We start from the raw sequence: 144,179 nt of genomic DNA, 5'->3' as shown, positions 1-144,179 counted from the left end.
CAAGTGGAGTTATCTCTCCTAGTGACATCGTATCGCTTACCCACGAAATTACTTCCCCACAAATCAGCAAAAGTTTGCTTACCCACGAACATAATAATGATAATAAATATATTGTTTATTTAGACAGGATAACACAATTAGTACAAATGATTAGTTTACATTGTGGTCCTGTATAAAACATATTCACAGACAGATAAATGAGAGAATATAAAAATAGATAAGATAACATAAAATATAGACATAAAATATATACACGATATCACTGCGGAAAAATAAACATATAGATATCTATACATTGGCCCCCACGAATTAAAATGATTCCACGGTATTCCCCTATGTGTTGGTAAGAGTCGGGTTTATCTTTTCTTTGATTTCACTTTTCCTCTTGAGTTTTCTGTAAAGGTAAAGATATGGAAAACAATCTTCAAATTGTATGTAAAATATGTCACGTTTACTAACTACAGTTTAATATATACGGTAGCTGAGTAGTTATGATGGGGAATCGTTGTTACATTTACTGTAACAAATGAACAGATTTTTGATTTACTCTACTTGTCCGGTAATTGTACCTTTGTACATCTTTTCCTTTAACTCCGTACATATTAGAAAGAAAAGCAATCAATGTGACCACCTTATTGCATCATGGTTTTATTTCAAAAACTTTTAATTTCCACTATTGTATTACAACAAAAGTATGATTAACCTTTTCAGCAGATTTTACCGTTCCGTTACAGTATTCGTAATTATGTTTTCGATATAAAAGCAAGGGACGGTAGAAAATAAGGTCTGTTACCATTGACGGTTATGTCGATATACTGCATTCCTTGTAGTATTAATTATCTGATCCCAAGATTTTCTCTTGGGTTTTATAAACCAGTCTGATGCAACCTTCGTTGCTCTTTTGCTTCCATTCTTAATGTTGGCTTTTTGGGCAGCTGTTTCTGCCCCGTTCATTTCAGTGGCCTTTGTTGTAGATAACAGTTTGACATTTGGTCTTTCTCTTTGGATTTCTTTCAGTCTTCTCGCCGGATCTCCAGAACATCCTATTTTATATTTTGACTGGCCGTTTCTCATGATGTATACTTTCCCTTTTCCAAAATACCTCCCCATTGCACCTCCACTTATATCTGATTCCCCCATCTCTAGTGACAAAACAAATATGTATAATATATTATTGCTGTATTCAGCATTTGTTTGAGAATTAAAATGAACTCTACTACACATTTTTTTTTACATCTCTAATTACCCTCTCCCCTCAAAACAGAAAGGTTTTGAGATAAGAGCACTCTTGCCAAAGAGGAACATCGTCAATGTAAAGAAATTAAACATGTCTTTAAACTGTTTCTAATTGAATGAGAAATGATCATCAGCGATTATAAGAAAACTGTACATCTGAAATCACTAGTATTGAAAACTCCTGAAGATTCCAGATACTTTCTGCGAAAGAGAAGCTGTATAAAGTTTGATGGAGAAGTTATTGAATATCTCATTCAGCATTGGTGAAACATATTGTGGTGAAATCAATTTACTAATCATGAATCAGAGTCAGTCAACTCGTAAGAACACATATTGGACGGAATACTTCTTCTATCTTACATAATGAAAAAGTGAAGATAAAAAACAGTGAGCATCTCATAACTTCTATTAGGAATACAAAATAAGAGTTGGGCAACACGGATAACTCAAATTTAAAAATATGATATATAGTTGCCTGATGCTATAGTGTACATATGGACGGAAGGCATGTGTATCTAAAACATCAATCGACAAAACCTCTGAAATGGAAGCTGAGGAGAGTCGGACAGAATTCATTTTGTCAATGATCGACAAACCTGTTATGTCAGATGAAGTAAACAAAACTATACAAACTGTAAACTAGAATCCTTGTTGTTTTAACTGTGTAATTAACTTGCATAATGTTCATTTAACTACATTCAAAGGTCATACGCTGAGCAGATGATATTTCTAAACAGATATGACGATGCCATGAGCAAGCTTCAGAATTTAAATTTCCTAACAGGACAGGTCTGAAAAATGTCTTTTATTCGCGGTGTGTTTACAATTAAGATATTAACAAAAACAAGAAGTAGAGTGAAAAATTATTTATCTACAACAGAAATTTGGAGCACAAAAGGATAGATTCAATTATAGTTTAAATGATTGAAGAACCTAGAGTATATCCGTACTTACTGTTGCTTCTAGGGATTATCCGTACTTCCTGTTGCTTCTAGGGGTTATCCGTACTTCCTGTTGCTTCTAGGGGTTATCCGTACTTCCTGTTGCTTCTAGGGGTTATCCGTACTTCCTGTTGATTGTAGTGATCAAATAACCTGATATATGTATCTGGTTACTGTTGTTATCGTTAGTTTACTTTTCAAACGTACTTAAACTCCGCAAAACAAGGAAGGACAAGTGTTATCTAGATTAAATATTGATTTTGAATGGTCCAATACCGTTTAAAATAGGGCTAACGAAATCCCATTTCTTTTTTTAAGTATTAAAATATAGATATAAATGATGCAATGTCATTTAAGTAAAGTTTAGGAACATAGGTGCCTAGGTCAAGGATATTGCACTATAACATATATGTAAACAATTGGAAAGAATTCGAACCTCTAATAAATATTTCTCTCTGATCTATGTTTCAGGAAGGTTAAATACATATGCCATTATCACAGAACACTAATTATCCAAGTTTTAAAAAATGTCTTATCCCACTATATATATTATGAATCAGTGGGATGCGACATTCTTTAAAACGTGGATAAATTAGTGTTCTGTGATAATGACACGTGTATTTAAGAGGGTGTCCATTATGATATCAGGCAGAGGTCGGCACATGCTATCTCTCAGATTTTCATGAAACTTTGTGCACAGGTTCCTACTGACCCCAATATGAAATTTGCCAAATAAAAAGTTTATATCATGTTTAGTATGGGTTCGACATGGAAAAACAACTTTGAGATAATTTTCGGTGCAAAAAGGTCACGAAATATTGGAAAAAAGTGCTATGTTTGAACAGCTCTAAAATGTCATATAACAAAGAAATAGAGAAAAGCAATATTTTATATGTTAGATATACACTATATGCAATAACTAAGAGGGTTTTCGTGTGTATATTCATCCAATGAATGAATTTATTAATTGTTAAAATTGCACATATTTCACACCAATATAATTTACAAAATAATGATCAAATTATAAGATCTCATAAAACCCAATACAATGTCTCAAAAAAAAATAAATTATGTATAACCAGAAACTTGAAAAGGTGTATTTCAAGTTACAAAAATAAATTCAGTGGGAAAAGCAAGGTTTGATGGTGAAAAGTTGAACTGAAATCTCAAAATTTTCAATAAGTGCAAAAAGGTCAACTACTTAAATGAAGATTGTTGAACTACATAAATAGAAATAAATATGAAGTAGATATAACCAATCAATGATTAAATGATTAAAATTCATGAAAAATTACTAGAACATATGAACATTCAGAAATAAATTTCATGTCTTTGTATACATTCTATATAATAAAGGCAAAAAAATGCCTATGTAATTCATTATATAAAATTTTACAATGTTGATTTTTAGAGGTCATTTCTGACACAGGATTTGAGATAATAGTCAATTAATTAACACACATATATGAAGTTAAAATTATCAGTAAATCAAATTTTAATCAATTGCCTATCATGAAGAATCTTAATTCATTCACTCACATTCCAAACTTGACATTGGCAGATCCCGAGGGGGGTGGGGTGGGGGGTAGAACACACCCTCTCCTTTTCTCTGGGACATCTAGATAGTTATTTAGCATTAACCAGACATTTTTTGACTCTCTTGTAAAGCATTTCCCTTTGCATTCATGAAATAACATGCCATATTCCATTTTCTGCCTACATCAGATTGGCAGACTTGCTTTAATGCATGTTTACTCTGATGTTGAAATATATATTGACCACTTCCAGATACACAAAATGTTTGTTGAATTTTACCCAGTGACGGAAAATGTTCATAAAGTATCTTCAACTGATGCATAAAAGGTTACATGTAACTAGCAATCAATAATAAACATATTTACTTTATCAATTCATCGGATATGACCTAATGCAGATTTGAGATCATTTTTCTGGACCCCCCCCCCCCTTTCAAATCACTGGATCTGTCTATGTTTAACAAATGACAATAAACAAATCATGTCTTAATGCCTGGTACTTAGTAGCATGGTTTGCAAAGAAAGAGCTAGTGCATATTTCTGACATTTGTTACAAACAAACTTTTCCCCTAGAAATTATGAAAATTGGCACTGAATTTATATTGATATATGTATATTAACAATTGATACATTTCACAGTATGGAATCTTATTTTGCCACCCCACCACTCTCTTCTAAGTTATGTCTAATGCCATAGCAGTGTTTCTTTTGAATATTGGTTCACAAACAGGAATAAAATTTGTCACTTCAAAAATTTAAATATGCTGCAACCATAGAGTTAAAGTAGTGGTCATCATTTGATTATCTTTGTCAGCTGCAACGTGTTTCTGTGAAATAACTGTCAACATATCTAGATTGAAGTGGAGCTATGGGTTCTGCAATTCCCCTTATAACTTCACAAGTCTTTTGTCTGTAGTAATTCTGTGTTCTCTCCAAAGCCTCTTCCTATCTTGGACTCAGCTGAGATCTAAATAACAACAGTTGTGTAAATTAATGGAAATAAAATGATGAACATATTTAAATAGCACTGTAAGCAATGCATTAAGAAAGTCAAGATCATATGTTTGATATAGTCACAAGGTCAAAGGTCATGATATGAAATAAATTCTGGTCATTAGGCATTTCATATGAAACAAACTAACCCAATACCTTATCCCTCAAGATATAACAGATCTGGTAATAATGAATGTTTTTCAAAAGTAGGTCAACATGGTCAAAGTCAGAAGTTCAAAAGTAAAGCTCTTTTCATTAGTAATCTATAATATGTGAAATCTATATCAAAGCCCAATCCAAAGTGGCTGAGAAACTATATACCAATTTAAAGTTTTTGAAAATCATGCTATTTTAAAGACTAAGGTCAGGTACTAAATTAAAAGTCTGGTAATAAAGAATATACACATTTTGTATATCTTTATGTAAAATATCAATATAATAAAATCTGGGTTAAACTTCAAAACCAAGGTCACAATATCAAACAGCATGGTATCAAATGAAAGTTCTTGCCTTAAGATATCTAAATACTAAACATAAAAGGCTAGACTATCTTATATATAGTTCAGGAGAATTGCCTACTGTAGGTTATATTTTGTTAAAAGTAGGCCAAACACAAAAGTAAAAAAAAAAATGATATCAAAAGAAATGTCTTATTATAAGGAATAAAGATATGAAATATGAGAGCCTTATTACTAACATGAGCAAGTTCCAGACACCCCCCCCCCCCCGACTTTAGTCATGGGCGCATAGAAAGGAAAAATGAATCAACACAAATTAGGAACATTTGCAGTTTGAAAGGATTTAGTGTGGCCCTGCTAACCTTGAAAAGAATTTGTTTTAATTTCCTGTATATTCCCACATCATACTTTGATCTCCTCCATACCCTAATTCTTTAGCCTCTGAATTGAACAAAATAAAATTTACACTACCTGAAGATCCTTGCATTTGAATATGACTAATCATTGACATACCCTTCTTGAGAAGAGGATTGTTAAAGATGTTTCCTTATATTATCCCTTATAAAACTTTGACCCCCTATTATAGCCTCATCCTACACCCAGGTCATGAATTGAACTAACTCCAATCTACACAACCTGGGATTGCTTGCATATTTTCATTATATCATGTATATTTAATGACCCCATCCTATTTTTGCCTTTTCTTGATTATCTCCCTTCAAAGGGGGCATGACCTTTCATTTAAACGAAAATGAATCTCATTCAATTGGGCCATTGGTTCTGGAGAAGATGAAAATGGGAAAAATTATTACCACTATGATGACAACAGAATCCAGACAAATTTTTATCAGAAAAGCTCTCTTGAGTCTTCAGCTCAGGTGAGCTAAAAAAAAACAAAAAAAACTATATATTCATTGATTCAAAAATTAAACCACATTCTGATTTCAAAACATCACCTCTGATATATATATATATATATATATATATATATATATATATATACGAGCTAGTATTTGAAATTATCTAAACAAGAATTGTCTGAAGAGAGTTTAAAACTTGTCGAGTGGGTTAAAATCTTTGATAACAGTCATGAATTAAAAATGCATGTATGTGTTGTGTGTGGCATGGTGACATCACATAAAACTTCAATATGAAGGGTCAAGGTCGTAAGGTAAAAATGTTTCTATCATATGACATAAGGAACACACATTTCTGAAATATCCAACCCCCATCTCTAACCATTCTTATGTTATTGTCAAAGTTAAAGTTTTTATATTCTACATGTATGTCTGCCAAGTGAGTTAAAACAAAAAGATTGGGACATCATAACATTGGATGCCTTTGGTCAGGATTTGTCTCAAGAAATATACATGTCAAATGTGGAATTTTAATCTTAACTTAAAAGCTCTTATCTGTAAAAGTTCTAAACTTTCATAATTTATGAATTATGACAAGGTCAGATGTACCATGTTCTGAATTTAAAATCTTTTGATTGAAATAAATAAATATACTCACTGATACAGTCTGATAGTTGGCTTGCAGTAGGGGTGATTTGACTATAATTATTTTCCAAATCTGTAATGAAATGGGCGTTGTATTCATTATCAAGCTTTGGTAATTGGTATATACATGTATGTCACACTAATACACTTTAGTACCTGTGTGCATGCAAATAAATCATCAGATTTTGTGTCATGTTAAACCATCTGAATTTTATAATCCATTCAGCTTAAATTTAGAGAAATTAATGATATACATCAACCTTTAACACCACCACCCCCACCCCCACCCCCATAATGGTTCTTATAGTTGCATAATTACATGAATAAATATATATCATTATTTTTTTAAATATTTATTATTCGGTTTTTGTCACATACATACATGTACATATACTACCCTCTCACACTGATTCATTCATCCTTTAATAGTTATTAAATCTAGGAATCCAAAAAACAAACACATGTGAAAAGTAGCTAGTAAAAAAAATCAGTCAAAAATAATCTGATATAATTTTAATATATATTATTTTTTATGCATGCATGCTGATATGTACATAGCTTGCAGGACAATAAACATTTTTATAAACACTTATTGAACTTTTCACCACTTTCATCTTGTTTTTGTGTGCTTCTATTGTTTCTTAATTCAATGATTTGTGGATAAACATTGTGTTGTTGTACAGATTTTAAAAATCCCTACATTAACACCCCCCCCCCCCCGATTGATTTAATGGGGTTTTTTTCTTTGGGGATTTATTTTAATCATTATTTTAAAAAGAATCATTTCATCAAATGAATTGTTTGCATTGACACATCATGAGAACTTGCATCAAAATTGTCTAGCAATCAAAGACAGTGTTCAAAGAAAAATAACAGAGAAAATTCGACATCTATACTTACCACTTCCAACGAGAATAAATATTTCCCTTGAAACATTGAAGTTTACTGCTCTGTCTGCTTTACACTTTCCTTTGTGTAGTAGATAACTACATTTAGTGGTGGTTGCCTCCAGTAAATCCCCAAAGAATCGCAATGACCTCGGCATACTAGTAAGCATCTGCACCGTGCACGATAGTTTAAACAGTTAAACTTTTACGTCGAATTCGAAGTACCCCGATCTGTACAGCAGGGGGTCAATCTCGGTTGAATATTACACGCAGTTCCAACTTTAAAATATCTTGAATATCCACTTATGTCTTTTGAACAATTATTAAGGGTTGACAAGTCCCTAAAATAAGGACCACTCCTAGAAAAACTTCACGTTTCTATCACTTGTCAGCCATATCTGTTTACCCACGAAACTTTGATAAGGTCCGGGCTGAATATTTATTTTTCACCATCAAATTAAAAAAAAAAAAATTCCACGTTTACACTTGATAAAAAAAATCGAGATAAGTGAAAAATGTTCTAAATAAATACTGTTTTCTTCGAAAATTACAATTTATGCAAGTTTCGGATCATTTTACATTTTTTACGCCAAGGGAGGTAACTCAAATTACTGGCTTTTTGGCTACTTCTGTCAGTAAATGCTCAACAACAGCATTGTTTCCCAGCAATTTTATTGTTTCATCTTAATTATTAAGGAATTTCCTTCAAATATTGTTTATACTTTCTGGACAAATTGTATTGTATTGGGTATTATTTAACTTTACAAAATGATCATTTTCTATAGATTATATAGTGTCCTCCAATTTATGAAATAGGCCAAGTTTTGGCATCTAACAATGTTTTTTGTGAAATTCACTTTACATACGATAAAATTGGCGTATGACCTTAACTTTTATTGGGTATGAATAAAATTTTGGGGAATTGCATGTGCCAGCCGTATTATAGCTACTGCCTGATATCTCCGTGGACGGCCTCTTAAGCTTCCTGAAACATGCAAAATGTAACAAGAAACACCATAGATTTATTCTAGGTTTGAATTTCCTCCATTGTTTGCATATAGGTTATAGTGCAATATCCTTGACCTAAGCGTCTATGCTTAGGAAATATGTATTTTTACATTTATCCAAATATGATGATGTAGTTCCCCGGCCGTTTAGAATAGAACCTAGGAAATAATCGTTTAGAATATCAAAATATAACTGTTAATGCGGGTTATACAAACATCTTACTACAAGCAGGGGCGGATCCAGGAACTCTGGTAAGGGGAGGGGGAGTGGCGTGGAATTGTTTCCAGAGGCAGGGGGTATTGGGCCGCCCTAAGGCCGCCAGTGGGTCCAGGGCAAAGCCCATGTGGCGAAGCCCCCGGAAGCTCCTGAATTTTAGTGATTTTAAGAGTAAAATTTAACCATATAATTAACCTTCATTGGTGAAGTTACATCCCCTCTTCCAAACATAAGTTTTAAGATTTGAAAAAGTATTAAATTGTATTTTAAGAAAAGTATGAACAACAGAAATAAATGACGTTAATATAACGTATTTTTATTTACATGTAATAATGTCGCGCTAACAATATCACCGACGTGTAGAGTATCAGGGCAAATCTAGACGAAAATTTAAATACTGTGAGCTCGAAATAAAAGACACCACAGAGTCGTCCATGCTGCATACTTAGATATTTTATTAAAAGTAGACATTAACGGAAAACTGACAACTCAACTGTACGACAAATGGGATGATTTCAGCTTCTCCATCGTCAACTTCCCATATTTATGTAATAATATTCCATTATCACCTGTATATGGTGTTTATATCTCTCAAATGATTCGATACGCAAGAGCGTGTTTTGCGTATGGTCAGTTTCTAAATCGAGGAAACCTACTGACAAACAAGTTGATGGTACAGGGGTTTGAACAGTCTCGATTGAAGTCAGCATTTCGCAAATTCTATGGTCGTTATAATGATCTGGTTTACCCATATAGATATTATTGGGTCAACTGCTGTCTGATGGCTTCCATACCGATTATAAGAACATTCTTGGTACACTTATTTTGACAACGGATTACTCCGTTTACTTGATCAAACATACAGCTTACGGCGGGTGTGACCGGTCAACAGGGGATGTTTCCCCCTCCCAGGCACCTGATCCCACCTCTGGTGCGTTTCCAGGGGTCGGTGTTTGCCCAACTATCTATTTTGTATTGCTTATAGGAGTTATGACATTGATCGCTTTTTGTTATCTTCACCTTTTATACTTTATCCACATTATCAAATATGGTATATCATCTTTAACCCTTAACATAGACCTTCATAAAAGTGGCTATCAGGTGAAAATAAGCATGTTGTCGCTGCTACGCAGACAGGAATTGATGTGATAGCGCATGATTGGGAAAGTGCTTACTGATTTCACATAAAACATGATAGATATAATAGATTACATATTAATTTATTGACATTTGTTTTTGACGTATTCTTGAATTGACTGTATAAATTATCGGCATTTTATTGTAGATTTTCAGCATGGAAAAATGACATCACAATCACATTCGTTTGCAAACTGCACACGGTTTCCCAAAGTGACGGAGTTAGGGACTTTATGCATTTTAGAATCAATTATTATAGATATGAATTGATATTCCCTCACATCGGGAGGCGTGGTTTTATTATTTAAAGGATGATGGTAGTTTTTATCAAATGTAATCATTTGATGAACGTATTCATATTAAAGTATAATATTCATACATAAAGGGAGAAATCATTTTGCCATAAAGGATAAATTTTGTTCTAGTTTTAGTGACGAAAGAACGAAGAGTTACCGTTGCGTCTACTTCCTATGGAAGCCGATAGGTGCCAGAGTATAGAATTAATATTTATTTAACTGGCGGCCGCCACTTAATTTATCTGGCGGTCGACACTTATTATCTGGCGGCCGCCAGTTAATATCTGGCGGAAGCCAGTTAATTTATGTGGCAGTCGCCACTCAAGTTAAATCATTTATATGGCTGTCACCAGTTATTTAATTCCTCTCTTTCTCTCTATCTCTCTCTCAAAATTAATGGGGTACAATCCATCCCCAATGCTTAGTAATATGTATGTGATATATATATATATATATATATATATATATATATATATATATATATATAACCGAATCTGTGCCAATAGCGGTAAAGTCGTCTGTGTGTGCCAATAGTGGCAAACGTTTCAGTTCTTCGTAAATAATAATTTTCATTACAAACTAAGCTTAGTATTTTAAAGTTTTGTCTGATTTAAGGAAATACAAATACTGATACGGGTATCTGTACATTTTATGTAGACAATTTTTGCACTTCTAATTTTCGTTTGCCACTAATGGCACAATATTGCAAAAAAAAAATTGCCTCTAAGTTCCACACATAAGATTGGACCATTAGTGGCAAAAAAGGGACAAAACTTCTCCGAGCTTATTTGAATAATATTGTAAAAAAAATAAATAAATAGATTATTAGATTCATCGAAATGAGAATAAAATACTTTATCATTTCAAATGTTTACTTTACCAGTAAAGTGTTTTCCTTTTGTCGTTATTGCAGCTTTCGTTACATGAATTTAAGCATTGTTAGATTTCATTATTCTTTTTCTTCAAAAAATCAACCTTAAAACCGAAGTAAACTAGTTCTAATTGTAACGGGGACCGTTACAGATGTTCCCCAAACCTCCCCCAATTAAAAAGTGATGTCCTTGTGAATCTATAGGAAAAAATCATTTTATTTTAGCCTTTAATTACATGTAGTACGTTCAATATTGTCATTTCAGTACCAAGAAATGAAAGAAAGCGTTGCACGTGCCCACAGTATGAATTTCATAACGTTTCCACCAAATATAAGGAAGTTATAGTGATTTTAAAATCGTCCAATCAGAAATCAGCACACGTGCATGCACGTGCTGAGCAGTAATTCTAACCACAGCAATTTGTAAGGAGTACCAAGATAACTATTATTTTTCATATGTACAAATGATATACTATCATCCTATTTAGGTTTTATATCGCTTCCTTCAATATTCTGATTTTCCATTTTTTGTACCAAAATTGGAATGCACGTGCGCGCGCGTGCATGCACGTGCAAACAAAATGACTATCACTATGCACATCTACAAACGCTATACTATCATCCTGGAAAGTTTCATATCGATCCCTTTTGTAGTTTCTGAGAACACTACCGGACAAAAAAGTACCGGAGAAAAAGAATAATAATAATAATAATAATAACAAGTTCTAATTGTAACGGGGACCGTTACAGATGTTCCCCAAACCTCCCCCAATTAAAAAGTGATGTCCATGTGAATCTATAGGAAAAAATCATTTTATTTTAGCCTTTAATTACATGTAGTACGTTCAATATGGTCATTTCAGTACCAAGAAATGAAAGAAAGCGTTGCACGTGCATACACGCGCACGCATGTATGATTCCGAATTTCTGTTGATGTCGTTCAACAGGCATTTGTATCATATACCCACAGTATGAATTTCATAACGTTTCCACCAAATATAAGGAAGTTATAGCGATTTTAAAATCGTCCAATCAGAAATCAGCACACGTGCATGCATGTGCTGAGCAGTAATTCTAACCACAGCAATTTGTAAGGAGTACCAAGATACATCTAAACCCCTAATATGAATAGAATTTGATGAAAAACAAAAACGTTATTGTCCTTTAAAAATTGAACATTTAAAAAAAGTTGTACGCGCATGCGCGTGTGCGTTGGCATTTTTTGTTACACCAACATATAGATACACATATTGTCTACATATGCTGTGAATATCATCTCATTCGCTTCATAAATAAGATAGTTACATACGTTTTAGCATTATCCAATCAAAATGAAGCGCACGTGCATGCGCGTGCAAATTGGTAATTTTGACCATGTAAATCAGTTAAGGGTCTCAATATCTACTTATGATATGAATTTCAAGCCATTTCAATGAACAACAAAAAAGTTAGACTGATTCCAAAGTTAGCGTACAAATTTTGTAATGCACGTGCACGCGCATGCGTGCGCGTGCTGGCAAAATAACTATTATTTTTCATATGTACAAATGATATACTATCATCCTATTTAGGTTTTATATCGCTTCCTTCAATATTCTGATTTTCCATTTTTTGTACCAAAATTGCAATGCACGTGCGCGCGCGTGCATGCACGTGCAAACAAAATGACTATCACTATGCACATCTACAAACGCTATACTATCATCCTGGAAAGTTTCATATCGATCCCTTTTGTAGTTCCTGAGAACACTACCGGACAAAAAAGTACCGGAGAAAAAGAATAATAATAATAATAATAATAATAATAATAATAAGAAACAGAGTAAAAACAATATGTTCCCAAACTTTGTTTGGGGAACATAATAATAATAATAATAATAAGAAACAGAGTAAAAACAATATGTTCCCAAACTTTGTTTGGGGAACATAATAATAATAACTAGTTCTAATTGTAACGGGGACCGTTACAGATGTTCCCCAAACCTCCCCCAATTAAAAAGTGATGTCCTTGTGAATCTATAGGAAAAAATCATTTTATTTTAGCCTTTAATTACATGTAGTACGTTCAATATGGTCATTTCAGTACCAAGAAATGAAAGAAAGCATTGCACGTGCATACACGCGCACACGTGTATTATTCCGAATTTTTGTTGATGTCGTTCAACAGGCATTTGTATCATATACCCACAGTATGAATTTCATAACGTTTCCACCAAACATAAGGAAGTTATAGCGATTTTAAAATCGTCCAATCAAAAATCAGCACACATGCATGCACGTGCTGAGCAGTAATTCTAACCACAGCAATTTGTAAGGAGTACCAAGATACATCTAAACCCCTAATATGAATAGAATTTGATGAAAAACAAAAACGTTATCGTCCTTTAAAAATTGAACATTTAAAAAACGTTGCACGCGCATGCGCGTGTGCGTTGGCATTTTTTGTTACACCAACATATAGATACACATATTGTCTACATATGCTGTGAATATCATCTCATTCGCTTCATAAATAAGATAGTTACAAACGTTTTAGCATTATCCAATCAAAATGAAGCGCACGTGCATGCGCGTGCAAATTGGTAATTTTGACCATGTAGATCAGTTAAGGGTCTCAATATCTACCTATGATATGAATTTCAAGCCATTTCAATGAACAAGAAAAAAGTTAGACTGATTCCAAAGTTAGCGTACAAATTTTGTAATGCGCGTGCACGCGCATGCGTGCGCGTGCTGGCAAAATAACTATTATTTTTCATATGTACAAATGATATACTATCATCCTATTTAGGTTTTATATCGCTTCCTTCAATATTCTGATTTTCCACTTTTTGTACCAAAATTGCAATGCACGTGCGCGCGCGTGCATGCACGTGCAAACAAAATGACTATCACTATGCACATCTACAAATGCTATACTATCATCCTGGAAAGTTTCATATCGATCCCTTTTGTAGTTTCTGAGAACACTACCGGACAAAAAAGTACCGGAGAAAAAGAATAACTAGTTCTAATTGTAACGGGGACCGTTACAGATGTTCCCCAAACCTCCCCCAATTAAAAAGTGATGTCCTTGTGAATCTATAGGAAAAAATCATTTTATTTTAGCCTTTAATTACATGTAGTACGTTCAATATGGTCATTTCAGTACCAAGAAATGAAAGAAAGCGTTGCACGTGCATACACGCGCACGCGTGTATGATTCCGAATTTTTGTTGATGTCGTTCAACAGGCATTTGTATCATATACCCACAGTATGAATTTCATAACGTTTCCACCAAATATAAGGAAGTTATAGCGATTTTAAAATCGTCCAATCAGAAATCAGCACACGTGCATGCACGTGCTGAGCAGTAATTCTAACCATAGCAATTTGTAAGGAGTACCAAGATACATCTAAACCCCTAATATGAATAGAATTTGATGAAAAACAAAAACGTTATCGTCCTTTAAAAATTGAACATTTAAAAAACGTTGCACGCGCATGCGCGTGTGTGTTGGCATTTTTTGTTACACCAACATATAGATACACATATTGTCTACATATGCTGTGAATATCATCTCATTCGCTTCATAAATAAGATAGTTACAAACGTTTTAGCATTATCCAATCAAAATGAAGCGCACGTGCATGCGCGTGCAAATTGGTAATTTTGACCATGTAAATCAGTTAAGGGTCTCAATATCTACCTATGATATGAATTTCAAACCATTTCAATGAACAACAAAAAAGTTAGACTGATTCCAAAGTTAGCGTACAAATTTTGTAATGCGGGTGCACGCGCATGCGTGCACGTGCTGACAAAATAAATATTATTTTTCATATGTACAAATGATATACTATCATCCTATTTAGGATTTATATCGCTTCCTTCAATATTCTGATTTTCCATTTTTTGTACCAAAATTGCAATGCACGTGCGCGCGCGTGCATACACGTGCAGACAAAATGACTATCACTATGCACATCTACAAACGCTATACTATCATCCTGGAAAGTTTCATATCGATCCCTTTAGTAGTTTCTGAGAACACTACCGGACAAAAAAGTACCGGAGAAAAAGAATAATAACTAGACACTCATTACTAGTAATGAGTAGGTCTTCCATTAGACCACTTCCGGTAAAGAGCTTTCTGTTCCTATGAAAACCATTTAAATATATCAGAAAATGTGCCTTAACAATGAATGAGAAATGTATTATCGAATTTTTTACTCCTTTCTCGTAACTTCCGGTGACGACCGGAAGTATTATTCAGATGCGTTTTCCTATAAATGACAGCGACTCTTTACTGTCTATATTCGCTGAAAATTTCACGTCTCTATCTGAAAGAGTTCTCAACAAAAACAAGTAGACTAAAGAAAGAAAAAGTAGTAGGTTACTACCGACCGGAAGTCAATTTTGAAAAACAAAATTATCAAAACTTTAGAAGTTGATACTTTTATTAAGACATGTGAAAATCATATGAAAGACTTCAAATATACGCGAGATTTATGGGGACAAAGAGATAAAAAGTAAAAAGGTATTTTATCAAGAAACCGGAAGTAGTTGTTTTGACTACCAACGGAGTCAATATTCTTTTGACACTTTCAAAGAGACTTAATAAACTAGTATAGGTTTCAATTTAAAAGAAAAAGTTTGAAATTTGCGATTCTTTCCATCACTTCCGGTGACGACAGGAAGTGACGGTCGACATGTTCAACCCTCTACTGTACGACTGCAAACGGAGATTTATAATTCCTGAATAATTGATAAAGGTATATTTTACCTTTTCCAAGATAATTGCTGGACAAAATTCCTTTTGAGAAACAGAAAATCGGCCATATTTTCCGACCGGAAGTGAATTTTGTAAAAAGAAAAATAGTTATAGCCAGGTCCTTTCATAAGACATTATTCCTGAAAATTTCAAGAAAATCTATCCACCATCTCTGAGAAATCACTGGAAGAAATCGGATAATCGACATTTTTCAAATACTTCCGGTATAGACCGGAAGTGACGGACAAAAAATTGAATGTATGTGTACAATGGACTAATGTTAGTTGATGAATTCTACAAGTTTCAAACGTGTATCTATATTCATTATTGAGAAACTGAAAAAACAAGGTTTGAATACGTCCACCCCATATCTCACGACCGGAAGTGAAGTTTACAAAAATATTTAAATTTACTCTACACATTTATAGTGTCTATAACATATGTAAAATTCAAATCATTAACTTGTTTTATGACCGAGATTTATGACACTGAAAAATGAGAGAATGAACAGGCTTTCTTTGATATAACCGGAAGTTGGAGATTCAACTTCCAGTGGGGTCAATAGTTTTTGAGAATTAGAACGAGACCTAATAAACCGATATAGGTTTCAATTGCAAAGAAAAAAGTTTTAAATTTATGATTTATTAATCACTTCCGGTGACGACCGGAAGTGACGGCCGACATTCTTACCCCCCTACTACACGCCTACAAAATGAGATCTATTAAATCTGAGAATTTGGTTACTCTATCTTTTACCGTTTCTGAGAAAAACGCTTGACAACGAAAACAGCTCATAAGCCGTATTTGCCGACCGGAAGTAAATTTTACAAAAATATTTGACGTTACTCTAGACATTTATAGTGACTATAATATATGTAAAACTCAACTCATTAACTAGTTTCATGACCGAGATTTATGGCACTGAAAAATGAGAAAATGAATAGTCTTTCTTTGATATAACCGGAAGTTGGAGATTCAACTTCCGGTGGGGTCAACATTTTTTGAGAATTAGAACGAGATATAGTAAACCAAAGTAGGATTCAATTTGAAAGAAAAAAGTTTGAAATTGATGATTTATTTAATCACTTCCGGTGACGACCGAAAGTGACGGCGGAAAAAAATATTACGTGCATGCACCATAGAGAATATAGATCTATCATCCCTGAAAGTTTCATTCGATTATCTTTAGTGGTTTTCAAGTTTACCCCCGGACAAAGTTTCTTTCAAAAACCGGAAAATCGGACGTATCTGACGAACGGAAGTGAATTTTGAAAAAATGAAAAAAATGCCTCGAGGTACCATCGTTCCCTATAACTTGTGAAAGTTTCAGGAAAATCCATCCAACGGTCTCGGAGACGAAAGGGAAAAAAATAATAATAACTAGAAACTCATTACTAGTAATGAGTAGGTCTTCCGTTAGATCACTTCCAGTAAAGAGCTTTCTGTTCCTACGAAAACCATTTAAATATATCAGAAAATGTGCCTTAACAATGAATGAGAAATGTATTATCGAATTTTTTACTCATTTCTCGTAACTTCCGGTGATGACCGGAAGTACTTTTATGATGCGTTTTCCTATAAATGACAGCGACTCTTTACTGTCTATATTCCCTGAAAATTTCACGTCTCTATCTCAAAGAGTTCTCAACAAAAAGAAGTAGACTAAAGAAAGAAAAAGTAGTAGGTTACTACCGACCGGAAGTCAATTTTGAAAAACAAAATGATCCAAACTTTAGAAGTTGATACTTTTATTATGACATGTGAAAATCATATGAAAGACTTCAAATATACGCGAGATTTATGGTGACAAAGAGATGAAAAGTAAAAAGGTATTTTATCAAGAAACCAGAAGTAGTTGTTTTGACTACCAACGGAGTCAATATTCTTTTGACACTTTCAAAGAGACTTAATAAACTAGTATAGGTTTCAATTTACAAGAAAAAGTTTGAAATTTGCGATTCTTTCAATCACTTCCGGTGACGACAGGAAGTGACGGTCGACATGTTCAACCCTCTACTGCACGACTGCAAACGGAGATTTATAATTCCTGAATAATTGATGAACCTATATTTTACCTTTTCCAAGAAAAATGCTGGACAAAATTCCTTTTGAGAAACAGAAAATCGCCCATATTTTCCGACCGGAAGTGAATTTTGTAAAAACAAAAATAGTTATAGGAAGGTCCTTTCATAAGACATTATTCCTGAAAATTTCAAGAAAATCTATCCACCATCTCTGAGAAATCACTCGAAGAAATCGGAAAATCGACATTTTTCAAATACTTCCAGTATAGACCGGAAGTGACGGACAAAAAAATTGAATGTATGTGTACAATGGACTAATGTTAGTTGATCAACTCTACAAGTTTCAAGCGTCTATCTATATTCATTATTGAGAAACTGAAAAAGCAAGGTTTGAATATGTCCACCCAATATCTCACGACCGGAAGTGAATTTTACAAAAATAATTAAATTTACACTAGACATATATAATGTCTATAACATATGTAAAATTCAAATCATTAACTTGTTTTATGACCGAGATTTATGGCACTGAAAAATGAGAGAATGAATAGTTTTTCTTTCATATAACCGGAAGTTGAAGATTCAACTTCCAGTGGGGTCAATAGTTTTTGAGAATTAGAACGAGACCTAATAAACCGATATAGGTTTCAATTTGAAAGAAAAAAGTTTGAAATTTATGATTTATTAATCACTTCCGGTGACGACCGGAAGTGACGGCCGACATTTTGAACCCCTACTGCACCCCTACAAAGTGAGATCTATTAACTCTGAAATTTTGGTGACTCTATCTTTTACCGTTTCTGAGAAAAACGATTGACAACGAAAACAGCTCATTAGCCGTATTTGCTGACCGGAAGTGAATTTTACAAAAATATTTGACGTTACTCTAGACATTTATAGTGACTATAATATATGTAAAACTCAACTCATTAACTAGTTTCATGACCGAGATTTATGGCACTGAAAAATGAGAGAATGAATAGTCTTTCTTTGATATAACCGGAAGTTGGAGATTCAACTTCCGGTGGGGTCAACATTTTTTGAGAATTAGAACGAGATATAGTAAACCAAAGTAGGATTCAATTTGAAAGAAAAAAGTTTGAAATTGATGATTTATTTGATCACTTCCGGTGACGACCGCAAGTAACGGCGACAAAAAATATTACGTGCATGCACCATAGAGAAAATAGATCTATCATCCCTGAAAGTTTCATTCGATTATCTTTAGTGGTTTTCAAGTTTACCCCCGGACAAAGTTTCTTTCAAAAACCGGAAAATCGGACGTATCTGACGAACGGAAGTGAATTTTGAAAAAATGAAAAAAATGCCTCGAGGTACCATCGTTCCCTATAACCTGTGAAAGTTTCAGGAAAATCCATCCAACGGTTTCGGAGACGAAAGGGAAAAAAAAAAAAATAATAATAAACAGTAGAATCACTAGAAGGTCTTCCGTTGGAAACGGAAGACCTTAATAATAATAATAATAACTAGATTCGATCTCGTTGCGAGCAACGAGTGGGTCTTCCGTCCAAATTTAGATGTGATTAGATAAGAATTTGACTGACATTTTCGTTCATAAATAATGATACAAATATATAGTCTAGACGTACAATTTAGCTTTGGTAATGTTTTACAAATATTGATCATTTAAATGTTATAAATTAAAGACTCTCTTTACCTCTCGGCAACTAATTAAAGGGGTCAGCTTTTTTTCGAGAAAAAAGTTAATAATGTTATTTACTGTGATACAGATTCGACTGATCAGGCGAGTCATGCCGCCCGTAGGCCTATTTTTTTTTTTTTTTTTTATATCATTCTAGATATATCTCGCAAAACTGAACAAATTTTGTTCTACATGTCCTATGGAAATTTTCTTAAGAAAAAAGTTATTGATTGCGACATTTATCAGACTGTTAAGGCGAGTCATAAGGCCCGTGGGCATTTTTCTTGATATCGTTTGAAAGATCTTGCAAACCTGAACAACTTTTGGTCTACATGTTTTATCAAAAGTTTCTCCAGAAAAAAGCTATTGATTGTGACACTAATCAAACTCTTCAGGCGAGCCATGAGGCCCGTTCGCCTTTTTCATGATGTTGTTCGAAACATCTTGCAAAACTGAACAACTTTTGCTCTAGATGTCTCATTAAAAGTTTCTTGACTAAAATGTTATATATTACAACAATAACCCAACTGTTCAGGTGAGCCATGAGACCCGCAGGCCTATTTCTTAACATCGTTAGTAACGCTTGCGAATCTGAACAATTTTTGTTCTACATATCTTATCAAAAGTTTCTCGAGAAAAAAGTTATTAATGTTATTAATTGTGATACAAATTCGACTGTTCAGGCGAGCCATGACGCCCGTAGGCCTATTTTTTTATATCATTAGATAGATCTTGCAAAACTGAACAACTTTTATTCTACATGTTTTATCAAAGTTTCGTGAGGAAAAAGTTAATCATTGTAACAGAAATTCAATGGTTCAGGCGAGCCATGAGGCCCATGGGCCCATTTTTTGATACGGCACGAAAGATCTCAATAAACTGTACAACTTTTGTTATATATGTCTAAAAACAATATTTACGAATATAACGTTATGCGACATTTATCACTGTTAAGGCGAGTCATAAGGCCCGTGGGCCTTTATCTTGATATTGTTTGAAAGATCTTGCAAAACTGAACAACTTTTGTTCTACATGTCTTATGAAAAGATTCTCGAGAAAAAAGTTAGTAATTGTGACACTGATCAAATTGTTCAGGCGAGCCATGAGGCCCGTTGGCTTTTTTCATGATGTTGTTCGAAAGATCTTGCAAAACTGAACAACTTTTGTTCAAGATGTCTTATTAAAAGTTTCTTGACAAAAATGTTATAGATTGCAACAATAACCCAACTGTTCAGGTGAGCCATGAGACCCGCAGGCCTATTTATTAACATCGTTAGTTAACCCTTGCGAAACTGAACAACTTTTGTTCTACATGTCTTGTCAAAAGTTTCTCGAGAAAAAAGTTATTAATGTTATTAATTGTGATACAAATTCGACTGTTCAGGCGAGCCATGACGCCCTGAGGCCTAGTTTTTGATATCATTAGATAGATCTTGCAAACCTGAACAACTTTTATTCTACATGTCTTATCAAAAGTTTCGTGAGAAAAAAGTTAATCATTGTAACAGAAATTCAATGGTTCAGGCGAGCCATGAGGCCTATGGGCCCATTTCTTGATATGACACGAAAGATCTCAATAAACTGTACAACTTTTGTTATATATGTCTAAGCAAAATATTTACGAGTAAATAGTTATGATTTAAAACGTGGAGAAAAATGAGACACTTTTTAAAACTCCTTTTTCGACCCCTACCGAGCTTCCATACTAGGCGCTTCCGGAAATTTTGAAAACCCAGGTGCACAACTACAACATGTCGTCTAACATCACTGAAAATTTCAGCACTCTAGCTTTTATCGTTTTTGAGTTTTTGTCTGGACAAAATGGTCATCTGAAAATCGATAAAAGGGGGATAACTTCCAACCGGAAGTGATTTTTCAAAAATTGATACGGCGGTACAAACTTCAAATGGCAACGCATCAATCCTGAAAATTTGAAGCAAATTGATCCAGCCATCTCCGAGAAATCTTCTGCACAAAAATCGGTAAGGAGAAAAAAAAAGAATAATAATAATAACTAGATGCGATCTCGTTGCGAGCAACGAGTGGGTCTTCCGTCCAATTTTAGATGTGATGAGATAAGAATTTGACTGAGATTTTCGTTCATAAATAATGATACAAATATATTGTCTAAACGTACAATTTAGCTTCAGTAATGTTTTACAAATATTTTAAATCATTTAAGTGTTATAAATTAAAGACTCTCTGCCCCTCTAGGCCACTAATTAAAGAGGTCAGCCTTTTTTCGAGAAAAAAGTTAATAATGTTACTTACTGCGATACAAATTCGACTGATCAGGCGAGTCATGTCGCCCGGAGTCCTATTTTTTTATATATCATTCTAGATATATCTCGCAAAACTGAACAAATTTTGCTCTACATGTCCTATCAAAATTTTCTTGAGAAAAAAGTTATTGATTGCGACATTTATCAGATTGTTAAGGTGAGTCATAAGGCCCGTGGGCCTTTTTCTTGATGACTCATTAAAAGTTTCTTGACTAAAATGTTATAGATTGCAACAATAACCCAACTATTCAGGTGAGCCATGAGACCCGCAGGCCTATTTCTTAACATCGTTAGTTAATGCTTGCGAAACTGAACAACTTTTGTTCTACATGTCTTGTCAAAAGTTTGTCGAGAAAAAAGTTATTAATGTTATTAATTGCGATACAAATTCCACTGTTCAGGCGAGCCATGACGCACGGAGGCTTTTCTTTTTATATCATTAGATAGAACTTGCAAAACTGAACAACTTTTATTCTACATGTTTTATCAAAGTTTCGTGAGGAAAAAGTTAATCATTGTAACAGAAATTCAATGGTTCAGGCGAGCCATGAGGCCCATTGGCCCATTTCTAGATACGGCACGAAAGACCTCAATAAACTGTACAACTTTTGTTATATATCTCTAAACAAAATATTTACGAGTATAAAGTTATGCGACATTTATCAGACTGTTAAGGCGAGTCATAAGGCCCGTGGACCTTTTTCTTGATATCGTTTGAAAGATCTTGCAAAACTGAACAACTTTTGTTCCACATGTCTTATCAAAAGATTCTCGAGAAAAAAGTTAGTAATTGTGACGCTAACAAACTGTTCAGTCGAGCCATGAGGTCCATTGGCCTTTTCCATGATGTTGTTGGAAAGATCTTGCAAAACTGAACAACTTTTGTTCTAGATGTCTTATTAAAAGTTTCTTGACAAAAATGTTATAGATTGCAACAATAACCCAACTGTTCAGGTGAGCCATGATACCCGCAGGCCTATTTCTTAACATCGTTAGTTAACGCTTGCGAAACTGAACAACTTTTGTTCTACATGTCTTATCAAAAGTTTCTCCAGAAAAAAGTTATTGATTGTGACACTAATCAAACTCTTCAGGCGAGCTATGAGGCCCGTTGGCCTTTTTCATAATGTTGTTCGAAAGATCTTGCAAAACTGAACAACTTTTGTTCTAGATGTCTTATTAAAAGTTTCTTGACAAAAATGTTATAGATTGCAACAATAACCCAACTGTTCAGGTGAGCCATGAGACCCGCAGGCCTATTTCTTAACATCGTTAGTTAACGCTTGCGAAACTGAACAACTTTTGCTCTACATGTCTTATCAAAAGTTTCTCCAGAAAAAAGTTATTGATTGTGACACTAATCAAACTCTTCAGGCGAGCTATGAGGCCCGTTGGCCTTTTTCATAATGTTGTTCGAAAGATCTTGCAAATCTGAACAACTTTTGTTATAGATGTCTTATTAAAAGTTTCTTGACAAAAATGTTATAGATTGCAACAATAACCCAACTGTTCAGGTGAGCCATGAGACCCGGAGGCCTATTTCTTAACATCGCTAGTTAACGCTTGCGAAACTGAACAACTTTTGTTCTACATGTCTTGTCAAAAGTTTCTCGAGGAAAAAGTTATTAATGTTATTAATTGCGATACAAATTCCACTATTCAGGCGAGCCATGACGCCCGGAGGCCTATTTTTAGATATCATTAAATAGAACTCGCAAAACTGAACAACTTTTATTCTACATGTCTTATCAAAAGTTTCTTGAGAAAAAAGTTAATCATTGTAACAGAAATTCAATGGTTCAGGCGAGCCATGAGGCCCATGGGCCCATTTCTTGATATGGCACGAAAGATCTCAATAAACTGTGCAAGTTTTGTTATATATGTCTAAACAAAATATTTACGAGTAAAAAGTTATGATTTAAAACGTGGAAAAAAATTGCACACTTTTTAAAACTCCATTTTCGACCCCTACCGAGCTTCCATACTAGGCACTTCCGGAAATTTTTAAAACCCAGGTGCACAACTACAGCATGTCGTCTAACATCACTGAAAATTTCAGCACTCTAGCTTTTATCGTTTTTGAGTTTTTGTCTGGACAAAATGGTCATCAGAAAATCGATAAAAGGGGGATAACTTCCAACCGGAAGTGATTTTTCAAAAATTGAAACGGCGGTACAAACTTCAAATGGCAACGCATCAATCCTGAAAATTTGAAGCAAATCGATCCAGCCATCTCCGAGAAATCTTCTGCACAAAAATCGGTAAGGAGAAAAAAAAAGAATAATAATAATAACTAGACACGATCTCGTTGCGAGCAACGAGTAGGTCTTCCGTCCGATTTGTTTATGCACTCGGAGTTAAAAAAAAAAAAAAAAAAAAGACAAATGAGTCCCAATTTAGTTTCCGACTTTAAGACACTTTAGATATAATCAATTTTTCATATCATAAGCTTCTGAAGCAAAGTTGCGGTGAAATTCGTTTGAAATTCGACTCTCCAGGCGAGCCATAACGCCCGCGGGCCTATTTCTTGATGTCATTTGTTAGCCCTCTATAGACTCAACAACTTTAGTTCTATATGTCTTTACAAAATATTTACCTGTAAAAAGTTATTGAGATCGACCGATATCGACAAAAAATCGACTGTACAGGCGAGCCATTAGGACCATAGGCCTATTTCTTGATATCAATCGATAGATCTCGATAAACTGAACAACTTTTGTTCAATATGTCCTTACAAAATATTTACCAGTTACAAGTTTTTGAAATCGACTGATATCGACAAAAATCGACTCTACAGGCGAGCCATGAGGCCCACAGACCCATTTTTTGATATTGATCGATAGGTTATGACACATTGAACAACTTTTGTTCAATAATGCTTTTCAAAAAATATGTCGTTTTAAAGATATGAGGTGTCAAATATTTATGATTTTGGCCCTTAAAATCTCTAATTACGTAACATATGACCTACTTTTTGATTTGATAAGATCAAGCTCGTTGAGATGAACATTTCCGCTTCTACAACTTATTATAAAATATTAACAGTTTCTGAGATATTATCAAAAACATTTGGACCCTTCTGAACCCTCAATTTAAAGGGCCAGCCCGTTTTGCTTGATATCGTAAGAAAGGCCTTGTCATTTGAAACATTTTTTGCTCAACAAGTATTTAGAAATTCTTTACCGTTCTCGAGTTATCTCTACAAGAAATATTTAGGGGCCAAACTGTAGCTCCCTAACGGGGCCACATAGGGAAAAAACGAAATGTACATATTGTTTAGATTATCATTCTGAACAACTTTTGTTCAATAATGCTTTTCAAAATATTTGTCATTTTCAAGATATGAGGCGTCAATTATTTATGATTTTGGCCTTTAAAATCCCTTATTACGTAACATATGACCTACTTTTTGATTTGATAAGAACAAGCTCGTTTAGATGAACATTTCCGCTTCAATGACTTATTACAAAATATTAATAGTTTCTGAGATATTATCATAAACCTTTGGACCCTTCTGGGCCCCTAATTTAAAGGGTCAACCCCTTTTGCTTGATATCGTAAGAAAGGTCATGACGTTTCAAACATTTTTTGTTCAACAAGTATTTAGAAATTCTTTACCGTTCTCGAGTTATTTCTAGAAGTAATTTTTAGGGGTCAAACTGTAGCTCCCTAACGGGGCCACATAGGGTAAAAACGAAATATGTATATTGTTCAGATCATCATTCTGAACAACTTTTGTTCTTTATTGCTTTTCAAAATATTTGTCGTTTTCGAGATACAAGGGGTAAAAAATTTATGGTTTTGGCCCTTAAAATCCCTTATTACGTAACATATGACCTAAATTTTTATATGAATAGATTTGGATAGTTGAGATGAACATTTTTTGTTCTTTGACTTATACCAAAATATTAACGATTTTTGAGATATTTGATCTAGACTTTGAGCCCTTCTAGATCCCTAATTTAAGGGGCTAGCCCCTAAATCTTGATATTTTCGAAAAGATCTTGTAAATGTGCACAACTTTTGTTCTACATGTTTTAACAAAATATATCCAAGAAAAAAGATATTGGAGATCAAAGGTGAAAAATCGCCGAAATCGGCGAAAAATTTTGGCATCCATTTTTTCAGGTCCAGGCGAGCGTTTAGGCAAATCGCCTCCGGTAAAATCGAATCCCCCACAAATCTTCTAAAATGTTTACTCTATCTTGTGTAGAAATTTCAAGACTCTAGCTTCAAAAGTAACGGAGGAGATGTGTGGACAACAAGGCCCTTCAAAAAGTCACTAAAAGAGATATAACTCCTGACCGGAAGTGACGTCAAGCACGAAATTTTGCAAGCAAAGTCTCGTCACCAAAAGACATCTTTCCTGAAAATTTCGTGAAAATCGATCGAGAAATGGCTGAGAAAAACGCGTGTACTACCAAGGAAAATAATAATAATAATAATAATGAAGAAGAAGAACGCGAACAATAATAGTAAGGTCTTCCGCAGGAGACGGAAGACCTTAACTAGATGCGATCTCGTTGCGAGCAACGAGTGGGTCTTCCGTCCAATTTTAGATGTGATGAGATAAGAATTTGACTGAGATTTTCGTTCATAAATAATGATACATATATATTGTCTAAACGTACAATTTAGCTTCAGTAATGTTTTACAAATATTTTAAATCATTTAAGTGTTATAAATTAAAGACTCTCTGCCCCTCTCGGCCACTAATTAAAGAGGTCAGCCTTTTTTCGAGAAAAAAGTTAATAATGTTACTTACTGCGATACAAATTCGACTGATCAGGCGAGTCATGTCGCCCGGAGTCCTATTTTTTTTTATATATCATTCTAGATATATCTCGCAAAACTGAACAAATTTTGCTCTACATGTCCTATCAAAATTTTCTTGAGAAAAAAGTTATTGATTGCGACATTTATCAGATTGTTAAGGTGAGTCATAAGGCCCGTGGGCCTTTTTCTTGATGACTCATTAAAAGTTTCTTGACTAAAATGTTATAGATTGCAACAATAACCCAACTATTCAGGTGAGCCATGAGACCCGCAGGCCTATTTCTTAACATCGTTAGTTAATGCTTGCGAAACTGAACAACTTTTGTTCTACATGTCTTGTCAAAAGTTTGTCGAGAAAAAAGTTATTAATGTTATTAATTGCGATACAAATTCCACTGTTCAGGCGAGCCATGACGCACGGAGGCTTTTTTTTTTATATCATTAGATAGAACTTGCAAAACTGAACAACTTTTATTCTACATGTTTAATCAAAGTTTCGTGAGGAAAAAGTTAACCATTGTAACAGAAATTCAATGGTTCAGGCGAGCCATGAGTCCCATTGGCCCATTTCTAGATACGGCACGAAGGACCTTAATAAACTGTACAACTTTTGTTATATATCTCTAAACAAAATATTTACGAGTATAAAGTTATGCGACATTTATCAGACTGTTAAGGCGAGTCATAAGGCCCGTGGACCTTTTTCTTGATATCGTTTGAAAGATCTTGCAAAACTGAACAACTTTTGTTCCACATGTCTTATCAAAAGATTCTCGAGAAAAAAGTTAGTAATTGTGACGCTAACAAACTGTTCAGTCGAGCCATGAGGTCCATTGGCCTTTTCCATGATGTTGTTTGAAACATCTTGCAAAACTGAACAACTTTTGCTCTAGATGTCTCATTTAAAGTTTCTTGACTAAAATGTTATAGATTGCAACAATAACCCAACTGTTCAGGTGAGCCATGAGACCCACAGGCCTTATTCTTCACATCGTTAGTTAACGCTTGCGAATCTGAACAACTTTTGTTCTACATGTCTTATAAAATTTTCTCGAGAAAAAAGTTATTAATGTTATTAATTCTGATACAAATTCGACTGTTCAGGCGAGCCATGACGCCCGTAGGCCTATTTTTTGATATCATTAGATATATCTTGCAAAACTGAACAACTTTTACTCTACGTGTTTCATCAAAGTTTGGTGAGGAAAAAGTTAATCATTGTAACCGAAACTCAATGGTACAGGCGAGCCATGAGGCCCATTGGCCCATTTCTTGATACGGCACGAAAGATCTCAATAAACTGTACAACTTTTGTTATATATATCTAAACAAAATATTTACGAGTATAAAGTTATGCGACATTTATACCTGTTAAGGTGAGTCTTAAGGTCCGTGGGCCTTTTTCTTGATATCGTTTGAAAGATCTTGCAAAACTGAACAACTTTTGTTCTACATGTCTTATGAAAAGATTCTCGAGAAAAAAGTTAGCAATTGTGACACTGATCAAACTGTTCAGGCGAGCCATGAGGCCCGTTCACCTTTTTCATGATGTTGTTCGAAAGATCTTGCAAAACTGAACAACTTTTGTTCTAGATGTCTTATTAAAAGTTTCTTGACAAAAATGTTATAGATTGCAACAATAATCCAACTGTTCAGGCGAGCCATGAGACCAGCAGGCCTATTTCTTAACATCGTTAGTTAACGCTTGCGAAACTGAACAACTTTTGTTCTACATGTCTTATCAAAAGTTTCTCGAGAAAAACGTTATCAATGTTATTAATTGCGATACAAATTCGACTGTTCAGGCGAGCCATGACGCCCGGAAGCCTTTTTTAAGATATCTTTAAATAGATCTTGCAAAACTGAACAACTTTTATTCTACATGTCTTACCAAAAGTTTCGTGAGAAAAAAGTTAATCATTGTTACAGAAATTCAATGGTTCAGGCGAGCCATGAGGCCCATGGGCCTATTTCTTGATATGACACGAAAGATCTCAATAAACTGTACAACTTTTGTTATATATATCTAAACAAAATATTTACGAGTAAAAAGTTATGATTTAAAACGTGGAAAAAAATTGGACACTTTTTTAAACTCCATTTTCGACCCCTACCGAGCTTCCATACTAGGCGCTTCCGGAAATTTTGAAAACCCAGGTGCACAACTATAACATGTCGTCTAACATCACTGAAAATTTCAGCACTCTAGCTTTTATCGTTTTTGAGTTTTTGTCTGGACAAAATGGTCATCTGAAAATCGATAAAAGGGGGATAACTTCCAACCGGAAGTGATTTTTCAAAAATTGAAACGGCGGTACAAACTTCAAATGGCAACGCATCAATCCTGAAAATTTGAAGCAAATCGATCCAGCCATCTCCGAGAAATCTTCTGCACAAAAATCGGTAAGGAGAAAAAAAAAGAATAATAATAATAACTAGTGATCCTAATTGTTCGCGAACAATTAGAGGGCTTCCCACCTTCTAGCGGTTTTTCAGTAGTGTTGAAATGCTAAAAGCCCCCCCCCCCCTACCCTACCCCACCCCACCCTCACGGAAAAAACAAAAAAAATGGATTTGGCTAGAAAAGAAATTCAAATTTGCCGCCTAAATTTGAGTGTTGAGGTGTGTTCAATGCTTGGTTTCGCATTAAGTACCCCTCAAATTTGAGGGAGAAAAGGGGTGTGGGTGTTGGGTAGCCAGCACATATGCACATATCAGGTAAAAGTGTAATAGGACTTGTGCAGGTGTTTGGGGTGACTTTAGACCTGTTAGATGTGATATTTGGAGGTGCAAAGAAACCGGATGTGCCATTTTCCTAGATTGTAGTAACTGCTGGTGCATGCTGGGAGTCTATACAAGCCTCATGTTGTCAGATGTTGTGAAGATGCACTGGATTTGACCGTGTGTGTTGTGGATTGTGGAATTGAATATACAGTTTGTAATGGCTCATCCTATGTGTTCTAATTCACGGAGACAATGTCTTTCAGTCATTTCACCCAAGGAGGCATGCGTATACGGATTGATAGGCTTTGACAACAAACAACCAAAATGGCGGCCGGTGAATTAGAAAGTGTCTGAGTGCATGTAGGATATCTGAACGGAGAATAGGAGTACTGCATCCCATCTGATCCTGCAGGTAAGTGTTTATTTGTTTACAATGACAGTCAGGGTGGAATGTCAATGAGTTCAACTGTCAAGTAAAGTTGCATCATCATTATAAAAAAAAACAACTTAGTCTTTATGTTGATGCAGGCAGACAATTGAATCTGGCCTATGTCTTTTCATGAATGTAAATGGAATTCATGTTTGATTGACAAGACAGTCAAGAAATGGAAGAAGTGGGTGTAGGTCAGATGTGTAGGTGTAGGTCAGATTAGCTAGAATCCTGTAATTGTTGCATGGCATGAGACCGGTCAAAATAGTGTATTGAAACAGCTGATCACAATCAGATCACTTGAAGGGTGGGGGATTTCTTCCTTGGGGACGACAGGCGTGATGGGTGGGTTGGCCTTACTCGTGGAGACTGGCCCCTGGATGCGTGACCTTGACCTTTGACCTTGACCCACTTTCAAGGTCAAACCTCAAAAATCCTGTTGTTGGGCATGAAACCGGTCAAAATAGTGTATTATAAACAGCTGATGACAGACAGATCACTTGAAGGGTGGGGGGTTTCTTCCTTGGGGACGACAGGCGTGATGGGTGGGTTGGCCTTACTCGTGGAGACTGGCCCCTGGATGCGTGACCTTGACCTTTGACCTTGACCCACTTTCAAGGTCAAACCTCAAAAACCCATGGGGGAGAAAGTGTGACCTTGACCTTTGACCTTGACCTGATTTTGAAGGTCAGAGAGGTCACGGGGCTTCGTTTAAGTGGTCCCGCATCCCTATCTACATCCGTGAAGAAGTTGTGGGCTCGAACGACGACGTCGGAGACTTTCGGGGGCGAGAACCGTGCTTCGGGGTTCTCGGTTTCCCCCGGTCAACTTCTCTGTGCGAGAGTGTTTCATCTGGAATTCGTCGGCGAAGGTCTCGCCTCTCCACGACTCGCGGTCTAGTGGGAGTAGCGATAACGGGGTTTTCGACGTTAAGTCGCCGCCTTTCGCAGAGCGGTCAAAGTTCAGAGTTGTAATTCAGGATTCCGAGACCGGTCCAGAATTCCATGCTGACCCATGTGATATTTCGATGCTATCTGAAGCGGGAAAGAGCGTATAAAAAGTGCCATTTTCTGGCCATTCTGGATGACCTTGACCTTTGACCTTGACCTACTTTTTCAAGGTCAAGGTCACCCAACCCGTCCCAGTGGGTTCCGTCTCTCTACGACGAAGACTTTAGGAGTCGTCAATTTGTAGGGGACAAATCGCAAAACATGAGGGGGCATTAACTCCCTTTAGGGGACACCGAATCCCTTCATTTGAAATTCTTTGCTTCTACTAATTGACCTCTATGCTTCAGCAAAGGTTTCATCCTCCTATCCTTTACGGTTAAAAAGGAGTAGCGATAACAATGATTTCTGCTAACAGGTCCGATAACTCTGTAAGGGGTCAAAGTTCCATGACGCAGGGTGAAATGTATTCGTTTCTCGAGAAGTGCTCTAGGGTGGACTCTAAAGTTTTTCGATAAGTCTTAAGACGAAAATTTTTTTTGACGGCAGGAAAATAATAATAATAATAAACAGAACAATAACAATAGGACTTTCCACAGAAAGGTGGAAAGCCCTAATAATAAGAAAAGTGAAAAATCAACAATAGAATAATAGAAGGGTCTTCCGCTGAAGACGGAAGACCCTAATAATAAGAAAAGTGAAAAATCAACAATAGAATAATAGAAGGGTCTTCCGCTGAAGACGGAAGACCCTAACTAGACACGATCTCGTTGCGAGCAACGAGTAGGTCTTCCGTCCGATTTGTTGATGCACTCGGAGTTAAAAAAAAAAAAAAAAAAAGACAAATGAGTCCCAATTTAGTTTCCGACTTTAAGACACTTTAGATATAATCAATTTTTCATATCATAAGCTTCTTAAGCAAAGTTGCGGTGAAATTCTTTTGAAATTCGACTCTCCAGGCGAGCCATAAGGCCCGCGGGCCTATTTCTTGATGTCATTTGTTAGCCCTCTATAGACTCAACAACTTTAGTTCTATATGTCTTTACAAAATATTTACCTGTAAAAAGTTATTGAGATCGACCGATATCGACAAAAAATCGACTGTACAGGCGAGCCATTAGGACCATAGGCCTATTTCTTGATATCAATCGATAGATCTCGATAAACTGAACAACTTTTGTTCAATATGTCCTTACAAAATATTTACCAGTTACAAGTTTTTGAAATCGACTGATATCGACAAAAATCGACTCTACAGGCGAGCCATGAGGCCCACAGACCCATTTTTTGATATTGATCGATAGGTTATGACACATTGAACAACTTTTGTTCAATAATGCTTTTCAAAAAATATGTCGTTTTAAAGATATGAGGCGTCAAATATTTATGATTTTGGCCCTTAAAATCTCTAATTACGTAACATATGACCTACTTTTTGATTTGATAAGATCAAGCTCGTTGAGATGAACATTTCCGCTTCTACAACTTATTATAAAATATTAATAGTTTCTGAGATATTCTCAAAAACATTTGGACCCTTCTGAACCCCTAATTTAAAGGGCCAGCCCGTTTTGCTTGATATCGTAAGAAAGGCCTTGTCATTTTAAACATCTTTTGCTCAACAAGTATTTAGAAATTCTTTACCGTTCTCGAGTTATCTCTACAAGAAATATTTAGGGGCCAAACTGTAGCTCCCTAACGGGGCCACATAGGGAAAAAACGAAATGTACATATTGTTTAGATTATCATTCTGAACAACTTTTGTTCAATAATGCTTTTCAAAATATTTGTCGTTTTCAAGATATGAGGCGTCAATTATTTATGATTTTGGCCCTTAAAATCCCTTATTACGTAACATATGACCTACTTTTTGATTTGATAAGAACAAGCTCGTTTAGATGAACATTTCCGCTTCAATGACTTATTACAAAATATTAATAGTTTCTGAGATATTCTCATAAACCTTTGGACCCTTCTGGGCCCCTAATTTAAAGGGTCAGCCCCTTTTGCTTGATATCGTAAGAAAGGTCATGACATTTCAAACATTTTTTGTTCAACAAGTATTTAGAAATTCTTTACCGTTCTCGAGTTATTTCTAGAAGTAATTTTTAGGGGCCAAAGTGTAGCTCCCTAACGGGGCCACATAGGGTAAAAACGAAATATGCATATTGTTCAGATCATCATTCTGAACAACTTTTGTTCTTTATTGCTTTTCAAAATATTTGTCGTTTTCGAGATACAAGGGGTAAAAAATTTATGGTTTTGGCCCTTAAAATCCCTTATTACGTAACATATGACCTAAATTTTTATATGAATAGATTTGGATTGTTGAGATGAACATTTTTTGTTCTTTGACTTATACCAAAATATTAACGATTTTTGAGATATTTGATCTAGACTTTGAGCCCTTCTAGATCCCTAATTTAAGGGGCTAGCCCCTAAATCTTGATATTTTCGAAAAGATCTTGTAAATGTGCACAACTTTTGTTCTACATGTCTTAACAAAATATTTGCAAGAAAAAAGATATTGGAGATCAAAGGTCAAAAATCGCCGAAATCGGCGAAAAATTTTGGCATCCATTTTTTCAGGTCCAGGCAAGCGCTTAGGCAAATCGCCTCCGGTAAAATCGAATCCCCCACAAATCTTCTAAAATGTTTACTCTATCTTGTGTAGAAATTTCAAAACTCTAGCTTCAAAACTAACGGAGGAGATGTGTGGACAACAAGGCCCTTCAAAAAGTCACTAAAAGAGAGATAACTCCTGACCGGAAGTGACGTCAAGCACGAAATTTTGCAAGCAAAGTCTCGTCACCAAAAGACATCTTTCCTGAAAATTTCGTGAAAATCGATCGAGAAATGGCTGAGAAAAACGCGTGTACTACCAAGGAAAATAATAATAATAATAATAATAATGAAGAAGAAGAAGAACGCGAACAATAATAGTTAGGTCTTCCGCAGGAGACGGAAGACCTTAATAAGAAAAGTGAAAAATCAACAATAGAATAATAGAAGGGTCTTCCGCTGAAGACGGAAGACCCTAATAATAAGAAACAGAGTAAAAACAATATGTTCCCAAACTTTGTTTGGGGAACATAATAATAATAATAATAATAATAATAAGAAACAGAGTAAAAACAATATGTTCCCAAACTTTGTTTGGGGAACATAATAAGAAACAGAGTAAAAACAATATGTTCCCAAACTTTGTTTGGGGAACATAATTAAAAACTCACACGTGTTAGGCCTATATGTAAGTTTCTTTTTTATCAGACCAGGTCCAGGTGTAAATCTTTCTTGTATGTGTGCTTTTAAGTTTATTAAGTTGTTTCTGTTAATTTGAGAAAAGAAAATGTGGATGACAGATCAATTCTTTCATTGTACATAGCGCAAGACTGTATAGAGTGGAACCGGTTTTTTATTTTTTTTTTAAATGGTTGCGTCCACGAAAAGAACGAGCTATTGATCTTACGAATATTTTCCGTTGGAAGCTATCCTCTAGAAAAATATCACGATTTATCTAAATGCATTTTAGGGCATACAATAAGTTGTTATGATTCAATGTTTTCTAAAAATAACCATAAACAAGGAGAGATTGCGTCCCTTGGCAAAAGTGTGTCAGGCGCGGATACTGATTGGCGTATATTTACATGAATGTTGGAGTATACTGTTGTATTCAATACTGTGGAAGTAAATAAGAACTGCAATAAATCCTCAATTTACCTTAGGTCTACGTTGAATAACAGTGTTCTTTTGATTAAAGTGAAAGAAGAAAATAACGAAACCTGCTCAAAATCATTATTCGATTATATTTAATTTTCCTTTTGCTAATCTGCAAACACACTAACTAATATATACAAATGTTTATAGCATTTAAATAAAACCAGTGACGCGTATTTCTATAGAATTTTTTTTTTTTAAATATTTCGCTATAGAAAAAAAATCCAATCGCTATGGTTTACTTGTTTATAGGAATTTCACAAAATCATCATAAAAGCACCTCACGGAAATTAAGGACACCATTTTCATTCGATTTTTCGCATATTACAATTATACACAATTCCAGGTAGCAACACAATATTTTAAAAATATCATTAAAACATGGAAACAATATCACGAAAACAAAAAATAAATGTTATTATCATATATTTGTGATATCTTAGATATCATGATAACGAATTATACAATGTTTATTAAAAAAATTATGAAAATTTTAAAAATATCATTAAAACATGGAAACAATATCACGAAAACAAAAAATAAATGTTATTATCATATATTTGTGATATCTTAGATATCATGATAACGAATTATACAATGTTCATTAAAAAAATTATGAAAATGTTTCTAAATGACATACAAAAATTTAGAATATCTAAAATATTTGTAAAAACGTTTAGATAATATGATTTTGTATCGTCATGATAACATTTTAAAAACTTACCGGAGAATGTTTTGAGAAATGGTTTAGTCAGATGACTGCAGAGTAATCCTCGTCCCCCGGAAAAACACTAGTAATCTTCTAATTCTCCATCCCCAAAGTTCCCTTAGTTCCTGATGAAGAAAAATGCAATTGATAATCATTTCTATTTTATAGAGTGGTACATCTACTATAATTTCGTTGTATGCAGGTTGTTTCTAGTTAAAATATACTTTTTATAAGATACTGAGTCATTTTACCTTCTCTCATAGTGGATGCCGCTTGTTTTGTTAGGTGCACTCCTCAGCACGTCAAACGTCTAGAGAAACAACAGGAGAGGACGTTCGTGCATTATTCTTTACTTTTACACAACTAATTGATACATGTTCTGTAAGGAAATAGTATATACGGATGGGAAACAATGTCCCGAAACTGTTAACTACGTGGAAATATAAACTGTATATGACGTTTGTAAACACAGCCGTGATTATAATAATGTTTGTCCCACCGATACCGGTGTTATAGAATTTCCCCCTGCATAGACTTTCCCCCCTGGAAAAACGGACCCAGTATAGACATTATCCCCGGAAAGATGGGCCTGGCATACAATTCCCCCCTAGAAAGAATCAACCCGGGCCCAATCCCCCCTAGGAAAAACATTCTAGTATAGAATTTCCCCTAAATGACAGTACGTTTTCCCTCCTTAAATTTTAGCTATTATCCGTTTCCAGTTCTATTACTAGAATTCTCTTGCTTATCTAGACCCAGGAATTCTTCTCTTTTTTCTTTCCTTTTTTTTTTTATTTTGAGGAGCGGGGTCTTGTGTATCACAATCATTATCTTTTTTTTTAAAAAAGGAAATCATTCAAATCGTGTAATGGTAGATCAAAATTCATTCAGACATCTCAAGTCTTTGCCGTTATGTACTAGTTATAACATTTGAAATAGTCAAATTGAGAAGAAATTAATGGTGTTTTTTTTTTAAATTTAGATTTCGATTTAATAAACGGGAAAATCAAATTACTTTTATTTATTTAGTACATTTATTTTACTTTCCAGATATTTTAATTGTATATCTTTTGGTCGACTTTTTACGAAAAATCCTAATAATATTGACCATCGTTAAAGTCTTTTGGGAAGCATATTGTATTTACTATAAATGCAATTCAAAGTTTTCAGCGTGTAAACCCAACTTCAACATCTGAAAAAAAAAATTCCTTTATTTTATGAATATATTAATATTAATGAGCGCATATATATTCAATTAAACAATAACAATTCAACAGCACATATATGTTTCTTTTTTGTAACTTTTTTATAACATGTACCTCTTTATAGCAATAATAAATTCCATTGATTGCTATCTACAATTGCATGGGTTTGCTTCATTCTATATTTATTCAAAAGCTTCTACAGGAGAAGAAAAAATCTCTTGATATGGCCGTCATTTCAACATTTAGATACGTACGTGTATTGACGACATTTTATCTATCAACAATGATCATTTTAATTCATACATGTATGTCGATTCGACATATCCCAGTGAACTCGAAATAAAATACATCACATATAATTTCACATCTGCTTCGTACTTAGATATTCTATTGAAAATAGATGCTAACGGCAAACTAACAATGGAATCCGGAAACAGGAGGGGGAAATTCTATACCAGGGCGGGTTTTTTTCGCCCAGGGGGGGACTCTATACTGACTTTTGTACATAGGGGGAAATTATATGCTGGGGCGCTTTTTCTCCTATGGGGAAACATCTATCCTGAGCCCGTTTTTCCGGGGGGGGGGGTGTCTATGCTACAGAACCGGGAACCAAAACCCTACCCCTAGGATCATAAAATTTACAATTTGATAAAGGACCACTTGTTCCTTTTAAATATCTATTTACTCTTAATTTTGGTATCAATAGCATTAAAGAAGATGCTATTGAAATGCTTTACACATAAACACTATATACCAAGTTTGGCACCGCCCTGCAGTCAAAACCTCTATCCCGAAGATCATGAAATTTGCAAATTTGGTAAAGGCCTTCCTGCTCTACATAACTAATTGATGTTTCTAACGGATGTGAGGTTGTAAAGCTGCTTAGAGACTCTTATTCATCACTGACAACATCCATTCCAAGCAACCAGAAAAAAACAATACTCCAACCTCTTCCGCAATTCATCAGTCACACCCACAATCTTACTACCCTTCACAGCCCTGTAGATTGCCAAGATAACCATCCCTACAAAACATCTTACTGCCAAGACTATTGATATACACTTACTAGCAATTCGTTGAAGTGTCTTTACAGTGATCTCCCTCTAACTCTTAAAGGTGCAAACTTCAACTTCTTGAAGGTATACAGAGACAACAGTACAATGACAGCAGTACACAAACAGTAATAAACAATTAACATTACACAGACAACAGTACAATGACAGCAGTACACAATCAGTAAAAAACAATTAACAATACACAGACAACTGTACAATGACAACCGTACACAAACAGTATTATTATACCTCAGTATGGGCATTCTGTGCAACGTGTAATCGGACTGGTCTAGACAGTCACGTGCCAGGGATGATAAAACTTCATATCTCCCTCTCAAACATCATATCTCCTTATCATATTTAACTATTGGGCAACCTCGTTCATTTTCCATCTATTTTACGGCAAGGTAGACGTAGTTTATTGTGACATCACAATGAGTCCGAGTCATTGTACTTCCATAGTTCATAAGGCACAAAATATGTGGGTCTCTTATGCACAGTTAAATTGCCTGGTTTTTGTTGATACAAAGACAAGCAAGTAAATCAGCATTCAAGGAGAATGGAACTACAAAAAAACTCGTTATTATATCACTATATTTCGTTGTTTGTACCTTCTACCGTAATACGTTAGCGGCGCAGTGTTACCGGTAGGGTGATCTCAGCTACAGGCAATGTATAGATGTGCTGACTCCAATTTCAAATGCACATTTATGGTCTTGGTTTGTTTCGGTATAATAAACAATTTATTGCATGAATGTTCGAGCGGTGTCATCGGGGAATACTTTAAGCTCTCGTTCCAGAATTCTCATTTTGGGGGAGGCGTGTCAGAGAGTCACTTGTAATCTACATACAAAATTGCAGTCCAATAGGTCAACAAACACCAGAGATTTGGGTGCGGACAGACAGACAAACAGACTAAATGAAACCTATGTACCCCCATATAAGAGGGGCCACAACAAAATAACTTCTGTGTAATACATCCTTAAAACGTCAATAAAGTATTAGCGGGTGACGATTTAGGACGGGTGATGATTTCGGGTGTACAATAGTACATCCCAAATCGTCGCCCCTAATGATAGTGCAATCTTGTCCCAAATCGTCGCCGGGGCGACGATTTGGGATGCCGGGCGACGATTTGGGATGAGGCGACGATTTGGGTGTAACAGGGCCGTGGTGATCTCTGACGGGCGTAAATGATTGCCACAGAATTTCATTTTACAATCAATGCCATTGCAGGAGAGTCTGGACGGCTGTCATGAAGAAGGGAGACAAAATAGTAGCGTAAAATACATAACCTTCCTACTAGCGGGTTAACTATTGAGCTCGATCGGTAGAGCACTGGACTGTCGAGCCAGTGTGAGGTCTCGGTTAGATTCTTAACAGATACAAAACAATATATTTTATAGTTGTATATTTCATCAAGTGAATATTGTGTACAGAACATATTATCCCTACATGTTCATAATGTAAAACTTATACAGTACCAATTTTGATGCACCAGATGCGCATTTCGACAAATTATGTCTCTTCAGTGATGCTCAACCGAAATGTTTGAAATCCGAAATAACAATGAAGTTTTAGAGCTATTGTAGTCATAGTCTGTTTACTATATGAGAAAGGTTAAGTGAGTGAATTCATAATAGAATCTTTCTACGACGCTCATGAATGATGCAAATGATAATATTTTCCCATTGTATATATTGTAATTATTAAGATAAACACCCACTATAATCCATTTCTAATAAATGTGTTCTACAAAATACAGTAAAAAGGCTTCTGAATTCACATAATGAGTTTGTCTTATCTTATTTACAATTTGAAAAAATGAAAGAGATCTGAAAGTCATCTCATCAGATAAATTGTTCACATACAAACCTTTATAGGGTATCCATTAAATGAAATAACGTATTTGACTTATATAGGAAAGTAGTACCATTTCATTCCCCACATGAAATTAATGCCAACCTTTGGTTCTCTCACCTATTAACTGTGTGGATTTGAGACGAATAACCGTAAACATTTAATCTTTCATTTCAAGCACTGATAAAAACTACAAAAATATATAGACCATTGCTTTTATATGTCATATTAGTTCTTTTGTTTTACAATATACAGCGATCTAGTAAATTACCCCTTCATTTCAAATAATGTTATGGTTCCGTGGCTTGGATCCTATATTTCATAGGCGTGTCCCTATCCTCATCAATATTGCGAGGTAGTCTACCTTTCTTTCAAGTTTTAAATTTATTTTTAGCGGGACAGCGTTGCATAATTGTTAACTGTCTCCACGTTAATGAGACCGGTACCCCAGTAATCGTCCCACATTGCCCACGCAATCTTCTGATATTTGTACGAGAGTCTTTAAAATCCTTTATGTCTGGCCATGTGTAAAAAGGTAGAACTTAATGTTCGATGCGTTTTGTGTTCTGAGTCGTTTGAACATAATAGATGGATTCTGCTTTACTGAGATTTACAGAACGAAGCGATTTGACATGCTGGAACACATGCTCAACAGTAGCGTAAGTTTTCCGAATACTTCAAATTGATGTCTATTGGGGAAAAGAATAGATAATGGATCATCATGCCCTGCAAATACCATCGCATCAGCTTGGTGAACTATATCTAGAAGTTGTACTATTTGGAATTTGGATATCATCCTGGATCTTTGGCTGCGCATATTTGAAATTTCTTTTAAAATTTTATCATACCCAAGAAAAAAGATGGATGAACTTGGCGAACAATAAGCCTATGGATGAATAGGCACCGGTTGCAAATTGGGAGTTTAAAATTCGCATTGATGGTACCCGTATTCAAAATAGATATAGTACCGTACTAAAACGCTGTCCAAAATATTTAGAATTAAAAACAAATATATAGATCATACTTCAAAGAATTTTTTAAAATCAAAATCATCATCAAAATTTGTTTCACAGGCAGCATCATATATATCAGTGGTTTTTGACACACACACATACCGGTAATTACACTGATGCCTGGAGTACCTAAGGTACCAAATGACATTACAAAAATGCTCGCAACATCCAACAGCACGTGGTCCGCATTTCCATTGACATATTAACTGATGTGAATGAGAAACCCCTCATGTTTTGTTGTGTAAATCAAATGTGGAATAAAATAGCGTTTTCTGTTTGGCGCAGTATTACTGCTTTGATTTGGATTTAGGTTTTCTCCAAAAAATGTTTTGAACAGCATTTAAAACCTACTGGTACTAATATACCAAATATGATAAAGGCATCTGGTTTTACTTCTTTTGGTACAACTCTGAGGTCGGTTCTACAGCTACATAACGCACATTTGCTGTTAGATTTATCAGCAAATACAAATGGGACAGAAACAGATACTTGATTTGCTTTTGTACCGAACTGTAAGTTCACTGTGCCTTTTACACAGACTGCACTGGTTGCATTTTCGGATTTTGTCATGATCTTTTCAATTAACGTTTTAAGCATTATTGAAATTGTTCTCTTTAACTTTAAGTTGTCGTTTACATCAGTAACATCAATACTTCACAGGAGGCCCCATACTTGTTTACATTTATTCACTAGCAGCGTGTTGGAATCAATTACTTGTGATCGTCATTATATAAGACTGCATGCTATGAATAAAACTTAGTATAAGATGCCAGAGACAAATAATTATAGGAAGTCTAATAATTCATAAGAAAAAAAATAGGTAAGAAAAATTAATATTCGAACCACAGATATGTGCAATCTGGGCCTATCCAAAACTTCAATGAGACTGTCGCTTTATCACCTCGGCTATCCACACCATGAAGAATTACCGAATTTCAAGCTATCTAAAGTTATCCGACGTGGACATAGAAATTTTCTTCATAATGCAACAAAGGTTATATACAAAATTAAGGATTATCTCCCTCATGCATAGCTCTTATCCTTGGACAAATTTGGCTCCACTTTTTTGGCACTCTGTTTTTGGCTATACAGTATAATTTGTCTAAACCGGCTATGTGTGGTTCCAAAGAAATTGGCCGGTTTACACAGAGTCCGGAGTGCAGAATGTTGACAAGAATGAGAGTTGCTTCCCTTGTATTCACTGTCTATGCATACATGTATAATGATTGCTAACGTTTTATTATTATCACAAAAGAATTCAAAATGTAAAATTATAAATGTCAGTGTTTTATTGTCGTGTTCTTTTGAAAAAGTTTCAATTTTTATTAAACAGTTTAAAATCTGGGAATTATTCGCGCACTTTTCACTTTTCTGTTTGTAAATTGTCGATTTCGTCTACATCATCGCCGTCATCAAATGCTACATTATATACATTCGTCAAGTTTGTGTTCGTCTAAAAGAACATGACCCACAATATGCCATTTTTGGCCTACCAAATTTGGAAAAATTAAAGAACACGTTAGAATAAATCTAAGATTATATTTTTTATCCATAACATGAGCCAAGTTGTATTGCGCAATCGTTTCCTCACACCGGATGTTTAAAACACCCAAGTAAATGCCTAAACCTACCGCAGTTTCACGTTTTCCGGAAAAATCGCATAAATTTGCCAACTTCAGTCAATAAATTCACATGGGCCACATTACTCACGACTCAATTTTGTAAACTAAAATTAAAATGCAAAGTTAGATTAACACTTTCCATTAAAAAAATTAACTCGTAATCAATGCGGCCATGTCGAAAAAAATAATAATAATAACAAAAGTGTCGTCTGGAAACGTCAGATTCCAAGGCAGTCAATACATACATCTAACGCAGTTGATACGACTCAAAAAGAAACAGCAAAGAGGTGAGTTTTTATGTTGTTATATATTCTGTAAAATAAAAAATCAATATCTAAACGAGTAAATATGAGAGTCATGGCCTATGGTAAAAAGGTACAGGGGGGGGGGGGGGGGGGGTTACACCTATCGTGTATGTTTGATTCCGAAGTCCGTTCCGATGGCTTTAAAAGTACCGATTTCCCTACCTTTTGTTACTTTAAAAATGATATTGTTCGAAACAGAATGAATGTTCGAATCAAACGTACAGTACAAACTTATACGGCCATACGGAATACCCTAGTTAGAATAATCTAACTGTGTCTCGGGACAGGCCCTCACCACAATCGGTCCGTAGGACATTATCATTTTAACGATATAACTAGGAATACCCCAGTAAACATTTCAATTACACAGGCCCAGCATGTACACATGTATTACGCATGGAGATGTGCGATATATATTCAGACAGTATGTTCTATCGTATGAATTTGTCCATTGGTTCTCACAATTTTTACAAATTTTGTACGTTTAATTATTATAGGCTACAGTTCAAAGTTTCTTATAAAATATGAAGTCTGTCAATCATAACTGTAAAGTTGTAGCAACGTGTTACACTGACAAATGTCCGCACATTACGGCAATGTCAAACACGGCTGTTGGCTTTATCTATTTTACATTTGTACTTGAGAATTTGAACGCACAATATCTATACATCGAACGGAGAAGAAACAATTATCGTTTTGTTTTCAATTTCAACTATTTAAGTTCGTAAATTCATAAGTCCCTTGTATATACGTGGAAAGAAACCTACAAAAACACTCAGAGAGTTTGTTTGTAATGAAGTAGGTCAATTTAAAAATACATATCAAAGTATATCTTGTTAAATAATATTTGACATAACTTGTGTTGAAATGTAGAGTATTCACTTAATTATATTTACTTTTTTTCGATTGAAGGGCAATAACTCTAAATGGAAAACATAGTTTACTAGTGGTGGATCCTAGTTTTTTTTTCTTTCGTTTTGTTTTATATATACACACGTATATCAAATGCTTTAATTGATTTTAGAATTTTTATTTTGTGCTATAGACAAAATTGATATTGAAAAGATATGTTTTAAATGTTAGGGAAAAAAACAATCTATAAAGGTGAAACAGCAAACCCCCCACCCCCCGAACATGTATTACAATACTACCGATAATTTTTCTATTATTTATATTATTTCATGTATGGAGATGTGCATAGTTTTTGCACCAGTTTTCTTTTGGATTAGGAAAATGGTTTACTTTTTCCTTAAAAAAGGACTTTGGAAGGGTCCATTAAACAGACCCAGGTTGGGAGATTTCAGGCTCTCATGGACTTAATTTCCGTGGAAACGAGGGGGTTATTTATATTCGGTCTTTCTTACCCCGGGATAGGAAAGACTGAATATAAATAACTTCCTCATTTCCACAGAAATTTACATGGACTACATAATAGAAATAAATTAACCATGTAATATACATTGTTGTAAATCCCATACCCCCTCTATATTTCACACTGACATTAATTAACAAAACATTTGAAGATACACATTTTCAGTTTATTAGTGGAAAAAAATAATTCCAAGTTTTTGAATACAATTTATTAATTGATTCACCAAGCATTAATTAACAAGTTAATTGATTTATAATTAGATTTTAGGAAAAATAACCTAGGCTAATGGGTTTTAACATGAAGATAAGATTTTCATCCAACCCAAATTGTATAATTTCAATTACATGTATATGACATAAATATTTTAGATATGCCAAGGAATGGTCCCAAATTCTTTCTCTGTTTCAATTGTCCATGGAGAGTAAAACCAAAACACAGATCCAGGATTTCAAAGAAATATAGGACAGTGATCACCACTCTGATAGGGAGGGCACCATCTGATCATGATTTTCTGTGCAATAGATGCCATAGTGTGTGTGTTGCTCCCATATTAAACAGAAGAATATCAACTCGGTTAGGCCACAGATTCAAGACAGTCCAGCACCACCACCAGCAGCAGCAGTTCTTCCAATTAGTCCCCCTTCTGTATCACTCCCATTCCCATGTACATCAAGAGGGCACACTTCATGCTGTATCTGCGAGTGACCAGGTCCAAAGTTAGTTGTAGTCCCAGTAGGAGTAAGGCATGAAATCTGCATTTCAAAAGAGGCCATCATTCCTGCCGGGGCTCGCTTCTGTACAAATCACCTACAACAAGACATAGAAGAACTTGAACCTATTGCTGACAACACCATGTTCAACAAAACAGGAGTGACATAATTAATCAATCAAGTTTTTGAGAGCTGAAGTTTTGAGGAAAGAGAAAATAAGGTTGAATTTTGACAACAGTGAAAGTCTAACAGTGAGCATCAGAATCTCCTGGGAACCCCTAAAGCTGCTTTTGAGGACTTGCTGACATATGTAAACCTGTAGAATATATGGAAACTTGTGCTAGATAAAAGCTTTATAACCTTTTTACCAGTGATGTATTTGTTGACAATAAAAAGGGTATTTGATTTTAGCAAAATAATTACTTATTATAAACTACTAGTATTATCATTATGATACTTAACTGGCAAGTAACAAACAACAACCATGATTTGTAAATGTTATTTCCTGTATAGATCTACATGATACTTCTATTTTGGGAACATTATGAAAATAGGCCAATTTAGATTATTTCTCATTCTGTGGCATTTACAAGCATTACATGTAAATGCAATATAATCCAAACAATTTAAAACTACAGTGCCTTAGGATATATTCTATTTCAAATGTGTATCTAGATCTAATTCTATTCAAATCTATATTAATGCCTGAAAGATTTTTATATCACAGCTCTTGAATTACGTTCTGTCAGTCAATAATGTATTGCACAAACATTTAAAATTGTTGGTTAAAAGACCTCAGTATCTTTACATGATTAATACGTATAGGAATATACAATTATTGATCAAGATAAATACAGTAAAATTTATACAGTATCATTTCTCAGATCGTATTTTCAGAGTCAATAATATACTGACTCTGATCCCCTATATCGGTGCTGTGTTGTTATTATTCACGCTATGAAATCTACATGCACATGTAACAAAAAAGATCATTTGTTACTTACTATTAGGTGTCTACAGTAATTTTTCTTTAATCAGGTTTCACAGGAAATGCTCGTTGAAGGTGTAATTCCGAGTAAATTCGAATTGAACATGTTTTGACGAGACGCGGTGTCAACTTATTTCGTTACCATTGATATCGATACTCGGTCGTTTTAATACGAACAAAAAAAATATTAAAAAACTATGAAATATGATATGAAACAGAATTGTTCCAATGATTCACTCCTTTCACCATGTAAATAGACTACATACTATATTTATTCTTCTTACTTCAGTATTTTAAAATTCAAGTAAAAATAATTCAAAAGTAAAGTTGAACAATCACGGCTTTGAACATCATTTCCAAAATATTTCTTATTTCTATTTCCCAAATTTGGTCAAAAATGCTTATTATGATCATTGAATAAGCCATTCTAGCTATTTGAGTGCATATAACTTCAGAGATTTATAGGTTCATGTACATTGTACATGGTCATTGGAGGTTTATTGTTGTGACGTGTATCCCGAAATGTTAATTTTTTAACATTAAACACCACAATATTCAACGTCATATTAACAAAAAAGTATAGAATATATTAAAAAAAAAAAAAAAAAAAACATTTCTAGAAAGCCTATATCCCGAAGATTATTATATACAGAAATTATCAATATCCCGGGCTAGGCCATTTTTCATGGTTCGCGGGTCATGTTCTTTGTCTTTTGCAGCTTTCGGCGTAAATGTATCACTTTCAACTGTCTCAATTTGTGAAACGGAAACTGATGTAATGCCGAATGATCGACCGGGCATGGCGAGTTGTGCTAACTAACTGCATATCATCACTGTCTGACTCGCCGGAGAGCTCCGATAATTCCACAAGGGGAAACCCTGCTTTTGGAAAACATAACTGGATTGTTGACGATTTTGTTTTATTCCAAGAATGTATCGAATTCATCGATTAATTGAACTTTGTCTTTTAATGTCAGTACTCGTCTCTGTCGTTAGGGGGGAGGGCGCCATTACCTCGTGCGTGGTGCTGTCATAATTGAAAAGTGCACCCCCAAAAATCAGGTTTTATTTTAAACTGATTACGGCTCATCGCCAGTTGCACTCTTTTACTTACCTGTGGCTTCCCTTGAGACACCCTTTGTGTACACCGCGTGTGATCGACCGAATACCGACAGGTTGGTCATCGTGGAGTGGCTGGTTAAATGCGATAATTAGAGCTAATTACGAGCAGTTGGGACTTCGTGTACACAGAATACAATTGACCGTAACAATGAGGGTAGTGTATCATCGAGGGGCCGGTTTACACAGGATAATTAAAGTTAATAGATAGCAGTGGGAACCGTGTAAGCTGGCCGATATACAGAATACACAGTATCCGGAGTACAGGGAATTATTAATAAAGGATTTGTTAAAGAAATGTTAGGGATTATATGTTGTGGCCGGAATTGACAGAGCGCCGGAGTACTCAGAGGCCGGTTTGGACAAATTATACTGTATTTAGCTCTAAAACTTCATAGTTATTTCGGATTTCAAACATTTCGGTTGAGCATCACTGAAGAGACATTATTTGTCGAAATGCGCATCTGGTGCATCAAAAGTGGTACCGTATAAGTTTTACATTGATATTCCGAAAAATATTGCATAAAATTTTATTGATATGCCGTACAAGCAAAAAGGGATTCCGACACTAAGGGGGATCCAAACCAAAATAGTCATATTCTTTGGACATATAAATATATGATATATAATATGTAAAGTCTTTCATCTATATGGAAACTTTCGGGGGACATTTGTGTTTAAGAACACATCTGTTTTATAATGCTGCTGAATATTAGTATTTATATGTAGCTTAGATATTCGGAAAAGGAAAATCATCATAGAATTCACAGCTATTTGGTTTAGTATTACTTTTAATCAATACCCAGGTGACCGATGAGGCCTGAGAGCCTCTTGTTTTTAATATGTGTTCTATATCCCTGGCAGTTTTAAGGTAATGCTATAAAGGCTATTTCAATACTCTGACATCTGCCTGGATAAGAAAAAGTCTTCCATGTAAACGGCGTCAATTATATAGGAATTTAAGCAATTAAAATGAAAACAACACACACGATAGCAAAACTTGTCTGTATATAAACAAAACATACGCGCCCAGGAGAAATCGATCTTTCATTCACAGGCTTAATACACAGTAGGTAAGTTCAATGTTTTTCTGTCATTTTACTAGAACTCGCGCAAGAGATAAGTGCATGATTGATTTTTGAAAATTTGTTTAAGCCCCTCACATGATGCATACTATGGATAATGTTGTTACCTTTGATATGAAGGATTGTATGATAAAATGTACATGATAGATACTGTATATTTAATTTTGGAATGAATATGCTGTTTGTACCATGGATAGAATAACGTGGGTTTACTTGTCATTGTTAGGGAATCGGCCATGTTTTTATACCTCTATAAAAAAAACAACCAAACAATTCATTTTTCATCTTTATACAAAATATAGCAATGATTTCAATCAAATTGATTACTCAGTATTTATGAATATTGTTTGTAATTTCAAACGACAAACAGCAAAATGTATTTATAAATCTTATAATACCAGACAAAAATATTTAAGGAAAGACACATAATTCAATTATTTACAATGATACATATTCATATGACTGCACATGTACTCTAATGATCGTCTTTCATATTCAATTAATGGACGGTGGGATTTGTGTAATCATAGTATCATTTTGAAGAATAATGCAAAATAATGCACCAAAGGAATTATTACTTACAATTCTATGGGAAGATATCTTAAAAAAGAAACTAGATGTTGTTGTAAGATAACGATACCCGCGTTCAAGTGTTTGCCTTTAAATATACTTTTAATTTTGGACATGAAACTACCAAATTATGTCAGCGGAACATTACATCGTTCAAATACCCAATATATATTTGCTAGACACGTGCATGCATTTCAATATTTGTTTTATATTCCACACAAACTCTGTGATACTCATTAATTCTATATAAGATATCAATAGTTTTTTTAAATAATAGAACTGTTAAATCTATGTATAACTATATATACACTTAACTCTATAACATTGATGATAATCTAACAAGGGATATTTACTCCTAGACATCTGATCGCACCTCTAGAGTTTCCAAGGGTCCGTGTTTGCTCTACTCTCAGTCCTATAATATGTAGGGGGTATATGAGATTGATCACTGTTTAATATCTTCAACCTCTTTTCTTACATATATTAGAATTTACTAGATATATACATAGAGGATATCTATATTGCGTGTTTTGATATCTGGTTTATCCAATGAGTTGATATGGTATATTTATTTGCAAGGCTTGCCGAGCGAATAAATAAACTATATGAACGAGTTGGATAAACCAAATATCAAAATACGCAATTATAGATGTTCTATTTATCTCATGCGTCTTCTTTTCACTTAATTTTGAGATGATCCCCAGTATGGTAGAAACAGCTGATTGAATTTGTTTTGAATCCGTGGCTCAGACGTCTTGCTTAATCTGTCTACCTTACGCGGGAAAAAACAGCGCGCTTATAAACCATTAATATACAGTACAAAGGGGCATTTTTATAAAAGAAACCATGGATGAAAATTATTTTAGAAGGAATTATAGCTTATAATTTATAATGGTTTTGCCATTCCAACAAAGTAACGACTATTGACCGAGTATTTATTTTTTGACGTAGGCCTGACCTTCTGATAAAAGTTTGATGTCGTCGTCGTTTTGAAATCAACAATTGTAATAACCAATTAACGATCGATGAAAGTAATATTCTAATGCAGCGTTATTAGAATGTTCAACAGTTTACAATGAAAAGTAGAAGTGTTTGTGCATTTGGATTTTATTTACGTAGTTTCTTTGGATCTGAGGGCGAGAGGAAATCCCGAGGCACTTTAAATAGATATGGATATGCATAAACACAGAAAATATGTCATCCAAGCGGGGACAGTGTTAAAAGTAGGTGGAACCGGAAGTGCTTTATCAAACAAGCGTGTGATAAAGCTAATACTTTATCTCACTTTCAATATACATCACACGTATGAAATTAATGTAGATATTAGAATTACTATTATAGGTGACAGTGACTATCCATTTCGCAATGATCCATTAAAATACACCCAAATGCACATTTATGAGACGATATATAAATTGCCTGACAGTCTACATTTGGAATATTATCAGTTCAAAATCTGCCGAAATAGCATGTCCCGTATCTCTCTGAGAATTCATATAATGAAAAAGTGTAGATAACGAACAATGATCAATGTCATACTTCCTATAAAGAAAGCAAAAATAAGAGTAAGGCAAACATAGATCCCTTGATATCACGAGAAGTAACCATCCCCAGCCTTTTCACCTTGAATAGACACACGGAGTGACCTGTAGTCAAAAGTAGTATGTAAAAAACGGCCTAATAGCATAAAATGCGTCATAAATGGAAATTCTAATCAACACAGTAAAATAGACGAGACACGTGGAAGTCGGTGTAAATCATAGTCTATTTTTGCAAAACTTGGTAGATGTACTGTACAAAAAATTCGAACTCTATTGAAAAATGTGCATAATAAATTCGAGTGAAAAAAGAGATGCTGACTGCGAGATTAACACTCTAAACTTTTTAACTGTGGTAATGAAACTGTGGACTGATCTAACAATATTGTATGTTGTTGCGGTAATATCAGGATAAAATCGAACTTTTAAAAGAAAATATAACGTTATGTTTTTCAGAAGAAAACAGGATGAAATATATACTTTTTTGTGCTGTAATTGGACTCATTTCTGGTGTCGTGAGTAGATTTACACTGATATGATTATGTAAATGAAGACATAAACAAATTAATGGTAAATATCTCAAAGGAAAGAAGGATATTGAATTTGCAATGTATGGGGCAGGCTTGGTGCGAATTACATTTTGAGGTAATACATTTCATTTGAATTATCCAGGTTTGTATTACAATTACCAATCGTCATTTTCTTTAAAAAGTAATTCATTACACCACCATTACCTTGCATAAGGAATGCATTAAGTGTCATTGCATTTTGGGATTAAAGAAACCGGAATTCAATTTATATAACTTGTTATTTAATCATGGAACATAAATCGAGATATTCAGACATGCTTCTTATTTGGTAACCACTGTGTTAAGCACTTCTGAAAACAATACAATGTTATATAGTAATATAATGTTATCTTAGTGTTGCCACTCTAGCATCATTTTGATTTGATATACCCTTCATCTCAGACGGTTATAAAGGTAAATATATACCCTTATCAATTTGATAACAAATATAATAAAACAATGATATAAAAGAAATGCTTAGATTATTTAAGGGAAACATTGGAAAGTGCTATCCCTCGTAAACTATTGTTTACTATGGTTGAGAACATAAACCTTAAAAAAAAAAAATTCCCAAATATACTTCGTACATTGATATGTTTTATTTTTGTTTTACCACAGAGAGTAGGGAAGGTCGCCTTTACAGCCCTTTTTTCCAAAGACGCAACAGTGGGCGTTCACGCTGTGGTAAAGTAATTAACTATAACAGATCAATCTCCTTTTTTGTTTAGGTCTAATGACCGTTAGTATTATTATATACCCATCAATGTATCGTTTTATGATTCTTTGGATTTCACAGAGTGTGATCCGGTTTTCCGGATCATCACACAGTGGTTTAGTATCCTCTGAAACTGATAACGTCACAATGGCGTCACAATGTATCACCGCAACTTTTTTGTGGAAAATATGAATGTGCTACACGGGCAGATGAAAACAACCCATGGTCTCGCGCGGAAATGAGCGAAATGAAAGAGACGTATCCGGTAGTTAGTATTTATCCGGAATGCTAGTGCGCAATGGCGGCAATAAACAAACGAAGCGGATACGTTGAAGGAAAAACTTCTTTATTTATTTCTTACCGTTATGTAGACCAGTGAAAATAATGTACAACGATTAATCGCATAAATCCCATGAAGAATAGAAAACTGAAAGTAGGGCAAACATAGATCCCTGGACATATCAGAGGTGAGATCAGGTAAGTAGGGCTATTCTATGCATGAATGAATTGCAAAACTCACTGTCTGAACCAAATTATCCTACTGGTTTCACAATTCCATTACATCGAAATGATCATTGTATTTTCGTCCAACCCCCAACAAATAATCGGAAAGTAGACATTGATTTGGGGGAGTGGACATCAAGGGGGGGGGGGGGGTAGAGGGGAGCTAAAGTGTTAAGATGAAAATGGGGGGCCCGAGGGATGTAATCAAATTCATCAGTTATAACATGTATACCAGAACTAGTAAATGCACAATTGGCTGGAAAAAGAGCAATATGGACTTGTATAATTATATAATGTGTATGTTTAATTGTTCAGAATGCAAAGTTGCAGTATGTATTCACATAGACATATAACGGATAACATATCTGTTATATGTCTATGCCCGGGGCAGGGTTGGCAAAAAAGTGGTCGATATGAGGCCGGTGGTCAATACTGGTTGAAACTGGTTAATACTGGTCGATTGAAAATTGTTTGGTATATATAATATACTTATAAGTCATATTACATAAATAATGTACAAATGACTGTTGAATATTGGGGAGATGTAAAAGTTTCTGTTCAAATTCCTTAATTTAACAAGAACTACCTTAGTATAAGTATTGTTTCATCAATCTTCATTTTAACTGTTGAATAAACATTTGAGAGTGGATTAGTGATGTTTTCATAACAATAACAGGTACACTGGTCATCTCTGGTCCCTGCCTATGCTTATTAACACCTGTCCACTCTGCTTCCTGGGCTCAGGTAATGTCCAGCTACCTTTTATTCTTAATCTGTCCAGGTACATGTATTAAGAGGTCTGTCTCCAATAATCAAGCTATGTTATAGAACTGTGACCCTCTGGTAGGTACTGAAGATATTTCGGTCAGTTTTAGCAAACCAAATATATTAAACTTATGAAATTACATTTGATTATCTAATGAAAAATATTAACTATTTAAGCTAGGGCTTTTATATTTTGTATATACATTTTTTACGAAAAGTTCTTTCATGTGATGCAACAGTGTTCGATCTTGTGACTTTGACCTGGAAGTTTGACCTACATTTGATAAAAATCTGACCTATTCAATATCTCAACTATTTAAGACAGAGCTTTCATATTTTGTATATAGATTTCTTATGTCAAGATCTTTTGTATCATGCATGTACCATGATTAACCTTGTGACCTTGGTCTTATCCAGAACAGCAAGATCTTGTCGATCATATTGGTGTTGAGGCGGTGTTGGGGCATTTCTGTGTAATGTGAATTCATTTTCAGTAATGTTGTGATCCTTTGGGGCTCATGTAGGCTGGGGCCACAATATGGGATCAACATTTTTCATAGGAATAAAGACTGAAATCTTTTTAAAATCACAACAGCTGTACAATGACAGGGCCAAGGTGACTCCGTTGAGCGATGTGGCTCTTTGGCCTCTTGTACTGTTTAAGACGCATGTATTTAAAATTTATCATAGGGTATATTTGCATTTATTTTTTCAGAAATTTTGCATGTCCATGTCTTGGAAGGTGAATAGGTGAAAAGTCAATAGATGCTTACCATATCAGATGCTTGCAGAGGATACTGGGGATAAAGTAGCAGAAAATTATGGAAAACAGGAAGTGGCAGCCAGGACTGACATCAATGCAATAAACAATGAGCTGAGGAGACGGTGATGGAACTATATAGGACACGTGCTATGGAGGGGAGGTGACAATGACAGTGAGATGGCGTTGGGTTGGACACCAGAAGGGAAGAGGGCATTTAAGAGACCAAAAACAACCTGGAGAGGAACAGTAGAAGCAGAAAGAAAGATTGCAGAATGGAGAAACTTGAATGAGATCAAGATGGTAGCAATAGAACAGAGTGGATTGGAGAGAGTCTCGGTCCTATGTGTTTTTGGCATGGAGAGAACTAAGTAATGTCTAGATTGTTGGAGATAGGATGACCAGGAATATGAATGGATGTGCTGGAAACTGTACTAAGACCCTTATGTATTTGGATAGATTTACATACCATCATGATTTTGCTATGAAAAACTTGAAAAAAATCCTCAACTCATATTGTAGCTGACATTGTACATTTGTACTTATTAATATTTCAAATGAACATATTTTTAGACATACAATATCTAAACTTTGGAGTCCATGTACATCTCCACATTGGATAATAGGTTATGATGTATGTGTGTGAAATCTTTTCCTATGGTATGCACATGTTAACACATTAGTTTAAATGATGATGTATATCTTATGACTATGGAAGAGATTGTGTTCAGAACAGAATATGTGTCTAGAAGAGTTGTTGCCCTTGAATGTAATTCATTATTTACATGGGATTGAAAAATAATCCAGCACACAGTAGTACTAAATGCATTATGTTAAAATACATTTATGAAGGGTATAAGTGATACTGTCCATTACTGATTAATACACTTTGTGAAATCATATTGTTATGTTTAATAAATTTCAAGGCTGCACCTTTGTACATTTTACAATATAATATTCTGCACTTTGGTATCAAATTCTCTTAACCTAATTTAAGAGTTACATATTCATTAACAGCAAGTTAATTATGATATGCTATGTAGTTTGTCAAAGGGGCATTAGCTGTGAAAGTGATGGCAACCTTTTTATTCAAAATCTCTCAATAAGAATATATATTAATGCCTAATAATAATATTTATTTTGTACAAAAACATGAGAAACCTAATAAAACGACAATAGATTGTCACTTTTAGTGTATAGAAATACATAAGGACGAATTATTGTCTTGCAAGACAATAATCATTTAATTACCAAAATTCATGTGATATTCATACACATTAATGTGCCTGTTTTGGGGTTAAAAGGTGTTTGAAATAATTAAATACTGGTGTTATCACTGAAATATACATGTATGATATGGAGCCATTTAATTAATTTTTTGGTATCAAAATGGCAGCTAATGCCCCTTTAAGAATAACTATTTTCAATGCACATCATAATAACCTTGTTAAGCTTGAAAGAATATTGGCTATAAGGAATCTTGATCATAAATATTAAAAATATTTTTAATTTCTTTCAAGGAGTTCCTTATAAACAAGCATAAAATCATGATTATAGTACATTGACTCTTGTGTGTTTCAATCTGTTAGACTTTCCCATTTTATTGCATTTCTTGGAAGTTGTGTTAAAAGAATTGGTGGTCTTGAAAAAGGTTGTTGTAGTGAACAGCAAAGGTCAACTGCTATTCAACAGTCTGTATACCTAGTCACCAAGGGCAAGGGTAGAGGTTCTGCATTTCACAGGGCCAGTTAAGGGGCTAAAAGAATATAGTGTTAATGACAATTATTTCCATGGAATAATGAGAGACATCTCCCATTTCTTGTTATAGTGTTCTTCTTTAAAGATTTTGTGGGAGATGAGAAATACTTTATTTGATGCACAGACACCAAATTAAAAGTGGAGCTTGTTGATCCTAAGTGACATCCTTGCCATTATCTTCAATGCAGTCTTTCATGTGTCTTATAAAGGTTTGCAAACACTAGTGCTTGCATAATGCACAGACACGTGAAGTGGGTAGTGTACGTGTACAGATGTTGTGTACACACCACCACCCCTCCACTGTCTACAAAATATATACCTGTATAACCAGTAATATCACCAGAATATGTTATTTCCCCACCGATCATCTTCATAAGTCATTATGAAGTCAGTTCTACATTCTATGAGCTCTGGTGAGATATTAATACATACCGTACCACTGGATCTAAAAGAAATCCGTTTTACCACCGTCCCATTCCAATTTGATATCCTTTACTCTCATGCGCTTTAAATCAGAGACGGGATACTTTTAACTTTGATAAAGTTGAATTTTCCATTATATTCACAAGCATAGTAAATTATCATCCCTTGCGAATTATGATATACTGGCTGACACCCCCCCCCCCTTACATTGCATGGTAGGATGAATCCGCCCCCTTCTTTACATGTATGGTGTTGAAGTTTGGAATAGAGAACATCTGTTATGGATTTTTTGGACCCCTTTTTATTTTCGTTTGATAGTCAAGAATTTTAGACGACCGCGAGTTATCCTCTGCTACCCCCCCCCCTTTCAGAAAAAAAAAACCCACGCCATCTGTCTGTCTGATGCTCTTAAGATTCTTATGTGCAACAAAAATGGAAGTTCAGTAAAATTTCTGGCAACTTTCTTGCATATTGTATTGAAAAAAAAATAATTTTGATTTATAGTCAATATTAGCCCTAAAATAATATATGTCTCTGATATGAAGCCTACCAAAAATACCGTGTAATTTCATTCCAAATGTACCTAGCCAAATTTGTCATGTAATTGGATATGTAAGGTATTTTATATCTATTAGAAAATATTTTATTAAGATTAATTTTTCGAATTTGAATATGGCGTATTATACGCCAACAATTATTCCGGAAATATATTATCTATTGGTGACGTTTCACCCAAGTAAGTATAATCTCGCGAGAATACCGCTTGTTTTCATCTGCCCGTGTAGCACATTCGGAAAATATTGACCGCGTCACAAACAAAACTGCGTATACAAAATTTAATTTCACTGTATGTCTGTATTTTTGATAATTTGGATAACATTTATTATCTTATAAATGTGGATTTAAAATGCATAAGGGGGTATATAATAAATTTATCATTACTACAGTAACTTGATCCGAAGAGTTGGATCACGTCTCGTTGACAGGCGCGGATCATCAGATCAAACTTGACGTTTCACGTCTCGTGTGATCTGATGATCCGCGTCTGTCAACTCGACGTGATCCGACTCTTCGGATCAAGTTACTGTAGTAATGATATATATTTATCATACGACTGCCGTGTGCGGTACTAAACAGAGCACGCTACGTATACTAGAGTACGATAGGGTACTTTAGAGTGCGTTGGCAAAATTTCATAATTTGATGCAATTCAACTGCTGTTAGTAGGTGCTCTTACTTTAGTTTAACCTAATAAATATATATTTTAAAGATATTGTGTTTGTGTTCATTATTTTAGGAATACAATGAAAAGATTAATTGAATTACAGTTTACTGTTTGATCTCAATCCCGATCACATGTATCTATATTTACATAAAATACTAGCGCATTACATCTAAATTTCCAAGATTATGCCTTTATTTTATCAATTATTAAGTCTTTTTATTGTCAACCGAGCAGTGAATGCGTTGAAAATAACTCATTATTATTTGGATTTCAATATAAAAATTAGATGATTAATTACGTCAATGAAGATGTTTATGTAGTTCTATGTAATTGTGAGTTTTCTTTAATGTATACCGCTGTCGTTTTAAATCAACACCGGCTATGTTTTTTTTTTAAGGCCAGCAATTATCTAATTGATTTGAATCAATAATTGGTCAGTGAGCAAAGAAACAAAAGATAAAATAAATCGATGAATTAAAAATATATGTGTGTGTGTTAAAAAATACATAAAAAGACATACCCCAACAATAAAAAGGAAAAGAAAACAAGATTGTTTTGAAAATATTTTTTGATCAAATAAAAAGGATTGGGAACAAGTTCTGACAACTTACAAGTCCCTCTCCTACATATTACAATATGGAATGCAATATGGTAATTATCAGGTAAAATGTACAATAATCAAAAGAATCTACAAGTTTTTTCTATAAATTTATGAACAGCTGAAAAAAATATTTATATTACATTACAAAGCCAAATAAACATCACCGCATAATAACTATTTTATATCAATAATGATCAAGTCAAGCATGAAAAGGCGATTAAAACGATTATTTCTAGCTCTATAGAAAAATTTAGAAGCGAAAAAGAGATGATATTACATTTTGTTGATGTGTCCACATGATAATTTGTAATATTTCATTTATCAAGATCATAATGAAGCATACAGTTGTATGAATAATATTGATGTATCGTTTTCCAAAAGAGCAATATGATAGCGGTCATGTAATGTCTGCGAAATGCCTTCTTTGACTTCTACATTTAATAAATTCCACTGTTTTACAAAGTAAGGTACAAATCAATTTTTTGAATAACTCCAATCTGGATCTTGGAATATAAAACCTATCTTTGTTTCTAGTATTATAAAGGGACATATTTTCATGTTTATGTGGAACAATTTTATTTAAATAGTCGGGGGGACTACCATTGCAAATGTTAAACACGGTAGTCATTTTTGCGATATAACGTCTGCTTTGTAACGTTTCCCAGCCTGTTTCTGAATAAAAAGATTATCTAGATGCAAAAATAGGAAGACCAGTAATAATTCTAGTTGCACATAATTGTACTTTTTCAAGCTTAGCTGTATCCTTAACAGAACAGCCATCCCAAACAATTGAAGCATATTCAAGAGTAAGTCTAATGAATGCTATGTGCAATTTTGACAGATGTTTTCTACCAATTTTGAACTTAGTCTTTTTTAAAAACCCCAATTTTAAAATAAGATTTATCAACTATGAAATCAATGTATAAAGACCAACTGAGGTTATGTGACAAAAATAAGCCTAAATGAGGATGAATTGGAATACACTCCAGCATATTACCTTGAAAAATAGCTTTGGTAGAATGGAGTTATCTTTTTGTGAAAAATAAACAGTTTTAGTCTTGTATGGATTGAATGACATGTATATGACCATTTCCCTTAGATATGCAAATCATAATTATGCTTATATTCAATTTCTAGCATATTATATGAGGGTTGTTGAGTGAGTTGTCATCAGCAAATAGTCTACACATTGATAGCATATGAACAGCAATATAATTAACATAAACAAAAAATATTAAGATCATAAAACAGAATCTTGGGGCACACCAGGAAATATATCACGTTTTGGCGATAAAATGTCCTTATACATTACTTTTTGTGATCTGCGACATAAGTAACTTCTTAAACAATCTAAAAGACTACCAGATATAACATAAGTTTGTAATTTGAAAAGGAGACCATTATGTCATACTCGATCAGATGCTTTTGATAGGTCACAAAATATCAAACAACATGATTTTACTTTGTCAATACTTTGAACAATACTACGATAGGCTTCTAATAATTGATAAACTGTAGAATGTCCCAGTGAATTCCAGCTTGATATCCATAAAATAGATCATTACTACAAAAATAATTATATACATGTTTTAAAATAATTCTCTCCATAATTTTACTAACACATGGTGACTACTGACAAACAAGTTGATGGTGCAGGGGTTTCAACAGTCTCGGTTGAAGTCATCATTTCGCAAATTCTATAGTCGTTATGACGATCTAATTCGTTACTACAACATAGGATTGGGTCAAATGCTGTCTGACGTGTTTCATAACGATTATTAGACCGTTCTTGACACACTGATTTTGACTACAGATAACTCCGTTTACCTGATCAGGATATAGGGCTCATGGTGGGTGTGGCCGTTAGACAGGAATGATTACTCCTAGGCAACTGATCCCATCTCTGGTGTGTCCAGGGGTCTGTGTTTGACTAACTCTCTATTTTGTATTGCATATAGGATTTATGAAATTGATCACTGTTCGTTATGTTCACCTTTCATGATAATAGTAAGACACGTCTATGATTATATTCATAGCTCTTATCCTTCGACGAATTTGACTCCACTTTTTTGCATACTGCTTTCCCTATAATAGCTCTAAAACTTCATTGTTATTTCGGATTTCAAACATTTCGGTTGAGCATCACTGAAGAGACATTATTTGTCGAAATGTGCATCTGGTGCATAAAAATTGGTACCGTACAAGTTTTACATTCTATTGACGGGTCTAAAGATGAGAAAACAAGAAAATGAAAGTTCATGAATTCCGAGTAATTATCAACCATACATGAAATTAATTGCTAATGTAATACGTCACATCACTAAATTATTTCTCAGAACAAAATACTTTTAATCGGGATGCCAAAAATCTTCAATAAATTTAATGGGTTTTTTTTTCTTTCGAAAAACAAATACTTTTGACAAATAGTGCAATATTATTTTATAATCATGTTTATTTAAGTAGTATACATATAAATGAACAATTGAATAGCATTAAATTATGAATCTTTACCAGCATACCCTAAAGTACTCTAGCGTACTCTATTTAGTAGTACCCGTGCTGTTTGTTTCTAAGGGAATTATTGGAAAGTGCTATCCGTTGAAAACTATTGTCCACTATGGTTGTGAACATAAACATTAAATCAAATCTAATCTAATGTACTTCGTAGATTGATATATTTTAATTTTGTTTTACTACAGAGGGGAGCGAGTGTAGCCTTCACAGCCCTTCTGTCCAAAGACACAACAGTGAGCGCTCATGCTGTGGTGAAGTATGATCGAGTGTTGACAAATTGGGGTGGAGCCTATCAACCAACAACTGGTGTTTTTACCGCCCCCTATAATGGTCTCTATAGCATCTCCTGTAGCTTGATGAGTCATCCAAGTAATTCTGTCCACGTCAATATTGTTAAGAATGGCAAAAAGATGTCCGTTGTGTATTCTAATGCCAAAACTCATCCACATGCTAGCCAGACTCTACAGCTGCGGTTAAACAAGGGGGATCAAATCTGGATTCAGAACATGAACGGAGTGAATGCAAAATTTCATGACCACGGTTCTTATAATGTCTTTTCTGGTTTTCTAATTAACGAACTATAAATCTATTTGTGCAGTGTTAATCTTTATTAAACACAAACTGCATCCATTCATGTGTTGACTCATTGTATGTTTTGATTGCAAAAAAAAAATAAAAATCCATGAGCCTAGAAACGCTCTCCTGATGATTAAAACAATACAGAAAATACGCTTTATGTATTTTGTACACCTGGCTTTCCTGGGGCTTCATACCAATATCACACCAGTAAATTATAGATAGTAAAACTATATCCGAATTTCCTCTAGAACGGCGCCTCATAGCAACAGCACAGGGTTCACACACAATTAAAGGACTGCCAAGGTTAAGTAAGAAAAAATGTTATCACTGGTTGAATATGGAAATTAAAGGCCGAGGTTTTCAACCGGTCGGTTTTCCTCAGGTACGCTTAGTGCGGGGCGGAATTTTTTTCGGGAAGTGTGAAGCCCCGAGCCCGGGGAAACCCTGCTAGCTTGTACATACCGTCCCAAATACACAGGATGTTATCTGTGTTACCTGCATTACCTGTACGTTTTTGTAAGATTGAAAAATCTATGGTAGTCATTTTTCTTGTGCAGGTTAATCGAAACGTTGATGATTAAACGTAAGAATTAAAGCTCGATAAATCTATTTTATATAAATGAGAACCTTAGCCATCGAAAACTTAGGCAGAATATTCTTAATTCAAAGTTTTCTTGTATCCATATATTTGACTGCCTTCATTAGTCGGATACCCAGTATCCGACGATATTTGACCGCCAAACATACAATTTCTGACGGGAGTTCCTACGTACTGCGGTCGATTTTCTGGTCATGTACAGCTGATGTACCGATCATCGTCTCATGCCTCATGATGACTATATATTTAAAAACAGCTTAGAAAGTTTTATTCTGTCTGAATTAGTTTTTCTGGACCGCATACCAGAATTCCCTGTCTAACACAGTTGTCTGTGTGACTCGTCCAAAACGCATGACCTACAAAAACAGGACATTCGTAATTTACGACAGTTCCATCAATAACTGGTCTAGACGAAGAATTTGTTCTTCCTCTGGACCCAATTCCAACCATAGTACCCAAGAAATAGCCCTTATAGCGGCTAATTTCTCTTTCGATCAGTTGAACTTTTTGTCGCCATGTTTCGAAGTCGAGGCGATCTGCTATAAGGTATCACACCGGTAATTGTCCAATCAAAATGAACTTAGTCAATTGTAGTTCCATATATTTAAAGAAATATTTTTTTTCCTTGCGCGATTTTTCTCATTTCCTCTTCTTCTTTTCTCTTAATTTTTGTACCCCTGATTAGGAAATTTTGTGTAATTTGTAGAAATAATCAAGTGTATACAAAGGAACTATTTGCTGTTGGTAGCTGAGGCTACTTCCTGAGGTGCACTCCGGCTGTTTACACACATGTGAAAAACACGTGGATTTGAGGGTAGTCTTGTTTGCGGGTAATTTTTTTTCGAAAATGCCGCGTAGGGTGTTGTTTTTCTGGTGTCGGCAGACGAGATAGGTAAAATAGAACGTGTCTGACTGCGTTATTCGGCATCAATTTTGTAAACTGATTTTTAATGAATTTTTCCCCTCTATAGTAATATATAGTGAAAATAATTACCGGTGTGATACCTATAGCTTACAGGTTGGCGATGACGAGTTATCTCATCTTATGTAGGTACGAGTTATCCCTCGTGGCAATTTATATTTCACATTGATTCGTACGAATAATCGTCGTGTGTCAATTCTTTTATACTACAATGTGTATTTCTTGATAGACCAATATTAGGTAAAATAGGTCCTGTTGTAGCTCCATTGTGGTTGGCAAACATATGCATATTTATTATAAATTACGTAGGGAACATGAATACTTTCAATAATATAATCGGAGGAAAATAAATCAGTTTTGAATATATATATATATATATATATATATATATATATATATATATATATATACGCACACACACACACAATTAAGAGCATTAAATTATTGTTTTTCGATTGTACTGTTAAATACGTAGAACCACGGGGCTGACCCTCAATTTTTTTTTACAACGTTCAATTTCTATTATTTTCACATGCAAACTAAATGATTTTCACATGTGTAATAAGATTGATTGGCGGATTGGCCCCCAACCCACTCTTTGGGTGATAGTAATGAATGGTAAAAATGTAATAATGAATGAACTGATCAATTGAAGGATGAACGGAGTCCCCTCCCTCCAATTTAGGAGTACGGAGTTTGGACTTAAAAGACAGATTTTAGGTTCCTTTTCTGCTTGTAAACAATTGTAGAAGACAATTTCTCCTCCGACTGTCCCTATACACTTTGAAAAACGATGCTGCGTGTTTGCGTACTATTCTAAATCTTTCCAAAATAATCACTCAGCGATACGAATTATATTGCTTTTGCAATTGGCAGCCGCCATATATACATTAAGTGGCGATAAAATAACTCGATAGCGTACGCCGGTGAGATTTCCATTGACAATTTGTAGAGGGGTCCTTCCACGTGCTGTTATTCCACCTCACACCATAACGCTACCTCCACCGAATTGTCGACGTAGCACAATAAAAACGTCCTGGTACCGCTCCCAAACGCGATGATACACTCTACAACGGTCGTCACTGCTATCCAAATGAAATCTTGAGTCATCAGTGAACAAAATATTGGCCCAGTCCTGTATTCTGATTCTCAGATGTCGTCTGCACCACGCTAGTCTAGCGATATAATGACGTTGAAGCAGTATTGGGCGCACTGCTGGACGTCTTGGTCTGATGTTGTGATCGCGCAGACGATTACGCACAGTTCTTGGACTGATTGGTCAAAGTCCAGGAATGCTACGAGCAGTCAAACTTGCTGTCTGGAAACGATTTCTCAGGTGCACAAGTCTAATGTGGTTGTCCTGTCGACGCGACGTCACACGAGGACGCCCAGAACGTGGTCGATCCCGAGTGTTACCAGCTTGTTGGAAACGTCTTCATAATGACTGGATGGTGTTCCGATGAACTCCAAAGTGTCTTGCTACGATAATTTGTGCCATTCCAGCTTGAAGCGTCCAACAACACAATTACGTTGGTTTTCGCTGAGTCGTGGCATGACAGAAGGGTAAATTTTGTCAAAACTAAAGTGCTTTCCTTAACGAATAGTGTCCAAACAAACCTTTTACACTTCTTACTCCAAACAGTATTGGCCAGTAAAACTCGTGCATACGAACACTTCAATAAACAACATGTGTTCACTAACCATGAAAAAGTCCGTACATCTGAGTCGGGTACTATCCGATATTGTTCAAAAACATCACCTTAATATTTATCGATTGTTTAGATTTTATAAATATAAACAATAAATATAGAAAAATTATACTAAATTTTATAATGCGCAGTTTCTTTTTTCCGTTAGTTTTTTGAATTTTGAAGACTACATGTATCTTTATTGGTCATGTGTTGTATTTCTAAAAGTCTAAAAAGGATGATGAAAATAAAGTTTATCATGAATACATGTATATGGAAAAGCACAATATTCTCTAATTTCTGTAGAAACGAGGGGGTTAATCATATTCGGTCTTTCCTATCCCCCTCGTGTCTGTCCAAGCCTTCATAAAGTATGTGGGAAATCAGTCACGCTTCAGTATGAATTTATTTCAGCTTACATTTGATATGAATCGTTCAAAAACTTACATAAATCAATTCATGAATGATTTTTCCGCAAGGAAATACAATTGAAACCACTCAATTTCATACTAAGACCGAATATAAATACCCCCCCCCCATTTCTACAGAACTTAAATATTCTCTAATTCTGTATATTTCTATAAAACCGAACCCACCCACAGTATGTTGATTTCATTTGAACAGCATTTTATTCATGTATATGTAGAAAAAACATACATAATTTGGATTAGGCACCAGGCACAATGCCTCTATAAGCCCTCTCCATGGGTCAAAGGTATGTTGATGAAGACGAACAGTGGACTTCACTGTTTTCTAAATATTTTCTCCCATACCAATGGCGGATCCAGAATATTCCAAAGGCCAACGGGGGGGGGGGGGATGTAAAAGTAAAATTACGAAGTATCAGCCATTTTAGGTGCCAAATCTAGATTTTCATCTTTATATGCCAGTAATGCCTTTGTGGCGGAAGAAAACGGGACGGGGGAGTGCTAACAATCCGCCACTGTATGAAAGGCGAAGATATATGGTGAAAAGGGGTAGGGGTCTTCATCCTTCACACCGTCTTTGCTTCTGTCGATTTCAGTTATCTCTGCAAGGGTAAATGTATATTTACAAAATATTTATCAGTGAGATACAGAAAACGTGTAAATAAGTGTTTAGACATTGATTGTTTACATTATTACCTGCATTGTTCCCCCCGTTTTATCGCCAAACCGGGAGTAGATAGGAACCTGGACATCTTACATGTTCGCCGTAAACCAAGTTGATAACACGCAAACACGACCAAAAAAATTATGATAGTTTCTTTTTACTCGAATAAGTCAATTCATAGTCTATTGCAATGCTGAGAAATGTGTGTTTGTCTCCGGAAGTTCTCCATCGGAAGTAAGATTGCGCGAGACCACACCACGTGACCCTATTCCTTTATGTGTTGATAAGAATTGAGTTTTACCTTCTCTTTGATTTCACTGTATTTCTTCGAGCTTCCTGTAAAGGTAAAGATAGGGAAAACAGTGTTCAAATTCTATGGTATGATATGTCACGTTTAATTAACTACGGTTTGATATATAGGGTGGCTGAATAAATCGTAGTTACGTATTCTATAACACGTGAACAGATTTTTTTTTTTTTTTTACGCCACCTGTTCAGTAATTGATACCTGGATTGAACCTTTGTGAAGTGTTTTCTTTAACTCCGTACATATTAGAAAAGGGGGGAATCAATATGAAGGACTTGTTTCATCACGGTCTTAGTTTTAAAAAAAACCGTTTAATTTCCGCTATTGTATTACAGCAAAAGCATAATGAACCTTTTAAGCAGATGTTACTGTTCATTTACAGGACTAAGATATTCGTAATCATGCTTTCGAAATAAAAGCAAGAGACAGTAGAAAATGGGACCTGTTACCGTTATAATGTTATGTCGATATACTGCATTCCTTGTAGTTTTAGCCACGGCTTTCCAAGATTTCACGGCTTTTTTGTCTCTTTGTTTCTTATCCTTAGATAAGATGTTTTGAATGATTTGGCTTTGGGTTTGCTTTTTTATTTCTTTAAGATTTCTTTAAGTCGTCTGACCGGATCTTTAGGAACATCCTATTGTATTTTTTGACCGGTCAGCTATGATATACACATGTCCTAGTCTACAAAGTCGCTCCACTACAGAGTCGCTCCATTCCACCTCCTTTTCCGTGTATACTCCATCTCTATGACAAAATGAATATAAATAAATAAAAATGTTTATTCGGTATATACATACATACAAACCTACATACATAAATACTAAGGATAACCCATGAAAGCTCCTTTGATACACGAATGTTTGCGCTAGGGGGTTATTCATGTGGGAGGAATCCGGAGTACCCGGAGGAAACCCACGTATCCGAGCGGGCGACCGCCATACCCTCTCACATACATGTACAACCACTGCCGATCACGGGGATCGAACTCGGGTCTCAGTGGTGAGAAGCGAGAGCGCTACCCGGACACCCTTCTGTGCTACCCAGACGCCTTTGTATGTACCATTGCTGTATTCAGCGTTTGCGCGAGAGTTGATACATTATGTATGTTAATTTACTACACATTTTTTGATTCCACCTTTCCGAAAAAGGTTTCGAGATAGGAACTCTTCTGCCAAAGTGGACCATCGTCTATGTAAACAACGTAAACATGTCTTTAAACATAGACTCAATACTGGAACATTTTAACAGTTTAAACTATTGCTAATTAAACGAAATGACTTCAGTGACTATAAGAAAGCTGTGCATTTGAAATAACCGTATTGAAAGCTACTAAACTGAAACTAGCAGACAATAAGAAAAATCGTCAAAGTACTGATAGTACTCAGACGAAATACTAAAAATTAATAATCGATCAAAATTGATATTTTTCAAACAATTAATAATCAAATTCTTAATTTTCAAGTTTGGTAATTGAATTCTATTGAGTTCAAGGGACCCCGTTCAATAATTGGAGATGTCTGAAAAATGACCCTACCATCAGGCACCCAAAGGTGATACGTGTACCCTTGCAATCCCAAACCGAGGACAGGAAATGATAGTCCATGACGTTCGTTACCTCGTCTCCATACTCCTTCTGTAAACTTTTCAAAGGTGAAGTTGTTACTAACCTCAATAAAAACCCTAAGTGATGTAATATCATTAATAAGAGCTTCCAGGTGAGTTCAATTTGCGACAAAGGCGATCGTGAATCCTTTTTAGTGTTCTCTGGGTTTGTATACTTTGATCAATTTGTGCCATTCAATCATCCCATAATACAATCCTTAAAGAGGTATGTAAAGTTATTCCATCCTTTGGAAACCCTACAGTTCCAACCAGAGGGCAGGAAATGATAGTCTAAGTGGTCCCCTACTTGAGCCCATGCTCTTTTCGTGGAATCTTTAATCCGGGTTAGAATAGGTCCCCAATACTCCTTGCTTGTTGTAAGAGGCGACTAAATGGGACGGTCTTTTGGATGAAACCGCAAAAAAAGGTGTGGTACGGTAAAGATCCTTCCCTGCTCAAAGGTCGTAAGCGTAGGCCTATATATTGCAACCCTTCATCAGCAATGGTGACTTCTCTATAAAAGTGAAGAATTCCCGAGAGGGACTTTAAACAATACACAATCAATCAAATATTCAGTTATTATTAACCTTTATTATGACCCTATGTGATATAAAAAACTTCCATGTGACTTCAATTGTCTTCAAGTATTAAACATTATAATTTCGAAATTGCTTATTAAATTGTTTGAAAAATTATCATTTTTGAACGATAATTTGCTGATTTTTCGTATTCCTTCTGGACGCTATCGGTGCTTTGATGATTTTTCTTATTGGTTTCCAGTTAGTCGCTGATAGGTATCAACCTAGTTAAAATACCTGCATTTTACCATTTCCACTACACAGTCATGAAATTTGAGCACGTCCTGTGTCGGTCATAAGACACAGGCACCTGAAGTATGAATACTACTTTTTTGAAAATTTCTTTTTTGTGGCTACACATCTATATATCCCTCTTTCTATTCACGCATTTTGTAAGCTTTAGCTACCAGTATGATAAAATACACAAGATATGAAACAAAGAATTGTAAACAAACAGGAGGTCCCCGCTTAGGGGCACATTTTCCAAGTAATTACAGCGTTATCCAAGGAATTTTGTCTAGCGGTAGGTCAGGAAGATGTCATGCTAAATCAAAACTTATCTCCTTTTTTAAATTTCTCACTCTTGCGAGCATTGATTCGGACAGGGCTTCTTCTCCTCCACTGGAAGCTCTAGAGGAAGTCACAGAGTACGATTTTGTTACGCGTTGTTTGATTGGTCCGCAATTAATTTCGAGACCATTCGGGTAACAATGCCAGTTCGGACCAATCACACGACGCGTAACAAATTCGTAACACGCGCCATTCAATTTGTATGTACACACCGCTTCTATTATACGACCACATCTTTCAAAAAATGATAAATTCATTGCTAAAATATTATCCAAAGGTTCTTTCGCTGAACAAGTAAATATACATTTACCCCACCACATCACTCAGTGATGTAGAACAACCACTGTATCAATCAATTTATAGTATTATTTTGCTTACTCCTCCATGGCACCTGATCCCACCTCTAGTAAATGCAGGGGTCCATCTTTGCCCAATTGTCTATTTTGAATTGCTTAAAGGAGTTATGAGATTGATCACTGTTCGTTATCTTCACCCTTCAATGGGTATGGAAATGACAAGTTGGACCACGAATGAAAATATTGTTTTACTTTGTACATACAACACATGTTAACAACTTTCCATTTACATAAGGCGGGCACTCTAGTGACCCACATTCTGCTTGGATTGGATAGAGCAGATTTCCATTATTATCAGCTCCACCTCCAACGATGAAATCAGGATGCTCATTAAAACATATTGTTTCTTTTGGCGAATAATTTATAGGACTAGTTACGAGATATCCACCATACTGTTTCTTCCAACCAGAATAACACTCATTCCTTCCAGGAATCATGACTGACGAGGAGTGGACTTTGCTCTTACACACTGCGCATGTGTTGTCCTGGGTTTCAGTACCAGGTCCAGCAACATCGCTGTCCAGTTCCGATCCATACATATAATTAGAGGATGACACCGCTGACCAGTTTCCAAATATTGGGTCAGGTGAAAGACATGCATTGGTTACTGACGCCCCCTTTGCGGCATATTCTGATCCTCCAAGATAGCCTAAAACGTGTACATTGAGAACCTGTTATAATTATACAGTTTGCATTTGATATTGAAACCGCATGCATATGAGTTCAGATTCTCCGTCGTCAACTTCCTATATTCCACAATCTGCATATATTTATATATTTCTCAACTAATTCGATACACAAGAGCTTGTTTGGTGTATGATATTTTTTTTTTAATTCAGGTAGACTACTGACAAACAAGCTGATGTGACAGGGGTTTCAACAGTCTCGTTTAAAGTCAACCTTTTGCCAATTTTATGGTCGTTATAACGATCTAGTTTGCCAATACAACTTATCATTTAGTCAAATGTCGTCTGGAATGTTTCATACTGATTGTTAAACCGTTCTCGACAAACTGGTTTTGATTACGAACTATTTTTACTGATCCAGATATAGAGCTTATGGCGGGTGTGGCAGGTTGACGGGACATATACACACCAGGGGTGGGATCAGCTGCCTAGAAGGAGTAAGCATACCCTGTCGACCGGTCATACCTTCTGTGAGGATTATATCTTGATCAGGTAAACGGAGTTCAGACCTGGGGTCAATTACTTTAAAATGTAATGCATTAAATTACAATTACATTGGATTTTTCACAATTACAATTACCATTACTTTCATTCATATAAGTAATTAAGTGTTGAAAAGTCATACGTTTTGATGTTGTTCATTTGCGAGAAGATTACTAGAAGTTCTTAAATTTTTTTAGAATCCACATTTGATTTACACCACTTCTGGCATATGTAATTCCACGGTACGTTTTTAAGGTTCTTCTTCACAACTGTTAATATTTTCATGAGGAGCAAAGGTAGGAGCTTGGTAGAGCACTTACTGGATCCAGCAATGTATCTATTTTTATAAGTGTTTTTATGAAGTATAGGTACGGTAATTCATATTCATCCAATCCACTGACTGGGATATTTTAAAAATGTATCTACAACTGAAGCATTGTTTTGAAGAATTTCATCTTTTGAAAGCGCAGTAGGAGTATAAGTACGATTACCAAAAGTGGAATTAATGCCAAGTTCGTTTAAAATACAGTTGCAATAATGAGCTTTAAATCGAGGAAAGCTACTGACAAATATGTTGATGGTACAGGGTTTTGAACACTCTCGATTGAAGTCAGCATTTCGCAAATTCTATGGTCGTTATAACGATTTAGTTCGTCAATACAACCTATCGTTGGATCAAATGCTGTCTGACGTGTTTCATACCGATTTTTAGGCCGTTCTTGGCTCACTGATTTTGACTACGGACACCTCCGTTTACCTGATCAGGATATAGGGCTCACGGCAGGTGTGACCGGTTGACAGGGGATGCTACTCCTCTTAGGCACTTGATCCCACCTCTGGTATATCCAGGGGTCCGTGTTTGCCCAACTATTTATTTTGTATTAATTTTCGGAGTTATGAGATTGATCACTGTTCGTTATCTTCACCTTTCCTTACAAACAAAGACAATGTTGTTACAAGCTTTGTCAGCTGAAACCAAAACATGTTCCTCATGTAACTTATCTGGTTCTTTTATCACTTCTGGTTTACTAAACACAGAAGGATAGATGGTACGTACATGTTTTAACATGTCTAATGCGGGATTTTAATATTTCTCCTATACTTTTAATCCATTCTGACAATGTATCAAGTTCTTTTTTCTCATATTTAGCCCATCGTCTGGCCCTCCTTGACACAATTGTTAATTAGAGATGAAGTTCTGTTGCGAATTGAAAGACTGAAAGACTGAGTATTTAGGACCTTTTATCAGTGATGTGAGGTCCTCATTTCCAACTATATCAACAACACCAGTAATAACATATCCAGCTGGACTATAGTTCAAAGAAAATGAAGAACAAGAGCAGTAGGTGGATTAAGTATAAGATAGTCTATATCTAGGCACTGCAAAGTTTGTTTATAATTTTAAAAAAATTGGATGCAATAGTAGAAGTCTATTTGTAGGAAATAATGGGTGTAGACGTGAACTTGAAATAAGTTGTAATACACGACTGAACTCTTTTATGACGAAAAATGTTGCTTATGTTGACGCCAACTATTCCTTTGTTTGAAAATTTGAGCAAAAGAAACTTGTGGTATAATTTGGAAGGAATATCATCCATGAAGTGTGGTTGCCTAAAGAGTCTAAAGATCCTGTTATTTACAACATCCATAATCATAGACTTCAGTCTATATTCAGGTGTTGAAAAATCCAAGTATAGACTACATGTAGCTGTGGCTTCTTGAAATAATGTATGTAAAACTCTCAATGTAACAGAGTAAAGTTTTGTGCGAATATGATGTGGACCTAATTGTCTGTTGACGTAAAGCATAAGTGAATCTAACGTAACATCGTTTTATACTTGGTTTTTTATATGAACGATGCCCATGACTACGTTTCCGTCTTTGAATATTGAGAAAGAGTCCTATCACATTCACATTATTTCCTTGTGGACTAGTCAAATTTCCAAATCATATACATTATCATTGCATCTATATGGAAATGCAGAACCTAGAGTCCTGATCCAGTGATCTTCTCGTTGTCAATGAAAAGGTGTACTTAATGTTGGACTATATGTATGGTGGTAAAATATTTGCAAAATCCTGACCTTCATGGACAAGATGGAGTGGTCCGGTGAATTAAAATTCTTGTAAAGAAGTTGGTTACCACCATTATTTATTTGAAATATGTGCCCCGATGTTCTTTTAATAAGTGAATCCTTAGTTTATTCAACATTAATTAGGCCACATAGGTTACACTCGATAGCGTAGACAACGTTAGAAGATTTATAAGTCAAATTATCAAACGTTTTGGTAGAGAAACTACGTCCGGTGAGATTACTACTAAATTTTACAATGTTTTACGGAACATTTTGATGTCGAGCATTTGAGATCTGAAAAGAATTCATTAAAATATCTCTTAAATGAACATGACAATCTTTAATTTGGGTATATAAATTTTGATTCTTGTACCAAAGCTGAATATTATTTGACTGTACATACGATAAAGTTTTTATACCTCGAAGGATAATAATCCGAGCGACACCAACCAAATTGTAGACTACATAGAGTGACACCTTTTTATACTGGGCGACGTATCAGCCAGTATTGTATCGTTATTGTGTATTTTCATGAAAGAACATATATTGAGCGACAAGTATCCTCGGGGACAGACTGTTCACCAGCAGAGATACATGTTCAATGGTTAAATGAAAGGTGAAGATAACGAACAGTGATCAATCTCATAACTCCTATAAGCAATACAAAATAGAGAGTTGCGCAAACACGGACTCCTATATATACCAAAGGTGGGATCAGGTGCCTAGTAGGAGTAAGCATCCCTGTCGACCGGTCACATTCGCCGTGAACCCTATATCTTGATCAGGTAAACGGATTTATCCGTAGTCGAAATCAATCCTTCTCAATGTGTAGATTCTTTTAGGACGTAGCCCAAGAAAACAAGTGAGGATAATGTTCGAGCACTATAGTGTGCTGCTCTTGAGAAAGAGTTGGAGAAGAATTTACGAATTGAAATGATGAAAATCCTGATCTAGAAATCAAAGAGGGCATATGATCGCTCTGTGAATGATTTGTTTTAGTCTTTGTCCTAATTAAGTTATGGTGATAATTGGAGTGTCGTCGTTACGTTATATACTATTTTAAGGGTTTCAATCTGGTTTAAATCTTAGTTTGTGTGTCCACCATGAATCTTATGCAATACTTATTTCCAAGCACGAATTCTAACTTGTTGAATCATATGACAAATGCCAGATATAAAATGAAGTTTACTATACGTTATACGAATTGATAACATGACCAGTAAAAAGTTTTATGAAAATGTTTAGTGTGCGCTGTTTTTTGGGACGGAAAATGTACCATCTTGTTACATCACACCCTCTTTGAAACATTTTTCGTTTCTCCAAAATATAGGTTGATACTTGAGAATAGCTAGAATCAATAGCAATCAAATAATTTAGACATCTAAAACAATATCTTTTGCGGTCTAGAGGGGTACATAATTGTGTAGATCTACATCACGTATTTCTTTACATGAATGTCTAGTTAACTCATTAATATTCTAATTAGAATGTGTCCATCTTCCGTTGATTCATGTCAATTTTGTTAGTATTTTTCACATTTTACACTTTTACTATAATGAATTACAATGGTTCAAGTACAACTAATGGCACAAGACTGTCTTGGATTATCAAATTATCAATATTGGATGAAAGATTGTTTGAATTATTTTTTTCAAAGCAAAATAAGGTTGTGTTCAAAAATATTCGAGCCAAACATTTGATTATTGTGGTTGAATATTTTTAAAGGTATTTTTAATGAGATCAGAATATTTAAGCATATTTCTTTTTTGGTACCCTTATGCATTCTTAAAATGAAATTTTAAAAATTCTGAATGCATTCAGACTGAATGTGATTTTTTTGTGTCGTTTATCTAAACAATTTACGCCTAAAATGCAATAAAGGACAGAGGAAATTCAGACGGTTTTGTTTCCAAATTGAATAATTGTTTATGTTTTCATACAAACTAAAATATTTTCACAAATTAATCGTTTTTAAGAGCATAATGTGTTTTAAGAAAGAAAAATCAGCCCGATTTGTTTGTAGTAATTTCACTGACGTCAGATGACCTTTAGTTCATCATATATTTTTATCCAACCCATCAATATACCAATGTATTCGGTTAGGCCTCTAGCAATGGATAACTTTTCATCGTAGTAGAATAATCAAAATCTAATTACATTGGGTATTTTTCCTTACAAACTCTATCCTCAAAATATATTTTAGAGGCTCTGTGGAAATTCGGACTGAATTTTGTGTAATTTGGCAAAGATGAAACAAGTATAGAAGAATGGTGATTCAAAGCGTGAAGTCAACTTAATTGAAGACAAGAAGAGCGGAGTAAACTACACCCGTGATGTGATTTCATCGATCAATGAGTGGCGTTGGCCTACTTGATTGATTCTTTGTTTATTTTACGTCCCGTCGAGAATGTTTCAGTCATATTAAAACGGCAACAGTTGTAGGTGAAGTACCAGAAATTTAAACCAATGCTTAGTACTCAAGGCCGTAGCAATGAAGGTTATCTATCGTTCCAACGCCTGCCGCGACACATGACCTCTGTTTTTAAGGTCATTTCCGAAATATCTGCGATTCTAATTCATATATGCCGAGCGTTTGGCGAAGGAGCAATCACTACCTATTTTAACATCAGAGGTTTTACTCGGTCATGGCACGATCAGAGCTCGAACTCACGGCACCCCGGTTACAAAACAAACGCTCTACGACTTAGCTAACGCGACAGGTTTGGTTTCTTGAAGTTGGACACATATTTCGACAGAAATTCAGAAGACCTTAGAGGTCGGAGGATATATGAATCAAGTTAACGTTAAGCTCTTGGTCGGGTCGATCAACCACAGATGAGGAATAGCAAGCTTTCTTTAAGAAGCCCTCCCCTGACTATTTTATTAGGATCTGTGAGCGATCGACTCGAGGAAGAGGAGTGTGACAACGAAAAATTTTCATACTTTAATTATCAATAAAAATGTAATGCCCGTACACTTTAGAAATGAATCATCAACAGTTAAAATAATCACATAGAATATCTGGTATGAATAAGATCATACATACTCGCATTCAATGCTCCAATGTCTGAATTCTGTAAGATCATGCATACTCACATTCAATGCTCCAATATCTTAATTCTGTAAGATAATGCATACTCACATTTGATGCTCCAATGTCTGAATTCTATAAGATCATACATACTCACATTTGATGCTCCAATGTCTGAATTCTGTAAGATCATACATACTCACATTTGATGCTCCAATGTCTGAATTCTGTCCTCGTGTGATTTACAGCCCTCATTTGCATTTACAAGAATTGAACTTAGGTATGTTAAACTTAAAAGGCACAGCCACTTCCCCTTCATAATTTACACTCCCTTATAATGTAGAGGAAATACTTTCTGTATAGTTTAATGACGTCTTATCACTTTGACTGTCTTGATAAGATCCCACTCACACTCACAATCCCTATTATAATGGACAGCATATTGTTTTAAATGATAGTTCAGATTACGCTGTAAAATGAACAGCTTCGATTAAATTCAAGACACTGTTTTTAACTTTGATACTAATGTTAAATTCTCTCTTTTTCAAAAGTGGTTTTACAATTTAGAAAGTGACTGTCACTCCAAATCGAACAATGCGGTCTCTGAGTACTATGTTTTTGACCTCCGTCAGACCTCAGGCACATCATGATTTACTGAATCAAAAGCTTCTGCACGAGAAGAAACAAATATTGCTGTGGCCTTCAACTCGACGTTTAGATATATCCTCGATGTTTTATCTATTAGCAATTATCATTTTCATCCATATGTCGATTCCATATATCCCAGTGAACATGAAATAAAAGACAATACAGAATTTTCCACATCTGCTTCGTACTTAGATATTTTATTGAATATACATGTATCTGTTAACGGTAAACTAACAATTAAACGTCAGCTTCCCATATTTATGTAGCAATATTCCATTATCACCTGAAAAAGATGTTTAGGTCTCTCAACTGATTCGATACGCAAAAAATATTCTGCCTACAATGATGTTATAAATCGCGGCAGGCTTCTGACAAGCGAGTTGATTTTACAAGGGTTTCAATAGTCTCGTTTAAAGGCAACAAAAAGGCAAAAAAACCAAAAAAAAAAAAGAAAACAAAAAAGGGGGCAAGGATGCAATGATAATGTATATGATGTGGGAAATTTGACTAGTCCACAAGGAAATAACGTTAATGTGATGGGACTCTTTCCCAATACCCAAAGACGAAAACGCAGTCACGGACATCGTTCATATAAAAGACCAAGTATAAATGATGTCACGTTTGATTCACTTTTGCCTCACGTCAACAGACAATTGGGTCCACATCATATTTGTACAAAACTTTACTCTATTCCATTGAGGGTTTTACATACGTTATTTGAAGAAGCTATGGCTAGTCTATACTTGGATTTTTCAACACCTGAATATAGACTGAACTCTATGATTATGGATGTTGCCTACCACAGGCTCTATAAACCAGCACGGACCATGGATGATATTCCTTCCAAATCATGCCGTCAGTTCCTTAAGCTCAAATTTACAAACAAAGGAATAGATGCCGTCAACATAAGCAACATTCTTCGTCATAAAAGGGTTCAGTCGTGTATTCCAACTTATTTCAAGTTCAAGTCTACACCCTGTATTTCTTACAGCTATACTTCTACTATTGCATCCAAACTTTTTAATTATAAACAAACTTTGCAGTGCTTAGATATAGACCATCTTATACGTAATCCACCAACATGTTCTTGTTCTTCATCTTCTTTCAACTACAGTCCAGCTGGACATGTTATTACTGGTGATGTTGATATAGTTGAAAATGAGGATCTCAAATCACTTATTCTTAAAGGTCCTAAATACAGAGAACCTCGGTCTTTTAATTGGCGACAGAACTTCATCTCTATTATGAGTTCTGTCGAAGATTATGCCAGACGATGGGCTAAATATGAAAAAGAAGAACTTGATACATTGTCAGAATGGGTTAAAAGCATAAGAGGGATATTAAAATCCCGCATTAGACACATGAAAACCAAAGTACGTACCATCTATCCTTCTGTGTTTAGTAAACCAGAAGTGATAAAAGAATTAGATAGGTTACACGAGGAATATGTTTTGGTTCCAGCTGACAAAGCTAGTAACAACATTGTCTTTGTTTGTAAGGCTCATTATTACAACTGTATTTTAAACGAACTTGGCATTAATTCCACTTTTGGTAATCATACTTATACTCCAACTGCCCTTTCAAAAGACGAAATTCTTCAAAACCATGCTTCAGTTTTAGACACATTTAATATTCCAGTCAATGGGTCGAATGAATATGAGTTACCGTACCTATACTGGATTCCTAAATTACATAAAAACCCTAACAAACAAAGATACATTGCTGGATCCAGTAAGTGCTCTACTAAGCCCCTATCTTTGCTCCTCACGAAAATGTTAACAGCTGTGAAGGAGAAACTTCAAACTTACTGTGCGACTACATATGCCAGAAGTGGTGTAAATCAAATGTGGATTCTAAAAAATTCTAAAGAACTTTGAGTAAACTTGAAATCACAGAATTTTCCCCAAATCAATAGCATTAAAACCTATGACTTTTCAACACTATACACGACCATTCCTCACGATAAATTAAAGACTAGACTTTTTGACATCATAGACAGCTGCTTCTTCAACAAAAACGGAAAACGGAAATATTCATATCTAGTGATCAGTCATTCAAAAACTTACTTTGTTAAACACCACTCTGATTCCACGCACAAGTACTCTGAAGTTGAAATAAAAAATATGCTAGAGTTCCTCATTAACAATATCTTCGTGGTCTTTGGTGATCAGGTCTTCCAACAGTCTGTTGGAATTCCCATGGGCACGAATTGTGCTCCTTTGTTAGCTGACCTGTTTTTATATTCATATGAAGCAGAATTTATTCAAAAACTTCTACGTGAGAAGAAAAAATCTCTCGCTGTGACCTTCAATTCGACTTTTAGATATATCGATGACGTTTTGTCTATTAACAATGATAGCTTTCATTCATATGTCGATTTGATATATCCCTGTGAGCTCGAAATAAAGGACACCACAGAGTCGTCCACTTCTGCTTCATACTTAGATATTTTATTGAAAGTAGACATTAACGGCAAACTGACAACTCAACTGTATGACAAACGGGATGATTTCAGCTTCTCCATCGTCAACTTCCCACATTTATGTAGCAATATTCCATTATCACCTGCATATGGTGTTTATATATCTCAACTGATTCGATATGCAAGAGCTTGTTCTGGGTATAGTCAGTTTTTAAATCGAGGTAAGCTACTGACAAACAAGTTGATGGTACAGGGATTTCAACAGTCTCGATTGAAGTCAGTATTTCGCAAATTCTATGGTCGTTAAAACGATCTAGTTCGTCATTACAACCTCGCATTGGGTCAAATGCTGTCTGACGTGTTTCATACCGATTGTTAAGCCGTTCTTGGCACACTGATTTGACTGCGGATAACTCCGTTTACCTGATCAGGATATGGGGCTCATGGCGGGTGTGACCGGTCAACAGGGGATGCTTACTCCTCCTAGGCACCTGATCCCACCTCTGGTGTGTCCAGGGGTCCGTGTTTGCCCAACTATCTATTTTGTATTGCTTGTAGGAGTTATGAGATTGATCACTGTTCGTTATCTTCACCTTGCATTTCGCATACTTTATAATCGTTATAATGATCACATTTGCAAATACAACTTGCCGTTAGGTTAAAGGTTGTCTGACATGTTTCATACTAAGTGTTGGGCCGTTCTTCACATACTGATTTTGACTACCGATTACTCCGTTTACCCGATCAAGAAACAACACTCAGGGCGGGTGTATGTAATTGCTAGTCCGAGGTACCTGATCCCACCCTGGTGTGTCCGAGGGTCCGTGTTTGATATGCTCTTATTTTTTGTATTCTTTATGGGATTAATAAGATTGATATCTGCTTGGTATTTTCACTTTTCGTACTCTATGTTGACTATGTAGGGATGGGCTGTGCTACGAGGGATATCTTAGTTACAATATACCAAAACAAGGACCATGTAATGTAACTACCGAGTAACCTTAGCATCAGAAGGAAATAATTTGTCCGAGTTCACCAAAAGTGGCGTCACATACTATCAAGGAAAGTTGTCTGACCTAACACAGTTACCAGAACTTGGCGTAAGCGCGGACCATAGGCGTAAATCTTGCAGCCTTTCATCAGCAATGGCGATATCTCCATATGAGTACAAAACTTCTCGAGCGGGACGTTAAACAATACACAACAAACCAACATAGCCATCAATGGGAACAACTACAATTTCATTCATGTTTGAGACCTCAATTTTGCTATACCATAACCTAAACTTCTAGGAAATTGCCAGCCATAATTACTACACAACCATGAGAGGAGGGCCGTGTGTCTTTCATGATATGAGACCGGAACTACCAAGATTCTATGTCATGGCAGGTGTCGGCATGGTAAAGAAACCTAAATGCCCTTACACCCCATTACATCATTTGATGAGTGAAAAATCTTCAAAGGAACATAAGTCAAGTGCAAGATCATTTATACTAGATCAAGGCGAGTGGGAAACAGAGTTTGAATCAATTTCTTCACCAGTTCAGAGCTGCAATAGAGGACTTTGTAAACGGATCAGGTGTTTGTTACATCTATTTAATTCATCTTGTACAGATAATTCAATACCTAAATGTTATTTTTTTTTCTAATGATTAAATTTTACCAAATGAAAGGCGAACATATGGACAGTGGTCAATCTCATAACTCCTACATGGAATACAAATTAAAGAGTTGGACAAACACGGAGCCCTGGACACACCAGAAGTGGAATCAGGTGCGTAGGAGGAGTAAGCATCCCCTGTCGACCGGTCACACCCGCCGTAAGCTGTATGTTTGATCAGGCAAATGGAGTAATCCTATGTCAAAACCAGTGTGTCAAGAATGGTCTAAGAATCAGTATAAAACACGTCAGACAGCATTTGATCTAATAATAGCTATATGGGCAAACCAGATCATTATTACGACCATAGAATTTGCGAAATGCTGACTTTATACGAGACTGTTGAAACCCCTGTAACATCAACTTGTTTGTCAGTGGCTTGCCTCGATTTATAAACCGATCAAACGCAAAACAAACTCTTGCGTATCGAATCAATTGAAAGATATAAACACCATATGCAGGTGATAATGGAATATTGCTACATCAATATGGTAAGTTGACGATGGAGAAGCTGAAATCATCACGTTTGTCATAGAGTTGAGTTGTTAGTTTGCCGTTAATATCTATTTTCAATAGAATATCTAAGTACGAAGCAGATGTGGAGGACCCCGTGACGTGTTTTATCTTGAGTTCACAGGGATATATCGAATTGAAATATGAATGAAAATGATTTTTGTTAATGGATAAAACATCATCGATATATCTAAATGTCGAGTTGAAGGCCACAGCAAGAGATTTTTTCTTCTCATGCAAAAGCTTTTACTCTGCTTCAATAGAATATAAAAACAGGTCAGCTAATAAAGGAGCGCAATTGGTGTTCATGGGAATTCCAACAGCCAGTTTGAAGACCTAATCACCAAAGACTACGAAGATATTGTTAATGAGGAACTCCATTAAAATTTCGTATTTCAACATCAGAGTACCTGTGCATGGAATAAGGGTGGTGTTTAACAAAATAATTTCTGGATAAATTACCACTAGATACGAATATTTCCTTTTTCCAATTTTGTTGAGGAAGCAACTGTCTATGACGTCAAAAAGTCTAGTCTTTAATTTATCGTGAGGATTGGTCGTGTAAAATATTAAAATGTCATACGTTTTGGTGTTGTTGATTTGAGAAAGGTTTTGCAATTTCAAATTTACTAAAAGTTCTTTATAATTCTTTAGAATCCACATTATGATTTACACCACATCTGGTCTAGGTAGTACACAGAACGTTTGACGTTTCTCCTTCACAGCTGTTAATATTTTCGTGAGGAGCAAAGATAGGGGCTTGGTAGAGCATTTACATGTACTCGATCCAGCAATGTATCTTTGTAAGGTTAGGAATCTAGTAAGGTACATGAGAAAACAATTCAACTCAATGTTTTTATCTATCAATTGATTCGATACGTAATATCTTGTTCTGCTTATAGTCAATTTTTTAAATCGATGCAGGCTACTGACAAACAAGTTGACGTTACAAGGGTTTCAACAGTCTCGTTTAAAGTCAGCCTTTCGCAAATTCTAGGGTAATTAGAATGATCTACTTTGCCAATATGACCCATCATTTGGTCAAATGCTGTTTGATGTGTTTTATACTGATCATTAGGGCATTTCTTGGCACACTGAGTTTGACTATAAATTACTCCGATTTAGTGATCAAGACAAAGGACTCACGGCGGATGTGACCTGTCAACAGGGGATCCTTCCTCCTTAGCACCTGATCCCCACCTCTGGCATGTCAAGAGGTCCGTTTCCCAACTATTCATTCTGTATTCCTTACAGGAGTTACGAGATTGATCACTGTTCGTTATCTTCACCTTTCACAAGAAAGAATTGTTTTACACAACAATAATTATCTAATCACCCAAATCACATATTCATGTGTCTGTTTTGAGGTAGTGTTTGAAATAATTAAATACTGGTGTTATTACTGAAATATACAAGATAGAGGAATTATCAATGAATTAATTTTTGGTGACAAAATTACTGATAATGTACCTTTCACCCTATTCCCTTCGTTCAAAAGAAAGGTTTTGAAAAGTAGGTCAAGTCTTGGTACCAAATGAAAGGCCTGATCATGACATCCCCCTTAGTCCACAAAGATAGAGCCCAGGTTAAAGTTTTGGAAAAGGTCAGAGCCCAAGGTCACAAGTCTTGCTAAGAAAGTCCTGGTCATGATGAATCTATATGTGAAAAATTAGTGCCCTACCCACTTGGTTAAGACATCACTAAAATTAAAGTGTTTGAAAAGTTTGTACCATTCCAAAGCAAAGATCGGAAGTCTTGGTATTAAATGAATGGCCAGGTCATTAGGAATATGTGTGAAAGATCAAAGGTATATCCCCCCTAGTTCAAAAGATATAGCCAAGGTTAAATTTTTCCCTTGTGACGACATCACGGGTATGACAATGGCTTGCCAGACATCTATTGACAGTCCCTGTGCTGTACCTTAAGTTGTGCATTTAAGTCTTTGTGACCCCGATATGTCTTTACAACCTCTGGAATATTCCAAAGTGGACTTCAGTGTTACATATATTCCGTATGTGCTTATAACCAGAGGAAGTTGTTTAGAGAAATACAATTTTTCATCCACTCATTTTACTGTTTCCCTGACATGATTGATTGTATATTGTTTAACGTCCCTCTCGAGAATTTTTCACTCAGATAGAGACGTCACCATTGCCGAAGAAGAGCTGCAAAAATTAGGCCTATGCTCGGCTCTTCCGGCCTTTAAGCAAGGAAGGATCTTTATTGTGCCACACCTGCTGTGACACGAAGCCTTGTTTTTGAGGTCTCATCCAAAGGACTGTCCCATTTAGTCACCTTTTATGACAAGCAAGGGGTACTAAGGACCCATTCCAACCTGGATCTCCATGTAACCTGGATCCCCACGGGATTCCTGGCATGACAGACATGAATGTACTCTAATACTTAAAGACAAACAAATTCAAAATATACAATTTACTAGAATTTTCCTATATATGATATGATTATATACTTTAAAATATATCATACAGTGTAATACATGGTACAAAACAATTGTAATCATTTTTTTTTTATTGTTTCGACAAACATATTCATATGTAGTGTCTGTTATATTTCATCATCTGTATAAATAGAAATCAAAATCTAAAAAAAAAAACAACACTAAATAGCTCTTAAATTGTATACATGAATATTTATGATAATCATGAAAAAAATGTGTAATTCATAGAGACAATAGTTACCATTAGGTTATTCACATCACACTAACAATCAATCAATGGTTCACTTAATAACAGTTTAAAATCACAATAGGTATGGTAAAATGGCATGGGCATTTGAATTTTGAGATCTCCCCCTGAATTACTGCAGCAATTTGTCCCTCAGCACATTTTCAAGTTTGATGGCGTCTGCTCCAAACTTCCTGATGCCTTCTGCTAACTTCTCTGTTGCCATGGGGTCCTCGTTCATTTCCCACCTGAACTTATTCTCATTTACAGTCACCTCTTCAATGTCCAAGTTCTGAGCTAAAATTCAGATACAATACATTATAAGTGTGTGCAGAAACTCATATCTACATAAGGAGGATAACTCCAATCTGACTAAAATCAGATCCTCTGATCCTTGTGTGGCGATCTACTTGTGCGGATCAAAGGATCTGATTTTAATCAGATTGTGGTTACTTTTTGACTAAAATCATCAGAATACAAGAGATTAAATACTGTCTCCAGCATCTTCGCAATGTTTCCAGTGTGATATGTTCACCCAGTCACATTGAAACCAATTTCTTCCCAATTTGATTTTGTCCAAAGCCATTTTTTTTAGATACTTCAAAAGCATGAGTAAAATCTGCTCCACACACCAAATGGACACCAATAATTGGGAGCCATTAAAATAGATGAAACTGTACCACAAACCTTATTCACATGAATAATGAGCATTTCTTACATGCACTTCACCTGTGCACTTTTTTTTTTCAAAATTAACTGCTTTCTTTCAACACAAGAAAAACAAAAAAGCTGAATAACAAAAATAGTAACATGCTAACCTTGTTTCTGCGTTAGACAAGCCTTGACTTCTGTCGTTGTCTGTTGTAATTTATCCAGCAATGAAGGTCTATAAATAGAAGCAATGATATTAATTACTTGTGATTATATAACACCACATTTTTATGTGGTATTAATTTGCTGTAGCAGGAGGAAAAAATGTACAAGAACTTTAGTTGTGTCGCTAAATGATTCTTTGTCAGATTAAAGGCTGATATTTCTAATTACATTAAAAACATACATTTAATATTTAGTTTAACAAGGCAAAGTATCATCCAAATGAGACTTGTGTGTAATTTAGACAACATACAATGTACGAGATGTGTGTGTCATTTAGAAAACATACGAGATGTGTAATTTAGAAAACATACGAGATGTGTGTGTGATTTAGACAACATACAATGTACGAGATGTGTGTGTCATTTAGAAAACATACAAGATGTGTGTGTAACTTAGAAAACATAAGAGATGTGTGTGTTACTTAGAAAACATATGAGATGTGTGTGTCGTTTAGACAACATACGGGATATGTGTGTGTAATTTAGACAGCATACAAGATGTGTGTGTTTACAAAACATATGAGATGTGTGTGTAATTTAGACAGCATACGGGATGTGTGTGTCATTTAGAAAACATACGGGATATGTGTGTGTAATTTAGACAGCATACAAGATGTGTGTGTTTACAAAACATACGAGATGTGTGTGTAATTTAGACAGCATACGGGATGTTTGTGTCATTTAGAAAACATACAGGATATGTGTGTGTAATTTAGACAACTTACGAGACGTGTGTGTCATTTAGACAACTTACGAGATGGTAAGGAGGTCACATCCGGCCAGTCCCAGAATCTGGTCTGTGTTTCTGAAGGAAGCGCCCATAACTACCGTGTTGTAGCCGTATTTCTTGTAATAATTGTAAATCTTCGTCACACTTTTAACCCCTAAAAATTAAAGAGCCATATACCAAATCAGTTCCTACCAAAGCCTTAGTAGTAACTAAGTACCATAGAGAGGGGTTTTTTTCCGCGGGGTGATAATTTTGGCTTATTTTAGTGGCTAAATAGCTTTCCGTCAAAATTTACTTGTCAAATATGCACCCAATTGTGCCTTTAGTATTCGCAAGAGAGATAACTCATCCTTGTCTGCCAAAATTTATTCCGCTAAAATTATTAGCATAAATTTAAGCTAGCAATCTCCAAATTTCAGACCCGCGGAAAAGCCCACTATAAGTATTATATATGTAAAAGTACAATGCACATAATATATTTCATCAGTCAGTTTGTACAGAGTACAGTGATGGGAAAAAAAACTATATTTGATAAGGTCTTTAAAATATTGATAAAATATTGTTTCTTTCCCCAATGCAACATCATTTTAATCTATTGGTAGGTAGGTAAGAAAAATGCATTTAGCTGACCAAACAATATATTAGATTTAGTTAGAGCATGTATACCATTCAAAGTAAAATTGATCCTTTGATCCACACACGTAATTCACTTTACAATGTGCCAAGACTGAATCTGCTCTATGTCAGGAAGCTTTCATGTAAATGTAAACTTCTTTGGCCCAATGAATCTTGAGAAGGAAGATTTTCTCTATATATTAGTATGTAAAACTTTGATTCCCTATTGTGGCCCCAGCCTACCCCTGGGGGCCATGATTTTAACAAACCTGATTCTGCACTATGTCAGGAAGCTTTCATGTGAATTTCAGCTCCTCTGGCCAAATGGTTCTTGAGAAAAAGATTTCTAAATGGCCCCACCCTATTTTTGCATTTTTGTGATTGTCTCCCCTTTGAAGGGAGCATGGCCCTTTATTTAAACAACCTTGAAAGCCCTTTACCCAAGGATACTTTTTGTGAAGTTTGGTTGAAATTGACTCAGTGGTTGTGGAGCTTGATTAAAATGTGAAAAGTTTACGCTGATGACAGACAACGGACAAATTTTTATCAGAAAGGCTCACTTGAGCCTTCGGCTCAGGTGAGCTAAATAGTGAAAAGTCTGCTTCTAATAATCTAACAATCATGTGAATTTGATCTACTTCACTTTCATAATTATTTAACAATAAACATTTATTTTGATTTAAATCATTCAAAATTACTCTATTAGATGCAATAATGTAGCCCTCTCAAACTTTTTTCTCTCTCCCAAAAACGTCACAATAAAAAAATAAATCCGAGAGGGCTACATTATTGCAGCTAGTTCATTATCCTTTCGTTATACATTGCATACCTTAACTGAAAATTACAACATCTGATTGTAAAGTGTTCTATGCAGTCATGTAACTTGTACCTTTATTGCCTAATCTACATATACCACAGTGAAAAAGTGATACTTTCCATGCATTCATCACACAAATTTCTCCCATATCAACTTTTACATTATTGGGAAACCTACCAGGATCATCAAGCATACTGTAGGTCTTTTGATCTGTGTTCTTGACAAACCAGTCGAAAATTCTTCCCACAAATGGAGAAATCAATGTCACCCCTGCTTCTGCACAGGCCACTGCCTAAAAGAGGAGAAAAGTAAAACTGAAAGAGTTACCCCCCTTGATGAATGACTGATGATTTTTAAAGGTAGTCAACTTACCTGATAAAAATTGAAAAGTAAGGTCATATTACAATGGATGCCATATTCACTCTCCAACACTCTGGAATCATAGAGAAATAAAGTATTGTGTTATAGTTTTGTCGAAGAAGTAACATGTGAGAGGTTGTCTATGGAGGAGGCAATTATCTAGTAGTTCCTTAAATACACCCAAAAAAGAGAGAGCAAAAGGGGATAGGAGGAGGGGAAAAAAGAAGGGAGGGAGAAGAAAGGCAATGAGAGAGAGAAGAAAAGGAGTTAGGAGGGAGAGAAGGGAAGAAAGAAAAGAGAGAAGAAATTGGGATAGAAGGAGGGAGAGAAAGTTACCTCTGTCCATTGTGTAGCAACATACATTTTGGGATCAGATTAAAAATTTGATTTTAATTTTAGATTATACCCACTGCCTGATGTTTCCATGGGCAGACTCTAACTTTAATTACCGGAATGTGTCTAACAGATATTTTGTTTATGGAAGGTTGTATGTACCTTGCAGCCTCCACCCCCTCCCATGTTGACGACAACTTGATGAGAATTCTCTCCTTGGGTATTCCTGCCTGTTTATACAGATCAATCAGCTTCTTAGCCCTAGTAATGGATCCCTCTTTATCAAAGGACAACCTGGTGGTAATGGAGTACATACAGTGATGAAATGAATTCACAATCACGGAATAAACACATAGTGATTAAAAATATGCACCGCACCGTAATTAAATGATTTCACAGTAATGAAATAAACATTACAAATAAAAGACTGTACATTATGATAACCATCTGTATTTCATGTCAAAGATGCCACAATAGCAATGTAAAACTATTCTACATTAAAATCACATACATGTCACTTTTATCCTATGAAATTTCATTTGCATGCACAAGGTAATTCTTTGAATGAAATATACATATCTTCCTTTGCTGATGAAAATCATGTTTCTTGGAAAATGCTTTTACCTCAATTATCAATTTGTTCTATTAATAGATCTACATAACTTACCTTGCATCAACTTCTGTTGACACGCGACCAGGGATGATTTTTAGAATTTCGCATCCAAAGTTTACATAAACTTTATCCATTGCATTTGTAACTTGTTCATCAATTGACCTACAAAAAGTTAAAAAATAAACACATGAAATCCACATAGCAACCAGAAATGATCAGAAACCTCCTGAAATACTTCTCAGCTAGTACTAATATTTCTATAGTGGTTTAAAGGGGACTGCATGATTCACGGTTTCCCCCCAAATTTTGTTTCTCACTTCAAAGCACCAAAATCCACTGTCTAATAATGTGTTTAAAAGGTTTCATAAAAAAAATTAAGGTTATACATTAGGACAGATGCTCATTTTACAGAGTTTATTATTTGTAGTGTAAACAAAGATTGAATGTTAGTATTTACAAAATTTTGAAAAATTATGGTTATCAATCTAAGTTTAGTATGTTCTATTCATCATATATGTATTTCAAGTATTCTTGAGGTAAAATTTACCATTTAAAATTTTAAATTATGGCTGTAAACTAGGAAGCTTTCAATTACAAAATCAACATTTCAGTATAATGTGTTTGTACACATAAAAAGAATCCAGTCTTGTTTAAAAAAAAATAAGAGTGAAAGCTAAAATTATTCTTGTATAATATAGGAGAGGAGAAAATATATGTCAGACTGGACCAGAATCGAATGCAGACTGGACCAGAATCGAATGCAGAACCCTGCATTACTCGTCAGGTGCTCTAAACACTGAACTATCCAGGCTGATATCCACAGTCTGTATATTAACCCCAACTACTACATTCCTCCTTCTTTTAATTTGTCTTCGCCCTCAAAAACACACAACCAAGATTCTTTAACCCCTGGCAGTTCCAGGGACTGGTCTAGCTATCACCGTCTATGGCACCAATTGTAACAGGAAGGGAGAAAATGCAATGGACCAGACCATGATTCAAACCCAGGCCCCCTATATCTTCAGTCAGGTGCTCTACCAACTGAGCTATCTGGCCATCAGCGGTCAAACCCATCTGACCACTACATTCCTCCCTCTTTGAATGTCTTCACACTCAGACATACAACCCAGATTCTTTTGCACCTGGCAGGACTTCACCTGAAGTCCAGGAGTGGTCAACAGCACCAACTGTAGTGTATGAGAGGAAAATCTATGGCTGGACCAGGAATCGAACACGGTAGTCAGGTGAGCTCAGTGGACAAACCACTGAGATATCCAAGCTGATATCCATCATGGTCTGTATCGCCCTAACTACCATACTACACTTGCATTAAGAAGGTCCAAATTTTGGTTAACAACTTTAAATGAGTTATAATTTTAATTTCCAACATCAAAATTGAATTTTTTTTCAACCCCCCTCCCCCCCCCCCCCAAAATGTGAACCAGTCCCTTTAAATCATGTAGCCCACAAACTTCCTTCTAGATTAACACATCATTCTATAGACAGCTTTGTAAACTGGTCTTAATTCCCCACAACATTAGCATAGCATAATGCCATATCATATTATAAACACTGCCAAACACCAATAATGTTATGTAGTGGTCAGCCAGGTTCGATCGCCGGTGGCCAGTTAGCTCAGTTGGTAGAGCACCTGACTAGAGATTCAGGGGGCCCGGGTTCGAATCCCGGTCTGGTCCGTTGCATTTTCTCCCTTCCTGTTACAGTTATTTATACATGTATATAATTATATAGTTTAAATGCAGCAAAGATCTTCATATGAATAATTTATGATATTCTTTATAGCATCTTTTGACCTTAAAAATAGGAAAATGAAAACACATTGTGTCCGGGTACTGTAGTGTCATAAACTTGTTTGGTACAACCACTGCCGAACACTCACAAAAATGTGAATTAGATATATTTAACGTTATCATTTTAAAGAAAAAAAGTATATAAATAATTTCTTTAATTACATACAGAGCAAAATAAATCAAGTTTGAATAAGTGCTTGCAAAATTTCACGTGAACCCGAGACCTGATTTACCATAAACAGCCTCTATTAACGCAGACATATTTTACCCCTACCCTCCCACACCCTTGGCGTAGTCAATGGCATCTGTGATGAGTCCTTGATAGGCTTCCATGTTAGCAGCAGCCAAAATAAGGGAGGGGTTAGTTGTGGCATCTGTTGGTTTAAATTTGGCCATGGCTGAAAAAGCAACATAAATGATCAAAGAGCTGATTGTTAGGGACTAATTAAGCTAATAAACCTTGATCGACAGATAAACAGATGTAGTGAAGGAGAAGTTAAAATATGGGCCAGTAAATCGTGGAATAAAAATCTTAAAATTTGTAGAATTAGGCCTACATGTATGAAAACTTCAGGATCCGCGCCTTCAGTGGAAGCCGGGGTTTATGAGGGTGACAACTCGAAAGTTCCACACAATAGCGAACTTGTGCAATTCACAAAAAAAATGCTGTATGAATAATACGACATAAAAAACTTTCCGTGCGTATCAATTAACGTAACAATGACAAAGAAGCCTTGATGTCGGCGAGTCAGCTGGCCATGAGAAAGTTACACGCACGCTTCACAACCTATACCTACCTGCAAAATCTCCAGTGTCAGCAACCACGGTAGTCATGTTTTTAAGTTGGTCAAGAGTGGAAACTGCTCGCTTTTTGCTATCCGACATGATGTTTAACTTGTAATTCAGGAAAAAGTAAAGCAGAAACTTTCCCTTCAGCCTTCCCTGTGCTTCTCTCACGAAAGTGTGACGTCAATTGTTTAGTACATAGTTGGGGAGAAATCATTAATTTCTAGATCGTGGATGTTCTATATTTTGACATTTACAGGTTAAATTTTGTTCGCCTCTTTGACCTTGGATCCCTAACTTATCATTGGTACCATATAATAAACCATACTTTAGTAAACTGTTAAAAATAAAATTCCCGGTTAAAGTAACATTAGGGGAGCGGATCATAAGACATTTAAGTGTACTTCAACCGAAAATAAAATCTGTCCAAGGCACAACCCATGGGCCTCTGCATTCAACCTTTATATCTAGAATGCCCTCGTATTTAGAAACCAACCTTTCCCACAGTGTCACTTACAACGACCTACTGACCTTGACCTTTGACCCACTTATCAGTGCAAATAAGCATTGATACAGGTGCGCTTGATTTGACTAACTATTGTACACCAATATGTATAAATTTGTACATACATGTTCAAAAGTTACACCGCTGAAAATTTTCCGGATCCACACCTGTTCCGCATAATAATTTGTAATTAAATTAGGTGTTTTCTTTTGTCATCTTTGACCTCAAATACCTTGAATATGTTTAAATGTGGTGGGGAGGAGGGGGGGGGGGGGTCCACATTGATGATCGGTTTGACAACATATGATATAAAGAAGTGTGTTTTGGACCTCGCTATCAACTGAATCTACACCGATGGGTTAATTATTTTCTATCAGAAAATTGTTAAAAGATACTTTATCGTAAAATTATGATTGTTTAAGCTTTGTATATATTCACAGGATGAAGACAAATAAAATTCACATGTACCTTATGTCAGCATTAAACCATCAGGTGCAGATTCTCTTGGAAGCCCTTAAAATTATAGGCCTACATGTAATCAAAGCAGGCCTGCCCCAAAGATTTTTTTTTTGGGGGGGGGGGGGATAGTTTGATAGGTTACAATCTTAAGAATTTACAATTTACAATTTTAATGGCACCCTTAATTACCTTAGGGTCGAAATTCACCCCCCCCCCCCCAAATTATAATATTAAATTTAAAAAATGAATAGGCAACTTCTTTTTGACAACCTGGTTGATATTTTGAAATTAGTTTAGCTCAGTTACACCGCTGTCACTGTATGCCGGAGTTCCTTTTGGTCATGGTTCGAATCCATCTGGCAGCTCAGGTGCTTGTGGACAGGACTTCCAGTACCCCCTTCTTGATTTTTTTGAATGTTCAATTCCTTAGGTATTTTGGATGTATTTTTAATAAAGTATGTAAGTTCAAGTATGTAACTTCAGAGTGTTTTTTAAATGATTATTTCAATGGAATACACAAATCTATAGTTTCCTCATATATCCACATATTAGAAAAGTATTTCTTTGCTTAAAGTCATAAACTAGAATTAATATGGATGACCTTTTTGTAATTAAATTAGACCTCCATTTTCTATGACAATTAGTAAAATGTTTAGTGGAAATTTAAGTTTTAACCAATGAATTGCCACCTCCATGCATTTAAGCACCATTGATCTTCTCGAAGGATATCCCCACGTACACCCCATCACCAGATGTAGGATTCTGAGATTTTCATTCAATTAAACCTTTTACGTTTTTGTTTTTTAAGAGGGTTGGTTTAGTTAAACTTTTTTAATTAAACCGAAATTTCAACCCGACCCTCCCTGCGGAAAAAAAATCCTGGATCCGCTCGTGATGATGACTCATGATACATGCACGTAGCTTAGCTAGCATTTGATGGTGATGGTGTTTATACCAGAAATCACGCCCTCTAGATAGTTTTACTTACCTGCGAAATCCCCAGTGTCCGCCACTACCGTAGTTAGTTCCCTTAGTTGGTCCAGAGAAGACGCCATGTTAACGTAAATATGTTTACAAATTATAATACACGGCTTTTATACCAGTTATTCTCGGCAAATACAAAACTTCAAATCAATATAAGCCCACTGCTAGCTCAGTGGTCTGAGTACCAAGCCACAGAACTTAGGCTAAAGGCAGAATATCGAGTAGGAAAACATATAAATCGCTCAAAATCAAACAGGATTACATAGAAACACTTCACAAATTAGTGACATAAATCTGGCTGACACGGAGCGGGGAGATAGAGGATGTACCACTACTGAGTTCCTCTGATTCACAGCTGTACACTGATGAGACTACATGTATACATGTACATATCTATTTTCCCAATCAACGGGCAGCATTAAAATTTATACATACAAATAAGTTGTATACATATACATAAGTGATTGCATGACATGCATTAGTTAAATACAGTGTCATATATTGTTCATATCAAATATGTATATATTTATATAAAAATGAATATTAAATACTCATAAATGTCCATATTGTATGTACAATCATCGTTAAATTTTATTGAATTGTTGTCTAATTAATACAGTACGTACACGCCATATTTATAGTTTATGTCATATGGTACTGTGGCAGCCAATTAATGCGCATAGCTTACCAATGTTTAGTTTTAGGTAATTGAGATTGAAAGATTTCATATGAAAATGTCGATTCTAGCTTTATACACATGACCGACTTCTTACAAAAATTATCCAAGTTAAACTAATTCTTTTCAGTGCATATACACTATATGTAATGTAGTATATACAAATAATTTCCTAATTGAATTTTTAAGATTACATGTATCAACACTATAGAGTTATTTAATACAAGTTGTTCATCCGGCTCCCTAAGTTTGTTTTTTCGTGTTCCCCCGGCAATTAAACGCATACATACAATATCCGTACATTACAACAAGGGCATTCAGGAAACTGTTTAAGGGGATGACTCGGGTTTATCGCAATGCGTCATTGTAAAACGCAAACACGATCTTGTGAAGGTGGGGGCCGAGAGACGGGTGATTTTAACTGTACTGAACCGATGGCGAGAAACGCCTGGAAAATTTTGGATGGTTGTGTTGAAGGAACGGGGGGGAAATGTCGGTAGTATATGAACTGCAGGAAACTGGTAGTAAGGATCTCGAGCACGTTACCGGGTATATCTAACCAACTTTGTACAGGCAGATCTACCTAAATCAATGCTAGTAATGTATGTATAAATTCATGACAAAGACCCATCCATTTCAAAGGTATTCAGAGGTTTGGAGGCCCCGTGATCCCTGGTAGAGAGTGGAAATAAAATAAGTTTATAATCGTCTATGGAAGACAATACCACAAAATTTTCAATGTGCAATTACAATTAGGCATATGTGTCATTTTTTTAAAATTTGGAACCTGAATCGCACGGCTGATCACATATATGTGAACATGCTCTAAAATAAATAGATGGATTATTATTATATCAGAATACACGTTACGAATAAATGCAACCTGACATAGATTTTGGAGATGAATATATCTATACTATTATAAACCATATCAATGATTTTGGCGTGATGTTTTTCAATCATGGTTGGCGATGATGTGAGCAATGGATGAAAAATATTCCATGCAAAAACTCAGTTCTATTCCAGATGGCATAATACAAATATGTGTGTTGGTAATAAAGACATTTATGTTAAAACATGGTATCAACATGGTGTGAAAATAATTGGAGACTTTTTATATGAAGATGGAATTTTTTTATTACTACAAGATTTTTCAAAAAAATTGAGACTAGCAAATGTATGTACAATGCAATACAACAGTATTACCAGTACTATATCTAAGTTTTTAAAGACTGCCTGTTGAGATGCATACCTATCCTCTCTGGGCCCTATGGACTCTTGAGGCCGGCCAACATCCCTCGCCATCTTGACCTGTCCGCTGCCACGACTTCAGCTCTCTGCCAAGTGGTCCATCCGAGGTTGTTCCTTTCGCTTTCAACTGTCCTTCGCCAGGTATTCCTTGGTCTTCCAGTTCTCCTCTTCCCTTCTGGCGTCCATGTTAGTGCAATCTTTATATTTCTGTTGTGTCTGTTAAGAGATCAGATGTTAAAAAAAAATTGTACACCATTTATTCCTCTTTACTTTGAATTTATACTGTTGAATGATAAATATTCCAAAGTGTTATATGATATGATAAATAGTAATGATCTCATACCCAAATCAATTCAAAAATGGAACACTGAATTATCTGTACATTTAGAAGGCAATGCTTCTGTCAAAGAGCTATTTAAAGTTTGTTTTAAAACATGTATTGATACCCAAGTTCAGTGGTTGCAGTACCGAATTCTTTATAAGCTTCTTCCTACGAAATATTACCCCAAGAAAATCAGTATAATTTCAGATGATTGTTGTTCGTTTTGTAAAGAAAATGTAGAAACAATGCAACTTATGTTTATATCTTGTTCTTATACTTTAGCACTTTGGAATAATCTTAGCAAGCATATTTTCAGAAAAACATCAAAAAGAATTGGTTTTAATGTTAGTAATGTTATTTTTGGTGAAACGCCTCTCAGTTTGTGTAATAAAGTTGTTAATTTCATAATTTTGTATACCAAACAATATGTTTTCAATTGTTCAAAACAAAACAAAATTCCTCATATTACTGGGCTAATACATTATCTTTCTTTCAAATACAAAGTTGAAAATTTTGTACGGCAATTAAATCATGTGAAGATTTGAAATTAGACAGACTTTGGGAAAACTGGAAAACTATTTTTGATCTGTAACCTAGAATAAGAAGTATTCAACCAATAATGCTGAACTAGTAGTGTGAAAGAGTGTGAGAATGTATAAAATGATTAATATGTATCTTCATTATTATTACTGATGATTATGTGAATATGGAAAAAGAATAAATTATGAAGAAGAAAAAAATAAAATTAAAAAATGCAACCAGGCATGCATGTAAACTATGGACGTTTCGATGCCCACGATGCAGATCTGCTTGAAATTAGACGATGAATATAGAAAAAGAAGTAAATGGGCAATCATGAAGAATTTGTTGTAACTGCAACAAATTATCCGAATCCCCAATGGCAAATATGTGAAAAATAAATCTTTTGAAGGAAAATCAAATAAAGTTTCAAGAGCATAAATGAAACATTGTATGGGTCGTCTTCAATGCACAGTAAGACTTACTCAAGTCTATAATGTTCCTGTGGTTTTTTGGTTTATTATTTTTTTTTTATCAATTTTATACAGTTACAGTAAAGTACTAAATATAAAGACTAACTATAGGTTTACGAGAATTACACATTAGTATGCGTAATTAATTTGAGGTTTAAAAGTGTTTGAAATAATTAAATACTGGTGTTATTGCTGAAATATATAGATCTAATTCACTTTTTGGTGACAAAATCACAGCTCTTTAAAATCGAGTGTATCTTTTAAATCATTAATGGGTCCGCAAGGGTGGGTCAGTGAAGTTTTTCTTGTATTCCTTGTTTTAGAAATCTGCTAGAATAATTCTACGTATGTCCTGAAGCGTAGCATAAAGCGGTATATTTTATAGTGATCCGCTCCAAATTTTCAGAAATAATAAAGTCTCCCATTGACGCATGCGTAGATATTCCGGATGTCATGCTTTCCTTGACTTTACGAGAGGTGATCATAATATAAAATTTGTATTCTGTTTAATTTTGCATTTACTGTGGAGGTTTTAAAAAGTAAATATATATCTCCAATCAACATTGTTTGCTTATTTCAAAATTTTGCTGTTTATTATAAGTTTGGGTTCGAATTCGAATTTCCTCATTCTATTGGCTCTTTGATTCCGAATTTCCTCTTCGTACAGTATCACTGGTGAATGGCTAATCTCGTCGAAGGTAAATATATGGACTGGCAGTTCTGGAAAAAGGCATAAGTCCAAATACCCAGCCCCGACGAATTGCGCTGAGATTAGTACACGGGCTCGTCACGAAATTTTTCTCTTATTGAAATTTGACATCGTCTATTCTATATTTACGTATGGGTAAATATAGAATAGAGAGGGTCAATTCGTGACGAGCCTCTGTGATTTATATGGTGTCTCGATAGGGCCATGTGCAAAAGCGATATTACGCTAAAACACAACACCCCGTCGCGCTAGTATTACACAACACGCTTTCACGCTGACACACCATTGCACTATCACGCCAATACACAACACGCCATTTCGCTGTCACGCTAAAACGCAACACGCCGTTGTGTTGTCAAGCTAACTCACCATTGCACAGTTACACTAATATACAACATGCTATCATGCTAACACACAACACGCTGTCGTGCTGTTACACTATTACACAACAAGCCATCACGCTAATCACAGGAGTTGGCCATTTTATCAATAAAATAGAAATATATGAAAAATGGGCATGAATACTACCACTGAGCTTCGCGAGCGTAGCGAGCTCGCAAAGCTCAGTGGTAGTATTCATGCTCATTTCTCATATACATGTATTTCTATTTTATTGATAAAATGGCCGACTCCTGTGCACTAATACACAACACGTGATCGCACTGTTGAGCTAACACGTTGTACGCGTGTGATAGTGCGATGACGTGTTGTGTGATAGCGCGTTTTAAGAAATCAGGGGTTGAAACTAACTTTTTATGCCACCAGTCCAGTCGGATTTAGATGGGGTATAATTTCAACCAGTTCGCAGAAAAATTTACCAGTCCACCAGAATTTTCCAGACTTAATTAAACATATTTTGTTCATGTTATTAAAATGAAATATGTAATTTGACTCTTTTACAATATGCCTTAGACAATATTGTAATACCTATGTGAGATTTATACATGTATGTATTAATCAGGTTTGCCTGATATCTACAGAGAACTGAGGGATGCCAAATCCTTGTTTAAGATTCACAAGTATACAAGTATTTTCCAGAATGACGTTTTAAAAATTTGATCAGTCCCACCGGACTGACTAAAACAAATATCAGTCAGTCCGCCAGACTTTTAACCAGTCACGGACTGATGGGCATATGTTAATTTCGAGCCCTGAGAAACGCACTATTACGCTTTTGCACATGGCCCTATCCGGACCTCAAGATAGATTAGTGAATGGCAAGTTCCTATAGTTTAAAAGTTGATAATGTTTTCCTTTTTATAAGCTTCTTATATATGAAGTGAGGATTTAATGTTAAATCTAGGATCTAGAGAGGGCACACATCATATGTTCAAAAGGGCACTTTTTGTCACAGCAAGATAATTTTGGGCACCTTCATTGTGTCATACTATGATAGTACTGTAATAGAATGACCATTTAGCCTCTTAAAGTTAATACCTGCTGCCTTGATTTTAAACTTTCAATCAACCTTGTGAAATAAAAAACAAATGTTTATGTTAACAGATATTTAAAAAATATATATGGAGAAAAAAGGGCATGGCGCAGTTAAAAAGGGCATGGTGCCAGCCAAAAAGGGCATGCTGCAGTGCCATGCTAGTTTGCTTTAGATTTAACACTAGGCTTGCTTATATATGAAGTAAGGCTTGCTAATTCTGACCAAGATAAGCAATTCACACTTACTTGCAGGTTATAAGCAAGCTGAAGGATGGTTCAGTATCAGCTGCAGAGTTATGTGAGAAATGCATTGCTAGAGCAAAGAAAATAAAAGAGCTGAACTTCATAGTGACAGAAAACTTTGACCAGTGCAGGAAAGAGTCTGTGCAATCGGCCAGACTGTGGTCTGAATATGGTAAGTAAAGAAGTTAGAACATACTTTTTAACTACACATATTATGATCTATCAATATATGTGATATTTTGATATCGTTATGGAATAATTTCTTTATTTCTAAATCATTTTTGTATGTTTTCAGAAATACACTGTATATGAAATAGTTGAATTCTGGAAAAAAACAAAACTTAGGGTACAGCAGATCTCTTTTCTTTCAAATAGTCATTACTAATAGGATCATGTTCAAATTGGGAAATTTTTAGCTCACCTGAGCTGAAAGCTCAAGTGAGCTTTTCTGATCACCCGTATTCTGGCGTCTGTCTGTCCGTCTGTCCGTCCGTCTGTAAACTTTTCACATTTTCAACTTCTTCTCAACAACCACTGGGCCAATTTCAACCAAAGTTGGCACAAAACATCCTTAGGTAAAGGGAATTCTAAATTGTTAAAATAAAGGGCCAGGCCGCCTTCCGAGGGGAGATAATCAAGAAAAGGTAAAAATAGGGTAGAGTCATTAAAAAATCTTCTTCTCAAGAACCACTGGGCCAGAAAAGATGAAATTTATAGATAAGCTTTATTAGGTAGTACAGATTCTAAATTGTTAAAATCATGGCCCCCGGGGGTCGGATGGGGCCACAATAGGGGATCAAAGTTGTACATACAAATATATAAGGAAAATCTTTAAAAATCTTCTTCTTAAGAACCACTGAGCCAGAAAAGCTGAGATTTATATGAAAGCTTCCTTATATAATGCAGATTCTAAATTGTTAAAATCATGGCCCCCGGGGGTCGGATGGGGCCACAATAGGGGGTCAAAGTTTTACATACAAATATATAGGAAAAATCTTTAAAAATCTTCTCAAGAACCATTGGGCCAAAGAAGTTCACATTTACATGAAAGCTTTCTGACATAGTGTAGATTCAAGTTTGCAAAAACCATGGCCTCCAGGGGTAGGTTTGGGGCCATAATAGGGACTACGGTTTTACATGCAAATAGATATGGAAAATCTTCTGATATGGACCAAGGTGACTCAGGTGAGCGATGTGGCCCATGGGCCTCTTGTTATTTCAGTTACAGGACGTCATCAAGAATGGCGAAAGTTTGGTGGAATTCCATTTGCAATTAAGGACAACTTCTGTACAAAGGATATTAGGACAACTTGTGCCTCCAAAATGCTCAGTAATTTTGTACCTCCATACACTGCCACTGTGGTTCAAAGGTTACAGGATGAGGGAGCTGTTATTATTGGCAAAACTAACATGGATGAATTTGCTATGGGGTGAGTTGTGGGCAAAAGCAAGAGTTGTCCCCTGATCATCCTGTGCATAAGTTAAGTTAATAAGTTAATAATGCTTGATATATGATGGAAGAGTAATGAAGATCAGTATATATAACAGAGTTACTATTGCATGATAAAGAGGCATGGGCACAATATTTGATCAAATGAAATTGACATGTTTTATTATAGAAAAAGAAACGTTTCATATTAAATAAGTGAATTAAGATATTTTTTACACAGGATTATAGGCAGACATACTTTGTATTTAGTACATAAAATCTGGCTCCCAAAATCGTGTTTATGAACATGTATGTCATAGTCAAGAAACCACATGCGGAGGTGAGAACTCCCAAGATTTCTAAAAAGTATGTCAAATGCACTCAACATTTTTCACCAAAGCCATCAACTTTGGGCCATGCTGATAGTTGAGTCATGTGACATGTAAACATAGATAAAGCTCACGCCTTGTTTTGAAAATGAAAAGTTTAGATGTCCCAAATACATCTTAGCATCAGATTTTGATATTTTGTTGCTCTATATTTTACACAATCAAATACTATGATTTTCAGTTAAATATCTAAATAATTTTTTTTGTACCAAAACTGTGTCCATACTCTTTAATAGTATTTTAAGAACAAATCCTTTTTTCCCCATAAAATGCTGATGACCAGTTTTTGGTTTAATAGATCAGGAAGCACAGACAGTATATTTGGACCAGTAAGAAATCCCTGGAACTACAATTTTTGTCAGTTACAACACACAGGAGGTTCTGAGGAACAGGGAGGGTCAGCTGACTGGCACATCGCCGGGGGGAGCTCAGGGGGCAGTGCTGTAGCCATAGCAACTGGAACATGTTTTGGGTATCATATAAGAGATAATTATTGCAGTTATATATGTATCTATTAACAAAATTTTATACATGACTACACGTAGAGAAAAATAGATCTATGAACTTTTTCATACTTAAGTGAATTTGATTATCAGAAATACAGTTGTACTTTGGTATCTCAAACACCGATATTTCGAATACTATGGATATATCGAAATGATTCGGAAGTCCCAACCACTTATTCTGTAGTATTTTACCTTCGATATCTCAAATCCTCGGATATCTAAAAAAAAAATTATCAGTCCCTTCGAGTTCCGAGATAACGAGGCTTGACTGTACAGATTTGTCCATTTAACAATTGGTGTGATTATAAAGGTGTGTATATACATGTAGTTAGGCAAACTTAGTATGTCAACATAAGATGTATCATTGAATTGATAGCCCTGTACTTTGTAATCTCTACAGGGCCTTTGGTTCCGATACAGGGGGCTCCACCAGGAATCCTGCAGCATACTGCGGAGTGGTAGGTTTCAAGGCAACTTACGGACGCCTGTCCAGACACGGCCTGATTCCACTGGTTAACTCCCTTGATGTACCGGGAATACTGACCAGAAGTGTGGATGATGCAAGTCTCATATTCAGTAGGTTGATATTTTTATGCCACCGTAATCGGGGTATATAGTTTTTGGTCCATCCATCCATCTGTCTGTTTGTTTGCAAAAACTTTCACCTTGGCCATCATTTTTAAATGGATGGTGATAGGGCTTTCATATTTCACATGTATATTCCCTGTGACAAAACATTTCCTGTGGTACTAAAGTGTTTGACCTCATGACTTTGGGAAATGACATACTTCGTAAACTTTTCTGCTGCATGGGAGCATCATTGTTTCAGAAACACTTCTTGTAATGAATCATGCTTTTACACAAAAAGTAAATATGTACAAGAGTGTTCAAAGACCCCCACCAAGGCCCCCAATATCTTTTTGTCCAACATCTCCGTAAACAAAACCCAAAAGTATTCTACAAACATTTCCGAAAAAGAAAGCCAAAAAATACTCCAATAGACTTAGAATCATTCCACACTCATTTTAAAGATTTAGCTACATCTGTTCCCACAGAAGATTATTCTAATGTGGAAGACACGGGACCTACAGTTTTTAATGAACTAGATATGGAAATTACCGAGAAAGAAATATCCGAAGCTATTGATCAATTAAAACGGGGGACATCTCATGGTTTGGACTATATTTTGAATGAGTATTTCATGGAATTTAAAGAATTTTTTGTACCATATTTGCATATTATTTTTAATCGAATCTTAGCATCAGGATTTTTTCCAACACAATGGTCTGACGCTGTTATTGTGCCTGTTTTCAAAAAAGGTGATCCTTCCGATCCAAATAATTACAGAGGAATAAGTCTTGTTAGTTGTTTCTGCAAATTGTTTACTTCCATACTAAACAGAAGACTCGTCTCATGGGCAGCCTCGTATGATATTATTTCAGATGCACAATTTGGTTTTCAACCCAAGCTAGGTACTACGGAGGCAATTTTTGCGCTTCATTGTCTTATAACACAATCACTCCAATCCAAAAAACGATTATATTGTTGCTTCGTGGATTATAAGAAGGCATTCGATTCAGTTAACAGGGAAAAATTGTATAGAAAATTAAAACACTACGGTATACAAGGGAAGCTGCTTACTATTGTTCGCTCCATGTATAGTAGGATTAGAACCTGTGTAAAATTCTCTGGTCACATTTCACAATTTTTTGAAAATCACATTGGTCTATTACAAGGAGAAGTGTTGTCTCCCCTATTTTTTGTATTGTATGTGAATGACCTTGAAATTGAATTTATCAAAAAAGGTAATCATCCGACTGATTTACAGTTATTAAGTCTTTATATTTTGATGTATGCTGATGACATGGTGTTGCTTGCAGAATCAGTTATTGAACTACAAAATATGTTAAATACAATGCAAAGTTATACAGATGAATGGGATTTAGTTGTTAATGTAGCAAAAACTAAAATTGTTGTATTTAGAAATGGTGGGAAGATTCGCACAGATGAAAAATGGGTGTATAAAGATGAAAGTATAGAAGTATTAGATCAATTTGTTTACTTGGGCGTTTTATTTAATTTTAATGGTAAATTTTTGGTAACGCAGAAACAGTTAGCATCACAAGGTCGCAAAGCATTATTTGCCCTTAAATCAACTATAAAACAATTGTATTTAAATCATTGTACCTTATTCTCCCTTTTCGATACCTATGTCTGTAGTATTTTGAATTACGGATGTGAAGTGTGGGGATTACATAAAGCACCTGACATTGAAAAGGTTCATCTGGATTTTTTAAAATTTGCACTTGGTGTTCGTAAAAACACTAATACAACCATGGTAAATTTTGAAACAGGGCGTTTACCATTGTATTATGTTCGTATTTTGAGAATGTTCAAGTTTTGGTTTAAACTATTGCAGTCTGAAAATTGTATACTTAATGCTGCATATGAATGTTTATACAATATCTGTGAAAATACAAAGCACACAAATCGTAACTGGGTTACTTTTATCAAGGAACAACTTGATTGTTTGGGACTTAGTTATATGTGGCATGATCAACATAACTTAAATAGCCATGTTTGTTTGCCAATAATACAACAAAGATTGAAGGATCATTTTATTCAAAATTTACATAGCAACATGCAGTATGAATCAAAATGCACTATTTACAAACATTTGGTTGATAATTTTTGCTTGCAATATTACCTAGAAAAATCTATTCCTAAATTGTACAAAAAGGGTATCTCCAAAATAAGGCTATCATCACATAATTTATCCATAGAAACTGGCAGACATAAAAATGTACCACGTGAAAAAAGGTTTTGTAAAACATGTATCACTGAAATTGAGGATGAATACCACTTTTTGTTAGTCTGTCCTGTATATTGCCAGATTAGAGCTAAATTAGTGAAGAAGTATTACTGGAGTAAACCCTCCATGTTCAAATTTATACAACTACTAAGTGTGAACAATGTTAAAGAACTCTGTAACTTGGGGAAATTTATCTGTAGAGCTCTTGAACTAAGAACAGTCCATAATATGTAATTTGTATCGTCATTCTCCTTTTTTACTATCACTATACTAGTGTATTTACTATATACTATTGTATGCTAGATGTCTTTGAAAGAATTGGCCGTTTATTTTCAGCTTTGTAATTATTATCCATGTTCAATTTTGTTATAATGCTATAAGATGTATGTCTTTCGCAATAAAGTTATTATTATTATTAAGTACACATACAATAAATTGCAATCTAAACACTGATTAAAATCAGCTCCTTGATCTGCTCCTTTTTACATGAGGTAGCAACAACTTAAAAATAAAGGAGCATTGATTACACACAAACATAGACACATGCACAAATAAGACTGAAAGCATAACGTCCAAGACAGAAGTTGCAAGTCATCAGATAAAGGTTTTGCAGGTAGAGAGGATTTCCATTGTGATATTGATAAGGTGATAAGATTATGGACTGTAGGGATTATATCTAGCTATGGACTGTAGGGATTATATCTAGCTAGCGGTTTACTCCGTATGTTGACACAGTTTAGGAACACTACAGTTTACTGCCATCAGTAGAAACATATTAATAAGCATCAGTCTTGTAAAATCTGTTGAATTCCAGTCCGTGTGCATTCTGTTGTCTTGTGAAATCCATGGACTTTCACTTTCTCTGTCTTGTAAAATTCATGGACTTTCACTCTCTGTCTTGTAAAATCCATGGATTTTCACTTTCTCTGTCTTGTAAAATCCCTGGACTTTCACCCTCTGTCTTGTAAAATCCCTGGACTTTCACCCTCTGTCTTGTAAAATCCATGGATTTTCACTTTCTCTGTCTTGTAAAATCCCTGGACTTTCACTCTCTGTCTTGTAAAATCCATGAACTTTCACTCTCTGTCTTGTAAAATCCATGGAGTTTCACTTTCTGTATCTTGTAAAATCAATGGAGTTTTACTTTCTGTAGTTTGAAAAATCCATGGACTTCAAGTCTGTGTTTCTGTTTGAACAGATGCTGTAGCAGGCCATGATGTAAGAGATGCCACATCAGTAACAGATCCATTGGAAAAATTTACACTGCCTGATGACATTAGTGTTAAAGACCTTCATATAGGTATCCCAAAGGTATGTTGTTTAGGAGTTTATATTGCCTGATGACATTAGTGTTAAACACCTTCATATGGCCATTCCAAGGGTATAGGTTTGATGGTTTTACCTATGTATTTGACAGTTTAAAGCAAGATGGTTGGATATTGACTCAAAGAATAACTAACTGTGTAATCTTCTGTTCTTCATTTCATTTGTTTTTGTAAAATTGTCCCTGTATTATTTATTGCCAAGGTTTGTTGTTCTCATACATGCCAACTTTTGAAAATCCCCATGGGGGATTTTGCGCGCGACGACCTTTTTTCAACGCTCAAAATTCACGACATTTTACCATGAATAAATATTTGTCTTTTTCAAATAAAATATCAATCTAATCATTATACATGTATCATACATTAACACAACATCAAGTGTGTTTGACCATTAACTTTAACAAAACTATAAAAAAAAAAACAACCCACTTTGAAAGATTTTTATTAAAAGCATCTATTCAGCAAAAAATCTTCTCCAACAAGTCACATACATATTATCAAATAATACTTAAAGTTGCATCCTTTTACACCATATACACATTGGCTGGTCTATATATCAAAATTTGAATTAAAGCACATGCAGTTAGGTACGACTACAAAGGTGATCTTGGTTGTCTGTAAACATGGGCTTGCAGAGTCTGGCGGAACAATCTGCATTGCAACCAGAAAAGGAGTGATCTGTCCTGCTATGAAGTTTGCAAACAAAACCTTTGCACCCATAACATCTGAAATAATTACCAGGAAAAAAACACATCAAAATATACGTTTTCACTTGTAAATTAAGGCTACTTGCTAATATAAAATTCAGTACAGACTTGTGCGAATTACGCATCACAAAGTCTATTGAATACTACACTATATAGACTATGTAATACATCGCTATAGACAGATAGATTCGGATAGCCTATATTATTTTAGCTGGAAAAACATATATTTGACGTACCTTATTGCATATTTTGGATGCTATCAGCGAGAGGCAAAAAATCGGGAATGTCCGATTGTTTGGTGGTGGCACTATTATCGTTGTCATTCACGTTTGTGTAAAGGATATGTCAATTTGAAATCTGTCTTCCCGATTAATTACTATCAAAACATGCTTCGCACTGTCCAATAAGCACCCCGACACAGGCAGACCAGGTAAATTACATCACCCCGATACCATGCGACACAGGTAAACAGCAATGACTGACTATTGTCCCGATTTCTGATTGGCCAGTTCAGAAATGACGCGGGATTTCAAATTTCGGTTGGAAATGGGGGTTTGTTGTCGTAAAATGGGAGATATTTTAAGAAAATCGGGATTTTGTGGTATTTTTGCAATCCCGATTGGGATATCGGGATTTGCCTTTTCAACTGCTTCAAATCGGGAGAATCCCGCACAAATCGGGAAAGTTGGCATGTATGTGTTCTATAAATAGGTACATTCACAGATATACTAGTGTTGTATTTGTTCTTTTGTTTGAGTTACTTAAAAAGAATTTATTAAAGAGAATTGTTATGAAAAATTCTGCAGGAGATTCAGATACCATTTGAATTGTGTGTATTTTTGAAATGTGATGGGTGTTTGAGGGCTAAGTAAGGGATAGATAAGGTTGGTTGGTTGTATGTTATTAAATGTCCCCCTCAAGAATCTTTCACTCATGTGGAGACATCACCATTGCCTTTGAAGGGTTGCAAAATTTAGGCCTATGCTCGTTGCTTACGGCCTTATAGCAGAGAGGGATCTTTATCATGCCACACCTGGTGTGACACGGGGCCTCAGTTTTTGTGGTCTCATCCAAAGGACCACCCCATTTAGTTGCCTCTTATGACAAACAAGGGGTACTGAAGACCTTTTCTAACCCAGATCCTCATGGGACGACAGATAAGGGAGAGAGAGGAGGGGTAAATAGGGAAGGATGGATGGGTGAAAACCATGTTTATCCCAGCTACAATGTATTAGATGTATATATATTGTATTACAGGAGTATCATGCTCCTGGTTTATCACTGTGTGTTTTGGATGCCTGGCGTCGTGCGGCTGATATGTTTGAGAATGCCGGAGCCAAAGTGACGCAGGTCTCCCTCCCCCATACCCAGTACTCCATTATCTGTTACGGTGTGCTGTGTTGTGCTGAAGTCGCATCCAACATGTCACGATACGACGGAATAGAATACGGTAAGGAGGACTGGTGTCGGGTATAGTCAAATGTGTCCAAGACAAAAACACTCATGATATATTGAAAGTGTTTTTTGTAAATGGCAATCTTTCAAAAGAAACAAATGTATATCACTTTATATTTGAGTTTAGTGTGCACTATCTGCAATGTACATTCCATGTATTTAATATGAATTTTGATTGACAGTTAAACACGCTCATAGTGAACACCTTTATATTGAATTCATGCTTATTGTGAAAGTGATATTTATATGAAAGGAAAATAATGAAAATTTTATTGAATATAACAGAGTTTAGTTATAACAAACATATTTTTCGCTGGCCCTGAAGGTTTGGTATAACTGTGTTTTACTGTGTAATGAAGTTTCGTTATAACAAACTGTTTTTGCTAGCCTTGGAGGTTCGCTATAACCATGTTTTACTATATAATGAAGTTTGGTCATAACAAACTGTTTTTGCTAGCCCTGGAGGTTCGCTATAACCGTGTTTTACTGTATAATGAAGTTTGGTTATAACAAACTGTTTTTGCTAGCCCTTGGGGTTCACTATAACCATGTTGTACTGTATAATGAAGTTTGATTATAACAAACAGTTTTTGCTGGCCCTGGAGGTTTGCTATAACCATGTTTTACTATATAATGAAGTTTGGTCATAACAATCAGTTTTTGCTGGCCTTGGAGGTTTGCTTATAACCATGTTTTACTGTATAATGAAGTTTGGTTATAACAAACTATTTTGCTGGCCCTGGAGGTTTGCTATAACCATGTTTTACTGTATAATGAAGTTTGGTTATAACAGTTTTCTCTGGCTCTAGAGGTTTGGGGTAACAGTGTTTTACTGTATAATGAAGTTTGGTTATAACAAACAGTTTTCGCTGGCCCTGGAGGTTTGGGGTAACTGTGTTTTACTGTATAATGAAGTTTGGTCATAACAAACAGTTTTTGCTAGCCCTGAAGGTTCGCTACAATCGTGTTTTACTGTATAATGAAGTTTGGTTATAATAAACAGTTGTTGCTGGCTCTGGGGGTTTGGGGTAACTGTGTTTTACTGTATAAAGAAGTTTGGTTATAACAAACAGTTTTTGCTAACCCTGAAGGTTTGCTATAACCGTGTTTTACTGTATAATGAATTCTTTTTCGCTATTCCTGGAGGTTTGCTATAACTGCGTTTAACTATGGAATGTTTTATTTTAGTGCTGGTCTTCTATAAATGTCATTTCATTGTGAGGTGTAATGAAGTATAGTCATATGTTTGTATTTATATGTAGTATCTGTAGGTTTATATTTAGTATCTGTATGTTTATATCTAGAATCTATATGTTTATATTTAGAATTTCTATGTATTTAGTATCTATATTCAAATAAGTATAGAATATTGTATTTTGAATGTTCAGGTCACAGAGCAAACGTTCAGGATTCTACAGAAGAGTTGTATGCAGTCACCAGACACGAGGGCTTCAACAATGTTGTCAGAGGACGGATTCTAGCCGGCAACTTCTTCTTACTGAGGAGGTAAATAAAACAGGCACACTCAGAAGGTCAAAGTTCAGAAAAATCAAGCTCAATCAATTCTTGTGGCCATGAGGCTAACACATGAAAATAATATCTCAATTCAATAGTATGACCGATTTTATCGTCATATATTTATTTTTGATTGTCTCTTATGAGTACAATTTACTGTTTATACATGTATGTACAAGGCATCTAATAGGGACCGGGTATTGTAGTCACATTATGTATTTTTAGAAAACCAAATAGTTGCTTCATTATGGGCTAAAGAGTGGCTGCTTGGGGTTGAACTATTATGGTTATCCTTTTTAGGAACTATGATGATTACTTCATAAAAGCCCAGAAGGTGAGGAGACTGATAGCTGAGGACTTTAGGAAGGTGTTTGAGGGAGGGGTGGACATACTCCTGACTCCTACGACCCTCACTGAGGCCCCGACATATTCCTGGTTCACTAAGGAAGACAATCGGACCAGGGCAGAGGAACAAGATGTCTTCACCCAGCCCATCAATATGGCAGGTTAGTCTGGAAGAGTTTAGCTTTAGTTACTTTGTAGAGACAATACTAACCAGTATATATTGTAAACAGTAAATATAATTCTTCATAATCTCAACTTTTGTATTCAACAACAAAAGATAATCTAAAATTCAATTGAGATCAGACTTGGCAAGCTTTCGTTTTATCTGTCATCTATGTCGGTCTTGTTTGTATAATGCACAGCAATATGGAAAAAGATACTCTTGCCAAAATCAATGATTTATTAAAAATGATATACTGTTTATGTACAGGAGTTCCGGCCATCACTGTCCCAGCCTCACTTTCACCGTCAGGACTTCCTATTGGTCTTCAGTTTGTAGGACCAAACTTTCACGACCGACAAGTATTGACTGTGGCCAAGTGGTTTGAACAACAAACAAACTTTAAACAACTAGATTTAAATTACCTGATTGATAACTCCTGATGAAAATAAATTGATATTACTACATGATATGTGTTTATCTATGTTTTGTACTGTACATGGGTGTAGATGTTATAGTATGATGTTAAAGGGTTTGTAGATCTATACATGTGTTAAATACAAAACCATGCTGTGTTCATGGTTACATTTTTGAAAGAGGAGAGGGAGGTATTCTTCTAAATAGACAAAGTGACATGCCCTGTTTTTGTCAGCCAGTAAAAAGGGGCGATATGTTGAATAAACAAGATGGCAGGCCCCGGTTTTTCTCAGTCACCAGTAAGAGGGGCGATATTTGAGTGGTATATGGATGACAGAAATATTTGGAATGCCAGTGTTGAGGAAATGCTCCATCTACACAGAAGTGGTAGTACATGTCAGAAAGAAATAAAGCAGAACATCAGGTTGGGACTTAGAGTAATCAATTTTTCAAACAATAATAGACTGATCTCAAAACGTTATTGAAAGAATTTGATGCCCCCTCCCCATTTCCTTGAAGCAAAATTCACAACTGACAAGATACATGTATCAGCACTGTCTGGTCCCTCAATTTATACATAAGAATTAAAGCAATATGCAAGTGACTGAATATCGAAATGAATAAACAAGGTTTTTCTACTATGACTTTGACCTTAAGAAACATTAGGCATCAGGTGCTGTGTGCCGAGTTTGATGACCCTAACCCCAATAGTTCAGTCTGTATTCTACTTACAAGGTTTCCCTACTAAGTGATACCACGACCTTGACCTTTGACATTGATAAACATTAGGCATCTTCCTCTCATCATGGTGATCAAATTTACCAATTTGTAAGATCCCGGAGCTTGCGGTTCGGTCTGTATCCTGCCTACAAGGTTTCCCTACTAAGTGATACCACGACCTTGACCTTTGACATTGATAAACATTAGGCATCTTCCTCTCATCATGGTGATCAAATGTACCAATTTGTAATATCCTGGAGCTTACAGTTAATTTTGCATTTTGTCTACAAGGTCCGTGCAGACTAACGGACGGAGGACGCCATACAATAATCCATCCCGTTTTTGACTGGCGTTTAAAAATATACACCAGCCAGACGAGATGAGCTTAGCTTATTCTAGCTGCAATAATGTAGCCCAATCCAATTTTTTTTTATTCTGACGTTTTCGGGATAGGGCTACAATTCCATAGGATCTCCATAATGGTGCAAAATAATTTTATGAATAACCGATAATAAACTCTGTGTATTAGTCCCAAATGTTGTTTATACCAAAAGGAGTACCAACTTTGTGCTCGGGCATGTCTAATAAAGGTGTTTTTCATTAAATATAATGTACAGCATGCAAAATTCTTCGTCTGCTCCGCCATGCTTGTTATCGCGAGATCTCGTAGGTGGATCTAATGAAAAGCCTAAACATTGACAATCAGCGCGAAAATGTAGTTATTCGAGCCACTTCGACAAAGGAAGGAAAATCATATTGTTGCAGAAAGAATTTACACTCTGCTGTTCGGTTTTTAACTTGATATTAAATTCAAACCTTCTCAATACCGACGATATAGCTTTCGCCTCCATACTTGTCCATTGATGTAAATACCACCTTATATGGCATATGCAAATGACTTGACAACCGGAAGTTGAAACTTCAGTACATCAAACATGGCGCACAAATATGAATCGAGAAACTGGGATTTATCGAAATTGTTGAAAACGGTAGAATAGAGCCTCACAAATCTAAAGTTGTAGGTTGTAAATTTATATATTGACTAAGAAACATAGAATATCATTTTATTTACGTAAAGAAAGTCAGGAAATGTTTAGAATGAGCGCAAATGTTGCGGGAGTGAATCACTCCCGCATTTGCACCATTACGGAGATCCTAAGGAGTTGTAGCCCTCTCCCTAAAAAAAAAAAAAAAAAAAAAAAAAAAAAACAGAGAGGGCTACATTATTGCAGCTAAGCTTATTCATGTCGTAAAAGGTGATGGTCAACAGGACTGTAATGATGAACACACCGCGGGGGCGGATATGTCACTCTGATTCTGACATTTATCGTAGAATTTTATGGATACCCAAGTCACTTTACCAGAACACCAACACATCACAATTTGTGTACGAGCGTAGCATACATATGCAGTGGTGGATTCAGAGGGGGCGGACCTCTCCTTTTAACCACAAAGTTACAAGACATTACTTGCATCTGTAGATGACCAGATTTGGATTTCTCGAAAAAATCCCAAACCTTAAGTTTTCTTTTATTTGAGCAGTCAAGAGTTTAGTAAAATCTCAAACTTTCAAATTTCGACTTTATATTATTTTGAGAAATCCAGACCAGGTTGAAAAACAATCCAACCCTGCACAGAAGATACTTGACTTTCACATTTGAGGGGCCCTCCTTTGCGGAAATCCTGGATCCGCCACTGCCATATGTATAATTAATACACGTAGCTAGAGTACATTTAGAAGTTATAACGTGATAAGACGGGACGGTCTACTGATAATTAGAGACTGCTGACCGTTATCTATGTACAGTAGGACTTGGGTAAGACATTTGAGAATTATCGTACAACTGCAATAATCTCTTATTCATACCATGACTGGATGGTTTAAATTTGTCCTCATAAATTATGTCCTAAAACATTGTGCATTAGCCACAGACATTGATGGGTCTGGTCAAACTGAGCAAACATTGAAAGTTCTTCAAGGCACCGCGGAAGATTTAAAAGACAGTGCTTTAATTCAAAAACAACGATATGAATACTTAGAACTAAAGTTATTAGAGAACAGAGAGGAACTCAAGCAGTTGAAGATTCAATATGATAGAAATATTCACGAACTGGAGGCTCGCGTGCGTGAACTAGAGGTCGCTGCAATGAACCGAGACCGTCAGGTTATCACATTGAAACAAGAGAAAGAGGAAGACAGGGAATACATCCACAAGGTAGAAGAGCGCCTTGCAAAATTGGAGAAAAAATTTAAAAATGCTTGTCAATTACGGAATTGTTCCACAAATTTGGTCAGTGAAAATACACCATCGCCGAAGAATGATAGAGGAAAAAGAATTCAAAGTAAGGACTATTTCTTATAGGGTTTGCTACTGACTGTCTACAGGAATTTGTAACTGACTGTCTACAGGAATTTGTGGGTTGTTAAAGTCCATTAAAGGCGAAGCAAAGTCAATTCTTCTATGGACTTTAACTATCTGACAAATGTTTGCAGATAATCAGTATCAAACTTCATAGGCGTAGCTTGGGTTTGAATATTACCGAGGCAGGGGGTCTGGGAGGCGCAGCCCCCCAGAAGCTGTCGACATTTTAACAACGTAAAAGGTTTTTTTTTTGTTTTTTTTTACCGAGGCAGCTGCCTCGGTTGCCTTAATGGAAACTACGCCACTGAACTTGTTTGTTTTATGTGAATATTTATAAGGAAGAAATACGTATACAATTAAAAAGACATTCTAGTTGTCAAGTTAACGTCTACATTTTCCTACTTTCGGTCTAAAGCACAAACACGTGACGTGTTTTATCCAATGAGCGAGCTTCGTTAAACTTCGAGGATATGCTGTCTTTCTGCATGCTGTAGCTAGATATTAATTTTTTAAAAAGACATCAATGATATTGATTTTGCAAGAGACGTAAATATTGCAGCATAAATTTTGCAATAATAATGAAAGGCTTGGTCTTCTATATTTAAGATTTTGTCATCAAAATACTTTTTTGTGTATGTGTGTGTGCAAAAATCAGTATTTCATGAGTTATACCTCTGTTTTGAAGAAAGACGTCACTCACCTCAATCGGGTACCCATGGTGCAGTTGCATTTTATGCGTACATGTCAACCATTTTACTTTCACCAAGTTCTCAACATGTTCTCGTGTTTGATGTTGTCAAGACAAACACTAGAAACGCATATCGCCCCACAACAGGGGTGTTCAAAGTTCCAGAGTCGGGAGTCTACGTTTTCACCTGGACTTTTCGAACTGGCGGAAACCGTTACCATTCCATTCAGTTAATGATAAACAATGAGGACTGCGGTTCTGTGTATCTCCACCCAGTGAATGGCGCCGAGATAGAGGAGACTGGGATTGTCGTGACTCACGTTAACGCTGGAGACGACGTTTACGTCAGAACACATTCGTCACTTCCTTTAGGGGTTTCCCATTACATCCAAAGTGACACACATGGAAGGTCGTCTTTTGCAGGATGGAAACTTTTTTGAAAGCTTTCAAGAGTGCATTTTGAAATTGTATGCATAAAATGACAAAATTTGAAATTCATTTTACAAGCCGATATTTCTGCTACAGGCATTCAATATTTGTATATTTTATGTGTGAACAGTTAAACAATATGACGAAGGCGTCAGCTTGAAAAATTACCAAGATGTATGTGACCAATATTGAAACTGACGTGTCATCGAGATGTATGTGTCTATGTGACCAATATTGAAACTGACGCGTCACAGAGATGAATTTGACCAATATTAAAACTGACGCGTCACCGAGATGAATTTGACCAATATTGAAACTGACGCGTCACCGAGATGAATTTGACCAACATTGAAACTGACGCGTCACCGAGATGAATTTGATCAATATTGAAACTGACGCGTCACCGAGATGAATTTGATCAATATTGAAACTGACGCGTCACCGAGATGAATTTGACCAATATTGAAACTGACGCGTCACCGAGGTGAAAATGACCAATATTGAAACTGACGCATCACCGAGGTGAAAATGACCAATATTGAAACTGACGCGTCACCGAGATGAATTTGACCAATATCGAAACTGACGCGTCACCGAGATGAATTTGACCAATATCGAAACTGACGCGTCACCGAGATGAATTTGACCAACATTGAAACTGACGCATCACCGAGGTGAAAATGACCGATATTGAAACTGCCTCTATGATTCTAACGTATTCATAGGAGAAAGTTGTTTTACTAAAATAAGGAAACAGTACATCTTGCGTGCTAGTTACAATACACTCAAAAGTTGAACTTCTATAGCGATAAGATTAGAGACTGCTGGCATTTATCTATATAAGGCAGGATTGAGGTAAACATTGAAGAACCATCAGACAATTGCAATAGTCTCTTATTTGCTGTATTCGCACTGCATTTACTAAAATAAAACGATGACAGAATGGTTTACACTCGTCCTCGTATTTTCTATCCTGAAATACTGGACTTCCGCTTCAAACATTGATGGACCTGACCGAATCAGAGAAACATTGAAAATTCTTCAAAACACCGTGGACGACTTGACGGACAGTGCTTTAATTTCAAAACAACGAAATGAATATTTGGAACTAAAGTTATCCGAGAACAGAGATGAACTCAAGCAGTTGAAGATTCAATATGATAGAAATATTCACGAACTGGAGGCTCGCGTGCGTGAACTAGAGGTCGCTGCAATGAACCGAGACCGTCAGGTTATCACACTGAAACAAGAGAAAGAGGAAGACAGGGAATACATCCACAAGGTAGAACAGCGCCTTGCAAGATTGGAGAAAAAACATGAATTAACTTTTGAAAATGCTTATCAACTACGAAATACTTCTACAAATTTGGCCTGGGAAGATATGCGATCACCTTATGATGACAGCACAGAGAGAGATCAAAGTAAGGCAGGATTACATAATGAATATTGAAGTTCGTTATTAGATGTATTGTGTTTCTCTGCATCCTGAAGCTAAATCTGGACATTTAGGTCACCCGAGTCACTCGGGTAACCTATTGTTATTTGTTTTTGTCTGCGTTGGTCGTAAACGTTTGAAGAGTTCTGCTTCTTCTCCGGAGCGCCTTAACATTTTAGCAGGCAAACTGTTTGCATGATTTTATGTAATAAGAAATACTTTGAGAACTATAAAAATAATATTCATTTTGAAGAAACGTTCCTATTGGAATAGAAATGAAAACCGTTTGAATTTATGGACATCTTTCCTGTCGGAATGGGAAAGGAATCGCTCAGAAACCTTTATTGTAGGATTCACGTAAGACGTGATGCGATAAATTTATTCCATGTGTTATACATTTGTTTTACAGAAAGACTTCTCACACCTCCATCAACTACCCATGGTGCAGTTGCATTTTATGCCTACATGTCAACCATTTTACCTTCACCAAGTGCGCAACATGTTCTCGTGTTTGATGTTGTCAAAACAAACACCGGAAACGCATATCACCCCACAACAGGGGTGTTCATGGTTCCGGAGTCGGGAGTCTACGTTTTCACCTGGACTTATCGAATAGGTGGCGATCATGACCATTCGATACAATTAATGATAAACACAGAGGACTGCGGATCTCTTTATCTCCATGCAATGAGCGGTACTGAGATGGAGGGGACTGGGATTGTCGTGACTCACGTTAACGCTGGAGACGACGTTTACGTCAGAACACACGCATCATACCAAGTAGGGACGTCGCATTACATCCAAAGTAATACATACGGGAGATCCTCTTTCGCAGGGTGGAAACTCTTTTAAAGCTTGTTCGCATTTCAAAATGTACCCAGAATTCATTAAAATTGAAATTCATTTCACAAGATGGTTTCTATGTTGAAAAATACACACAAGTATCTATTATTACTAGATTTCATATATGAACAGTAAAATAAAACTATATGATGAAGCTTGAAAAATCACCAAGATGAATTTGACTGATATTAACACTGATGCGTTCCATGACAGTAACTATCCAATATGGACAGGCTGGATATGCTTGATTTTGCTAGTGCTCGGAATCGGATAGGAGTCTGGATATGTAGATCCATGAAGAACATAAGGAACAGTGATCAATCTCTTAAATCCCATACAGAATACAAATTAAGAGACCGGCAAACAAGCCCCTGAACATACCAGAGATGGGCTCTAGTATCTAGGAGAAGTAAGAATCCCTTGTTGACCGGTCACACCCGTCGTGAACCCTCTACCTTGATCGGGTAAACGGAGTAATCCGTAGTTAAAATGAGTATGTAAAGAACGGCCGATCAGTTGATATGAAACACGTCAGACAGCATTCGACGCAATGATAGCTTGTAGTTGCAAATAAGATCATTATAAGGACCATATAAGTTGCGAAATGATGATTTTAAAAACGATACTGTTGAAACCCTTTAACATCAACTTATCATTCAGTAGTAAATTGATCATACACAGAACATGGTCTCCTGTATTGAATTAGTTTTGACATATACACCACTTGCAGGTGATTATTATATATTGCTACACAAACATGGGAGGTTGACGATGGAGAAATGAATTTATCTTGTCATAAAGTTGTGTTGATAGTTTGCTGTTGACATCTATGTTCAATAGAATATCCAAATATGAGACAGATATGACAGAATGTGTTTATTTTTATTTCGAGTTCACTGGGACACCCGGACATATCGAATCGACATATGAATGAAAATTATTGTTAATAAATAAAACGTCGTCTAAATGTGAGTTGAAGGCCTCAGCAAAAGATGTTTTCTTCTCACGTAGAAGTTTTTGAATAAATTCTGCCTTATAAGAATACAACAACGGGTCAGCTTATACTGGAGCACAATTTGCATCCATAGGTATTACAACAGACTACTGGAAGACTTGATAACCAAAGAGTATACGTACGTGAATACTGTCCGTGAGAAACTCCATTCCTTCGTAATATCAGCTTCAGGGTATTTATACGTTATGGCTGAATACAAGACGCGAATATTTCCGTGTTCCATCTTAATTGAAGAAATGATGTCAAAGATTAAAGTCTAATCTTTAATTTATCGTGAGAAATGTATTGTAAAGTGCTAAAAAGTCGTACGTTTTGATGCTGTTGATTTGGGAAAAGTTTCGTGATTTCAAATCAACTAAAAGTTCTTTGGAGTTTTTTTTAGAATCCACCTTTGATTTACACCACTTCTTGTGTATAACACAGTATCTCTGACGTTACTCCATGTCAAGAAATAAAACACCATACCAACGTAAAAGGACACGGTCACGCAGTTTTAAATGCTATTGCATGTTCATGCTGCATTTGTTTAAATCTCGGACGATAAATAGACGGTTAGATTTCGTGATTAATATATATAGAATATCACACTCTAATGTTGATCTCGAACCTGGGATTGGCCCCGAGAGTTGATCTCGGGCGAGGGCCGAGATCACTCGAGGGGCAATCCCAGGTCCGAGATCAACATCAGAGTGTGATATTGTTTATATCATATACCTAAAACACAACAAGTTGATAAACATTTTTTTAAAAATGGGGGGGGGGGGTATTGACCCAAACATAAATACATGGTATACTGTACAACGATATTTGACTATTTCATTCCTTCAGTGAGTTTACTTTAATGGTTATGTTTCCAGTACTATTGGCATTATGAAACATGCTAAAGTCTGGGTTTTGTAGCTTTATTCCACTGCTGGTCACAATAATTGGATGATTAATCATGGACATCCCCTCATGTGGTCTAGAATCTGAACGTTTTTGAACTGCTTGGCTGAGAAACTCGTCATATCTATCGCTGTGCTGTTCATGTACATGTATTACTATTAAGCAGCTCCTAGGGGCTTGCTAATGAATACTAAAATTGGAAATAAGTGAATTATTTTTATTTCTTTTTTCGGATTTACCAAACTCGCCCGTTTTCATTATTTCATATAATTTGTAAGAGTTGTAGAACTTTGTTTACGTGGCGTCATCGTATGAACGGGAATGTTTACAGATCTGATGCTGCTATTTATTTGCTTAGGGAATGTTACCTTATACTGAAGTAAGTTTTTTTTACCGTTTCCCATCTGTTTAGCATCTATAAGTCGTTGAAAAACGTCGGAAGATATTGGTTCTGCTTTTCTCGTTTTATTGCCAAGTCCTCGGGATTTTAGATTTCAGAAATCGTTTTAATTTTCTACATCAAAATTACCGTAAATTAACATTTTGATCTCCATTAGGGCCGGGAATTTCTAATAATGCTTTAGTATCACCCTCCATAATCCTCCCACTGTTTTCTGTCGCCTAGAACGTTGATTGTTTTTAAATGAAGTTAAACGTGTTATTGTTCTAAATAAACAATTGTTACTTGGGTTACCCCCCTTTGCTTAGATACTCGCTACAATTTAGCGCTGTTTTTTAAAACGTTTTTATTTAATTTTTCTGCTTAAATTAAATTTTGTCGTGGAAGAAAGTATTATATTTGAAAAAAATTGTGTCTAACATCATTTTTTCATGTAGTTATGTTAGATTTCAAAAGATTAAAGAAGAAATAGCCATTTGAAATTTGAGGGCGAGACAACCCCTTGACAACGGGCCGAGATAGAGATATCTCGGCCCTTAGGGCGAAACAGCCCTACCTACTTGCAGCTGTCTCACCCTAGCCAAGATAGGTGTATCAGGGTTGATACACTACTAGGTATATGATATACATGCATATTTGCTACAGTATTGAAAATTGTAGCCGTGGTTCAGAAATTGGGACCCGTAATATGTTATAGCACATGCACTTACATGTTCCGATGTCATAGATGACAAAGACTTCACGGAGGCGCGAAATTTGAATTTTAGCGTTCCCTAGTTATATTTGTAGAGTACCCTTTTCCACCGTAGCATTGCATCCACCTACACAAAATACCTTTCCTCCCCAAAGTGTCACGTGATCCCTTTTCCCGAATAGACACATTGTCCGCGCATGATTTTTAAAAACTGAATAGTCACCGTATTGTAACGCCTCTTACATGTAAGTTATCTATTGTGACAGTATCAATTTACTGCTCCACAGGGATGTCTGTATGTTTGTAAGTACTGAAGTGGCATAAATAGGTTCGGCTACTCTAGTAGAGTAACGGTCGTAGAAGTTGATTTTATTAACATTTTCATTGAGCAAGACGAGAACGTGTAATGTATCACGATTGATTTAATATTCTTTTACATCCCTCTCGAGAATTTTTCACTCATATAGAAACGTCAACATTGCCGGTGAAGGGCTGCAAAATTTAGAACTATGCTCGGTGCTTATAGCCTTTGAACAGGGAGGGTTCTTTAGCGTGTCACACCTACTGTGACACGGAACATCCGTATTTAGGGTCATTTCCGAGGACCCGTGATATCCACACCTGATGCCGAGCGTTTGGCGATGGAACTGTTACTACCTGTTTTAACGACTTCGGTTTGTCGCGGCCGGGATTCGAACCCCAGCCTTCCGCATGCGGGACGAACGCTCAACCTCTAGATCACCGCGGTGGTTACATTTGTATATCATGATTTAAACTAAGATCACGTTTTGCACATGGAAAACTGTACACTTTTCTTATTTTTCTCCATTTTACAAACATCGAAATTTGATATGGACTGAACTTACTCGACATTGAAATTCACAATCCGAACAATAGTCTAAATAAATATATCCATCTCTTCGTAGAAGCTACAAGTTTTAAAATGAGTTCAGGAACTCCGGAGGTATAGTTACGTGCAGCCCATCACGTGCTTTTTGGAGCACGTGATGTTATAATTGCAGTTTTGCTGGCATACTAATATGGAATGCGGCGAGTCCAAACTCTGGCTCGAAATAAGCTCTAATGACTATTTAACCGTGCGAAAAAGTTCAAGCTGAAACTGCACACGTCAACAATATTTTTTGTCGCAATCCCCGAAGTCTCTTAGAAAAAAGTTATGGAGATCTCGCAGTAACATCTTCTTGATGAACAAGTGAAAATAACGTACATTGGTCATGCAATCTTTAAAGAATACAATCGCTTTGTAACCGGGAGGGCCAGAGTTGGATCCCCGCTCGTGTCATGAACGCTTCAAACCTATGACGTAAACATGGGTAGCGATTGCTCCTTCGTCAAACGCTCGGCAATTAGACACACGTAAGAATCACAGTTCTTTTTTATTAAGCCTTAAAAACGGAGGTCCCGTGCCGCGGCAGGCGTTGGTATTTTAAAGATTTCTCACTGTTACGATCGAGTGCTAAGCATTGGTCTAAAGTGGTACTTCACCTACAGCTAGTGACGTCTCACTACGAGTACTTCATCTACAGCTAGTGACGTCTCACTATGAGTACTTCACCTACAGCTAGTGACGTCTCACTATGAGTACTTCACCTACAGCTAGTGACGTCTCACTATGAGTACTTCATCTACAGCTAGTGACGTCTCACTATGAGTACTTCATCTACAGCTAGTGACGTCTCACTATGAGTACTTCATCTACAGCTAGTGACGTCTCACTATGAGTACTTCTCCTACAGCTAGTGACGTCTCACTATGAGTACTTCATCTACAGCTAGTGACGTCTCACTACGAGTACTTCACCTACAGCTAGTGACGTCTCACTATGAGTACTTCACCTACAGCTACTGACGTCTCACTATGAGTACTTCATCTACAGCTAGTGACGTCTCACTATGAGTACTTCATCTACAGCTAGTGACGTCTCACTACGAGTACTTCACCTACAGCTAGTGACGTCTCACTATGAGTACTTCACCTACAGCTACTGACGTCTCACTATGAGTACTTCATCTACAACTAGTGACGTCTCACTATGAGTACTTCATCTACAGCTAGTGGCGTCTCACTATGAGTACTTCACCTACAGCTACTGACGTCTCACTATGAGTACTTCATCTACAGCTAGTGACGTCTCACTACGAGTACTTCACCTACAGCTAGTGACGTCTCACTATGAGTACTTCACCTACAGCTACTGACGTCTCACTATGAGTACTTCATCTACAGCTACTGACGTCTCACTATGAGTACTTCATCTACAGCTAGTGGCGTCTCACTATGAGTACTTCTCCTACAGCTAGTGACGTCTCACTACGAGTACTTCATCTACAGCTAGTGACGTCTCACTATGAGTACTTCATCTACAGCTAGTGACGTCTCACTATGAGTACTTTACCTACAGCTAGTGACGTCTCACTATGAGTACTTCATCTACAGCTAGTGACGTCTCACTATGAGTACTTCATCTACAGCTAGTGACGTCTCACTACGAGTACTTCACCTACAACTAGTGACGTCTCACTATGAGTACTTCTCCTACAGCTACTGACGTCTCACTATGAGTACTTCATCTACAGCTAGTGGCGTCTCACTATGAGTACTTCTCCTACAGCTACTGACGTCTCACTATGAGTACTTCATCTACAGCTAGTGACGTCTCACTATGAGTACTTCACCTACAGCTACTGACGTCTCACTATGAGTACTTCATCTACAGCTACTGACGTCTCACTATGAGTACTTCATCTACAGCTAGTGGCGTCTCACTATGAGTACTTCATCTACAGCTACTGACGTCTCACTATGAGTACTTCATCTACAACTAGTGACGTCTCACTATGAGTACTTCACCTACAGCTACTGACGTCTCACTATGAGTACTTCACCTACAACTAGTGACGTCTCACTATGAGTACTTCACCTACAACTAGTGGCGTCTCACTATGAGTACTTCACCTACAGCTACTGACGTCTCACTATGAGTGGCTTGCATCGTCCCTGGTTCATACATTGTACCCCCATGATCAAACATTTTCAAATGCGTCATTAAAAAGTGAAAATAACGAACAATGTTCAATCATGACTTGAATTTAATTATTTCTAATTAACTAATAAATATCTTATTTGATTCCTTTTACGTATATTGGAATTCTATTCTCTGTAAATTTACTACGTTTGCTATTTAGAAGTCCCAAACCAAATATAGGTCCAAAAGGAATATCGGTCCCTTTAACATATAAAGCACACATCTTAAATGGACATGGGGACTCCCTCCAGGCGTAGCGATAACCCATGACGTATTTGTTGGAGCACGTGCCGTTATAGGAAACGGTGATTAAATGCGGCTCCTCCTTAACGATGGGGGTCTCCATCCAAACTGAATCTGTGCCGTCACATCGTGACTGGTTATTCACTGAGCAACAAACCTAACCAAGAAAAGAAAAAACCAATAAAAATGTTGAAAGGTGTCTAAAGTGATGAAAAACATCCGTTCGATAAAAAGAGAGATATATATATTGTAAAATTTCCATTGGAAGGTATGTTATATTACATCATATTATTCTGTTGTCAATATAGTTTGGTAACTATAGCCGAGGAGGGAGTTGAAACTGTATGCCCCCGCGGAAATAAAATCTATGACAACGGAACCGTTACCTCAAACCCAGCCTTGTTTCGGACCTCGATCTCTACTGCGTTATCGAACCCGAATCCCACCGTGAAGAATCCGATATCCACGTAAAAAGCTGAGATCTGTGGACCTTGGAAGGGTCCCAAAGACATATTGTAAGCCACTGAGAGGCCCGACAGGGCAAGACGGCGACTCACATCCTGCTTATCTCGAGGGTGAATGCTGGAAAACAGGGAAGTAATGGAGATTAAATGACACACTTGTTTGAACAGTTAACGTAACTTATTCGAGAATCCTTCATTCACACAGACATGATCAAATAACAAATTCGAACTTGTCTATACCGTTACCACGCCATTGACATCGCTAGTTGACAGCAATGATTAAATAGATTCACTACAAAGTTTATAATGTAACTCATTCTACAAGTGCAAGTTTTTATATTAAGATGAAAGACAATCTGTGTGTGCGTCAAGCTATTCTGTCTTGTCTCTACGTCATTGCGCTGTTTTCCGCAATAAATGAGATAAAATTATCATATTGTTTTATTTTGGTAATTTCACAGATATAAGATCTTATGCCATTTAATTTCATTTAATTGTGTTTTATTGTTTTTAAAGCGCCATAGAGTAATTTGTTTTATAATATTATTTATTTATTTGAAATAAAACTGCATTAAGTTTATCATTGACAACACAATGGTGGATTGAAACGCACTATGTATACCTATGTAAACATAAGAATAGAGATATAACACAACCTTCCATAGGGCGATTTGTAGTCGGGTAAATCCATCGCCACGGACATGAACACATTCTTCATTCTGTAGTTGGGGACATAACCAACATCCGCCGTTTGGTGCCACCGGATATCCGGAAACCCTGTAGTGATGGATGGGTCATCTCTAAATGGGGCAAGCTACAACACAAGTTCACAAAATTTGTTTAGTGTCAAATCATGGTCTGAAAAAAAATTCTAATAAATCGTTTTCCTCAGGGTTGTCTGTTTAAAGAGTTGTCGTTCTTATAATAATTCAATTCCACCAAAATTACACGGTCAGAGTAGTTCTATACACAAAAGATAGACATAATCTTCACAAGTCAAGGGTTGTTGCACTAACCCTAGAAATCAGTGACTATCAAAAAATTGGGCTCGTTCTGATTGATTCCACAAAAGAGTGGGAACCAATGAGAATGCGGTTCTATTTATAACAACGCGAAGCGAGAAATTCAAATAAATACACGTGTATTGATACCTACAGTTATGGCTATTTCAATCGTTTAAGCAATATTGTCTTAAGCAAAAAGGTTTCCAAACTTGATCTACTATCAATAGACGTAATTAGTGGTGTAAATATTACAATTGTGCGTGTTCATCAATATAGCAGTATGAGATCGTGCCATTTGTATCCATGTACACCATAACAAGATGCAGTGATTTCATTGGATGTTTTATTTATAGTGGATTGCGTAATGGTTTAATGAGCCCAACGTTTTGATAGTCACTGATGTCAAGGGTTAACTAGTGTGAGGTAACGTTACCTTTTACTTGTGAAGATGGATAGATATATGAAAGTGCTTCTATCATTTTTAAATGAACCACAGGGGCTAAGCCCGTTTCAATACCATCTATATTTATGGTATCACAGAGTTCGGGCCCAAACCAAATTTTAAGAAAATAGTTAAAATTCTACAGACAATCATACGATTGCCCTGTGACATAATTGCAGTTGCGAGGACACTTTGAAAAATTTGCATGTAAATTACGTAGTAAGAAATTCACGTGGTGAGCAGAACGAATGTCGTAACACGCGTTGTTCATAATCTGTTGAACACGAGACATTCAATTCAACTATAATTTTGTTTACAAATCTCAACATCTCAATTTTGACCCAAGTTCTCAGATTTAGATAGCTTCATGTTCATTTACCTGAACAAATCCGAACGGGAAATCGGAAGTAGTACCTGACGACGCATGGAATTTCGCCCTCCAATCGTCGATCATTGTAGGGAAGGTGCAGTTGTACGTATCTGGCTTCCCGGCGTTTGACTCACCTGTTTATCAAAATCTATATATCAAATTGTCTTCACCTGAGAGAAGCGTTACTCTGTGCTACTAAATACCATGGTTTGCTCATTTCACAACTTAACATTTCCATTTCCAATGCCTTTGATATTTTTGCCAATTGTAATAATACATGTAACCATTTCCTCATGAATGCGTTGCAGTTGTGAACAATGCGCGTACGAATCTTGATAAAGTGTATCTATCTTAACAGCTGAGATTTCTGACAGAAATGATAGTAGAATGTAAATGAAAGGTGAACATAACGTACAGTGATCAATCTCATAACTCTTATAAGCAATATCAAAAATAAAAAAAATTGAAAATAAATGAGGGTATGGACTGTATTTTAAAAAAAATTTATTAATTTCTAAAATGTACATCATATAATAAATAGTAATTCTTTAAAAAATATATACCTTGATACCATATCGCTCCCTTCACAGTCATTTTCGTGAACGGATTCATCATGGCGTTCCACAGCTGAGAATTCGATAGGCCTTTCTTTTGTCTACAAGATATTTGATCTAGACAATAGTAATGAGACCACACTGGTTTTGGTCATGGTGATGAATAGTTAAATACGTTAACTTTTTTAATTTCGAAATGGGTTAAGTCTAGGAATGCAAATATAGTTTGCATATAAACAGTAAATAAATGTATATTCAGTACGAACATTTATCATGCACATTCAGTATGAACACTTACTTCGTATATTCAATAAAACGAACATCGCTATTTAGAAGCATATATTAACTAACATAGAGATAATATCAATATATACGAAGAACCAACGATAAAATCATAATTAAAAAAAAAAAAACGACAAGAAACCGAATCAATCATTGAAAATGAAATGAGCCACAGTATATAAACGAATCATAAGATTTTAACAGAACAATATGTAAACTTGCATGTTTTAATTTTAAAGATATGTGTATTTCTTGTACATGTGTCTATCGGTAACAGTTTTCATATAATTTATACATAGATACAGACCTATATATTTATATTTCCCGTAATTGTCAGGTTACAGTGGGACGGAGTATATTCATTGATTACATGAAAGAAGACTATACTACCTTTTACTTTTCTGTGGGATATTACACTGTTTGAGTGCATCAGGCGAAGACCAGAGCTCAATAGCCGTCCCTCCCCAGGAGGAAGCCACGAGCCCCACCGGATAGTTTAACTTTTGGTATATGTATTTTCCGTAGAGCCAGCAGACGGCCGAGAAATAGGTCGACGACTTGTGTCCTAAGGTGTCTGAAAATTGGAAAGGACTACCATTACGTGGAGAGAGAGAGAGAGAGAGAGAGAGAGAGAGAAGAGAGACGTAGTTTATTTCGAAATGAAATTGAGGTGAGGTTGTTATTGTGTTAATTTAATTCTTATAATGATATACATTTACATGCATCAACAAGATGATTAATTGCGCATGTCGGTATCAGCCTTACCCTTGGTAGGTTTAGACCACTGCTCGTCAATTTGGAGCAAATCTAATTCCGGTTTTGAAGAAGTTCTCTTTGTTGCGGTGAACACTCGAACACTCTGATATTTAGTAGTATCCGCTAATTCGTATGACGCATTCAGTGCCTGTAATATGAAATGGACACTGTCTCACTAATGTTTCATCACATTTTAGGCCGACCAAAAACAATTCCACGTTTTATGTTAAGTAATTTTTCGTGAGGTACACCAACGGGAAGGTGAAGACAACTGAAAGACAACCAACTTTGTTGACGCTACATGTATTTTATAACTCTCCAAAGAAAGATTGATTTCGACCTGCTACTAATACCAAAAGCCAGGAAGTTATAGATAGCAATTTCATACATATACCTGTATACAAATTCATTTTTGTAGTTGATTTTCTACACTGAAATGCGCTCTTTTCACTCAAAGTCAATAAAAGCGTGCAATCGATGTCGCCGGCACTTTATTAGAAAATAAGCTATACCAAATCATATATTTTGTGTGCTATACATTCATGGACCCATAGCCTCCCTAGGCATGGTATACTTTTTATTTCCCCTTTACTTATAAACTTGGTAGGAAGCGTAGATACCCTAATTTTGTAACGTACGTGACTGTCGCCGACTCAATTTTTAAAATTGAACAAGCAAATATAAAAATCTGAGAGCGTGTTTTTAAATTTTCTTTGCGTTAATATCATTTGTATTTCCTAAATTTTCATTCAATAAAAGTTTAACAACTTTTGCGTATGATTTTAAGCAGTGGTGTATATATTACTCCATGTCGCCAGATTATATTATGTGATCATAGGGTCAATTAAACACCCAATGTATGGACAAAGATTTCGTATTATCATTATGTTTTTGATCTATTTTGGCGCTAAAATATTCAAAAACTGTGTGAAAATATTCATCAAGCGATATTTGGATGTGGCATTGAGAAGAAGTCATCATATTCTCAAAATTTTGAATTCTGATTTTAGAAATGTAACATACGATACACTAATTTTTTTTATGAAAACGTATTTGCAGAGCAAATGTTACCCCTTTTATGAAAATCTCGTAGTGTACAGAGAATGAAAATATAAACATTTCTTTTGCAGGAGTCATTGGTTGGTCTGAAATTTGACAAACGTGTCAAGATGTAACATTCGTGATGTAACATTCGTTACCGAGAAATTAATTAAAGGGAATGATAGAACAATTTCCAGCGTATTTTTGCTCTGCATGATGTGGTATACGACATGAACGTCTACTATGAACATTTGAGTTTGAAAGTCAATACGTGTTAAACTTTGAGAATTAGGATTAATTTTCTCTTACGGTAAGTACTGTTACAACAACTGCAATGTTTGATATACAATATTGATTAAGCAGATGAAATGTTTTGGTCTGAATTTGTTCTTCTGATATCAAAGAATGTATATCGTATTCCAAATATCTCGAAATTCTTCTGGTGTAAGAATTACATTGAGTAGAATGCTGGTAACATACGTTACTCAAAGTAACGTATGCTACTTAATGAAATGCTTGATTAGACATCAAATATTGAACTACATATTGACAAAATATCATCATTAATGATATGTTTGTTGAATATCAACTATGTTATGAAGAAACAAATGTGTTATTGTTCCCGTATTCACTAGCATATACAGATATCCTCTGCAAGAAATACAGGCCATGTTTTCCTCTGCTCCTGTCCTATTTATGATACATGTAACTATGCAACTCTACATTTATCAATTTGCTAGAATTCAGCATCTTTTCATAATATATCTTAGAAATGAAGGGACTAATCTCTGATGATTGTTCTATGCAATCTTATAGAGAAATCATTCAAAAATATTTTATCTGAGTGTAACATATGTTACCACAAATTCCGTTACTTGTTTTTAATTTTTTTTTTTTTTTTTTTTCAGAAATGGCGCTTGTGAGAGTAGAAGTACAGAATAACTACCATGAAAAAAAAATGTATTAAAACATAAGAACAACCATGAAAAAATGTTTTAGAAATAATATTATATGCTCCCCTTGTGGCAATACTGAAAAGGTAGAATGTCTGTATAGACAGTGAAAATAAAGGTTTAACTACCGGTCAAAGGCTACCATAATGATACATGTAAGTTTTGTCTCTCAAAATACTTATAAGCAACTGGTCATTTGAGTAATTTTGTATGACCTTTGACCTTGTGACTTGGAATCCAATAGGGGTCATCTATTCATAAGGGGCACCAGTGTTTCAAGTTTGATGTCTATCAAGGAAAGATTTCTCAACGGACAATAGCGTATGTCCAGAGTAGTTTAACCGTTGTCCTTTTGACCTCAAAATTAATAGGGGACATCTATGTCTTAAGGTTCACATTAAATATTCATTCATAACACCGCGTGGTGGATTATACTGACAGTTTCTATGGAAAGGTATTCCAAAATAAGCAACAAAAACATAAGATTCGGTATACATTTAATCAAAAGGTTGGGAAATTAAACATTTTCTTTATATTATTATTGTAAACAGATTGTTAGAAATGGGTAAATATGATTCTTTCCATTTTTTGAATAGAAATGATGTGTTTATAGTAATGAAAGGAAAAATAAGAAACATACGTTACTTCCATTGTTTATTATAACAAAGAGCAATCCAGGTTTCAAAATATGTGTCTGTTATTTCTATAAGAATCATGGGCATTTATATAGCGAAACATCAATCTATCACTTTTGTTTTAATCGCACATTTATTGCAAATTAATAAATTCAGAAGAAAAGACACATTTGGTAAAATTTTTTGCTTCTCTACGTTATATTTCTATTAAAATTGGTATTTCCATTGAATTAAGTGATGTCGTTATGATTTTGCAACATCAATCGTAAAGAATAACTGATGGTGACATCGTTTTGGCATAATATTTTCATGAATGTACTGTTGTGCAAGTGTTGAAACATACGTTACATAATTATAGCGCTACTTCATTTACATACAAAAAAGCTATCGTTCTATATTTATTGCTAGTCTTTTGTTTTCATGTTTCATACATATTGAACTGTTCGAGAATATTTGTTAATCAATTTTATTTTTTGCCATTTCAAAGATATTGAAAGTGATATCTAGTCGTTTATTTTCCGCTCTTAAAATCTTATTGCTGACTTTTACAGCAGATAATTTCTTCTTGTGTTGATTAAATATTTTCTTTGAAAACTTGTATTTATTGTCTTTCGCAAATTAAAAAAATATATGCTCAGTCAATTCCAATACAAGTTATGGAATAATACATGGAAAATTAATGTTTATCTTACATATTATCATGTCAAGGACTCAGTAACGAAGGTTACATGTGAGAAAAATCTCGAAAAATATACCATACTTTGACCGACTGTAAAAAAAAATATGTCATACTTAACTTGAAACAATTTGAGGTGAGTGTTCAACAGATATTTACCATTAATAAACGCATGTTACCATATATATTTTGAATGGTCGATAAACTATGATTTTGAAACCCTCAATTGCACGCTTTTATTGACTTTGGGTGTTTTACCATTAAACGAAGAATGATTTAAGTCGGCCTTAATTTGAGGAACATGTTGCCAATAGTTTACCCCCATACTCTTACAAAGTGCAGTATCCAGCACGCTATCAGTAAATGTAATGGTCACTCACCATGTCCAGCGTAAATTCCATGTTACTTTGACCAGAACAAATCCAAACATCACCGAACAGTACGTCAGACAAACTAATTTTATTTTGTCCGTCAGTCGCCTCAATAGTCACTGGTCCGGGCCCATTCTGTGGGGCCAGTGTCGCGGTCCATACCCCGCCTTGTACATTCGGGTAATCTACAGCGAACGCCCGTACGGGCTGCTGTCCGCTGATGGTCACTGTGACGTTCTGCCCGGGTTGGGAGCAGTACCCCCACACTTGGGCAGACTGTGGAGACTTCTGTAGCACCATCCCATCATTAAAGTAGGAAGCGAACGAAAGTTTCCCTGGTACTGAACGAAATTGAAATAATTTCTTAGATTAGACAACTTGCAAGTAAGAACTGGGCCTCGCTAGGTGCTCTTTAATTGTGCATTTTTATACAGATCGCGATCCAGGATAAGTAACATACCTGTTAACACGGCTTTAACTGCTAGATGGAAGACGACTAACTTAAAGAACATCCCCATTGTTTATCGGGAACTGTTGTGCGTTGTCTCTCTGCAGAACATCTATTTATTATGGGCAGGTAACCGCAGTCTTGGTTGGTCGAGTAGAGTATTTTCCGCCGTAGTAGGGCGGCACAGAAGGGTCATATTAAACTGTTAATGTACACCGCTTTCGATAGAACTTCAGACTCGGTATCGTATACATAACATCTAAATACTGATGTCTACATATGAAACCTTGAAATACCACCAATGGTAGTGTATCAACTTGAATAATTATTCTTCACTGTGTATTGCCTTTACGATGTACTATCAATAATTATATATATTACATAGAAACGTTTATGCTTATCTGTGTCCTGATTTGGTAATACTATCTTGTACTGAAGTCGATGAATCATGTGGCAGCATTTTTAGGCATTTATCCATTTTGGTCGCTTTTATTTCATGATGTTAATCGCGCACAGAGATACAATATCCAGGGACTGAGCTAGTAGGGTTTTTTTTTGTGTCCAAAGTTTTTTGCTGTGTTTCTGAACATAACTGTAATTTTGATGGCATCACGCGTACGAGTAAAGGAACACATGCGTAATTAGCAACTGGCAGGAAAGTGTCTTCTACATTTAATACTCGGATAAAGTGCATCAGGGAAGACCGTCATGATGGAATTGAAATCTAGTCAAGGACTTCTCAGTTTCCTTTGTCATTCTAGACGGTTTCCACATGTAAACTTTTGACCACGTGATTAGCGACACTGTGACATTGATTCTACCAATAATATCTAGATCACTTGCCCTTTGAAACTGAGGCAAGTAGGTATAAAAGCGACAATGTTTTAAGAAAATTCAACGGCCATCGATAGAAGATGGAGTGTGAATATGGTGACTAAGGTCAATGATAAACATCGACACAGTTATTCGGGAAATCCGAGTGCGGATTTTGCACCAAGAAACTGCTAACATGGCACTCCTGATGTTAATACCATGATATAATAAATACCCGTGACTTTTATTTCTAATGTGAACTGTCGCAAAGCCTTATTTGTTAGAATGTGTGTTTCCTGACCGGGAGGTCGTGAGTTAGAGTCCCTCTCTTCCATTGGTCGCATCAAACCGTAAAAATAGGTAGTGATGTTGCTCATTCGCCAAAGGTTTCGCATTTAGAAGTGAGAATCAGGGTTCTTTTGGATCGGAAGTCCCGTGTCGCGACAGGCGTTGGCACGATAAAGAACCACCCTGAGTGCCATGCATAGGTTACACGGCAGCACATCACCTGCAGCTGGTGAAATTCAATGACTTAACAGTTCTGTTTTGTTTTGTTTGTTTGATATTCGTAGGATTGGTTAACTATATATCGTTAACCGATTGGTGACTGTATTATCTGCCATAATACTATCCATCTCATTGCGATCCAGCCTCACCCTCCAACACCTCCCAAATGCACCAACATAGTGAAGTTGAAGTGTGTTGTAGTAACATACATATGCTCCGTATGGGACGTATGGGTTGTCCCATGGTTTAAAAATAAATAAATATAAATAAATAAGGACCATCGTGTACCAACACATCTGGTGACTGCGGTACTGTCTTTTGATGGCCGGACACATACATGTGGTCGTATGTCATAAATCATAATGAAATAAAGAAGTAACTTATATTTTACAAAACTAAATAAAAAGTAAAAAATTAATAAAATGAATTATATTTTTTATTTATATAATAATTTTAATAATAAATTATATTTAATTTATTCAATAAATTAAAACTTAAAAAAAATTGATAAGTAAATTAAAATTAAGTAATTAAAATATTTTTTATTTATAATAAATTATATTTTTTATTTATATAATAATTTTAATAATAAATTTTATTTAATTTATTCAATTTTATTTAATTTATTCAATAAGTAAATTAAAATTTAAAAAATATTATAAGTAAATATAAAATTAAATATTTAAAATATATTTTTTTTTTTATTTATTTGGATTCTAATAGAAGGTAATAATTAGTAATCGCACGAGTCTCCGTCCTTCGTTCAAATAAATCAAGATACACCGAAATAAATATACCATAATTATTACATAATTAGTAATATTAGTAACAGGTAATAGTAATAGGGTATGAAATAACTAAAATATATACAGAAAAGAATTAGGGTAGGGTCGCCAAAGAAAATTTTGATAATAGAGTGCCACTAGTTATTACTTTGTTAATCATAAATTATAAAATTATGCCAGAGAACAATTTTGAGATCGTCACCAGGCAAGAATTTTGAATGGGAAAGGAATCGCTCAGAAACCTTTATTGTAGGATCCACGTAAGACGTGATGCGATAAATTTATTCCATGTGTTATACATTTGTTTTACAGAAAGACTTCTCACACCTCCATCAACTACCCATGGTGAAGTTGCATTTTATGCCTACATGTCAACCATTTTACCTTCACCAAGTGCGCAACATGTGCTCGTGTTTGATATTGTCAAAACAAACACCGGAAACGGGTATCATCCCACAACAGGGGTGTTCATGGTTCCGGAGTCGGGAGTCTACGTTTTCACATGGACTTATCGAATAGGTGGCGATCATGACCATTCGATACAATTAATGATAAACACTGAGGACTGCGGATCTCTTTATCTCGATGCAATGAGTGGTACTGAGATGGAGGGGACTGGAATTGTCGCGACTCACGTTAACGCTGGAGACGACGTTTACGTCAGAACACACGCATCATACCAAATAGGGATGTCGCATTACATCCAAAGTAATACGTACGGGAGATCCTCTTTCGCAGGGTGGAAACTCTTTTAAAGCTTGTTCGCATTTCAAAATGTACCCAGAATTCATTAAAATTGAAATTCATTTCACAAGATGGTTTTTATGTTGAAAAATACACACAGGCATCTATTTTTACTAGATTCCATATATGAACAGTAAAATAAAACTATATGATGAAGCTTGAAAAATCACCAAGATGAATTTGACTGATATTCACACTGATGTGTTCCATGACAGTAACTATCCAATATGGACAGGCTGGATATGCTTGATTTTGCTAGTGCTCGGAATCGGATAGGAGTCTGGATATGTAGATCCATGAAGAAGATAGCGAACAGTGATCAATCTCTTAAATCTCATAAAGAGTACAAATTACGAGACGGGCAAACAAGCCCCTGAACATACCAGAGATGGGCTCTAGTATCTAGGAGAAGTAAGAATCCCTTGTTGACCAGGGGCGGATCCAGGAATTGTGGTTACGGGGGGCGCCACTTTATGAGGCAGTCGATGCAGGGCTAAGTCCTGGTGGGGGTCCAGGGGGGAAGCTCCTGGATTTTACAGATTTTATGGGGCTTGAAATATTTCTAATATTAAGTCATTTGTGCTATTTTCTATCATTTTAATAAGGTGAAATTAATAAAATGACCCAAATTTTAAGGGGTTTTGGAAAAATTAAGTTCTCTCAATAAAGTAATTCAAGAAATCAAAGGATTTTGTCATTTATTTCTCCGGGAGTGGAAAAAATTGCTTCTTTTATCGTTTAGTACATTTTCCGAAACAAGATACCGCGATTTACTTTAAATTTGAAAATTTTAGGGGGGGGGGGGCACCGGCTGCGCCCCCTCTAAATCCGCCGCTGTTGACCGGTCACACCCGCCGTGAACCCTCTACGTTGATCAGGTAAACGGAGTAATCCGTAGTTAAAATGAGTATGTACAGAACGGCCTAACAATTGGTATGAAACACGTCAGACAGCATTCGACGCATTGATAGCTTGTAGTTGCAAATAAGATCATTATAACGACCATATAAGTTGCGAAATGATGACTTTAAAAACGATATTGTTGAAACCCTTTAACATCAACTTATCTGTCAGTAGTAAATTGATCATACACAGAACATGGTCTCGTGTATTGAATTAGTTTTGACATATACACCACTTGCAGGTGATCATTATATATTGCTACACAAACATGGGAGGTTGACGATGGAGAAATGAATTTATCTTGTTTGTCATAAAGTTGTGTTGTTAGTTTGCTGTTGACATCTATGTTCAATAGAATATTCAAATATGAGACAAATATGGAAGACTGGTTTTTTTTAATTCGAGTTCAATGGAATACCCGGATCGAATCGACATATGAATGAAAATGAGCATTGTTAATAAATAAAATGTCGTCGATATATATCTAAATGTCGAGTTGAAGGTCTCAGCAAAAGATGTTTTCTTCTCACGTAGAAGTTTTTGAATAAATTCTGCCTTATAAGAATACAACAACAGGTCAGCTAATACTGGAACACAATTTGCATCCATAGGTATTACAACAGACTACTGGAAGACTTGATAACCAAAGAGTATACGTACGTGAATACTGTCCGTGAGAAACTCCATTCCTTCGTAATATCAACTTCAGAGTATTTATACGTTATGGCTGAACACAAGACGCGAATATTTCCGTGTTCCATCTTAATTGAAGAAATGATGTCAAAGATTAAAGTCTAATCTTTAATTTATCGTGAGAAATGTATTGTAAAGTTCTAAAAAGTCGTACGTTTTGATGCTGTTGATTTGGGAAAAGTTTCGTGATTTCAAATCAACTAAAAGTTCTTTGGAGTTTTTTTTTTAGAATCCACCTTTGATTTACACCACTTCTTGTGTATGTTATAACACAGTATGTCTGACGTCACTCCATGTCAAGAAATAAAACACCATACCAACGTAAAAGGACACGGTCACGCAGTTTTAAATGTTAAATGCATGTACATGCTGCATTTGTTTAAATCTCGGACGATAAATAGACGGTTTGATTTCGTGATTCATATACATGCATATTTGCTACAGTATTGAAAATTGTAGCCGTGGTTCAGAAATTGGGACCCGTAATATGTTATAGCGCATGTACTTACATGTTCCGATGTCATAGATGACAAAGACTTCACGGAGGCGCGAAATTTGAATTTTAGCGTTCCCTAGTTATAGCTGTAGAGTACCTTTGTCCACCGTAGCATTGCATCCACCTACACAAAATACCTTTCCTCCCCAAAGTGTAACGTGATCCCTCTTCCCGAATAGACACATTGTCTGCGCATGATTTTTAAAAACTGAATAGTCACCGTATTGTAACGCCTCTTACATGTAAGTTATCTATTGTGACAGTATCAATTTATCGCACCAAAGAGATGTCTATATGTTGGTAAGTTCTGAAGTGGCATAAATAGGTTCGGCTACTCTAGTGGAGTAACGGTCGTAGAAGTTGATTTTATTAACATTTTCATAGAGCAAGACGAGTACGCGTAATGTATCACGATTGATTTAATATTGTTTTACGTCCCTCTCGAGAATTTTTCACTCATATAGAAACGTCAACATTGCCGGTGAAGGGCTGCAAAATTTAGGACTATGCTCGGCGATTATAGCCTTTGAGCAGGGAGGGTTCTTTAGCGTGTCACACCTACTGTGACACGGAACATCCGTATTTAGGGTCATCTCCGAGGACCCGTGATATCCACACCTGATGCCGAGCGTTTGGCGATGGAACTGTTACTACCTGTTTTAACGACTTCGGTTTGTCGCGGCCGGGATTCGAACCCCAGCCTTCCGCAAGCGGGGCGAACGCTCAACCTCTAGATCACCGCGGTGGTTGCATTTGTATATCATGATTTAAACTAAGATCACGTTTGCACATGGAAAACTGTACACTTTTCTTATTTTTCTCCATTTTACAAATATCGAAATTTGATATGGACTGAACTTACTCGACATTGAAATTCACAGTCCGAACAATAGTCTAAATAAATATATCCATCTCTTCGTAGAAGCTACAAGTTTTAAAATGAGTTCAGGAACTCCGGAGGTATAGTTACGTGCAGCCCATCACGTGCTTTTTGGAGCACGTGATGTTATAATTGCAGTTTTGCTGGCATACTAATATGGAATGCGGTGAGTCCAAACTCTGGCTCGAAATAAGCTCTAATGACTATTTAACCGTGCGAAAAAGTTCAAGCTGAAACTGCACACGTCAACAATATTTTTTGTCGCAATCCCCGAAGTCTCTTAGAAAAAAGTTATGGAGATCTCGCAGTAACATCTTCTTGATGAACAAGTGAAAATAACGTACATTGGTCATGCAATCTTTAAAGAATACAATCGCTTTGTAACCGGGAGGGCCAGAGTTGGATCCCCGCTCGTGTCATGAACGCTTCAAACCTATGACGTAAACATGGGTAGCGATTGCTCCTTCGTCAAACGCTCGGCAATTAGACACACGTAAGAATCACAGTTCTTTTTTATTAGGCCTTAAAAACGGAGGTCCCGTGCCGCGGCAGGCGTTGGTATTTTAAAGATTTCTCACTGTTACGATCGAGTGCTAAGCATTGGTCTAAAGTGGTACTTCACCTACAGCTAGTGACGTCTCACTATGAGTACTTCATCTACAGCTAGTGACGTCTCACTATGAGTACTTCACCTACAGATAGTGGCGTCTCACTACGAGTACTTCACCTACAGCTAGTGACGTCTCACTACGAGTACTTCACCTACAGCTAGTGACGTCTCACTACGAGTACTTCACCTACAACTAGTGGCGTCTCACTATGAGTGGCTTGCATCGTCCCTGGTTCATACATTGTACCCCCATGATCAAACATTTTCAAATGCGTCATTAAAAAGTGAAAATAACGAACAATGTTCAATCATGACTTGAATTTAATTATTTCTAATTAACTAATAAATATCTTATTTGATTCCTTTTACGTATATTGGAATTCTATTCTCTGTAAATTTACTACGTTTGCTATTTAGAAGTCCCAAACCAAATATAGGTCCAAAAGGAATATCGGTCCCTTTAACATATAAAGCACACATCTTAAATGGACATGGGGACTCCCTCCAGGCGTAGCGATAACCCATGACGTATTTGTTGGAGCACGTGCCGTTATAGGAAACGGTGATTAAATGCGGCTTCTCCTTAACGATGGGGGTCTCCATCCAAACTGAATCTGTGCCGTCACATCGTGACTGGTTATTCACTGAGCAACAAACCTAACCAAGAAAAGAAAAAACCAATAAAAATGTTGAAAGGTGTCTAAAGTGATGAAAAACATCCGTTCGATAAAAAGAGAGAGATATATATATTGTAAAATTTCCATTGGAAGGTATGTTATATTACATCATATTATTCTGTTGTCAATATAGTTTGGTAACTATAGCCGAGGAGGGAGTTGAAACTGTATGCCCCCGCGGAAATAAAATCTATGACAACGGAACCGTTACCTCAAACCCAGCCTTGTTTCGGACCTCGATCTCTACTGCGTTATCGAACCCGAATCCCACCGTGAAGAATCCGATATCCACGTAAAAAGCTGAGATCTGTGGACCTTGGAAGGGTCCCAAAGACATATTGTAAGCCACTGAGAGGCCCGACAGGGCAAGACGGCGACTCACATCCTGCTTATCTCGAGGGTGAATGCTGGAAAACAGGGAAGTAATGGAGATTAAATGACACATTTGTTTGAACAGTTAACGTAACTTATTCGAGAATCCTTCATTCACACAGACATGATCAAATAACAAATTCGAACTTGTCTATACCGTTACCACGCCACTGACATCGCTAGTTGACAGCAATGATTAAATAGATTCACTACAAAGTTTATAATGTAACTCATTCTACAAGTGCAAGTTTTTATATTAAGATGAAAGACAATCTGTGTGTGCGTCAAGCTATTCTGTCTTGTCTCTACGTCATTGCGCTGTTTTCCGCAATAAATGAGATAAAATTATCATATTGTTTTATTTTGGTAATTTCACAGATATAAGATCTTATGCCATTTAATTTCATTTAATTGTGTTTTATTGTTTTTAAAGCGCCATAGAGTAATTTGTTTTATAATATTATTTATTTATTTGAAATAAAACTGCATTAAGTTTATCATTGACAACACAATGGTGGATTGAAACGCACTATGTATACCTATGTAAACATAAGAATAGAGATATAACACAACCTTCCATAGGGCGATTTGTAGTCGGGTAAATCCATCGCCACGGACATGAACACATTCTTCATTCTGTAGTTGGGGACATAACCAACATCCGCCGTTTGGTGCCACCGGATATCCGGAAACCCTGTAGTGATGGACGGGTCATCTCTAAATGGGGCAAGCTACAACACAAGTTCACAAAATTTGTTTAGTGTCAAATCATGGTCTGAAAAAAAAATCAAATAAATCGTTTTCCTCAGGGTTGTCTGTTTAAAGAGTTGTCGTTCTTATAATAATTCAATTCCACCAAAATTACACGGTCAGAGTAGTTCTATACACAAAAGATAGACATAATCTTCACAAGTCAAGGGTTGTTGCACTAACCCTAGAAATCAGTGACTATCAAAAAATTGGGCTCGTTCTGATTGATTCCACAAAAGAGTGGGAACCAATGAGAATGCGGTTCTATTTATAACAACGCGAAGTGAGAAATTCAAATAAATACACGTGTATTGATACCTACAGTTATGGCTATTTCAATCGTTTAAGCAATATTGTCTTAAGCAAAAAGGTTTCCAAACTTGATCTACTATCAATAGACGTAATTAGTGGTGTAAATATTACAATTGTGCGTGTTCATCAATATAGCAGTATGAGATCGTGCCATTTATATCCATGTACACCATAACAAGATGCAGTGATTTCATTGGATGTTTTATTGATAGTGGATTGCGTAATGGTTTAATGAGCCCAACGTTTTGATAGTCACTGATGTCAAGGGTTAACTAGTGTGAGGTAACGTTACCTTTTACTTGTGAAGATGGATAGACATATGAAAGTTCTTCTATCATTCTTAAATGAACCACAGGGGATAAGCCCGTTTCAATACCATCTATATTTATGGTATCACAGAGTTCGGGCTCAAACCAAATTTTAAGAAAATAGTTAAAATTCTACAGACAATCATACGATTGCCCTGTGACATAATTGCAGTTGCGAGGACACTTTGAAAAATTTGCATGTAAATTACGTAGTAAGAAATTCATGTGGTGAGCAGAACGACTGTCGTAACACGCGTTGTTCATAATCTGTTGAACACGAGACATTCAATTCAACTATAATTTTGTTTACAAATCTCAACATCTCAATTTTGACCCAAGTTCTCAGCTTTAGATAGCTTCATGTTCATTTACCTGAACAAATCCGAACGGGAAGTCGGGCGTAGTACCTGACGACGCATGGAATTTCGCCCTCCAATCGTCGATCATTGTAGGGAAGGTGCAGTTGTACGTGTCCGGCTTTCCGGCGTTTGACTCACCTGTTTATCAAAATCTATTGATCAAATTGTCTTCACCTGAGGGAAGCGTTACTCTGTGCTACTAAATGCCATGGTTTGCTCATTTCACAACTTAACATTTCCATTTCCAATGCCTTTGATATTTTTGCCAGTTGTAATGATACATGTAACCATTTCCTCGTGAATGCTTTGCAATTGTGACCAATGTGCGTATGAATCTTGATAAAGTGTATCTATCTTAACAGCTGAGATTTCTGACAGAAATGACAGTAGAATGTAAATGAAAGGTGAACATAACGTACAGTGATCAATCTCATAACTCTTATAAGCAATATCAAAAATAAAAGTTTTGAAAATAAATGAGGGTATGGACTGTATTTTCAAAAAAAATTATTAATTTCTAAAATGTACATCATATAATAAATAATAATTCTTTAAAAAATATATACCTTGATACCATATCGCTCCCTTCACAGTCATTTTCGTGAACGGATTCATCATGGCGTTCCACAGCTGAGAATTCGATAGGCCTTTCTTTTGTCTACAAGATATTTGATCTATACAATAGTAATGAGACCACACTGGTTTTGGTCATGGTGATGAATAGTTAAATACGTTAACTTTTTTAATTTCGAAATGGGTTAAGTCTAGGAATGCAAATATAGTTTGTATATAAACAGTAAATAAATGTATATTCAATACGAACATTTATCATGCACATTCAGTATGAACACTTACTTCGTATATTCAATAAAACGAACATCGCTATTCAGAAGCATATATTAACTAACATAGAGATAATATCAATATATACGAAGAACCAATGATAAAATCATAATTAAAAAAAAACAAAAACGACAAGAAACCGAATCAATCATTGAAAATGAAATGAGCCACAGTATATAAACGAATCGTAAGATTTTAACAGAACAATATGTAAACTTGCATGTTTTAATTTTGAAGATATGTGTATTTCTTGTACATGTGTCTATCGGTAACACTTTTCATATAATTTATACTTAGATACAGACCTATATATTTATATTTCCCGTAATTGTCAGGTTACAGTGGGACGGAGTATATTCATTGATTACATGAAAGAATACTATACTACCTTTTACTTTTCTGTGGGATATTACACTGTTTGAGTGCATCAGGCGATGACCAGAGCTCAATAGCCGTCCCTCCCCAGGAGGAAGCCACGAGCCCCACTGGATAGTTTAACTTTTGGTATATGTATTTTCCGTAGAGCCAGCAGACGGCCGAGAAATAGGTCCACGGCTTGTGTCCTAAGGTGTCTGAAAATTGGAAAGGACTACCATTACGTGGAGAGAGAGAGAGAGAGAGAGAGAGAGAGAGAGAGAGAGAGAGAGAGAGAGGAGGGAAAGAGAGAGAGAGAGAAGAGAGACGTAGTTTATTTCGAAATGAAATTGAGGTGAGGTTGTTATTGTGTTAATTTAATTCTTATAATGATATACATTTACATGCATCAACAAGATGATTAATTGCGCATGTCGGTATCAGCCTTACCCTTGGTAGGTATAGACCACTGCTCGTCAATTTGGAGCAAATCTAATTCCGGTTTTGAAGAAGTCCGCTTTGTTGCGCTGAACACTCGAACATTCTGATATTTAGTAGTATCCGCTAATTCGTATGACGCATTCAGTGCCTGTAATATGAAATGGACACTGTCTCACTAATGTTTCATCACATTTTAGGCTAATTTTTCGTGAGATACACCAACGGGAAGGTGAAGACAACTGCAAGACAAGCAACATTGTTGACGCTACATGTATTTTATAACTCTCCAAAGAAAGATTGATTTAGACCTGCTACTAATACCAAAAGCCAAGAAGTTATAGATAGCAATTTCATACATATACCTGTATACAAATTCATTTTTTATAGTTGATTTTCTACACTGAAATGCGCTCTTTTACCATTAAACGAAGAATGATTTAAGACGGCCTTAATTTGAGGAACATGTTGCCAATAGTTTACCCCCATACTCTTACAAAGTGCAGTATCCGGCACGCTATCAGTAAATGTAATGGTCACTCACCATGTCCAGCGTAAACTCCATGTTACTTTGACCAGAACAAATCCAAACATCACCGAACAGTACGTCAGACAAACTAATTTTATTTTGTCCGTCAGTCGCCTCAATAGTCACTGGTCCGGGCCCATTCTGTGGGGCCAGTGTCGCGGTCCATACCCCGCCTTGTACATTCGGGTAATCTACAGCGAACGCCCGTACGGGCTGCTGTCCGCTGATGGTCACTGTGACGTTCTGCCCGGGTTGGGAGCAGTACCCCCACACTTGGGCAGACTGTGGAGACTTCTGTAGCACCATCCCATCATTAAAGTAGGAAGCGAACGAAAGTTTCCCTGGTACTGAACGAAATTGAAATAATTTCTTAGATTAGACAACTTGCAAGTAAGAACTGGGCCTCGCTAGGTGCTCTTTAATTGTGCATTTTCATACAGATCGCGATCCAGGATAAGTAACATACCTGTTAACACGGCTTTAACTGCTAGATGGAAGAGGACTAACTTAAAGAACATCCCCATTGTTTATCGGGAACTGTTGTGCGTTGTCTCTCTGCAGAACATCTATTTATTATGGGCAGGTAACCGCAGTCTTGGTTGGTCGAGTAGAGTATTTTCCGCCGTAGTAGGGCGGCACAGAAGGGTCATATTAAACTGTTAATGTACACCGCTTTAGATAGAACTTCAGACTCGGTATCGTATACATAACATCTAAATACTGATGTCTACATATGAAACCTTGAAATACCACCAATGATAGTGTATCAACTTGAATAATTATTCTTCACTGTGTATTGCCTTTACGATGTACTATCAATAATTATATATATTACATAGAAACGTTTATGCTTATCTGTGTCCTGATTTGGTAACACTATCTTGTACTGAAGTCGATGAATCATGTGGCACCATTTTTAGGCATTTATCCATTTTGGTCTCTTTTATTTCATGATGTTAATCGCGCACAGAGATACAATATTCAGGGACTGAGCTAGTAGGTTGTTTTTTTTGTGTCCAAAGTTTTTTGCTGTGTTTCTGAACATAGCTGCAATTTCGATGGCATCACGCGTACGAGTAAAGGAACACATGCGTAATTAGCAACTGGCAGGAAAGTGTCTTCTACATTTAATACTCGGATAAAGTGCATCAGGGAAGACCGTGATGATGGAATTGAAATCTAGTCAAGGGAAACAAATATTAAGGGAAACAAAAACATTCTATGAACAATTATACAAGAAAAGCAATTTAAACACAATAGACTTGCACAATGATCTTGGTATTGGAGATGTTCCAAAACTTTCAAATAAAGAATCTGAATCACTAGAAGGTAACATTACTATTGAGGAAGCCTCCAATACCCTTTACAAAATGAAATCAAACAAATCCCCAGGATCTGATGGTTTTTCTGCGGAATTCTTCAAAATGTTTTGGAAGTATATTGATCTTTTTGTAGTTAGGTCTATTAATTATGGGTACAAAAATAACTGTCTTTCTATTACACAAAGACATGGTATTATTACATTGTTACCAAAAGGTGATAAGCCGAGACAATATTTGAAGAATTGGAGACCAATTACTTTGTTGAATACTGTGTATAAAATTGCATCGGGCTGTATTGCTTAAATACTATGTGTACACAGCAAGATGCACTGAGAAGTCCTTGAGTGTGCGTGCTGCAATTTCACAAATGAATTTTTTCTAATGAAACTCAAAAATTTATTTCGTATAAAAATGGTAAAAAGGAAAAGTTTGATGCCCAATGGAATCGATGGAACCTTCTGTTTTCTTAACTTCTCTCTCTTCCTCTTCTTCTTTCTCTCTCAAATCCCACATACCTTCAGGTCATATGCTTTGTTTTTTGTTTTTTGTTGGTTTTTTTTTGTTGTTGTTTTTTTTTTTTCATTCTTCTCTGGATATAATATTATTGTATATCTGATATACCGGTATGTGCACAAAAATAAAAAATTATAAAAAAAAGAAAAGAAATCTAGTCAAGGACTTCTCAGTTTCCTTTGTCATTCTAGACGGTTTCCACATGTAAACTTTTGACCACGTGATTAGCGACACTGTGACATTGATTCTACCAATAATATCTAGATCACTTGCCCTTTGAAACTGAGGCAAGTAGGTATAAAAGCGACAATGTTTTAAGAAACTTCAACGGCCAGCGATAGAAGATGGAGTGTGAATGTGGTGACTAAGGTCAATGATAAACATCTACACAGTTATTCGGGAAATCCGAGTGCGGATTTTGCACCAAGAAACTGCTAACATGGCACTCCTGATGTTAATACCATGATATAATAAATACCTGTGATTTTTATTTCTAATGTGAACTGTCGCAAAGCCTTATTTGTTAGAATGTGTGTTTCCTGACCGGGAGGTCGTGAGTTCGAGCCCCTCTCTTGCATTGGTCGCATCAAACCGTAAAAATAGGTAGTGATGTTGCTCATTCGCCAAAGGTTTCGCATTTAGAAGTGAGAATCAGGGTTTTTTTGGATCGGAAGTCCCGTGTCGCGACAGGCGTTGGCACGATAAAGAACCGCCCTGAGTGCCATGCATAGGTTAGACGGCAGCACATCACCTACAGCTGGTGAAATTCAATGACTTAACAGTTCTGTTTTGTTTTGTTTGTTTGATATTCGTAGGATTGGTTAACTATATATCGTTAACCGATTGGTGACTGTATTATCTGCCATAATACTATACATCTCATTGCGATCCAGCCTCATCCTCCAACACCTCCCAAATGCACCAACATAGTGAAGTTGAAGTGTGTTGTAGTAACATACATATCCTCCGTATGGGACGTATGGGTTGTCCCATGGTTTAAAAATAAATAAATATAAATAAATAAGGACCATCGTGTACCAACACATCTGGTGACTGCGGTACTGTCTTCTGATGGCCGGACACATACATGTGGTCGTATGTCATAAATCATAATGAAATAAAGAAGTAACTTATATTTTACAAAACTAAATAAAAAGTAAAAAATTAATAAAATGAATTATATCTTTTATTTATATAATAATTTTAATAATAAATTATATTTAATTTATTCAATAAATTAAAATTTTAAAAAAAATTGATAAGTAAATTAAAATTAAATAATTAAAATATTTTTTATTTATAATAAATTATATTTTTTATTTATATAATAATTTAAATAATAAATTTTATTTAATTTATTCAATTTCATTTAATTTATTCAATAAGTAAATTTAAATTTAAAAAATATAATAAGTAAATATAAAATTAAATATTTAAAATATTTTTTTTATTTATTTGGATTCTAATAGAAGGTAATAATTAGTAATCGCACGAGTCTCCGTCCTTCGTTCAAATAAATCAAGATACACCGAAATAAATATACCATAATTATTACATAATTAGTAATATTAGTAACAGGTAATAGTAATAGGGTATGTATATACATGTGAAATAACTAAAATATATACAGAAAAGAATTAGGGTAGGGTCGCCAAAGAAAATTTTGATAATAGAGTGCTACTAGTTATTACTTTGTTAATCATAAATTATAAAATTATGCCAGAGAACAATTTTGAGATCGTCACTAGGCAAGAATTTTGAATGGGAAAGGAATCGCTCAGAAACCTTTATTGTAGGATCCACGTAAGACGTGATGCGATAAATTTATTCCATGTGTTATACATTTGTTTTACAGAAAGACTTCTCACACCTCCATCAACTACCCATGGTGCAGTTGCATTTTATGCCTACATGTCAACCATTTTATCTTCACCAAGTGCGCAACATGTGCTCGTGTTTGATATTGTCAAAACAAACACCGGAAACGGGTATCATCCCACAACAGGGGTGTTCATGGTTCCGGAGTCGGGAGTCTACGTTTTCACATGGACTTATCGAATAGGTGGCGATCATGACCATTCGATACAATCAATGATAAACACTGAGGACTGCGGATCTCTTTATCTCGATGCAATGAGCGGTACTGAGATGGAGGGGACTGGAATTGTCGTGACTCACGTTAACGCTGGAGACGACGTTTACGTCAGAACACACGCATCATACCAAATAGGGATGTCGCATTACATCCAAAGTAATACGTACGGGAGATCCTCTTTCGCAGGGTGGAAACTCTTTTAAAGCTTGTTCGCATTTCAAAATCTACCCAGAATTCATTAAAATTGAAATTCATTTCACAAGATGGTTTTTATGTTGAAAAATACACACAGGCATCTATTATTACTAGATTTCATATATGAACAGTAAAATAAAACTATATGATGAAGCTTGAAAAATCACCAAGATGAATTTGACTGATATTCACACTGATGTCTTCCATGACAGTAACTGTCCAATATGGACAGGCTGGATATGCTTGATTTTGCTAGTGCTCGGAATCGGATAGGAGTCTGGATATGTAGATCCATGGAGACGATAAGGAACAGTGATCAATCTCTTAAATCCCATACAGAATACAAATTAAGAGACGGGCAAACACAGCCCCTGAACATACCAGAGATGGGCTCTAGTATCTAGGAGAAGTAAGAATCCCTTGTTGACCGGTCACACCCGCCGTGAACCCTCTACCTTGATCGGGTAAA

General features: G+C 35.7%; 8 protein-coding genes and 2 long non-coding RNA genes across 14 annotated transcripts in view; 4 read left to right on the top strand and 6 right to left on the bottom strand.

The window, feature by feature from the left end:
- The window catches only part of LOC125673583 (uncharacterized), a 35,904-nt gene extending 221 nt beyond the window's left edge, over positions 1-35,683 (bottom strand). Inside the window, exons 1-6 of one of the 2 annotated variants that reach the window (XR_007369599.2) lie at positions 35,359-35,683; positions 35,123-35,232; positions 33,915-34,009; positions 2,191-2,305; positions 794-1,142; positions 1-394 (exon numbers count right to left, since the gene is read on the bottom strand). The exon at positions 1-394 is cut by the window's left edge and continues 221 nt beyond it. This is a non-coding gene — a long non-coding RNA (uncharacterized LOC125673583). The remainder of the gene's footprint in view (positions 395-793; positions 1,143-2,190; positions 2,306-33,914; positions 34,010-35,122; positions 35,233-35,358) is intronic. The other variant, XR_007369595.2, reaches the window with a different exon arrangement.
- Positions 35,684-43,683: 8,000 nt separating this feature from the next.
- LOC125653445 (uncharacterized) lies at positions 43,684-46,353 on the bottom strand. Its single transcript, XR_007361916.2, has 2 exons — positions 45,254-46,353; positions 43,684-44,346 (listed from the first exon to the last, which is right to left on the bottom strand). It is a non-coding gene; the product is annotated as an uncharacterized LOC125653445 (long non-coding RNA).
- Positions 46,354-47,279: 926 nt separating this feature from the next.
- Positions 47,280-60,013, top strand: LOC125677538 (complement C1q subcomponent subunit C-like). Of its 2 annotated transcripts, none has more exons than XM_056158432.1 (4): positions 47,280-47,429; positions 50,006-50,064; positions 50,737-50,802; positions 59,569-60,013. In XM_056158432.1, the coding sequence occupies exons 2-4, from the start codon at positions 50,017-50,019 to the stop codon at positions 59,965-59,967; spliced, it is 513 nt and encodes a 170-aa protein (XP_056014407.1). In that variant the 5' UTR covers positions 47,280-47,429; positions 50,006-50,016; the 3' UTR covers positions 59,968-60,013. The 2 variants fall into 2 exon arrangements, with proteins under 2 accessions (XP_056014407.1, XP_056014408.1); XM_056158433.1 differs by having other exon boundaries at positions 47,405-47,425.
- Positions 60,014-67,851: 7,838 nt separating this feature from the next.
- Positions 67,852-74,332, bottom strand: LOC125675710 (uncharacterized). Its single transcript, XM_048913493.2, has 2 exons — positions 74,157-74,332; positions 67,852-68,327 (listed from the first exon to the last, which is right to left on the bottom strand). The coding sequence occupies exons 1-2, from the start codon at positions 74,212-74,214 to the stop codon at positions 67,867-67,869; spliced, it is 519 nt and encodes a 172-aa protein (XP_048769450.1). The 5' UTR covers positions 74,215-74,332; the 3' UTR covers positions 67,852-67,866.
- Positions 74,333-81,614: 7,282 nt separating this feature from the next.
- Positions 81,615-91,190, bottom strand: LOC125674256 (transaldolase-like). 2 transcript variants are annotated; one of them, XM_048911385.2, is made up of 9 exons: positions 90,773-91,190; positions 88,309-88,432; positions 86,278-86,385; positions 85,773-85,904; positions 85,290-85,350; positions 85,095-85,209; positions 83,510-83,639; positions 82,699-82,766; positions 81,615-82,177 (listed from the first exon to the last, which is right to left on the bottom strand). In XM_048911385.2, exons 1-9 carry the CDS (start codon positions 90,837-90,839, stop codon positions 82,014-82,016), a joined length of 969 nt encoding a protein of 322 aa, XP_048767342.2. In that variant the 5' UTR covers positions 90,840-91,190; the 3' UTR covers positions 81,615-82,013. The 2 variants fall into 2 exon arrangements, with proteins under 2 accessions (XP_048767342.2, XP_048767341.2); XM_048911384.2 differs by lacking the exon at positions 90,773-91,190 and adding an exon at positions 88,832-89,041.
- A 3,243-nt stretch (positions 91,191-94,433) lies between these two features.
- Positions 94,434-107,505, top strand: LOC125674255 (glutamyl-tRNA(Gln) amidotransferase subunit A, mitochondrial-like). 2 transcript variants are annotated; one of them, XM_048911383.2, is made up of 10 exons: positions 94,434-94,486; positions 96,405-96,567; positions 97,618-97,825; positions 98,512-98,685; positions 99,120-99,295; positions 102,730-102,842; positions 104,821-105,013; positions 106,407-106,524; positions 106,834-107,039; positions 107,309-107,505. In XM_048911383.2, exons 1-10 carry the CDS (start codon positions 94,463-94,465, stop codon positions 107,479-107,481), a joined length of 1,548 nt encoding a protein of 515 aa, XP_048767340.2. In that variant the 5' UTR covers positions 94,434-94,462; the 3' UTR covers positions 107,482-107,505. The 2 variants fall into 2 exon arrangements, with proteins under 2 accessions (XP_048767340.2, XP_056014404.1); XM_056158429.1 differs by lacking the exon at positions 94,434-94,486 and adding an exon at positions 94,636-94,707.
- Positions 107,506-110,043: 2,538 nt separating this feature from the next.
- LOC130046590 (uncharacterized) lies at positions 110,044-110,741 on the top strand. The gene has a single exon (XM_056158430.1). The coding sequence runs from the start codon at positions 110,044-110,046 to the stop codon at positions 110,536-110,538; it is 495 nt and encodes a 164-aa protein (XP_056014405.1). The 3' UTR covers positions 110,539-110,741.
- On the top strand, positions 110,440-113,998 carry LOC125673646 (uncharacterized). Its single transcript, XM_048910301.2, has 3 exons — positions 110,440-110,518; positions 111,224-113,076; positions 113,500-113,998. Exons 2-3 carry the CDS (start codon positions 112,590-112,592, stop codon positions 113,940-113,942), a joined length of 930 nt encoding a protein of 309 aa, XP_048766258.2. The 5' UTR covers positions 110,440-110,518; positions 111,224-112,589; the 3' UTR covers positions 113,943-113,998.
- Positions 113,999-120,019: 6,021 nt separating this feature from the next.
- Positions 120,020-128,392, bottom strand: LOC125673644 (sialate O-acetylesterase-like). Its single transcript, XM_048910295.2, has 9 exons — positions 128,225-128,392; positions 127,774-128,105; positions 124,098-124,236; positions 123,723-123,906; positions 123,060-123,151; positions 122,506-122,630; positions 121,337-121,494; positions 120,603-120,798; positions 120,020-120,373 (listed from the first exon to the last, which is right to left on the bottom strand). The coding sequence occupies exons 1-9, from the start codon at positions 128,280-128,282 to the stop codon at positions 120,068-120,070; spliced, it is 1,590 nt and encodes a 529-aa protein (XP_048766252.1). The 5' UTR covers positions 128,283-128,392; the 3' UTR covers positions 120,020-120,067.
- Positions 128,393-134,946: 6,554 nt separating this feature from the next.
- LOC130052695 (sialate O-acetylesterase-like) lies at positions 134,947-140,221 on the bottom strand. The gene is made up of 9 exons (XM_056158428.1): positions 140,052-140,221; positions 139,601-139,932; positions 139,069-139,207; positions 138,653-138,836; positions 137,988-138,079; positions 137,435-137,559; positions 136,266-136,423; positions 135,532-135,727; positions 134,947-135,300 (listed from the first exon to the last, which is right to left on the bottom strand). Exons 1-9 carry the CDS (start codon positions 140,107-140,109, stop codon positions 134,995-134,997), a joined length of 1,590 nt encoding a protein of 529 aa, XP_056014403.1. The 5' UTR covers positions 140,110-140,221; the 3' UTR covers positions 134,947-134,994.
- Between the last annotated feature and the right edge of the window lie 3,958 nt (positions 140,222-144,179).

The sequence above is a fragment of the Ostrea edulis genome, chromosome 3, assembly GCF_947568905.1.
Source record: "Ostrea edulis chromosome 3, xbOstEdul1.1, whole genome shotgun sequence".
NCBI lineage: Eukaryota > Metazoa > Mollusca > Bivalvia > Ostreida > Ostreidae > Ostrea > Ostrea edulis.
The sequence above is the reverse complement of the archived record's forward strand: the minus strand, read 5'-3'. Positions and strand labels throughout refer to the sequence as shown.

Coding starts and splice junctions, on each gene's coding strand:
- LOC125677538 (XM_056158432.1), top strand. CDS start 50,017: ATGAAATATATACTTTTTTGTGCTGTAATTGGACTCATTTCTGGTGTC. Junction 50,065..50,736: donor TTGGACTCATTTCTGGTGTC/GTGAGTAGATTT, acceptor GTTTTACCACAG/AGAGTAGGGAAGGTCGCCTT. Junction 50,803..59,568: donor CAGTGGGCGTTCACGCTGTG/GTAAAGTAATTA, acceptor GTTTTACTACAG/AGGGGAGCGAGTGTAGCCTT.
- LOC125675710 (XM_048913493.2), bottom strand. CDS start 74,214: ATGCAAATGAGGGCTGTAAATCACACGAGGACAGAATTCAGACATTGG. Junction 68,328..74,156: donor CAGACATTGGAGCATCAAAT/GTGAGTATGTAT, acceptor TACACGTTTTAG/GCTATCTTGGAGGATCAGAA.
- LOC125674256 (XM_048911384.2), bottom strand. CDS start 88,919: ATGTCGGATAGCAAAAAGCGAGCAGTTTCCACTCTTGACCAACTTAAA. Junction 85,905..86,277: donor TCAACAGAAGTTGATGCAAG/GTAAGTTATGTA, acceptor CATTACCACCAG/GTTGTCCTTTGATAAAGAGG. Junction 85,210..85,289: donor TACTTTTCAATTTTTATCAG/GTAAGTTGACTA, acceptor CTCCTCTTTTAG/GCAGTGGCCTGTGCAGAAGC.
- LOC125674255 (XM_048911383.2), top strand. CDS start 94,463: ATGCTTTCCTTGACTTTACGAGAG. Junction 96,568..97,617: donor CAGACTGTGGTCTGAATATG/GTAAGTAAAGAA, acceptor TTGTTATTTCAG/TTACAGGACGTCATCAAGAA. Junction 105,014..106,406: donor ATACGACGGAATAGAATACG/GTAAGGAGGACT, acceptor TTGAATGTTCAG/GTCACAGAGCAAACGTTCAG.
- LOC130046590 (XM_056158430.1), top strand. CDS start 110,044: ATGACTGGATGGTTTAAATTTGTCCTCATAAATTATGTCCTAAAACAT.
- LOC125673646 (XM_048910301.2), top strand. CDS start 112,590: ATGACAGAATGGTTTACACTCGTCCTCGTATTTTCTATCCTGAAATAC. Junction 113,077..113,499: donor CAGCACAGAGAGAGATCAAA/GTAAGGCAGGAT, acceptor TTTGTTTTACAG/AAAGACTTCTCACACCTCCA.
- LOC125673644 (XM_048910295.2), bottom strand. CDS start 128,282: ATGGGGATGTTCTTTAAGTTAGTCGTCTTCCATCTAGCAGTTAAAGCC. Junction 122,631..123,059: donor GGGAGCGATATGGTATCAAG/GTATATATTTTT, acceptor TTTGATAAACAG/GTGAGTCAAACGCCGGGAAG. Junction 120,799..121,336: donor TACAAATCGCCCTATGGAAG/GTTGTGTTATAT, acceptor CCTGTTTTCCAG/CATTCACCCTCGAGATAAGC.
- LOC130052695 (XM_056158428.1), bottom strand. CDS start 140,109: ATGGGGATGTTCTTTAAGTTAGTCCTCTTCCATCTAGCAGTTAAAGCC. Junction 138,837..139,068: donor GTGGTCTATACCTACCAAGG/GTAAGGCTGATA, acceptor TCCAATTTTCAG/ACACCTTAGGACACAAGCCG. Junction 136,424..137,434: donor TCCCGTTCGGATTTGTTCAG/GTAAATGAACAT, acceptor CTTGTGTTGTAG/CTTGCCCCATTTAGAGATGA.